Source organism: Pinus tabuliformis, chromosome 3_2 (genome assembly GCF_031772625.1).
Source record: "Pinus tabuliformis cultivar Carrire ecotype Pingquan chromosome 3_2, CPIR1, whole genome shotgun sequence".
Taxonomy (NCBI): domain Eukaryota; kingdom Viridiplantae; phylum Streptophyta; class Pinopsida; order Pinales; family Pinaceae; genus Pinus; species Pinus tabuliformis.
The window spans coordinates 715715918-715860096 of NC_142302.1; positions in this window are offsets into that span (position 1 = coordinate 715715918).

A 144179-nucleotide genomic window follows, 5' to 3' on the forward strand; every position below is an offset into this window, starting at 1 on the left:
AAGCCCCCCGAATGACCACTGGAATCTAAAGCTTGAAATGCCACCTCGGGAGAATGGAACACAGAGATGACAAAACTTTTGAACTCATGCCTAAAGTCTCCTGCAGCATGAGTACGTCCAGGTTATAACGCTGTATCAACTCCTTCAGAGCCAATTTTTTGGGTTTACTAGCTAAACCCCTACAATTCCATGAAAGAAAGATCATTTTGACACATCCTCACAGGGTTTCGTCGCTCTAAGCATCCCAGGAATTGACAGTTGTTTACCATCCACCATATAAAATTTTGATTTTACTTGTGCCTTGGACAGGTAAGACTTTCGCCCCCTCAACTTCTTCATATAGTTCTGGGATACATCCATGCCTAATCCTCCTATTGAGTCTCCTGAAGCTGGCCTTTTGTCAAGGGAACGCAGGTTATAATGACTCACCGGTTTGGAAGGAGAGATTTTTACTTCACGGGTATCATTTGGAACCTCTTCACAGTTCAGATTTATCTTGGGGATCGATGCAATGATGCTTTCAACATGCGAATGTTCGAAAGATGAATGACTATGAGAATTTGAATTTAAGCATGCATATTTTACTTCATAAGGAGGAGACATAGAAGGAAAACAAGAGTCCAGACGCGTACCCATCATGACTTCAAGGGTGCCTACGGATGCTTCTTTTGTGACTTCCAGAGCACCAGTCCCGGATCTAATAGGGCTTCCTTCTTCAAATTACAGACACGGGGTCTGTTGGGTCTGCATCGAAGACTTCTCCTTCTCGTTCCTATCCACTTCCATGGCGTCCTCCACTTGGGCCACCTCATACCTGGGTTCTATCTCCTTTTCTGGTGCTACCACCTCCACTCTGGATTTCTTTTGTTTCCTTCTGCGACGAAAACCCAATGGGCAATCCCTTGCTAGATGTCCATACTCATGGCATCTGTGACACCTGAAAGGTAGGTGTTCGTAGTCCAATGGCTGATCGAAAATGAGGTATTTATATTGAATTTTTATCTTTTTTGCTAGGCCTTCTCTCGGGTTAAGATTGACCAATATCCGGGCCATGGCTTTATTCCTTGTTTCGATGAAGGACATATCCGCTTCCAGATAAGTGCCAAGCATGTTACCAATGGACCTGAAAACTGAATCCACCCATAAAAAAGGAGGTAGACCAGGGGCGTGAACCCATACCGGGAATGATTCTACCTTTTCTCGCTGCGCATCGAACAGTGGCGTCCATCGCCTAAAGAGAACGGGATGGTTCCCAAAAGCCCAATTTTTCGCCATAACCCAATCCCCCATTTCCTTCTTTTCGAATTGAATCATGAACCATCCTTTTGCTAGAACTGAAACTTTGAAGGATTTTTCTGGGGTCGCTTGCCATTGCTGATCTGCCCAATTTTGGATGAATTGGGCTGAATATTTTTTCCCTCGCGCTTGTCCTACCAATGTGCATTCAGCCACCTCCATAGCTTCCTCTATTTGGACGTCCACCCCTAGAACAAGATTTGCTTCTATCTCCTATTTCTTGATTAGTTTATGTTTCTTCCTCTTCTCCCCAACCTGCCTAATACCATAACCCTCTTCCCTTCCTTGCACGACAACCACCCCATTTTCTGCTTCTGTTTGCTGCGAGAAATCCTTTTTGCCTATTGGCAGAAATCCTGAGGGGATCTCTGGATTAGTAACTCCCACAATACCCCTGATCCCTGCTCCTTTGTCCACTCCTTTTCCTACACCCGCCTCTACTGATAGATTTTGTACTTCACCTCTCGGGCCTTCCTTCCTACGACCCACATCCGCTTCAGATCTCGCTATCTCTGGCTAGATCTCACACTAGGGTTAACCAAAACCCTTGCTATAGACGATCTAGTTACTGCCGACAATCTTCCTTCTTTAACCGACCCTACGTCAGATTTGAGCCCTCCCATCAGCCTCTGCCAAGACCAGTTTTTTGGGCCATGGCTGAAGACCACGTCTTCAAGACCTCCAGTATAAGTATGAGCAGGAGATAGGGGTTTTGTATTACTTACTTGTGAAAAGCTGAGTACTTCCACTTGAGGGAAACCCTCCTTCAGAGGACTCGAATCTTGGTGATTGGATTGGATGAGGGCCTCCTGATTTTTCTGTACTACCAAGCCTAGACTTTCTTCTAGAAGTCCAATCTAGGTCTTGTTGCTCCATGATTCTCACAGGTCTGGACTCGGCTTCGAAGACCCATGGTGATCGCTTGGCCCGAAGAACTGTTCAATATTCTGAGTTGTTAGGTCCTTTCCCCACACCGACAGTATGTCTTCCAGTTCAAGGTCAAGCTCAACGACCTCATTAGGGTTAACCATGGTTAATGCACCAGCTTAGTTGCTAAAACCACCAAACGGACCATTTCGGTCTTCAGTGACAGGGTAAAACCTCGGGTTAGGCGGAGAGAATGACAGCTATGGCGACCGGAGGACCAGGTCTCAGGCGATTTTTCTGATGCCGAGATCGAAAACCTCCAACAGTATCCACGTTCCAAAGACTAACCGTCCACGTATCAGACCGGGCCTTATGATCCCTGCCAGATGTCTTCCTCTGGTGCCCCGATTCGCCAGCTGATCCTTCTGCAAACCTTTTCTGCTTTCGACTGCCTTCTTTTATCAACCTATCCTTTACTAAAGAGCCCTAGGTCCTCAGCCCAGTTGGCTGCAGCCCTCGCACCTGCGACCATGACCTAGGACCTGCGGCCTTCGCCGATGGAGAACTCATATTATTTTTGGGCATTGATACTTTGATATCAAAAGAATCATTTTGGAAATATCTGATACCCAATGTCTGATCCATCATATTAATGTGGCTCTTTTCAATAAATGTATATTATAAAGGGGCTAGGCCATAAAACATATGATAATCAACTATAAGAGTAAAGGAACCACATTCCACGTCATTGTCTTTGCTCCCGCATATCGGGGATTTCCTTTTGAGACACATTTAAAAACTTCGATAACATCATTCACCGATATTCTAATATGGATATGCCAATCTTCCGATAATCATATCCCTCTAATCTCTGATAATCATATCCCTCTGATCTCTGATAATCATATCCCTCTGATATTCATATCTCTTCGATCGCCAATATCCCAATGTGCCTCCCCTTCCGACTTCCGATATTTTCAAGGCTCCAATAAGTCGGACCCGATATGCGTATTAAGGATGGTCTAATCAAAATACTGCATCCGCATGTATATCATAAATTTTAAATGGTAATAATTGTAAAATCTCCGATATACAATCTCTGATATAATGGACCCGATAAAGATATTAAAGGGAGTTGAATACAATATCACATTCGCTTCATATCTGAGCCACCCAATATTGCAACTAATTCATTTTGTCTCATTTTAAAAGTTCCGATGACCTTGCCTCTGATACCACTCAGCTCTTGCCACATATAAGTAAAAGCCACTTAATTAATTTAAAAAGGTATCTTGGCATAAATATAGTTCAACTCATTTTTATAGTTTAATCTATGTTTTTTCTATTTTAATAATAAAAATCTGATCTCCTCTGTGATTTGTGTAACAAGAAATAATGTCATGCTTTGTCCATGCTTCTAAAGGCTCCCTTCCATGTGGAAAACATTGTTCAAAATTAACTCGATTGTTGTAACAAAATCCATAACAGGCCATGACCAATAACAACTAATGGATCCTTCAACCAATTGTGTAAGAACCTAGGTTAATTGGTATTAGTAGGATTCTTCTAGGCTTGATAACAATTTGTGAAGTGATTTTACAATTTATCTTAGCTTGATCTTCTTCTTATTATTAGTGTGTGTGTTTACTTCAGCAAAATATTACCAAAAACAAAGAGACGAGAACACAAGATGTTTGGCTTTCTGCCAGGTCCAAAACCTCTCCCTCTTGGAGAGGAAAACCTGCACAAAATTCTGCTTATAGAGATTTTAATTGATGAACACGAAGACCATAACCCTTGAACTACTAGGCCACTCCAAGACCAAGTCACCAATCCTTCTTCTTACTGTTGAGATTATCATCAACACTGCTGCTTCACCGAGTTCATCATTCATGCACCTTCACTGAGATATTCATCACAATAAGGAGAACATAGTTGTTGCACCATATCTCCATCTTCTCTTAGATCATTACTGCACTTCTCATTGAGATCATCATCATGTTGATGAGACTTCCATACTGAGATATGTGAATGCTTCAATGATGTCTAGTGTGTATAGCTGAGAGCTTCTTGTACTAGGATCCTTATCATGATATATATGCCAAGACTGTCCTAGTATGCCGAAACTGTAATCATGATGATCATCTGAAATGCTCAACCAAAATTGTAATTATGATGCTCAACCGAGATGCTATACTCCTGTACCCTGTTCGAGATACTGTCCTTTTTGGGCCATCCGAGATTCTATACCACACCTCCGAAATTTCAGACAAGTCTAAGATTCTATCTAAGTTTTTGCGGATACCCCAGCTAGGTATAAATAGTGGTTATGTCTCCATTTTTTAGCTGACTTTAACAAGTGAACTGTTGTGTCTTTTATATGAGCCGACATGACATTTGTATATATATTTGAGGCTGACATGATGTTCTCCTTATCGTTTTGCTTGCAGACTTCTTTGTGCTTGTTTTGGAGGATTGTGCTTGGTCTTGGAGGGTTGCTCTAGGCTTGTATACATTTTACATAGGCTCATGAAGAGCTCCTTATTCATGACTTGAATCTTTGAGCTTAAATATAAATCCTAAGGCTCTCAATGGGAGCCATCTATAAAACTTCTTGCTCATGAAACCCATGAAACAAGGAATAATAAATTTATTTTCTTGTTTTACAAAAATCATAATTAAAATGTCATGAAAACCGAACCTAGTTACATTTTCTTCAACACTCCCTCTTAACTAGGGAGGTATTCATGATGGTACTTGGTCATTCTCAATCTAAAAAAAATTTCACAAGAAGAATTAGATTGGTAATCCCATCTGTATAGAATCATATCAATCAACATTGTCATAGTGCAAGGCCTTGACTAACAACTCCATCTCTCTATGAGACCATGAGCTACAATGCTGGCGAGACCAATGATTTATAGACACCTTCATCATTGTCTCTCAAGGTTGATACCCACTCAGGTGTTCAGTGAGTATGACCTTCTAGGACTATTCTTATCTTGGGTTACCAACCCTCAAAGAATATCAGTCCTCTTGCATACTCTTATCTTGGATGCCCTACACATCCTCAAAGAGTATTAGATGCCAGATGATAACCCAACCCTCCATTATTTCTTCCCAAGTGAAGACAAGAATGATGTGTCTATCATGTGTCTACATTTCCATTAATGGACTTCATCTAGACTTACGGCTGCTAGTCCTGGTCTAGTGCACGACACATGAAATAGAAAAACACAATTGTCACTCCTTTGTAATAAGAGGTGATTCAATTCAAACTCCCTCTTCATCAGGGACCTGTCAGAGCTTCCTCCTAGCTAGGGACTCTTCTATATATCAACAACTTCTTCTTCGTGGGTCCTTCAGCTGCTTGATCAAATTCTCTCCTTGATGTCATGAAATTTAGTTGAGCTTCTTCCTTGTAGGGCATTATCCATCCATCACTTTCCTTCTTGGTTCGTTATGTCATTCCTTTCTTCATGGAAATTGGCCTTCTTGATACATATCTGGAACCTTTGTCATATGGCTACTTCTTCCTCATCATGTTTCTTTCAGGAATTTCCATCCACCACATGAATGCTAGTTGTACTTGTACTTACAACTCTTGTGCCAGTAGCCCTGCATGAACTCATCTAGATATTATTCAAGAAATCAAAAAATAACATTAAATCAAATTGTACCTTTCGAGATGGCTCTTCATCATGACATCTTTCTGTAGGTGTCAACATGTAACTTCATACATGCTGAAACATATGCAAAAGATATCCATTATCAAGGGTCTTCATCTTTTTTAGACTTTCATCAGAGTCTTCATATCTTCCCAGGAGATTTCCTAGTCAAATATTCTTGGTCTTTTGGATGTTTATCGCCTTCATCATGGTTGTATATCTCACGATCTCTTCCTTCCTCACACATTCCATTTCTAGGAGCTTCCAATCATAGTTTCTTAGTCAACTACCTCATACTTCATATGAGGATATATTATGTTGATTTCATCTAGTGTGAATTATGCCTTCCTGCATTCTTTCAGAGGAGAATATCCTTTTTCTCTTAACCATGCTTCTCTAGATAGAAGTAATGATCCATGTTGCCTACAACCATATGACATGACATTATAATATTAAATAAAAGCATACATACCTCATTTTACCTTTAGGTCATCTAGGCTTCTTCTAGCAGCATCCTTGATTGAAAATATCTTCAATCCCTAGATTTTCTTTATGTCATCACACCATCATCCCATGAATTGCATAAGTTGGAGTTCTTGATGAAACATTTGCTTCCTCTCTAGATTAGTGAACCCTCTAATCAGGATTCCATCAAAGAACCTTGAAAATCTTTCATATCGCCATCTGGCAGATGTTTCCTTTTTGCTTTGATGTATGATGAGCCTTGTCCTGGATGACATTTGTTTTTCCTTCAATGTTCAATGAGAATCCCAAGATTTATATCCTTCATGTTTGACTTCCATGGATTTTTTCCCTTTTTTCCTTCATGATTCCCATGGTGATGTCACGAGCTCTTGCTTCTAATGCTTCCATGACGCCATGATGCATCTTATTATCATTGTCATATCTTATAACACAAGATCTAGGAGCTTATGATAGGACCTTTTTGTGAGGGATACTATATTACTCATAGGAGAGATTTGTTACTCCCTCTACTCCCTCTTTCCTTGGCCCTTTTCTTCAACTTCCTCCATCTTTCAATGATATGAGCTTCCAAAATATTTCTAAATCATTGAATCTTAACTATACTTATTTTGTCTTGCTTGAGGACCAACCTTGCCTTCCTTTTTTGCACATGGTTGAATTATTTTAACCTTCAATATTTTTGCCATCAGCTTGTCCTTCTCTCTCTTGCATAGATACTACAGGTTGTTGAATGAGGTAACCTTCTTGTTCATGGATATTTTTTACCTTTCCAGTGCATCGATGATGGTTGTATTCATTCCTAGATCTTATAAATAAGACCTTGTGAAGATATCCTACATCCTTTGATGCCTTTTTACTTTCATGTAGATCAGATTTCATTTGACTTTCTTTATTGCACCTTAAGAGAATGAGTTTATCATCTACATCAGTTGGATGTCTCCAATTTTTCTATGTGAGGGAATCCTTCATAAATATCCCTTTTCATAAATTTAGAGGAGACCTTTTGATGATTTTAGCTACTTAAAGGACTATGTATATTCTCCTTCTTCATGCAAGGAATATTGATAACCCATCCAATTCATAGATGTCCTTGCAGTCATGAAGTCATTTAACCAAACTTGAATATAGAATGAAAACATACTTACTTGTCATGTGAAGATGAAATCTTCACCTTGATACTTTCTTGAATGATCTCCTTCAATGAGATTCTTGCTTGAGTTGCGTGGTACAATAGAGTTCCAAAACCTTTCTTAAGACTTCCTTGCATTGTTCAGCACTAAGCACTACTTCCTTTTATGATATGTTGAGATTATTTAATTCATTTACTGCAAGAGTATGGAATCAAAATCAAGAATTTTGAGAGCACTGTCATGATGTCCACCCAAGATGTGACATATTGTGTTCTCCTTGTAAAGTGATATTGTTGTAATGTATGTTGTGACTGTATATATTTGTAACCTTGTTGCAATGCTCCTTGGTTGAATAGAACCTTGCTTGAGTTGACTAGCATGAGAAAAGATCTTTGTGGCCTTCTAGCATTGTTCAATACCAATCATCGAAACTGCTTAAGTCATTAAGATTGATGTGGTATTACATGGGTTGTAATGACACCCAAATTTTGAGGCTAGTAATGAGACTGTGAAAGGTACTTTGTTTTCCTTTTGTTGTAGTGTAGATTAGGATTGATTCTCGGATTTTCAACCTTCTCAAAGATGATAATCTTTGAATTTGAGTTATATTTCTTATTAGTCATATTGATAAGGTTCTTGGTGACCTTTTTGATGATGACTGCAAAGAAAAGGTTCTTTGCTAAGGTAGACTACTTGTTGTAGACTTGATCCTTTATTCTTGACAAAACTATTAACCTTAATTTGAGGCCCTTCTTGAGGATTGATCCTTGTATGTCTCTTTTATCACCCTTCCTTTGACTTCTGCACCTTACCTCTGATACTATATTGAAGAATCTAGGGAAATTAGTATTAGTAGGATTATTCTAGGCTTGATAACAATTTTTGAAGAGCTTTTGAAATTTATCTTAGCTTTATCTTATTCTTATTATTAGTGTGTGTGTTTACTTCATCAAACTGCTACCAAAAACAAAGAGACAAGAACACAATATGTTTGACTTTTTGCCAGGGCCAAAACATCTCCCTCTTGGAGAGGAAAATCCACAAAAATTCTTCTTATAGAGATTTCAATTGATGAAGACCAAGACCATAACCCTTGATCTACTAGGCCACTCTAAGATCAAGTCATTAATCCTTATTCTTACTATATAGATTATCATCAACACTGCTGCTTCAACAAGTTCATCATTCATCCACCTTCGCTGAGATATTCATCACAATAAGGAGAACATAACTGCTGCATCATATATCCATCTTCTCTTAGATCATTACTGCACTTCTCATTGAGATCATCATCATGTTGATGATACTTCCATAGTGAGATATGTGAATGCTCCAATGATGTCTAGTTTGTATAGCTGAGAGCCTCTTGTACTAGGATATTTATCATGATAAATATACCAAGATTGTCCTAGTATGCCGGAATTGTAATCATGATGATCATCCGATATGCTCAACAAAAACTGTAATTAGATGCTCAACCGAGATGCTATACTCTTATACTTGGTCCGAGATACTGTCCTTTTTGTGACATCCGAGATTCTGTACCACACCTCCGAAATTTTAGACAAGTCTGAGATTCTATCTGAGTTTTTGCGGATAAACCAGCTGCGTATAAATAGTGGTTATGTCTCCATTTTTTAGCCAACTTTAACAAGTGCACCGTTGTGTCTTTTATATGAGCCGACATGACATTTGTATATATATTTGAGGCTAACATGATATTGTCCTTATTGTTTTTCTTGCAGACTTTTTGTGCTTGTTTTTGAGGATTGTGCTTGGTCTTGGAGGGATGATCTAGGCTTGTATACATTTTACATAGGCTCATGAAGAGCTCCTTATTCATGACTTTGAGTCTTTGACCTTAGATATAAATCCTAAAGCTCTCAATGGGAGCCATCTATAAAACTTCTTGCTCATGAAACCCATGCAACAAGGAATAATCAATTCATTTTCTTGTTTTACAAAAATCATAATTACAATGTCATGTAAACCGAATGTAGTTACATTTTCTTCAACACCAACAACATAGTCAATTGGTTCGATTGGTGTAACGATTTCCCAAATATGGCACGTATTCAACTAAAACAATTTGTTTTCGTCCTGCTGAAGGAAACCTCCAGATTCTGTTGTTGAGGGATATAAGGGGGGATGTTAGCTCCGTAAATCTTGTATAAATACCCTTCTCTTAAGGGATATGGGAAGAGGCGGTGATCCACCACAAGGGGTCTCTACTATGATTTAATTTGTGTATATTCACTATTGTTTAGCACATAGAGAGTTATTATAGAGATTGAAAGAGGGTTTCTAGCTATGTTATAATTCCTTAGCACTATTGCAAGCAATGTGATTATGGTCTTGAGCTACTCCAAGATTACGCATTTGTCATGTAATTTTAGCAATGTTTAATGAATTTTCATTCGTGTGTACTATTACCAGAATGTTAGATTTTTGTATTTTTGTCAAAGGTTTATAATTGGTTTTAATCTCCATTCTAAGTAGTATGTTTCGTTGATCTCTAACACTATTGTTGAGTCATATTGTGATATGTTGATGAAGTCTTGCAGGAGCTATCTCCAAGAGGCAGAATGAGATCGAAATCATACTTAATTCACTGAATTATAAATGTGGTGAATCATAACTATTTATTATTCATTTACATGTGTATTTTTCTTTTATGTGTATCAATTGAAATGAACTATTTCTTTTCATTAATACAAATTTGATAATGAATTATGTTTAAAATGAATTCAGGCTTGTAGATGGACTTACCTTAATAACTATTTATTAAAGTAGATTCATTTACATAGTTTTTTTAACCTTTTATGAGTTTACAAACTATTTATTTTGAATTCATTCATAAACCAGTCTTCCCCCCCGTTTCAATTAACTTGCTCTCGGATTAGGAGAGGACTATTCCATTCTAGTTCGAGATAGGTTTTTCATGTTTTAAATTAGTTCTACATTTATATCTTAGTTTTCATCAAGTCCTCTCTTAAAGAGGCAAATAAATCATTTAATTGCGGTTTGATCAACCTTTTTAAATTGATCAAACCTTTGTGTTGATTTACTTCTTTAACTCACATCTTAAAGATTGATACAAAGGAAATGTAACATGATGTATTATAGATTAATTATTATTTTGGGTTATATTAGTTTTAGATTAGTATTAGGTTAGTCTTAGATGACAGGGTAATTGGACCCATAACCAGTCAGAACCACCATCTTCAATGGAAAAGGAGTTGCTTTAAGTTCCTGACCGAGTGGTCTCCTCTAATGTTGACGGAAGACATTTTTTGCCGATCAACACATCCCTTGAGGAGTTTTCCTGTCACCACCCACCATTCAAGGACATCTCAGAGAAAACCATCTCCTCCCCCAACCCTTGGGAATTTTCTTGAGACCACCTCACCTAGATACAAAATCTTCCGGCAATCCAAAGATCAACCAGAAATGAACCCTATCACACCATGGCTATACATGAAATGGCAAGGCAAGGCTGAAACCTCTGTCAAAACTAACAAAACCCATGCCAATGACAATAAATGAACCAAAATGAGAAAATGCATGTACCATGCATCCACACCTAAGCTAGGAAATCACATATGCAACCTGTTACTTACAAAATCCTCCTATTGAAGCTACTGATCTGACCTTCGCCTTACTTTTCTTGCTTGTCCTTTTCCTTCGTTTGCTTGCTTTCTTTCTCCTCTTGGTGCTCTTCTATCTTGCTCTCTGAAACTAATTCCAAAGTCAAACTTACAAAAAACTGTGAGCTGATCCTCAAGAGCCTTTTTATCATTGAGGCCTCTATTTACTTCATTTTCATTATAATTTCCCTCTCATGCAAATTTGTGTCTCTTCACCTCCCTTTTCTCCTATTTTCCTTTATTTTCATAAATAAATGCCAATTAATTCCTCTTTGCATTTGCTAATGCCTTTGCCTTAACCATTAATAAACTGAAAGTGATGCCCACTATAGTGCTTTTACCAACATTCAACTTGGAATATGTGTCCCATAACCTTGGTCTTATTTTTCCTTTATTAACCTTTATTACTTGAAATTTTAACCTGGGGTTGTTATAAGTGTATTGATTACAGGAAGTTGAACAAGGTGACTATCAAGAACAGGTATCCATTGCTACAGATCGATGAGTTTTTTGGTTAGTTGAAGGGAGCAACAATGTTCTCAAATATTGATTTGAGATCATGATATCATCAGGTGCGCATCAAAGAAGAAGATATTTACAAGATTTGATTTCTACTAGGTATGAGCATTATGAGTTTGTGGTGGCTTCGTTTGGTCTTACTAATGCTCCAGTTAATTTCATGTGTTTGATGAATAGTGTGTTGCGTCCTTATCTCGACAAGACTGTGATAATGTTCATTGATGATATAATGATATATTCTAAGAATGAGGAGGAGCATGTAGAACACCTGACAACAATTCTGAGATTTTTGAGAGAGAATCAGTTGTATGCCAAGCTTAGAAAGTGGAATTTATTTTAAACCCAGATTTGCAATTTGGGACATGTTGTTTCCAAGGAAGGCATAATAGTGGACCCAGAAAAGATTAAAGCTATCATGGACTAGCCAGATCCTAGGAATGTGGATGAGGTCAGATCAATCATGGGACTAGAAGGTTATTACATGTGGTTCATCATGAAATTCTCATAGATTGGCTATCCTATTACATATTTGTTGTGAAAAGGAAAGAATTTTGAATGGATCAAGGAGTGTGCAACTAGTTTTGAGTAGTTGAAGCATTTTCTTCTAGTATTGAAGATTGTATATCCTAATAGGGAGTTCGTGGTATGTACAAATTCTTGCAAGGAAGGACTGGGTTGAGTCCTGATGCAGGAAGGACAAGTGGTATGCTATGAGTCAAGGAAGTTGAATGAGTACGAACAAAACTCTGTGATTCATGATCTCAAGTTGGTAGCTATCATTCATACATTGAAGACATGGAGAGATTAACTCCTTGGTAGGAGGTTTGTTTTAATGAGTGATCATATTGGGTTAAGGTACTTGTTTGACCAATCTAATTTGAATTCCAGTAAAGATAGATAGTTGGCTACTCTTAGTGAGTTTGAATTCGAGATCAAATACATTAAGGGCAAGGAGAACAGGGTTACAGATGCTCTCAATAGGAGAGTGTTGGTGAATCATATTGCAACAATGAGTTATTATGGGACATATTCGCAGGAGAGGACCTTGCATGCATGTAAACATGATGATAGGTATCGGTAGATGAAGCAAAGATTGTAGTAGCAAAGTGAAGGTGATAGGGATGAGGAGTATCATCTCATGTCATATGGCTTGGTGAGATTTAGGAACATGATTTATGTGTCAGATATCAGTGAGCTCAAGATGCTTATCTTGAGGGCATTGCATGCCAAGCCATATTTAGGTCACTTGGGATATCATAAGACTCTGACAATGGGGTAGCAAGTTAAGTGGGCTTGATTGTGGGGAAAACTCTACAGTTAAGCGTGCTTGAGCCAGAGGCGATCTAGGATGGGTGACCTCCTGGGAAGTCCTAGTTACCGAGTAAAAGCCTTGGAAGTGATGATTGATGCTATCTGATTCATTTCACTAGTTTCAATCCCACTTCTTCACCCCTATGAGCATCACCTGATGTAATGAGTGCTAAGTGGACTATTCAAATATCATGAGAAATTAGTCAGTTAAGACTACCTCTCATGGAATTGGTCATAGATGAATGACTTACTTAACGCAGTTGAATCCAAAAAAATGATATCTAATATAATGCACTACGAAAACCCCCAATACTTAATAATTAAGAAGTTATATCATTGGCCGAACTTAAAGAAAAATGTGGTTGAGTTTGTTACGAAGTGCTTGGATTGTCGGCAAGTGAAAGATGAGTGTAAGCATCCAGCCATTTTATTGTAGCCTATATTTATTCCATAGTGGAAATGGGAGGTCATTTCCATGGTATTCATATAGGTTTGACGAGGACATCAAAGCAACTTGTTTCCATCATGGTTGTGGTTGATAGATTGAGCAAGATAGTTCACTTCATTTCGGTTAAGTCTATGAATTCAACTAGTGAGGTAGCTCAGATATTTATCAAGGAGTTAGTGAGGTTTCATGGTGTTCCCAAGAAGATCATAATAAACAGAGATGCCAAGTTCACTTCCAGGTTTTGGAAGGAGTTGTTTACAGGCTTAGGGACAAAGTTAACTTTAAGTACAACTTATCATCCACAAAAAAAGGGACAAACAAAGAGGGTCAACAAGATTCTTGAGGATATGTTGAGGATGTATGTCATGCATTAGCAGAGGAAGTGAGAGGAGTATCTTCCACTGGTAGAGTTTGCATATAATAATGGGTAACAAAAATCTTTGAGTATGAGTCCATTTGAGGCTCTTTATTGGTAGAGTTGTAATACTCCCATCAATTGGAGTAATCTAGTGAACATGGTGCTGATTGGACGAAACCTGTTGGCTGAAATGGAGAAGGAGATGCAGGTTATCAAGAGGAATTTAAAGGCAACACAGGATATGCAAAAGAGCTATGCAGATCCACAAAAAGCATTCAAGGAGTTTTAGGTTTGGGAGAATGTGTACTTGCACATCAAGCCCAAAAATAGCTCCCTGAGGATTGGATCATGTGCCAAGTTGGCACCTCAGTATTGTAGGTATTTTGAGATCCTTGAGAGGATTGGACCAGTGGCCTACAGACTTGCACTAACACCAACAATGAAAGTCCATGATGTTTTCCATGTTTCATTGCTTAAGAGATATGTCTAGAATGTTGATCATGTGATTGATTAGTTTGTATTACAGGTGGAGCTAGAGGGAGAATTCCAACCATAACCTAAGTGCATTTTGCGACGGAAACAACTCATGCTTTGGAAACGAGTAAGAGAGTAAGTTAAAGTGCATTGAAAGCACTTTGGGTTTGATGAAGCTACATGAGAGATGAATAATAAGATGTAGGTTATGTATCCTTCTTTATTTGCTTCTTGAGCAAATGTGTTTGATATATGTGTTTTGTTTTATGATTATATTTGCATATGTGTATTGTATATACTGCAGTGAGCTATGTTATAAAGCTCAATAAGCAGTTTTTTGTAAATACTACATCGAGTTGTGTTATGAAGCTTCACGAGAAGCATGTTTTCTAGTTATAAGTGTCATTGAACATCGAGGAAAGTGTTCCCCCAAGAGGGAGGGATTTGTAACAATTCCTGGTTGATCTTCCACGTAAATAAAACAAGGCCAAGGTCATGGGACACATATTCCAAGATGAATGTTGGGCAAAGACTATAACATGCATCACTTGTGATTAATTATTGGTTATGGAAATTAGCAAAGGCATTGGCAAAGACACAAAGTTAATAATTGGCATTTTAATTATGAAAATAAAGGAAAATAAGAGAAAAGGAAGGTGAAGAGACACATATTTGCATGCAAGGGAAATTAGAGGAAAAATGAAGGAAACTGAAGAAAAATGAGACTTAAATAATAAAAAGGCATCAAAGAATCATTTCACAACCTTTGTCAGTTCAATTTTTGGCTCTCTCATTCATTCTCTCATTATTTCATACTCTTGCACACTTAGAGCATTCTTGGAGCATTCTAGTATTCACTTGTATTAGAGAAAGAAAGTAAAGGAGAGTAAGGAAGCACAAGAAGAAAGTTGGATCAAAAACTACAACTAGATTGCTTTGCAGGTAACATGTTTCATGTGTGATCTCTTTGATGAATTTTGGATGTATGGTATGTGCATGTGGTTCCTTGGTTATGTGTTGTGACTGACATGGAGATTTGCTTGGATTAAGAATTGTTTCAGCCTTGCCTTGCCATTTCCTGGATAACCATGGTGTTGTGGGTTTTCCACTTGTTCTTCTGATTAGTGCTAAGGTTCCCTATGGCCGTGGGTTGGAACAAACACTATGGAAGCCCTGAAATAGTTTGGGTTGAGTTACTAGTTCCTGGAGCTGTAGTTTGGGACAAACACTCTAGAGCACTTGGTGGGTTGAGTTACTAGTTCCTAAAGCTACGATTAGAACAAATGATTTGGAGCCCTGGAAGGATGTGGATGGAGTTACTAGTTCCTGGAATCCTGGACAGCTTGGGTAGAGACTGATTTGGTTGATGTTAATGATTTGTAGACCATATAGGTGAGATCACTATGGTTGAGGGTTGAGGTGGTTTGGCCTCTGGAAGCCCTATTTGGTTTTGTCTTGGTTTATGACATGAGATCCCACATTCATGCTTGGAATATGGTATGGGGGTGATTGGCTAAAAGATAGATTTGGTTCAACCCAATCTATGGTTGAGTGGTACGTGGAAGTCCTTGACTTGGTTGGATTTTACATATGTTAATAAGAGCTATTTTCCTTTTGTGATCAATGAGCACTTGTACTGGTTATCATGTTGACATTATTCTTGATTTGCCATGGTTTCCATTATGTTTATATGCTGGTTATATAATGTATTCTATCTATGGATCTTGACATGCTTTGATAAGTTATTGAATGCTTGATGAATGCATGGGCTAACAAGTGTTGTTACAACTAGATTGGGAGGGTATTGAGCCTTCTTGATGATTCTCTGGTGAGATTATTGAATCAGTGAACAAATATGTATTTATGAAAGTGTTTGTATAAATGAGGAATTTGCACCTCCAACTTCATGGGGTTGTAACTTTGGCATACGATCTTCGTTTTACTATCATAATACCCTGTTTCAAAGATATCCATGAGAAGGTCGAGTTAAACATGTATGTAAAATAATTTGTCACTTTTCCAGTCTCTCTGTTTTCCTTGAAAATGTAGTTTAGGATCTCAAAATGGCCTCAGAAGTTTAGTACCTGAAAAACTGCCAAAAATAGAAAGTTATGTTAAATTTAAGGAAACAAAACTGAAAATAAATAGTATTGGGTCAAGTTAGGCTGATAAAAATGTGATCATGTGTCAGTGGGTGTTTGCAATCAATTATGGACATGTGGACCCCATTTTCCATAATTGCATCTTGGAAATCGGGTTGCGCATAGTAACTCTCATCTCATGATTACCCTATTAAGCAGGTTAAAGTGGGTAAATATGGGGTGAGGCGGTTACAGATAGAAATATCATGAAAAACGTATGACAAAGATATCCTGATAGATAGACCTATGGCTATTCCTCTGCGTTGTTATTGCTAATGTTCTCTCTACATAAGTGCTTATGATGATATGGGGTGAATGCAATGTGAAAATGTTGAAATTGCTTTAAAATGCAATTATCTACAATAGAGATTCCTATCCCTAAGAAATAACACTATTACTAATCTACAAGTTAGTAAAGTTATAACAATGTAAAATTGTGTAAAATAGTAAAATAAAAAATCTACAATCTGAATAAATCAGACTGGCCAAGAAATGAATCCTGGGTGTGCATTTTAGTGAAGCAAGACAATTTTGGCCCGCTTCACAAAAATGCACGCCCAACCTTCATTTTAAGGCCAAATTGAATTATTCAAATTGAAGAGTATTTTTTTACTCATAAGTAACATTAATATAATTAAACATTTTAAAATTTTCACATATATATTTCTCTTGTTAAAGAATAGTCTAAATTGCATGGATTCATAGGGTAAAAGTCATGGTTTGTGTGCCTCAAATAAATGCATGACAATACCTGTAATTAACTTCCAACGATAGAATGATCAATCCATCCTATGGGTTTGTGAAATTGTACCACGGTCTTGTGGTGTAACAATACCCTAATGGGTCTTAGTCTTGTGGTGTAACAACTCCCTAATGGGCCTCAATTCTTGGGTATGACAACGACCTCTTTGGGCCTTCTAATATGTGATATGAGAAAAGATTATGACAAAGATATGAAGGAGTTATGTTCAGCCCTATGATAGAGACATCATGACGGACCTATGACAAAGGTATCATGACAGACCTATGACAGAGATATCATGACAAACCTTTGACTGTTCCACTGCATTGTTATTGCTAATGTTCTATCCATATAATTGCTTACGATGCTATAGGGTGAATGTAATGTGAAAATGTTTTAATATGCAATTATATACACTAGAGACTTCTAATCATAAGAAAATTAACATTGTTACTACTCTATTGGTTAGTAAAGATATACCAACGTAAAAGTATGTAAAATAGTAAAATAAACAATCTAAAATTTGAATCAATCAGATTGGCCAAGGAATGAAGCCCAGGCATGCATTTTAGTGAAACAAGGCAATTTTGGCATGCTTCACAAAAATTCATGCTCAACCTTCATTTCAAGGCCAAATTGAATGATTCTACTTGAAGAGTAATTTTTACTCACAAGTAACATTAACACAATTAAATATTTTTGTTTTTTCACATATATATTTATGTTGTTCAAGGATGCTCCAAATGACATGAATTTCATAGGGTAAAAGGCAGGGTTTGTGTGCCTCAAATAAATGCACACCAGGACCGGTAATTAATTGGCAGTGATATAATGATAATTTCATCCTATGGCTCTATGAAACTATACCTCAGTTTTGTGGTCCAACAATGCCCTAATGGGCCTCAGTCTTGTGGTGTAACAACTACCTAATGTGCCTTAGTTCTTAGGTATGGCAACGACCTCTTTGGGAATTCTTATTTGTGATATGAGAAAATATTATGACATGGATATGAAGGAGATATATTGAGCCCTATGATAGAGATATCATGATAGACCTATGGCAGAGATATCACGACAAACCTATGACTCTTCCGTTGTAATATTATTCCTAATGTTCTCTCTACATAATTGCCTATGATTATATGGCATGAATACAATGTGAAAATGTTGAAAATGATTTAAAATGCAATTATCTACAACAAATACTTCTAGCCTTAATAAAATTAGCATTGTTACTACTCTACTAGTTAGTAAAGATATAACAATGTAAAGGTGTGTAAAATAGTAAAATAAACAATCTAGAGTTTGAATCAATTCGATTTGCCAAGAAGTGAAGCTTGGGTGTGCATTTGAGTGAAGCAAGGAAATTTTGGCCTACTATACAAATATGCATACCATCGTTCATTTCAAGTCCAAATTGAATTATTATGCTTGGAGAGTATTTTTTAACTCATAAGTAGCATTAATACAATTAAACATTTTTAACTTTTCACATATATATTTATTTTGTTCTAGAATACTCCACATGGCATGAATTTCATAGGGTAAAAGGCAGGGTTTGTGTGCCTTAAATAAATTCACACCAACACTTGTAACTAATTAGCAGTGATATAATGATCATTCCATCCTGTGGGTCTGTGAAATTGTACCTCAGTCTTGTCGCGTAACAACACCCTAATGGACCTTAATCTTGTGGTGTAACAACTACCTAACGAGCCTCAGTTCTCAGGTATGATAGTGGCTTCTTTTAACCTTCTTATTTGTGATATGAGAAAAGATTATAACATATATATGAAGGAGATATTGTGAGCCCTATGATAGAGGTACGAAGTATAGGTTTTAACCCCGTACAGAATTACCTGCATACGAATTCTAAAACACATAAAATAAACAATGCGAGAGTGTTAAGTTATGGTATGTTCTATGCTTATAACAGTTTACTTCTTTTTCTTATTATATTCCACTGATTAGCAATCACATGTACATCAAGTAAAGTGCAGATAGAACATTAAACGATCGACAGAAAACAAGCCAAGACAAGAGACACAAGATGTGGCGGCTAGCCAGGGACAAACCCCACAATGTGTGGGGAAACCCTTTGATCAAATCTTCTTTTATCTTCAATAATTCAGCAGAGAGAAATAGTACAATAAATCTGATTCATATCAGCAGTAGCAAACCCTAGATCAGTAGCATCAGCATTAGCGGCTTCATTATCAAACTAGGGCAGACCATATCTCACAAACCGACAGTCGGATTGACTTCATTCCACCACCAAAAGTTTCAACTTCCAGAGGAGGTTCAGATGAACCTACAGTGCAGTTCAGATGAGGAGATCTTCTAGGCCACGCAAGTCAATATTTACTTCTGCAGTTGCAGCTTCAGTTTCAGCAGTTTCCGGCTTCAAACTAGGGCAGTCGATATCTTGCAAACCGTTCGTCGGATTGACTTCATTCCACCACCAAAAGTTGCGGCTTTCAAAGGAGGTTCAGATGAACCTACATCGCAGTTTATATGAGGAGATCTTCTAGGCCACGCAATTCAATCTTTACTTCTGCAGTTGCAGCTTCAGTTTCAGCAGTTTCCGGCTTCAAACTAGAGCAATCGATATCTTGCAAACCGTTCGTCGGATTGACTTCATTCCACCACCAAAAGTTGCGGCTTTCAAAGGAGGTTCAGATGAACCTACAACGCAGTTCCAAAGAGGAGATCTTCTAGGCCACGCAAGTCAATCTTTACTTCTGCAGTTGTAGCTTCAAATTCAACAGCTTCCGGCTTCACATTTGTGAGAGAGAGAGACCCATTTTAGCACAGTAGAGAAGAGACTCATATCTGCGCAGTAGAGAGAGAGAGATGTGATGTGATGAGTGAGTCTAAATGAGGAAAAGTCCTCTTATATTTATACACAACGTTGGTGGGTGAATAGATGCGACTGTTGGGCTTCTGAGCCTACATGAGTTGTAGGTCGGCTTGATAATAATTCCATAATCAAAATAAATTCATATCTCCATGAATACTTATCGGAATTGGATGATCTTTATATCAATCCTACACCTCTCGACGAGAGGAATCTAATAAAAATATTATTAGCCATGAATAAGATGACCCACATGAAGTTTTTCCCTGGTTGCCAATTTTAACACTCCCTCTCAACCATGGAGAACTTCATCTGCAATCTGTCTATCGGTCGTTACTATTCATCCATCAAATGCACTGCCTTGTACAGCCTGACCCTTGCCCTGCTCTGCTCTATTTTGCCTATTCTGCTTTGTCTTGTTCTACCCTGCACTAATCTGTACTGTTTTGTTCTGTTCTGCTCTGCTTTTGTCCGAATTATGAAGAAGAAGAAATGATCGAGGATGTATCATACTGACTCAAAGTCAGTCTCAAAGTATATACCACTGGTCCCAGACTAGTCTCAACCAACCCAAAGTCAGCGTCATAGTGAGTACAACTCCAATGGTCCCAGACCAATATCATCCTCCACTGACTCAAAGTCAGTCTCAGAGTATGTACCACTGATCCCAGACCAGTCTCAACCGACCCAAAGTCAGCGTCATAGTATGGTACAACTCCTACCACTGGTCCCAGACCAGTATCATTGATCCTAGATCAATGGAGGTCATCCTAGCGTAGGGAGTATGGTAGATACAACGATTCGTCCATCGGTACTACTATGGTCCCTAACTTCATTTCCCTGCTCATTGATAAGATGAGAGGTACTTCCCATGAGTCCCAGACTGCATGGGTAGGATGCCTCGACAGGAGAACTAATCAATCCTGTCCTCACAGGAGAACACATCAATCTTGCTACAATTGCCATGGAGAACACATCAATCCAGGCCTCACAGGAGAACACATCAATCCTGCTACAATTGCCATGGAGAACACATCAATCCAGGCTGCCATGGAGAACACATCAATCTAGGCCTCACAGGAGAACACATCAATCCTGCTACAATTGCCATGGAGAACACATCAATCCAGGCCTCACAAGAGAACACATCATCCTGCTACACAGGAGAGCGAATCATCCTGTTCCACAAGAGAGCGAATCATCTTGTCCCACAAGAGAGCGAATCATCTTGTTCCAGTGTGCACCACCAGGGGAGGGTGAGTCACCCTGTGGTCATATGTTGCTCCAGTAGGAACCGCAAGCCCTCAGAGCTCCCAGAGCTCAATGTATGCAACATGCAGGACCCTTGTACAAGGGTTTCTTGCCGACTCCAAGTCGTTTGGGAAAATCACAGATTAAATCTTTCCTCGGGGCTTTGACAAGGTGTATCAACCTGTACATCATCTTAATGTGATGGAGCTTCCTTGCTCATCGACTTACCATATTCCAGATGATGTCTATCTGCTGGAGCAATTGACGAATATGGGATTCCTGAATAATCAAATCCCACCTCTGGTTGTTACAGAGAATCACAGTGGTATCCAATGTAAATCCAAACAGCTCACTGAAGAGCTTTCGCAACCAGACTGCCTCACACGAGGTTATGCTAGCAACAATATATCCTGCTTCGGCGGTGCTCAAAGCCACCGACTTCTGCTTCTTGCTCATCCAGGATATCGAAGCAGATCCCAAGGTGAAACATCACCCAAAGGTGCTCTTACGATCCACCACACTGCCTGCCCAACCAACATCAGTATATCCAAGTAGTCTCACATCTCCGACAGTGTATCTTAATCCATGAGAGATTGTGTCCTGAAGACATCTCAGAAGATTCCTGGCATCAATCCAGTGAGGCTCAACCAGATATGAGCTCACAATGCTAACTGCAAAAAATATGTTCGGACGGAGGTTCACCAAGAACATCAATGCGAATGAGTTTATGAAACTCAGAGGCATTTCCCAAATCTGGTCCGACATCACTACCATATAACTTCTAAAAGTTAAGATCCTCGAGGTAGTCACAGGCTTGCAGTCGATCATACCGAATCTTTCCAATATATTTACCACATATTTTCCTTGAGATAGGAAAATTTCCCTTGGCTTCTGCCACACTTCAAGTCCTTGGTCCTTCATTTCAAATTCAGAAGCCATCTCCCTCTTACATTTGTGAATGAGAGGGTTTGCACCTATTAGAAAGAGGTCATCCACATACTGCACCAATATGAGAGGCTTGTCATCTTCAACCTTAAAGTAAAGGTTAGGATCGGCTTCACTCCTAGTGAATCCCAGCTTCATCAAGTAGCTATCAATCCTCTCATACCATGCTCGGGGTGCTTGCTTGAGCCCATAGAGAGCCTTCTTCAACCTGCATACATGAGATTTTCAATCATAAATCTCAAATCCTTCAAGTTGCTCCACATAGACCTCTTCTTTGATAAAACCATGCAAGAACGCGGTCTTGACATCCATCTGATGTAGGTTCCATCCTTGTGAAGCCACAAGGGCTATGATTCAGCGGATGGTCGTATATCTGGAAACAGGTGCAAATATCACATCATAGTCTATACCTTCCTTCTGGGAGAAACCATGAGCAACAAAACGAACCTTATACTTTTCCATACTTCCATTTGCTGCATGCTTTATCTTGTAAAGCCATTTTGAAGTAACAATTGTCTTGTCCAGGGTCTGGGAACTACTTCCCAGACATCATTCTCCATAATAGACTCATAATCTATGGTCATAACATCCTTTCATAGTTAATTCTTGATGACATTTGAGAATGATAAAGGTTCATTTTGTATGATCGTGCTCATGATGGTCAGGTATCCCTGATACCTGTTAAGTTTCTTACTTTGATGGAAGGTTCCTCAGGGTGCAGCATGTCCTTTAGCATCATCAAGTATCCCCCTAAGCCATGAAGGCCTCTTCCTAGAAGAGGAAGGCTCATGTGGATGAGGATCAATCAGATCCATGGGTTCTTCTACATCAGGCATTGATTCATCATCCTTTTCTTTCGGTTCCGTGGTGTCGGCTTCTTGAGAGCTACTCAAAGTCAACAGGTTGTCCACCTTGCTGAGAGCCATATCTTTGTCAAAGGTGACATCATGACTAATCACGACTTCCCTTTGACCGGTGGTGAACATTTCTTCAGGAGTTTAGGAACCCAATGCTTGATGAGGGCATCAATTTTGTACATATACGTGGTGATTGTAGTTTCAGCCCATAGAAACTTTGGAAGTCTTTGATCATGTAGTATGGCCCAGAAAACTTCCATCATCGCGCGGTTCTTCCTTCCCACCACACCATTCTGCTCAGGAGTATGTGGTGTAGTAGTCTCCTTCTTAATGCCAACCTCAGGTATGCCTGAGTGAACCAATTGTAATATATCAGAGGTCTTGCTTTGGCTTGAGGGGAATGGTCCCCTTTTTAGCTTTCCTTCAGCACATCCTGGACATACACATTCATTCTCTATTCAGAATTCGGGCATCCCTATCACCATTTGTCTTACACCGAGTATAGCTTTATAATTAAAGGGGGAAAACCTCTAATGCAAAAGTTCGGACTGAAGAGATGTGTCATAAGACATGACAGCTAGCAGACTTCCATCGACCTGATATAATGAATCAACACTAAACCCAAGAGTAAAGTCATCTTTAAAATTATTTTTCCATATACATACCTTGCCATTGCTGAAGGTTACCTTGTAGCCTCTGTCTTCCATTGCCAATATGGACACTAGGTTCCTTTTGAGGTCAGGTGCATTTAATACATCCTAGAATTTCTAGCCTTCTTGAATGCTTGTCCTCTTCCTTGATTCCCAGCTCTCCTCTTACCTTTGCTGTTGAATTTGTCATTCGTTTGATTGCCATCAGAGGGATTTCGAGTTGCACCACTGCATATTGTACCATGCTTCTGTAATCATGATTATCATCATGCTGCCCATGTCCATGATTTTATCCATCATAATGCTGCGCAAACTAGTGCGCATCATCATCATGCTATCCTATATGTCCATGATCTCATTCATCATGATGCTCATGATCTCATACATAGTGACTTGCTTTATCGCAAATGTAACATCGTCATTTTCTTCTAGCCTTAGGTCCAGCCTTTCCTTTTGATTTAGTCCCGGAATTATTTCTTTTCTTTGCATGAGAAGAAAAGGCAGCAGGAGGACCTTTAGGCATGGGCATTTCTTGCACTTCTTCCCTTGTTTCTTCTTGAATGCATCTAGCCATTAATTCCTCGAAACTAGGAATTACATTATTGTTCAAAAGAGTAGTCCTGAACACATACAATTCAGATGGTAATCCTCCGAGAGTTGTGAGTGCCATTTCTCTGTCAGTAATGGTTTCTCCAATAGATAGGAGATCGTTCATGATCTCGATGATTCTTAAGAAGTATGCTTGCATACTTTCATCTTTACCCTTCTTGATTTCCCTCAGCTTATTTCTAAGAAACAAAACTTGATTTGCATCATTAACTTTAAATAAACTCACCAGTCTATCATAGATTTCCTTGGAGGTGTCCAGTTCAGAGATGTAGGCCACCAAGTGCTTGTCGATAGAGTCCCGGATGATCTTCTATTGTTTTAACTTCTCCATTTTTTCATTTGTTCCAGGCAACAACTAATGCATTTGATGGAGGCTCAACAATATTGCCTCTCACATGATCCAACACTCCTTGATTCTCAAGGGTTAGATCGATAGACATCTTCCATCCGTGATAGTCAGCTTTCTCACGGAGCTTGTATTCAGCAGGAAAGAGTGTTGAGGACCCCATAGTTCTTTTAGGATAGCCTTGCCAATATTCTCTTCGATGATTGCTCTTTCTCTTGCTCGGGCTTTGTCTTCACCTCAGCTATGATACCATGTTAAGTTATGGTGTGTTCTATGCTTATAACAGTTTACTTCTTTTTCTTATTATATTCCACCGATTAGCAATCACATGTACATAAAGTAAAGTGCAGATAGAACATTAAACGATCGACAGAAAACAAGCCAAGACAAGAGACACAAGATGTGGCGGCTAGCCAGGGACAAACCCCACAATGTGTGGGGAAACACTTTGATCAAATCTTCTTTTATCTTCAATAATTCAGCAGAGAGAAATAGTACAATAAATCTGATTCATATCAGCAGTAGCAAACCCTAGATCAGTAGCATCAACATTAGCGGCTTCATTATCAAACTAGGGCAGACCATATCTAACAAACCGACAGTCGGATTGACTTCATTCCACCACCAAAAGTTTCGGCTTCCAGAAGAGGTTCAGATGAACCTACAGCGTAGTTCAGATGAGGAGATCTTCTAGGCCACGCAAGTCAATCTTTACTTCTGCAGTTGCAGCTTCAGTTTCAGCAGTTTCCGGCTTCAAACTAGGGCAGTCGATATCTTGCAAACCGTTCGTCGGATTGACTTCATTCCACCACCAAAAGTCGTGGATTTCAAAGGAGGTTTAGATGAACCTACAATGCAGTTCAGATGAGAGATCTTCTAGGCCACGCAAGTCAATCTTTACTTCTGTAGTTGCAGCTTCAGTTTCAGCAGTTTCCGGCTTCAAACTAGAGCAGTCAATATCTTGCAAACCGTTCGTCGGATTGACTTCATTCCACCACCAAAAGTTGCGGATTTCAAAGGAGATTCAGATGAACCTATAGCGCAGTTCCAAAGAGGAGATCTTCTAGGCCATGCAAGTCAATCTTTACTTCTGCAGTTGCAGCTTCAAATTCAACAGCTTCTGGCTTCACATTTGTGAGAGAGAGAGACCCATTTCAGCACAGTAGAGAAGAGACTCATATCTGTGCAGTAGAGAGAGAGAGATGTGATGTGATGAGTGAGTCTAAATGAGGAAAAGTCCTCTTATATTTATACACAACGTTGGTGGGTGAATAGATGCGACTGTTGGGCTTCTGAGCCTACATGAGTTGTAGGTCGGCTTGATAATAATTCCATAATCAAAATAAATTCATATCTCCATGAATACTTATCGGAATTGGATGATCTTTATATCAATCCTACACCTCTCAACGAGAGGAATCTAATAAAAATATTATTAGCCATGAATAAGATGACCCACATGAAGTTTTGCCCTGGTTTCCAATTTTAACAGAGAGCATAACACATAAAACACATATATACAGAGATTTTCCCCTGGATCCCAAAACCGGGACTACCAGCTTGATTTTTCATTATGTTCCTTTCAATGTTATAATACATATTTATACATGTCGAAGCATCCAATACCATGGAACGAAAACCATCGCGTCCAATACCATGGACCGAAAACCATCGCATCCAAAAACATGTGCGAAAATCATGCACAAAACCATAAGTGAGTCTACCCAACCTAACATAGGGTCCAAAACCAAAATTTTATGGGGCTGTTGAGCCTCAAACCTGCACTTCTTTATACATCCTCTCAGCCTCCTTTTCCTATTCATTTCCTTCTTTTGCCACTCATTCCCTCCATCAAATTGCTCAAATCATTGTATTTTAAGACTTTTTACATGGTTTGCTAATTATGCTAATGACTGTTGTTGGTTTAGAATTTTGGTTCAAAGTGCTGCGTTTCCGCAGCTCACACAGGGTTTCCGCAGCTGATCCCTGTTTCCGCAGCCAACCCCGGATTCCGCAGCTGTTTTATAAATGATATGTTCCAGGTGTCCTCCGGGAAGAAGAGCCACATGGGAAAGTTCGTGGAACCAAGGACATGGTGTGTGTCCTTCCAGCTCACCCAAACCGGTCATAAAAACCCGTGGTCAACGAGGAGGCAAATACGGTCAACAGAAGTCATTGGCGGTGGCACGGCTCTGCGTGTTCTGTTTTGGAGCACGTGAAGAACAGGTGGCATCTTCCTCAGCCACGAAGACAGTGGGAAACATGAATCCAACATCAGATTGAATGCCCACAAGGACCGTTGCCTAAATCCGAGGACGCAGCAAGATTACGTGTTTTTACACAACTGCTTGAATAGCTTAGTTTTCGTTAAGTTAGCTTGCTTTCCTCTATTATAAATAAAGCGTCTTTGAACGCTGGATAGTTAGTCGTTGTTGTAATCACTTTGTAATTTTGAGCTCCCCACTGTACTTTTACATTTGCTGTCAATACATGAGAAGACTGTTTTACACTTAAGCGTATAACTGCTCCTTGAACCGGCTGAAGTAGGCAGAGGGCCCCTGTTTGCTGAAGCCCTGTATAGTAATCTTTAATTTCTTACATTTCTTTTTCTGATTTCATGTATAATAGCTGTACAAATGTCTTTTAAATTGCTGCGTTTTCAACATGTACAATAGCTGTACATAAACTTTGATTTCTGCACTTTTATTTTCATGACTGATCAGTGTGTTATGCAGGTTTCTTAGGCATGCCCGGGACAGTTTTACTTTCTTTTCTTTTCATAACTAGTGACATGCGTGATCATCTTGTCTATGTTGCTGACCTTCATTGTTTTGCAGCTTTGATTTTCCTTATTGTCATTCCTTTAATTTGCATATTTACTTTCTGCTCTTAGATATCAAGTTGTTCATCTATTGATGGTTCCTTTTTCATAATCAAATATCTTTATTGGGAGCCAAAATATCACTTAGCATAGCTTGATTTAGTTGCTTTAGAACTCACATTACTTGACTTATTCCTAACTGTTTCTCACATGATAAATTCAGCTGAAAGGCAAGAAGTTAAGAGGAAGTTAAAGTATTTGTGACTAGTTTCTTTTATGTAGTTTCACTTCAATTTCACATTGATTAACATTTCATGTTATCTTTTCATAGAGAAGATTGAGTTGAAGGGTTGAAATAGTGTGAGATAATTGTTTTTACTTTTAGTTGGATTTAATATAGATTTCATTTTCATTTTCATGTAGCAGCAGAGATACTGGGCCGATGTCATTAGTCCTTTATTTGATGCCTTTATTTTCCTTTAAGAGTTGATTTTATTGCAGTTGTTGTTCAAAGCTTTCTTGTAGAATACTTTTTAAGTTTTTGAGAAATCATTTAGAAATCACCACAATCATCCACATTTCACTTGCTTTATTACTTCCATCATATCACAGTAGGAAAGATACATTCGAAAACAAACTTAAAAAGCTAAAAACGACAAAAGATTAAGAAAACGGTTATCTAAGTACATATAGTACACCTCACTTCATCAGCTTACGAGCCCCGGGTTGACATTTAAAAGTTGCAATTTAGACTTCACTAAATTGACCAAACATTTTGGCGCCGTTGCCGGGGAAGTGAAATTAGGTAGCCAATTCTTAAAGAAAAAAACAAGAAAATTTCAAGGAAGGAAAATTAATAACCTCTCAAAGTATGCTCTCCTCTTCCACCTAGAGTGATATGGAGGATCAGAAAAGAGAAAGTTATTGGTTTAATAGTTTCTTGAGTATGCTCTCTTCTTGCACCTAGAGTGACCTGGAAGATCAGAAAGAGAATTATTACCCCGACTTGAAGGAAAAATAAAAAAATGACATGCATAGAGCAAGAGATTCTAGGGGAAGGTTTTTAGCTAGAGCTAAGAGTTCGATTTTTACAAGTCCATCTACTTCAAGGAATAGACAAGAGCAACCTCCATCATCTCCAACTTACACTCCTAGCCCTAGGATTCCTGGAATTCAAGAGGCAGGAGTCGACTCTCCCACACCTTCCATCGAATCTGAACTAGAAAGAGATCCTTTCCTTCCTTCTACAGAGAGACAAATTGTAATAGAAGAAGTAGAATCATCTGAAGAAGAGGGAGAAATTCCTTCTCATTCACCCTTTGTAGAAGAACCAGAAGACTCTGAAGTATCTAGGGAAAGTACTATGACAGAGGAAGGAGCAACTGGATTTGGTAGAGGTAGAGGTAGAGGAGGAGGAGGAGGAAACAATGGAGGAGGTAGAGGTAACATGTGAGGAAATAGGGATGGGGATAACTCATTCGGGTTTCCTATAGTTGATGAGGACTCCCGAGCCACCATGAAAAACATCTCACTATCTGTCCTCCCAAACTTCCATGGGATGAGGAATGAGGACCCTGAAACATTTCTATTTGAGTTTGAAGTCGTTTGTTGAACTTATGATTATCTGGAAGACTCTCAAAAACTCAAACTGTTCCCTTCAACATTGAAAGGAGCAGCCTTGAAGTGGTTCATGGGATTACTCACTCAATCCATTAGGTCTTGGAATGATATGAAACAAACATTTTTGGATAGGTACCTGGACTATTGTATGCCCACCAATCACAAGGATGAGGTATTCAAAATGATGCAAAAAGAGGATGAAAATTTGGAGGATTTGCTTGAAAGATTTCAATACAACTTGAAAAGAGCAAAAATGAACAACTTAGATGAGGAGACCTTGAAAGCCCTTCTATTAAAAGCCATTAGAGATGAATGGATAGATATTTTGAACATGATGGGGAAGGGAGATATATCTCAACTTTCACTCAATGATATAGCAGAACTATGTGTCCATCTCTCAAGGGGGAAATCTAAAACTCAAAAAGGGCCTAGAGATCCTTCTCTCATCAGAGCAAACAAATCTGCAACTGGATCAGTAAGTAGGGCTGAGATTGGCAATATGCTTGATGAATTTAAAACTGACATCTTAGGGAGTCTTAGCGAGCAACTAGACACTCTTAAGATTCACAATAAGCAGAAAGCAGAAGCTGAGGCTTTGGCCATCTTTTGCCCAAAATGTAGGAAGAAACATGCTCTAAGGGAATGTCCCTTGGATGCAAAAGTTGTAGAGACATGTGTAATTTGTTCAGAGAATCATGAGACCAAGGATTGCCCTTCAATCCCTGGGCTCAAAGCTGTCTTTCAAGAAGATCCAAATACACTCAAATCTCTCTGTTTTGTCGCAAGGAGACCTTGGCAGGGGCAACAAAATCAAGGGTTTAGCAACTCTATGAATTTTCAACCCCCACCAAATTGGAATCCTTGGCAACAACCTTGGTCCCAACCTCAAAGTCCTTTTCAATCATGGGTACAAGGTATGCAAAATCCTTATGGGAGATTTGCTCAATTTTACCAATATCCTCCATCTTTTCAAAACCAACAAGCTCCACAACTTCCAAATCAAAATCCACAACTATCATTGCCATTTCCACAACAACAACAACCTTCTCAACAGAATCCAAATTCTCAACTCTTGCTTCCATTCCAACAGAAGTCAAATCAACTTCCTTCTCAGCCATTGCCAAACCCCAATAATAAAAACCCTCAAAATGCTTACATGATGGAAGGTCAACAATTTCCTACCTATATGATTGTTCCTCTCAATGAAGTACAACTCAGATCAGGTAGAGTCTTAGATAAGCCTTCTATAAATGCTCAAAAGCAAAGCATTTTTGAGGAAGAATCTCTTGAAGCCAATAAGGGTTCTGAATCATCTCTTCAAAACCCAAACACTCAAAAAGAAAAAGAATTAACCCCCACAACTCCTATAGTTGAGCAACCTGCATCTTTATCCACACCTCCTTTTCCTGAAAGATTACAAATTGAAAAAGGAGTGGAAAAACAAATTTGGTTGCCTGACTATAATTTTCTAGATGAATTGAAGAATGTCTGTATCAAGATTCCCTTGTTACAAGCCATTAAGGAAATTCCTATTCTAGCAAAAACAATAAAGGAGTTGAGCCTTAAAATACCAGGAAGGAAACCAAGAGATACCAGAAGGATCCACCTGGTAGGGAAAATTGCAGATATCATGATGGGAAAAATTACTATGCAGAAATATGTAGACCCTGGTAGTCCAATTGTCAAAACACATATCAATGGGGTAGAAATACCAAATACTTTGATTGATTTAGGGGCTGCTATCAACATCATGAGTAGACAGACTATGGAACAGCTAAAACTTCCTAATCTTCTTTTTACACCTACTTTATTACAATTGGCAGATCGATCAATTATTAAACCAGATGGTGTATTAGAAGACATTCCAGTCTCCCTAGACTCTTGGGAATATCCAGTGGATTTCATGATTTTAACTCCTAAGAGTAATCTAGGAGGACATCCTCTTATTTTAGGAAGACCTTGGCTAGCCACAGCTGATGCTTTCATAAGTTGTAGGTCTGGGGATATGTATATTTCTGATGGTAATTCAACAAAGAAGTTCAATCTGTATCCTCCAGCAAAAGCAATTACAGAAATAGGGGATAATGAGTGGGTTGATGATGAAGATACTATACAACCTGTCTTTACCATTTCTAAGATTAGTGAAGATAGTCAAATTCTGAACACATTAGAAAACTTTGAACCATCTTCAGAATATGACTCCACACAATTTTAGTTGGATTATGATATTGAGTGTCTATCATCTAGACAAATGTCTCTTTTCTCTATGGAAGAGTTTGGTAGTTCTTCCATTGAGATTTTTCCAGGAAAAGCATTGAATATCAACAGAAACTTGGAAAAATCACAACAGGGGGAGCTAACCAAAATCTTACAAAAACATTCTACTGCATTTGCATGGGAGTATACGGATATGAAAGATATTGACCCTAAGACTTGCATTCATCACATCTACATTGAGGAAAACAGTAGACCAATCAGACAACCTCAAAGAAGGATGAATTCAAACCTTAGGGAGATAGTGAAAGAAGAGCTCCAAAAGTTACTTAATGTAAACTTCATTTACCCCATTTCAGATAGCCGGTGGGTTTCCCATTTGGTTATAGTACCTAAAAAGAATGGTAAATGGAGGGTTTGCATTGATTACAGGGAATTGAACAAAGCAACTTTGAAGGATCACTTTCCGTTACCCTTTATTGATCAAGTATTAGATACTTTAGTAGGCAAAAAGTACTTCTCATTTTTGGATGGTTTTAGTGGTTACAATCAGATTCAGGTAGCACCTGAAGACCAGGACAAGACCACATTTACCTGTCCTTGGGGAACTTTTGCTTACCGAGTACTTCCTTTTGGATTATGTAATGCACCGGCAACATTTCAAAGGGCAGTACTAGGAATATTTTCTGATCTAATTTATGATTGTGTAGAGGTCTATATGGATGATTTTACAGTCTATGGTAATTCATTTAAAGAGGCATTAGAAAATTTGGAAAAAGTCCTTATAAGATGTAAAGAAACAAATCTTTCATTAAGTCATGAAAAATGTTTTATGATGTTTACTGAAGGGATTGTTTTAGGACATCATATTTCAGGAGATGGAATTAAAGTTGATAGATCAAAAGTTGAAGTCATCTCCAAGTTACCTATTCCAAATTGTCAAAAAGATTTTAGAAGTTTTCTTGGATTTATTGGATATTATAGAAGATTTATTGAAAACTTCACCAAGATAGCATCTCCACTCTTCAAATTACTTACAAAAGATTGTGAATTCAAGTGGGATCCTGACTGTCAATCTGCATTTGAAACTCTAAAAACAAGAATATCTGAAGCACCCATTATGAGAGGGCCAAATTGGAAACTTCCTTTCCATATTTCTACAGATGCTTCATATACAACTCTAGGAGCTGTGTTGGGTCAAAAAGATTTAGTTCCTTATGCCATTTACTACACCAGTAAAAATTTGACTCCCACTGAGTTAAATTATACTGTGACTGAAAAAGGGTTCTTAGCTGTTGTGCATGCAATTAACAAGTTTAGACATTACATAACTGGCTATGAAACTTTTGTCCATACTGATCATTCTGCAATTAGATATCTCATGAACAAACCTGTTACTAATGGCAGAGTTACAAGATGGCTTTTACTTTTACAAGAATTCAATATTACTGTGTTAGATAGACCAGGAAAACAAAATACAGTCGCTGATTTCTTGTCTAGAATCCAAAATACTAACGAAGATTCTCCCGTAGAGGATAAGTTTCCAGATGAATATCTGTTTGCAGTAACTACTAAAACTCCTTGGTATGCAGATATTGCTAACTATTTGGTTACAGGGAAGCTACCTCCACACTTATTTCCTAATGAGAAAAGGAAAATCATTCAAGAGAGTTCAAAGTATTCATGGATTTCTAATGAATTGTTCAAAACAGGGCTAGATTGTGTGATCAGAAGATGTGTTCGGGAAGATGAAATGCCTGACATCCTTAAGGCATGTCATGATGAACCATGCGGTGGACACTTTACTGACAAGAGGACGGCCTATAAAATCCTTTCTTTAGGATATTATTGGCCTTCTCTCTTCAAAGATGCAAAACAATATGTTAGAAGGTGTGACAGCTGCCAAAGAGTTGGGAGACCAACTCTTTCAAATGAAATGCCATTACAGCCACAGGTACTCATCGAACCCTTTGAAAAATGGGCTTTAGATTTCGTTGGACCTATTAATCCACCATCTAGACAAAAGAAGTATATATTGGTTTGCACTGATTATGTTACTAAATGGGTAGAAGCCAAGGCATTGCCTTCTGCCACTGAAAATTCAGTTGTTCAATTTCTTTTTGAGGATATTTTTACTCGTTTTGGTGTCCCAAGAGAAATTGTGACAGATCAGGGAAGTCAATTTACATCTAACTTGATGGAGAAGCTGATGGAAGAATACAAAATCAAGCACAAAAAATCTACTCCATACCATCCGCAAGCAAATGGTCAAGTGGAATCCACAAACAAAGTTCTTGAGAGCATCATCACCAAGACTGTTCATCTCCACAGAAGAGATTGGGCAGAAAGGCTTCCTGAAGCCTTATGGGCCTATAGAACTACATGGAGGAACACAACAGGACATTCTCCCTATGAACTTGTTTGTGGGAAAGAAGACTTGCTCCCCATTGAGTTCCAAGTCAAGACCTTCAAGATGGCAGTTCAGTTGGGGATGAGTCTATCAGAAGCCCAAAAGCACAGAATGGAGCAGCTGAATGAGCTAGATGAAATAAGATAAGATGCAATTTTAAGGACCGATCTAGTTCAGCACCAAAGAACTAAGTGGCATGACAGATATATCAAAGAGAAGAAGTTTCAAAAGGGAGATTGGGCGTTACTGTTTGATTCAAAGTTTAAAGACTTCAAAGGAAAATTTCAAACTCATTGGCTTGGACCATATGAGATTGATGAAGTCTTTAGCAATGGAGTAGTTCGAATCAAGACTATTGATGAGTTTCAAACTCCTCTCATTGTGAATGGCCACCGATTGAAAATTTATCATAAGCCACTCTCAAAAGAGGACTTTGTCAAAATTTTTCAAGAGAATTCTGCAATGAGGCTGGTGGAGAAGAATTCTTCTCCTCCATTAGCCTAGTCTTTGTTTCTTTCAGTTGAAAAAAAGAAGAAAAAAAAAAGAAAAAATGTGTATAAGCCTGAAAACCAATCCTAGATTGGCGGTCTTATACAGAAAATATGGAGTGAAAATCAGGGACACCTGACACTCTATATTTTCCAAAAAAAAAATCTCTTTCTCTTTCCATCTTCACTCCACCTCACTTGTCATTTCCATCTTCACCTCCATCTCATCTTCATCTCCATTCCACTTCACTTCCATCTCATTCCATTCATTTCATTCCATTCCATCAATAAAAGTCCCTCTCAGGACTATTTCATTCAGTTAGTTCCTTTTCTAACTATTTTGTGCAGTTAAAGGGGTGTTGTCTCAGTTTCCGCAGTTGGGAACCGTTTCCACAGCTCGCACCAGTTTCCGCAGCTCGAAATGATTCCGCAGCCAACATCACTCTGTCTCTACAGCCAACAACACTCTGTTTTCAAAAAAAAATTACAGTCAAAGGTCAACATCATCATCACCAAAGGCAGCAAGGATATGAGGCATCTGCAAGATCAGAAAGCAATAATGGGTCAGCAACCTTAATAAACAAATGGCAAACTTATGAAGGTATGATCAAAATCTTTTCCAAACAACAATTTAATGTCATTTTATGCATAGTTATTAAATCGTGGAAAGAGCCACTAAATGCAATGATACATCAAGATCCATATCACTCCTCTTCCACGATGATAATCCGTCCACCTCATCCCTTTCTAACGGTTCCATAATCATTCTTAATTCAAACTCGAAATGGGACTGCGTTTTCATTTATTGGCCGTACGAGGAAGAAGTGACCTACTGTACTACGTCTCTCCTTACCACCATTTCCGCAGCCAACGCTGAGACGTGTGCGTAAGCCACCCGACTCTAAAGGATTCGGCCGTTATTCCCTCCACTTATCACTCCGTTTCCGCATGCATTGAACTCATTTCTCGTGTTTGTCTTCTACTCCCTCGTACTCACACCATTTCCACTCCCATTTCCGCTGCAAACTCCACAGCTCTGTTTCAAACCACGATTACAGTTCTGTAATACGCCTTGCATTACGTTACGGCTACTCCACTTACAGCCGTAATCCACCTGTTTTTTCCCGTGAGCATCCTCCTTGAGCATCCACACACAGTCAAAGCTTCAGCCGAAGTTGAGAGCCGAAGATGGGGAAGCTGCTTAGAGCTGAACCTGAGGGTCTGAAGTATTTAGAAGGGTATCCACAGACGAAGGAAGCATTAAAGAAAGCAAAGTGGTTGAAGTTTATTCAAAAATTCAGAGGGTATAATAAGGAGGTAACGAAAGCATTTGCTCGATCCTTCAATGGACACACCGTGGAAGTAGGGGACCTGAAATTCACAATAACAGAGGATACAATAGCAGCAGCAACCAGTTTACCACAACAGGGAGACAGATGGTTTAAGAACAGAGGGCTGGAAGATCAGGGATGGAAAGACATGCTTAAGAACCCAGGTATGGACACTTCAATATTCACTAAAGGGATTCCTGTGCATGTAATTAAGGAAGAATGGACTGCATTGTTATTACTTGTTCAAAAGTTTATCACATGTGAGGGTCGCTTTGGCACTATGTATATGTACCATGCAAGGATTATGATGAATTTCATGGAAGGCCATGCCCTCAATTTACCCTACTTTCTGTTAGCAAACCTAAAGAAAATGAGTTCCACTGTCCAAAAGCGTGTAGGCCATATTGAATCCCACCTTTATCATCACGGGCTCATTAGAATTCTCATTGAGGATCAATTGAAAAACAATAACGATACTTGGGAAAAGTTTCTAATCAGAAACCATTTCCAAGAGGTGACTAAAGCCTCTAGCAGTTCCCCTAGAATTCCAAAAAGAAGTAGGAGAAGAAAAAGAGATGTTGCAGCCCAAGATCCTCCTACAGAAGAAACTCAAGAAATTACTCAAGAAGAAGAGGAAGAGGGAGATAAAACCAAGAAATAGAAAAAGGATAAAGGGAAAACAATTGTTCAAGAATCATATCCATCACCTGAACCTTCAGTAGAAGAAGACTCTCAAACCTTGGCTGATAGACTAGCACAACTTCAAGCTGCTGCCCTCTCAAAGAAGAAACAGAAAGAAAAATAGAGTGCCCAGCAAAAGAGCACTAGTGCACAAGTGAGAAGAAGCAGAAGACTTAAAGAAAAAATGAGTGTGACTAAAGAAAAATAATCACATTTCATTGATTTGGGAGAAGGTACACCTGAAAAGGCTCCAACTCAGCTTGACCTTGAGTCGAGTCCTCCACGTGTTGAGTCCACTCCTCCACGTAAAGAGAGTCCCTTTCAGCCAGAACCTCAAACAGAATTTGATTTTGAACATAGCCCAAGAAGAACACCTGAAATTGACCCTGACCAGCAGGAGGTATACAATTATTTGGAGACCTTGGAGCAATCAGTTGCAGGTCCAAGCACTATATTGCCTCTTGATGAACAGGTCCAATCCTTAAAACAGGAAGTGTTTGAGATAGAAGTCCTGAACCGGCATATTAAACAAGAAAACGAAGCATTGAAAGAACAAAGCAAGGTGGAGAAAATTGTCCATGACAATACCATGCTTCACTTAGGACTCTGGCAGAAGAAGAACAAAAAATTGAAGAGAAAACGTAAGAAGCTGAGCAGGGCATTGATCAATTTGAAATTCAGGTGTTTAGTCAGAAAACCAAGGACAATTTTAGCAGCAAGGAGAAATAGAAGAAGGCTAGATGTTTTGGCAGAAGCATCTGAGCACATGGATTGAAAAACAATGACAAAGTTTTGGTTGCATGAGGACATGCAACACCTTCACAGTGGGGGTATGTTGAGCCTCAAACCTGCACTTCTTTATACATCCTCTCAGCCTCCTTTTCCTATTCATTTCCTTCTTTTGCCACTCATTCCCTCCATCAAATTGCTCAAATCATTGTATTTTAAGACTTTTTACATGGTTTGCTAATTATGCTAATGACTGTTGTTGGTTTAGAATTTTGGTTCAAAGTGCTGCGTTTCCGCAGCTCACACAGGGTTTCCGCAGCTGATCCCTGTTTCCGCAGCCAACCCCGGATTCTGCAGCTGTTGTATTAAATGATATGTTCCAGGTGTCCTCCGGGAATAAGAGCCACATGGGCAAGTTCGTGGAACCAAGGACATGGTGTGTGTCCTTCCAGCTCACCCAAACCGGTCATAAAAACCCGTGGTCAACGAGGAGGCAAATACGGTCAACAGAAGTCATTGGCGGTGGCACGGCTCTGGTTGTTCTGTTTTGGAGCACGTGAAGAACATGTGGCATCTTCCTCAGCCACAAAGACAGTGGGAAACATGAATCCAACAGCAGATTGAATGCCCACAACGACCGTTGCCTAAATTCGAGGATGCAGCAAGATTACGTGTTTTTACACAGCTGCTTGAATAGCTTAGCTTTCGTTAAGTTAGTTTGCTTTCCTCTGTTATAAATAAAGCGTCTTTGAACGCTGGATAGTTAGTCGTTGTTGTAATCGCTTTTAAATTTTGAGCTCCCCACTGTACTTTTACATTTGCTGTCAATACATGAGAAGACTGTTTTACACTTAAGCGTATAACTGCTCCTTGAACCGGCTGAAGTAGGCAGAGGGCCCCTGTTTGCTGAAGCCCTGTATAGTAATCTTTAATTTCTTGCATTTCTATTTCTGATTTCATGTATAATAGCTGTACAGATGTCTTTTAAATTGCTGCGTTTTCAACATGTACAATAGCTGTACATAAACTTTGATTTCTGCACTTTTATGTTCATGACTGATCAGTGTGTTATGCAGGTTTCTTAGGCGTGCCCGGGACAGTTTTCCTTTATTTTCTTTTCATAACTAGTGACATGCGTGATCATCTTGTCTATGTTGCTGACCTTCATTGTTTTGCAGCTTTGATTTTCCTTATTGTCATTCCTTTAATTTGCATATTTACTTTCTGCTTTTAGATATCAAGTTGTTCATCTATTGATGGTTCCTTTTTCATAATCAAATATCTTTATTGAAAGCCAAAATATCACTTAGCATAGCTTGATTTAGTTGCTTTAGAACTCACATTACTTGACTTATTCCTAACTGTTTCTCACATGATAAATTCAGCTGAAAGGCAAGAAGTTAAGAGGAAGTTAAAGTATTTGTGACTAGTTTCTTTTATGTAGTTTCACTTCAATTTCACATTGATTAACATTTCATGATATCTTTTCATAGAGAAGATTGAGTTGAAGGGTTGAAATAGTGTGAGATAATTGTTTTTACTTTTAGTTGGATTTAATATAGATTTCATTTTCATTTTCATGCAGCAGCAGAGATACTGGGCCGATGTCATTAGTACTTTATTTGATGCCTTTATTTTCCTTTAAGAGTTGATTTTATTGCAGTTGTTGTTCAAAGCTTTCTTGTAGAATAATTTTTAAGTTTTTGAGAAATCATTTAGAAATCACCACAATCATCCACATTTCACTTGCTTTATTACTTCCATCACATCACAGTAGGAAAGATACATTCGAAAACAAACTTAAAAAGCTAAAAACGACAAAATATTAAGAAAACGGTTATCTAAGTACATATAGTACACCTCACTTCATCAGCTTACGAGCCCCGGGTTGAAATTTAAAAGTTGCAATTTAGACTTCACTAAATTGACCAAACAGGGGCGCTGCCCCGAACCCCATAAAGTGGGGTTACAGGTACGCCTCAAACCCCCTATGACCCCCCCCCCCCCCCCCCCCCCCCCCCCACTACACAATCGACGCAACGAAGGGGGGCACCGCCCCCCCCTAACCCCCAGTTAACTACGTGGGCTAGTCATGTAAAGAATATAACACAACCCAACATTCTCCCACTTGTTGTTTTCTTTCCACAGGGGTCCACAAGAGAACTTAGTCATTTTTCTAGCCCTGAAATGCCCATTGTCTCTCTACACCAAGAGAACTTCTCAGAGCTCACAGATTTTGTCAATGCATCTGCAGTATTCTTCAAAGTGTCCACCTTTACCAGCAACACCTTTTTGTCTTCTATCATATCCCTCACAAAGTGGTACTAAACATCAATGTGCTTTGTCTTTGAATGATATGTGGGGTTCTTTGCCAAGAAGGTTTCACTTTGGCTATCATAGTCTATCCTTATAGCTCCTTGTACTAACCCCATACTTGAACACAATCTATACAACCAAATTGCTTCCTTGCTTGCATGAGTGGCTGCCATGTATTTTGCCTCTATAGTTGTAGTGCCACTAAAGATTGTTTCTTACTCATCCAACTGACAGCACCTCCAAATAGGTTAAACACATACCCACTTGTAGATCTTCTTTGATCTAGATCTCCAACCCAGTCTGCATCAACAAAACCATGAATATCCAACACTCTGTCCAATCCTGGTCTTCCTTGGTAGCACAAACCATAATCACTAGTGCCACGCAAATCCTGAAAACCTGCTTCACTGCTGTCCAATGCTCCTTCCCTGGTTTTGACATAAACCTGCTCAATACTCCCACTGCATGTGTAATGTCTGGTCTAGTACAGACCATTGCATACATCAGGCTACCGACTGCACTTGCATATGGAACATGGGACATGTCCTCTTCCTCTTCTTGTGTCTTGGGACACTGTTAAACAGATAACCTCACACCTACAGGAATAGGAACCTTGACCGGTTTACTATCCTGCATATTAAACCTCTACAGTATTGTCTCGACATACTTCCTCTGGATTAACCAAAGCTTCCTATTTTCCTGATCTCTTTTAATTTCCATGCCCAAAATATAGTTTGCAGCACTAAGATCTTTCATGTCAAATTTGGAGGACAATTGGGACTACAAATCCTGGATAATTTCTTTGTCATTTCCAACTAGCAACATATCATCCACATACAAGACCAGATAAATAACACGGTCACCAATTAATTTAAAATACACACAGTGATCTGCTTTGCTTCTGGTGAACCCAAGTTCCGTTGTAATATTATTCCTAATGTTCTCTCTACATAATTGCCTATGATTATATGGCGTGAATACAATGTGAAAATGATTTAAAATGCAATTATCTACAACAAATACTTCTAGCTTTAATAACATTAGCATTGTTACTACTCTACTAGTTAGTGAAGATATAACAATGTAAAGGTGTGTAAAATAGTAAAATAAACAATCTAGAATTTGAATCAATTATATTGGCCTTCATTTCAAGTCCAAATTGAATTATTATGCTTGGAGAGTATTTTTTTACTCATAAGTAGCATTAATACAATTAAACATTTTTAACTTTTCACATATATATTTATTTTGTTCTAGAATACTCCAAATGGCATGAATTTCATAGGGTAAAAGGCAGGGTTTGTGTGCCTTAAATAAATGCACACCAACACTTGTAACTAATTAGCAGTGATATAATGATAATTCCATCCTGTGGGTCTGTGAAATTGTACCTCAGTCTTGTCGCGTAACAACACCCTAATGGACCTTAATCTTGTGGTGTAACAACTACCTAATGAGCCTCAGTTCTCAGGTACGATAGTGACTTCTTTTAACCTTCTTATTTGTGATATGAGAAAAGATTATAACATATATATGAAGGAGATATTGTGAGCCCTATGATAGAGGTACGAAGTATAGGTTTTAACACCGTACAGAATTACCTGCATACGAATTCTAAAACACATAAAATAAACAATGTGAGAGCATAACACATAAAACACATGTACACAGAGATTTTCCCCTGGATCCCAAAACCGGGACTACCAGCTTGATTTTTCATTATGTTCCTTTCAAAGTTATAATACATATTTATACATGCCGAAGCATCCAATACCATGGAACGAAAACCATCGTGTCCAATACCATGGACCGAAAACCATCGCATCCAAAAACATGTGCGAAAATCATGCACAAAACCATAGGTGAGTCTGCCCAACCTAACATAGGGTCCAAAACCAAAATTTTCTGGGGCGCTGCCCCGAACCCCATAAAGTGGGGTTACGGGTACGCCTCAAACCCCCTATGACCCCCCCCCACTACACAATCGATGTAACGAAGGGGGGCACCGCCCCCCCCCTAACCCCCAGTTAACTACGTGGGCTAGTCATGGAAAGAATATAACACAACCCAACATTATCCCACTTGTTGTTTTCTTTCCACAGGGGGCCACAAGAGAACTTAGTCATTTTTCCAGCCCTGAAATGCCCATTGTCTCTCTACACCAAGAGAACTTCTCAGAGCTCACAGATTTTGTCAATGCATCTGCAGTAATCTTCAAAGTGTCCACCTTTACCAGCAACACCTTTTTGTCTTCTATCATATCCCTCACAAAGTGATACTGAACATCAATGTGCTTTGTCTTTGAATGATATGCGGGGTTCTTTGCCAAGAAGGTTTCACTTTGGCTATCATAGTCTATCCTTATAGCTCCTTGTACTAACCCCATACTTGAACACAATCTATACAACCAAATTGCTTCCTTGCTTGCATGAGTGGCTGCCATTTATTTTGCCTCTATAGTTGTAGTGCCACTAAAGATTGTTTCTTACTCATCCAACTGACTGCACCTCCAAATAGGTTAAACACATTCCCACTTGTAGATCTTCTTTGATCTAGATATCCAGCCCAGTCTGCATCAACAAAGCCATGAATATCCAACACTCTGTCCAATCCTGGTCTTCCTTGGTAGCACAAACCATAATCACTAGTGCCACGCAAATCCTGAAAACCTGCTTCACTGCTGTCCAATGCTCCTTCCTGGTTTTGACATAAACCTGTTCAATACTCCCACTGCATGTGTAATGTCTGGTCTAGTACAGACCATTGCATACATCAGGCTACCGACTGCACTTGCATATGGAACACGGGACATGTCCTCTTCCTCTTCTTGTGTCTTGGGACACTGTTAAACAGATAACCTCACACCTACAGGAATAAGAACCTTCACCGGTTTACTATCCTGCATATTAAACCTCTGCAGTATTGTCTCGACATACTTCCTCTGGATTAACCAAAGCTTCCTATTTTCCTGATCTCTTTGAATTTCCATGCCCAAAATATAGTTTGCAGCACCAAGATCTTTCATGTCGAATTTGGAGGACAATTGGGACTTCAAATCCTGGATAATTTCTTTGTCATTTCCAACTAGCAACATATCATCCACATACAAGACCAGGTAAATAACACGGTCACCAATTAATTTAAAATACACACAGTGATCTGCTTTGCTTCTGGTGAACCCAAGTTCCGTTGTAATATTATTCCTAATGTTCTCTCTACATAATTACCTATGATTATATGGCGTGAATACAATGTGAAAATGATTTAAAATGCAATTATCTACAACAAATACTTCTAGCCTTAATAACATTAGCATTGTTACTACTCTACTAGTTAGTGAAGATATAACAATGTAAAGGTGTGTAAAATAGTAAAATAAACAATCTAGAATTTGAATCAATTATATTGGCCTTCATTTCAAGTCCAAATTGAATTATTATGCTTGGAGAGTATTTTTTTACTCATAAGTAGCATTAATACAATTAAACATTTTTAACTTTTCACATATATATTTATTTTGTTCTAGAATACTCCAAATGGCATGAATTTCATAGGGTAAAAGGCAGGGTTTGTGTGCCTTAAATAAATGCACACCAACACTTGTAACTAATTAGCAGTGATATAATGATCATTCCATCCTGTGGGTCTGTGAAATTGTACCTCAGTCTTATCGCGTAACAACACCCTAATGGACCTTAATCTTGTGGTGTAACAACTACCTAACGAGCCTCAGTTCTCAGGTACAATAGTGGCTTCTTTTAACCTTCTTATTTGTGATATGAGAAAAGATTATAACATATATATGAAGGAGATATTGTGAGCCCTATGATAGAGGTACGAAGTATAGGTTTTAACACCGTACAGAATTACCTGCATACGAATTCTAAAACACATAAAATAAACAATGTGAGAGCATAACACATAAAACACATATACACAGAGATTTTCCCCTGGATCCCAAAACCAGGACTACCAGCTTGATTTTTCATTATGTTCCTTTCAATGTTATAATACATATTTATACATGCCGAAGCATCCAATACCATGGAACAAAAACCATCGCATCCAATACCATGGACCAAAAACCATTGCATCCAAAAACATGTGCGAAAATCATGCACAAAACCATAGGTGAGTCTGCCCAACCTAACATAGGGTCCAAAACCAAAATTTTCTGGGGCGCTGCCCCGAACCCCATAAAGTGGGGTTACGAGTATGCCTCAAACCCCCTATGACCCCCCCCCCCCCCCCCCCACTACACAATCGACGCAACGAAGGGGGCACCCCCCCCCCCCCCCACTACACAATCGACGCAACGAAGGGGGGCACCGCCCCCCCCCCTAACCCCCAGTTAACTACGTGGGCTAGTCATGGAAAGAATATAACACAATCCAACATTCTCCCACTTGTTGTTTTCTTTCCACAGGGGGCCACAAGAGAACTTAGTCATTTTTCCAGCCCTGAAATGCCCATTATCTATCTACACCAAGAGAACTTCTCAGAGCTCACAGATTTTGTCAATGCGTCTGCAGTATTCTTCAAAGTGTCCACCTTTACCAACAACACCTTTTTGTCTTCTATCATATCCCTCACAAAGTGATACTGAACATCGATGTGCTTTATCTTTGAATGATATGCGGGGTTCTTTGCCAAGAAGGTTTCACTTTGGCTATCATAGTCTATCCTTATAGCTCCTTGTACTAACCCCATACTTGAACACAATCTATACAACCAAATTGCTTCCTTGCTTGCATGAGTGGCTGCCATGTATTTTGCCTCTATAGTTGTAGTGCCACTAAAGATTGTTTCTTACTCATCCAACTGACAGCACCTCCAAATAGGTTAAACACATACCCACTTGTAGATCTTCTTTGATCTAGATCTCCAGCCCAGTCTGCATCAACAAAGCCATGAATATCCAACACTCTGTCCAATCCTGGTCTTCCTTGGTAGCACAAACCATAATCACTAGTGCCACGCAAATCCTGAAAACCTGCTTCACTGCTGTTTAATGCTCCTTCCCTGGTTTTGACATAAACCTGCTCAATACTCCCACTGCATGTGTAATGTCTGGTCTACTACAGACCATTGCATACATCAGGCTACCGACTGCACTTGCATATGGAACACGGGACATGTCCTCTTCCTCTTCTTGTGTCTTGGGACACTGTTCAATAGATAACCTCACACCTACAGGAATAGGAACCTTCACCGGTTTACTATCTTGCATATTAAACCTCTGCAGTATTGTCTCAACATACTTCCTCTAGATTAACCAGAGCTTCCTATTTTCCTGATCTCTTTTAATTTCCATGCCCAAAATATAGTTTGCAGCACCAAGATCTTTCATGTCGAATTTGGAGGACAATTGGGTCTTCAAATCCTGGATAATTTCTTTGTCATTTCCAACTAGCAACATATCATCCACATACAAGACCAGATAAATAACACGGTCACCAATTAATTTAAAATACACACAGTGATCTGCTTTGCTTCTGGTGAACCCAAGCCCTTGTATAAATGTATCAAATTTCTGATACCACATCCTTGGTGATTGTTTTAACCCATATAGAGACTTCTTTAACTTTCATACTAGTTCTTTCTTACCCTTCACCGCAAAGCCTTTAGGTTGCTTCATGTAGATCTCCTCTTCCAGATCACCATGAAGAAATGCTATCTTCACATCCATCTGTTCTACCTCAAAATCAAAAGCCACAACAATAGATAAAAGTAATATAATAGAAGTTGCCTTGGCAACAGGAGAAAAAATATCACCAAAATTAATTCCCAAAACCTAGGAATAACCTTTTGCTACCAACTGAGCTTTGTATTTCTCCACTTTTCCTTTTGCATTTGTCTTCTTCTTGAACACCCATTTGCTGCCAATGGCTTTCCTTCCAGCTGGCAACTCCACCAGATCCGAAGCCTCATTTTTGTGCAAAGATACCATTTCATCAGCCATGGCCTCTTTCCAGAGTTTTCCATCCTCTGAATCTACTACTTCCTTCACAGTTCTGGGATCATCATCCGTAATAGATAAAGAAAAATTTGAACAGAAAGTAGATGGACTATACCTTTCTGGCTACCTTCTTTCTTGAGCTGATCTTCTCATAGCTGGAGTTTGTGGCTCTTCATCTTCTGATTCCTCCTCTGCTGTAGAGTCTGATTCTTCCTCCTTTAGCTCAAACTCTATCTTCTTAGGTTCCTTTGGTTGGAATTCATGTTTAATAACATCTTTAACCTCTCTGAACACCACATCTCAGCTGTACACAACCTTTTGTGTGACTGGGTTCCAAAGCTTATAACCCTTTAAACCATCCTTATACCCAATAAAGATGCAGTTTTTAGATTTACTATCCAACTTGGTTCATTTTTCCTTTGGAACATGTACATATGCATCACATCCAAATACCCTCAGATGTGAAAGAGAGGGTTTCTTACCAGTCCATACCTCCTGTGGAGTATTATCCTCCAACATTGATGAAGGTGACCTGTTGACCAAGTAACATGTAGTATCCACCGCCTTTGCCCAGAATTCCTGTCTTAACCTAGCACCACTGAGCATGCTTCTTGCCCTTTCCATCAACGTCTTATTCATTATTTCTACAACTCCATTTTGCTAAGGTGTATATGGAGTAGTCTTCTGCCGTGCTATACCAAACTTCTTACATAATTCTTCAAATTCCTTGCTGCAAAACTCTCCACCATTATCTGTCCTCAACACCTTTATCTTCTTCTCTATTTGATTTTCCATGAGAGCCTTAAATTCTTTAAACCTGTCAAAGACTTCAGATTTCTTCTTAAGGAAATATATCCATGTATTCCTTGAGAAGTCATCTATAAATGATACATAGTACATAGACTTACCCAGTGATGGAACCTTCACAGGTCCAAACACATCACTGTGCACAAGCTCTAATATCTGTTTCACCCTCTTACCAGCAGAGGGGAAACTCACCTGATTCTGCTTCCCATATACACAATTTTCACAAAAATCAAAGTCTAGAGAGCTATTACTAATACCTTCTACCATACCTTTATCATGAAGTATTCAAAGTCCCTTCTCTCCAATATGTCCAAGCCTTTGATGCCACAACATGGTCTTCTCTCCAGAGACCACTAGATTTTTAACTTCACTTCCAGGAACTACAGAACTGTTACACCCATCAACAACAGTGCTACCTTGCAGCTTGTAAAAAGTTCCAATCCGAACTCTTCACATCAATACCAGTGCTCCCCGAACCATCTTGCAGGTATCTTTCTCGAACACTATCTTTACACCTGCATCATCTAGCTTGCTTATAGAAATCAGATTTCTAGCCAATGCAGGAATATGTAGAACACCCGGAAGTGTTCTAACCCTTCCACATTGCAACTTCAAATTTACTTTTCCATGACCAATGATTCTAGCCTTCCTATCATCCCCTAAGAAGACATCACCACCATCGTATTTATCATTCTCACAGAACCACTCTCTATGGGGAGTGAAGTGAAAGGATGCACTTGAGTCAATCAACCATGCCTCATGATCTGCATGTGTACTTGAAGAGGCCAAGTACACATCCCCACCTTCATTTGAGGTGGTTTTCGCCTCTACAGAAGGAGCCTCATTAGATCCCTTTCCTTTGTCAGGAGCTTTAGATTTACAATCCCTTTTGAAGTGGCCTTCCTTTCCGCATTTCCAGCACACCACCTTTATAGGTTTTCCTGGAGATTTAGATCTCCCTCTAGATTTAGATCTCCCACTCGATGACTTATTTTTATCTATGTTCTGGGACCGTCCTCCTATAGACAAGGCATCACCATTCTGGCTCTCCATATTTTTCTGTCTCATCTCCTCCATCAGTAAGGCTGAGACTATTTCATCAAACTGCAAGGCAATTGCGTTGCTACCTATTGCAATAACCAGACTATCCCACGAATCTGGTAGAGAAAACAACAAACTGATGCACTTATCTTCATATAAAATTTTAATATCAACAGATGTTAACTGACTTACCATGGTATTAAATGCATTCAGATGCTCTGTCACCGAGTCTCCCTCTTTCATCCTCAAGTTATACAGCTTTTTCCGCAGGAACAATTTATTCACCAGAGACTTAGATTGGTTCAAAGTCCCTTACTTGACCTACAAAGCCTTCGCCATAGCTTCCCCTGATACATTCAGCAATATTGAATCTGATACACACAATCATATTGTGATCTTTGCCTTCCGATCCAACTTCTTCCATTCTTGATCGGACACTCCCGTTGGTTTAGTACCCAGATCTACCGCGATCCACTAATCTTTATCCACCAACAGATCCTCCATCCTGAGTTTCCACAAATCAAAACTCTGACCATTAAATTTCTCTATCTCTATCTTTCCACTACTCACCATCTTCTTTCACCACCAGAATCGATCTCGTAGATGAACAGGGTCTACCACAGGCCCGAGCGAAACCCCTTAGCAACAAAGGTGTCCCCTTGAAGCCAAAACAACTATGATACCAAATGTAGGTTTTAACCCCATACAGAAATTACCTACATACGAATTATAAAACACACAAAATAAACAATGCGAGAGCATAACACATAAAACACATATACACAGAGATTTTCCCCTGGATCCCAAAACCGGGACTGCCAGCTTGATTTTTCATTATATTCCTTTCAATGTTATAATACATATTTATACATGCCGAAGCATCCAATACCATGGACCGAAAACCATCGCGTCCAAAAACATGTGTGAAAATCATGCACAAAACCATAGGTGGGTCCGCCCAACCTAACATAGGGTCCAAAACCAAAATTTCTGGCGTGCTGCCTCGGACCCTATAAAGTGGGGTTATGGGTACGCCTCAAAACCCCTATGACCCCCCCCGCTACACAATCGGCGCAACGAAGGGGGGCACCACCCCCCCTCTAACCCCCCAGTTAACTACGTGGGCTAGTCGTGGAAAGAATATAACACAACCCAACATGAAGGAGATATGTTGAGAACAACCTTCATTTCAAGGCCAAATTGAATGATTCTACTTGGAGAGTATTTTTTTTCTCATAAGTAACATTAATACAATTAAATATTTTTAATTTTTCACATTTATATTTATGTTGTTCAAAAATACTCCAAATGGAATGGATTTTATAGGGTAAAAGGTAGGGTTCATGTGCCTCAAATAAATGCACACCACCTGTAATTAATTAGCAGTGATATAATGGTCATTCCATCCTATGGGTCTGTGAAATTATACCTCAGTCTTGTGGTGTAACAATGCCCTAATGGGCCTCAGTTCTTGGGTGACAACTGACTCATTGAGACTTCTTATTTGTGATATCACCACAACACCCTAATGAGCCTCAATATTGTGTTGTAGCAGTTCCCTAGTGGGCCTTAGTCTGTTGGTTTAACAACACCCTAATGGGCCTTAGTCTTGTGGTGTAACAACACCCTAATGGGCCTTAGTTCTTGGGCATGACAGTGGCTTCCTTGGGCCTTCTTATCTATGATATGAGAAAACATTATGATAGAAATATGAAGGAGACCTATGATAGAGATATCATGGGAAACCTATGATTGTTCCACTACATTGATATTGCTAATGTTCTCTCTACATAATTTCTTATAATGATATTGGGTGAATGCATTGTGAAAATGTTGAAAATGTTTTAAAATACAATTATCTACAAGAAAGACTTTTAGCCCTAATAAAAGGAACACTGTTAATATTCTACTAGTTAATAGTCAATGGCTAATTATAGGTCACCTATGGATGGTAATGAACTTATTTTCCTAGTTGAAAGTATGGATAGGTTTGTAATTTTAGTTTTTTGTTTCTATTTGGATTTTAAAATGTTTGCTGAGTTGATTGGTCTTGTCAAATACTAAAAAAGGATTTGTCCCTCCAATCCTCTTGTTGTTTTCTTTTCCCTGTGTGGTAGTAGTCTTATTTCAGGCAATACTTGGAGTCTTGGATTTTGGAAATTCCTAGATGCAATCATGCCATGGATAGCTATCCTCCTCCTAGGGGTGTTAATGTGATAAGATGCGTGAGATAAGGAATGAGATGAGACACCTATCCAGTCAATTAGAAGGCATGCATAAAGACATGGTCTACATTAGTACCCAAATGGAATCCCAAATGAAGAAGAATGAATATTTGGAAGGATAAAGAATTCAGTGAACCAAGTTATTTAATCCAAGGTGTTGTAGTCAAAGGTTACATTTTACTTTTCCTTATATATATATATATATATATATATATATATATATATATATATATATATATATATATATAAAATTTAATCCTAGGTGTTGTAGTCAAAGGTTACACTTTACTTTTCCTACAAAAAAAAGAAAGATATATATATATATATATATATATATATATATATATATATATATAAGATTTTGGATGTGGGAACTGGGAATTGTTTTATATAGCAATCCCATTTCAAAAGTTTTATGTATATTTTGTATACAAGTCTAACCTTTCAAGTTTAAAAACACAACCTTAAAATATATAAAAGTGGGTTCAAAACTTTTATAATTTGGAAATTAAACCATGCGCAAGTTTGGGGTTGGATCATTGCTCATTGGAATTAGCTTGAGGTATCAAAGGCTTTCCGATAGGTTAAAGCAATCAAAAGTTACGAGATGAGGACCCATCAAAAATTTGGATGGATAAACAACCCATCTCCAAATAAACAACCATGATTCATTTTGACAGGTCCTCTTCACTTTTCACAAACCTCCATGGGGACCCTTCAGAAGTGGTTAATGGTTTTTATGAAATCCACGCATCGAAAGTTGGTGAAAACTCATGTACTCGTCAGGTGATCCAGACAAGTGAGTGAGCCCTTACATGTAATCAATCCACTTCACCCATCCATGTCATCTCCCATACATCTGTGTCACCCTTCCGTACCCCTTACATCATCAAGATTTTTGGTTTTCATGCTCAGTCCCACCATAGAGTTTGCCAATATTTTTTCCTATGAGGATATTTTCTCTTGAATTTGTAAGGAAGAGTCTAAATGTTGACTAAGTTCGTTTTTTTCCTACATGTGAAGGGTATGTTTTTAAGTTAGAAAGAATTGTTGGGCCATTCATCGTGAATAGCATGCAAGCCCTTCTGCAAGTTGAAGAAATTATGAAGGAGTTTTCTTTTGATCAATGAGAGAAGTGGAAATATGACCCTCATCATATGATTTCAAATAAAATAGGGGATATCATTTCTACACCTTATATTCATGAAAGAAAGCTAAAACTTGAGAAAATTGAAAACCAAGAAACATGGCCAGGAAGCAAAATGCAAAAAAGAGTAGATGTTCAAACCCCCGTAGTGATGGAGAAGAGCTTGAATGGAAATATACCTAAACAAATTGATGTTGAGATAGAAGGCTCAAAATTGCAAAAGAGAGCAAAGATTCGAAGAGAAGAAGTAGAGGTACAAGTTAAATTAACAGAGGGACCCTCAAGGCCCAAATCAACTAGGTAAATGGAGTTGGGAAACCTACAGTGCTATACCTCCTCCTCTATTTCCATTGATTTCACAACAATGTTAATTGAAGGAACTCCCTCCCCCACAAATGTGTTACAAAATAATTATCAACAGATTGAAGAAAGAAGTCATAAGGTAAGAAACAACATGGAAACTTAGCTAGCAACAAAAGAAACTCCAAATTATCAATCAAGACTACTCTCTGGTATGGGTTTAGAAGGGAATCAATTAAAATGATCCCTTATGCATCCAATTGTTCAATCTCTTCCTTCAAGGCCCGATTTTAAACATTAGATCTATCCATAAATGCATCTGACATCCCACTTCATGACAAGATTGATTTGCATAGATGAGTAGGGGAAATTCTCTATAGTGACATAAGAAAAATATTTTTTATAGTAAGTAAAGTAGAAGATCTTTTGAAGAAAGTTTAAAATCAGTTCAAGCAAGAAAAAGGAAAATTCTAGAGCACTACATATTCAAAATGAGGAGTTTAAGAAGCCAAATGTTAAATTGGGAATAGATCCATAAAACATGAAAGCTATCAAAACCCTTGATTCGGATTTAAACAAGAACGCAACAAATTACAGAGATAACCATAAACACAGAGATGCAGTGGAAATAATACTTCATTTCATTAATGTAAAACACTGAAATATGCATACAAACAACAATGGAAATAAACGAGCTAGGGCTATGGTAGCTTATCTATGAGAAGAGATGTGGTGGCTACATGCCTCTGAAATGTGTTACAATGAGGCTTGAAGGCCTATTTATTGTTGAGAAACAATGGAAAACCCTTCACATCCCAAAACCTAACCCTAGAAGATGAAACACCAAATTGTGGGCCTCGTTTTGGGTAAGTTGGTACATCAATTTCCCGGGGTCGTAACTTTGGCACCCAATCTCCGTTTGATGCATACAATAACTCGTTAAAAAGATCTATCTGAGCACTAAAACTTTGGGAAGAGAAATATCGGTCCATGGACCCATGTTGCTCTCATATTTCCCAAAAAACGTCGTTTGGGGCCTCAAAACAGCTCTGGAAGTTCAAGACCCGAAAAACTGCTAAAAATAGTAAATTGTGCTACAATCATGGAAACTGAAAAACTGAAAGAGATAGTTGCGGGGGTCCAGATGGGATAGGTGGGTGGCCACCAACATCCACTTGGATCATTCCTCCCCCCTTAGGAAGCAATGGTCCCCACTATGTTGAGTTCCTCCATGAGATGAGGAAACTTCTATTGAAATTGGTCCCTGGTGAGCCACTTGCCCTGGAGAAGGAGTTGGCCTGCTTTGGCAACTTGATACAGTTGTATATTCTATTAGCGAGTGTGCTTGATTTGCATGTCCATGATCCGATCAGTTGTAGCTTGCTCCATGTAATCTGGATTTAACTCTTTGGGTGTGAGCTGTTCTACAATGTCAGATGTGTCTAGTAATGGTGGAAAGTATGGCCGAAGGTGGTCTACATTGAACACTGGGTGCAGACCAAGGAATGGGGGAATGTTGAGCTGAAATGCATTGTCTCCCACATCCTTGGTAATGGTGTAAGGACCATATCGGAGTGGCCTCAGTTTCCAATAGGCTCCGGTAAGGCGTTCCTTTTGCAAATGCAACCAAACTTTGTCTGCCACCTGAAACTTGTGTGGCACCCGATGTTGATCATGTCATTGCTTGTACTTGGCATTTGATTTATCTAGAATGTCATGGACTTGATGGAGAATATGTTGGATGTGCTCAATGAAGCTGGTTGCCATATCTGTTTCGGACTTGACATGAGCCAAATCTGCGTGAGTAGCTGCAAATGGCATGGCCACATCAATGGGACATAGTGGCTGGAATCCCAAGCCCACTTGAAAAGGGCAGTGGCCAGTCGAGCTGTGAAGAGCTTGGTTGTAGCTATGCTGAACATAGGGGAGGCTCTCGTCCCATGTGCGTGGATGCTTTGAGTTGTACATGCGCAGAATGTGTACAGTCATCCTGTTGACAACCTCTGTCTGGCCATCAGTTTGAGGATGGAAGGCTGTGGACTTAGTGAGTTTGGTGTCTAGCATCAACCAAAGACTGGACCAAAATGTACTGAGCAACTTGCTGTCTCGATCTGAGATGATAGACTGTGGGATCCCAAAGTGTACCCACACTAGTTCAAAGAAGAGTTTAGCACTGGCTTCTGCTGTGATATTCTTCTTGTAGGCGGCCATAATGGCCATCTTCGAGAACTTGTCGACGACCACAAAAACACAGTCATTTCCATGCTTAGTCGAAGGAAGGTCTGACATGTAATCCATGGAGATGGATTCCCAAGGTCGACTAGGGGTAGGCAACAGGGTATAGAGGCCTTGCTTCTTGATGGTCGGTTTGGCAATGGCGTAGGCAGTGCATGATCTGATGTACTTCCCGACATCCTGTCAAAGATTCGACCAATAGAAATACTTCTGCAGTACTGCACCGTTTTCTTGATCCTGAAATGCCCAACAACTCGACTGTAATGTGCTTCCCAAATCATCTTGGCACGCTCTCTTGAAGGAACAAAAAGGTGACCCAGGTGGCATAACAGGGCATCATGGAGGTGAAAATATGGAACATGCTGACCCTCTAAGAGTGTCTGGTATGTGTGGCTGAATTCTAGGTCGCTTTTGTAGAGAAGCGGCCAATCAGAAGTATTGTGCCCACAAGAGTTGAGCACGGTGGTTAATGCCATGATTGATGGTTGACTGAGGCAGTCTGTAACATTATTCGTGTTTCCCTTCTTATACTTGATATTCAAATGGAACTGTTGCAGGTATGTGGACCACTTTTGATGGCGACCATTCTGCAATTTCCCTTGGGTCTGTATGAACTGCAGGGGTCGGTGGTCTGTGTGGATGATCGTTTCCTTCCCCAAAATGTAATGCTTCCATTGTCAGCAGGCCTGCACAATGGAATACATCTCTTTGTCATAAGTGGGATACTTCCGGACTGTGTCTAAAAGTGTCTCACTATGATATGCCATTGGATGCCCATGTTGAGTAAGCACTGCCCCAATAGCATAGTTAGAGGCATCTATCTCGACCTCCAATGGTTGTTGCAAATCTGGTAATGCGAGCACTGGTGCCGTGCATAGGCGATCTTTCAAATTTGTGAATGCCTTCTGTTGAGATTCAGACCAAAAGAATTTTGCTTTCACTCCTACCTTGGTGACTTGACTCAAGGGCCAAGTGATATGAGAAAATCCCAACATGAACCTGCGGTAGAAGTTGGCAAGACCTAGAAAGCTGTGGAGCTCTATCATAGTGGTTGGAGATGGCCAATTCCGAATGACTTGGATCTTGGCTGGATCTATATGCACCCCCTGTTCATCAATAATGTATCCCAGATACTGAACCCGGGTCATGCTAAAAGTGCATTTCTCCAAATTGGCACATAACTTGTGTTGCCGCAGTGTTTGGAGAACCTGTCAGATGTGGTGGAGGTGCTCTTCCCAACTCTGGCTGAAGATCAGGATGTCATCCGAGTATAACACTACAAATGAGTTGGTGAATGGCCACAAGATGTCATCCATTAGCCTCATGAAGGTTGCAGGAGCATTCGTAAATTCGAAAGGCATAACCAACCATTCAAAAAGTCCCTCCTTGGCTTTGAAGGTAGTCTTCCACACATCAAAGGGTTTGATTGGTACCTGGTGATATCCTGACTTCAGATTGATATTGCTGAAATATTTTGCACCCTTCAGTTGGTCCAGGAGGTCATCAATCCATGGGATCGGGTACCTATTACGGACAGTGATCTTGTTCAGCGCCCGATAGTCAATACAGGGTATCCAAGTCCCATCCTTCTTCTGTACCAACACGATCGGGCTCCCATAGGGCGATGAACTCGGACGGATGTGACCTTTCTGTAGCAGCTCCTAAATTTGCCCCTTGATTTCATCATTCTCTAGGACGGAGCGATGATAGATTGGTCCATTGGGCAGCGGCGCACCTGGGGTCAGATCGATGGAGTGCTTGACCTAACAGTGCAGAGGAACCCCTTCGGGGAGGTGAAGATGTCCTCATACTTCTCCACGACCTTGTCCATCTATAGTTGTCGTGCGGAGGGGTCCTGTCTGGAGGTCATGGCCACCATCTTCTTCTTTCCTTGAGGTCGTATCATCAGGAAAATTTTTTTCCCAGTTTTGGAAATCAACTTACTGCATTGTTTTGCAGTAACCAAAGAGATGGCGATAGGCGGTGCTACCTCCGGTATCCTGTACAACTTATTTTCCAATGTAACAATAATAACATGGGGCCTTGATTCATACACAACATGTCGCTTCCACAAGTATGGTTGTCCTAGTAATACATCACAACCTTCAAGGGGAGCAATGTCACACAGTACCTCATCCGTGAAGGGCTTGATGTTGTATGGAAGGCGACACTGCTAGCTCACGTGAAGATCCCGTCCTTGGTGAAACCACCCGATGGTGTACAGTTGTGGTTGTGCTGTGGTCGGTAAGCCCAATCGCTTCACGACCTTTGCCGAAATGAGGTTCTTTTGGCTCTCGCTATCGATAATGAATTGTAGCAAGGAGCCATTTACCCACATCTAGGAGTGGAAGAGATGCTCCTCCTCCTCTGGATCTTCGGGTTCCTCCTTCTGTACCTTTGTGGTGGAAACGGTGGTATTGGGCTCCGCATCGATAATTTGCTTCCCTTTGTCATTTCCCTTATTGGGTTCTGACTTAGAGTCGGAACATGCATCTGATTCTGAAACCTTTAGGTCAGCCACCAGTGAATGCTTGGCTTGACACTCACTTGTGTTGTGAGTGGAGCTCTTATGGAACTCACACCACTTTCCCATGTCCTTTTTCGGCTTCACGTCACTGTTCTTTCCTTGCAGCTTTGGCAGGTTGTCTTGGGCCATCTCGCCTTGGCTTTGTCCTTTGTTCTACGGTTTTGGGGCACCTTTCCCTTGCTTCGGATTCACAGATCCAAAGTGTTGCTTCTTCTATTTAAACTTTTGCTCGACCTTGATGGCATATCAGTATGCCATGCCGAGCGAGGGGATGTTCTGGAATTCTATTTCTTCCTCGGTGTACTTGTGTAGGCAGTCGCAATATTTGAGTACCAAATATTGCTTCGAATCCTTGATACCCAACTTTTTGTGAAGGGTATGGAAAATATTGGTAAACTCTGGCACGTCTTGGTCCCTTCCCTGCCGCAGCGTGGTCCACTTTATGTATTGATCCTCATAGCTTCCGACAGGGTAGTATTGCTCCTTGATGCCATCCCAGAATAAATCCCAAGTGGGTGCAGCTGAAAATAGTGAGCCTGTACTTTCATCCTTTAGCTCATAGTAGGTTTCCCACCAGTCCTTTACATGGGGGGCTGCCTTGAGAAGAGCAAAATTATTCTTTTCCTGTCTAGAAAAATCATGAACATAAAAATAACCCTCTAGCAGATTTAACCATTTATCAATAATATCTGTGTCTATTTGACCCTCAAATATGAGGATTTCAAAAATTAACTTGTACCTTAAACGGTGTGGCGTTTCCAGAGTAGCTACTGGAAGCTGATGCATTGCCCCTGAGTAGTCGTTGAAGGATTTGGGCAAAGCTATCCATCATCGCATTCCTTTGTCGCTCGAGGGCTTCTCTGAGAACGATTTTGATAAGATCTCCTACCCCCTTGTCTTTCTTTTCATCCGCCATGGGAGGCCGTCAGGATTTGCGAGGCTGGTCTTGCAAAGGTTCGACCAGTTCAAGCCATAACTCCTTATATCCCAACCTCGTTGGGGACATGCAAAGAAAAACAGAGAAAAAGCAGACCGCTCTGATACCATTGATCCAAATTTAAATAAGAACACAACAAATTACAAAGATAACGATAAAAACAAAGATCAGCGGAAATAATACTTCATTTCATTGATGTAAAATACTGAAATATGCTTACAAACAACAATGGAAATAAACCAGCTAGGGATATGGTAGCTTATCTCTGAGAAGAGATGTGGTGGCTACATGCCTCTGAACTATGTTACAATGAGGCTCGAAGGCCTATTTATTGTTGAGAAACAATGGAAAACCCTTCACATCCCAAAACCTAACCCTAGAAGATGAAATGACGAATTGTGGGCCTTGTTTTGGGTAAGTTGGTACATCAACTTCCTGGGGTCGTAACTTTGGCACCCGATCTCCATTTGACATGTACAATAGGTCATTAGAAAGATATATCTGAGCATTGAAACTCTAGGAAGAGAAACATCAGTCCATGGATCCATGTTGCTCCCATATTTCCCAAAAAATGTCGTTTAGGGCCTCAAAACAACTCCGGAAGTTCAGGACCCGAAAAATTGCTAAAAATAGTAAATTGTGCTACAACCACGAAACTGAAAAACTGAAAGAGACAGTTGTGGGGATCCAGATGGGATAGGTGGGTGGCCACCAACATCCACCTGGATCAACCTTGTTGCAAAACGCAAAATCTGAGGTGTAGTAATAAGGAAGAAGTTAAAAATGGTTGGGACTAAGCACGCTCAAACAACTGAACTAGCTCAGGTTGAGAAAGAGAAGGAAGTGTTGATGAGAGAGTTAGTGGACATAAATAAAGAAATTGTCATTTTTCAGGAACAAGTGCAAAGCTTAGAAAAATCAATCAAAAGCCATGTTTGCACTATTTTGGTCCCAAGTGAGTCAAATGACCCCTTAGAGAAGCTTACAAAAGTTATGGCAAAACTCAAAATTTTAGAGGTTGAACTAAAGAAAATTCAGGACAACCTAACTTAGCTAAAGGAACAACTTGATATCAAGGAGAGACAACTAAATATAGCAAAAGAAAACAATGATCAGTTGAACACCAAGAAAAAGACAACACAAGATGATATCAAGGAGTTAAAAACCAAATTGAAGGGAAATATGTCTCTAATTGAAGCTAGACAAATTGTTTGGGATGATATCATCTGGGAGGTTTGTTCTATATGGGAGTATATTCATATAATTTCTCAATAGAATATTATGATGAATGGGTGTGATTTAATGATTGATGCATCCAAGGAAAATGTCGAAAAGAAGCAGTGAAGGCTACAAATATGATCAAATATTTAAATGGGAAATATTCCATTGAACTAAGGGCATTAGATATCGCAAACAAAGCTAGACTAATTATGGAAATCAGTAAAATGAATGAGAAAAACCTACTTCATATTTAGGCTGAGAACAAATTAAAGGAAGTTTAGAAGTCAATATCTTTATTTGATTTGAAATTTGTCAAGAGGACTAGAGCTGGTCTACCTAGTTGTTGGGACCAACAAGAAAATACGCTTTCTTGGGAACTATCTAAAAGGAACTAGTGGTTGTTAAAAACAGAGCAAATGAAACACATGAAAAGATTGCAATTCTAAAGGGAATAACTTTAGTGAATCATTTGTAGAGGAATTCAAACTTGTTTGGCTGACGAAGACATTATTAGTTGCAAAACCTGATTATACAAAGCTTTCAAATTTGAAAATTGCATTCTAGAAAATGATCTAGTGTTAGCTCCTAGATGAAGCACTTTGGAAGAAGTGTGAAAGCTTGATTACTCTTATTGAAGGAGAGGTTCAAATGGCAGAACCAAGCACCAATCATCAAAGTCAATGTTCCAATAGTAATCTGACTCTTCAAGAATGAGAAAATTTCATTTTGCAGTGTTGTAATTTTTTTAAGTTACAGATAGTTAAGTAGTTATATATGTTTTGAAAATTACCTTCGTAACTGATTTTGATGTAATATTTAAAAGACATGAGAACCAATCGAGAAGGATTTGAAATTTTGGCATTTTGAGTACTTGTGTAATCATTTTGGCTTCCTTGGAGAGAATAATAAAAGTCACTAGGTTGATTCCAATATATGTTGGTATGTGTTTTCCATACTCATTTTCCTTCTTTGAAGCACATGTATGATCATAGAAGATTTATTTGTATTCTGCCATTTAATCTTCGTTCCCTAATCCAGTCGCTTGTCCCCTCGCCCATCTATCGAGAGCATGTGTTTAAAGGTGGGAATACAATCCTAAAGGTATGTTTTTCATTGTGAAATCAAGTGCTTAATATTGTTTCTCTTTGGTCACTCTGGGCATGGATTATTGGGTGACTTGTAAGAAGGAAGGGTTTTGACTATAGTCTTGTCCCCTCACCTTAAATGTGGGGTTAATCCTCAATGGTTTATAGCTTCAGGATGGGCAGTACGACGAAAACCTTGATTTTGGTAGCACATTCCCGAGAATCCTCCCATCAGTGAGAATCCGTAAAGAGAAAGGGACCTTTACTAAAGCAACAATGGGTCATTGTCCCATTGTTGTCACTTACTCTAGTAGTTGTCCCTTGGGTTTTACCTTCCTTAGGGCCTTGCTATATTATGCGGTAACATGCAACATTCCATCAATATGGTGGGAAACATTCCACTATTTAGCCTAGAAGGATGCCATTTATTCTATCATGTTCCAATCAATTTTACAATTAGAATGCACAACATTTTTCATTGGTTAAATATGGAAAATGAGGGTATGTTGCCTCTACTCTATGTTGCAAGAAATGCAAATTGACATATAAACCAAACATCCAAATAACTTATTGAAAGTCAACTATTGATACCTCGTTCTCCATCCATAAAACAAAATCAGTCCACTTTTTGTTTTGTAACATGTCATTTTCGAAGTTTTTTGGACGATGACCATATTTGTCTTCTTGTCAAAACATGGCACATGGAATAGTTAAACTAATTAATATTCAATCATTTAATTTTTTCTAGGAAATAAAAAAATATCATTTCACATATTAAATATACTTACAAAGGTACAAATCAAGGCCTGTAGACCTTTTTGGCCACTGTGATGCATGACACTTCGTTTTGCAAGCCTAGCCTTAGAGGCCTTTCTCCTGAAACATATACTAATTGATTTAACTATGCATAAGTAAAATATAAAAACCGTTTAAGAAAATTGATATAATCTTATGCGAAAATTCAAATACTTATATAGTCTCCTCACTAGACTTCCTTCATTCATCCAACTTCTCATACATTTTTGCAAGTTCTTTCCATACTTTTATACTTACATCAACTGGCCTTCTTTTGAGCCTTTTCTTGGGCGAGAGCTTTTTGATCTTCTTTGTTTGATTGCACCTAAATATCTTGTAGTTCTAAGACATTTATACTTTAACCTTTTTTATGGACCAACCTATGCAAAATTCAGTCTCCATGTCCTAAATTACTGCTTTCATTAGGTGCAATGATATCTTTGAGAATGGAATATGGAGATGCTCTTTGAACCGTTGAAGGCATGATTCCTTCAAACTATTTACAAAATCTTTCCTAACATATGATCTACCGATTTCACCTGAAACCACATCATATTCTATCCTTGTATCATACCTATGAATTCAAGATTCATAATGTGGCATGGTGGAAGAAGAGATTTGTGTCCTTGGAGTGGATTGGGAATTGGAAGTTTCTGTTTCCTGTTCCAAATTATTAGTGTTTATGATTAATGATTTCCTTCTTGATCTTTTGCTTGACCTCAGAATTGTTGGGGAATTTATTATTTCCCTTTGAGTCGTGCAATGTTTCAATTATTTTATTTGATCATTTTTATTTATATATAGCAAACATTTTCAAGTCCACACCATCAAGTTTGTTAACTGCCTCCATCCCTAATCCGAAGCCAAGGTCTCTTTCTCCTAGTAAGTATCATGTCCCTAGATATATAAAATACACATCCAATGATCACATTAACACAATCTACCTAAATTTTTAGCAAACCTTTAAGATAATCAAACCATTCTGCACTAATACATGAACAAAAAGACCTTAATTTAACCCTAAATCCACCCTCGATTCACGAAACTGACAATGCCTCTGCAACTCCGATTTTTGTACCAAAAAGGGAGAAAAATAAAAATCCCATGTAAGCTTCATCTGAATCCTTAAGACACTTTAAAATGGATAGAACGAGTGGACTTCAGATCGACACCCAAGCGGGGGCAGAGGAGCCTAATCTTTTCTTTTCGGGTCTGCACCTATCAACACTGAAAAATTTCTCAAAGGACAAAGATTCAGATTTTTTTTAGTTCAATAGTTGGTGGGTATTTAATTTCAAAGTTTTGGCCTGCCAAAATTTTAAAATTTCGACTCACCCGTTGCTGAAAATTTTGGTTCGCCCATCACCAACTTTAGCACCGACTTAGGTCAAATAATGTGATCATGTTGAGGCATTAAAGTCGGCGTAAATCCTGCCTAGTCTAGTGCCATCATAAAATTTTTTTCCATCAACAATTAGACATAGAAATGTTGCAATAATATAACATTATTCTGAAATAAAAATCAAATATTAATAGAATACATTCATAAGAATAACCATAATTTCAATAATCCAATACATTCACTATAGAGTAATTTAATTAGCTCTAAAATGATAACATAAATTAAGTTATAAATGGGGAATGAAACAAAATTGATATACACACTAGTGGTAAAGTGTGTTACATAGCGAAAAATGTTAATCTCAATTAATATTTATGTTTTAAGGATAAATTATACTCTATTCAAAATATAGTCTACCAATAATTCTAAACATACACTTAGTGTCTACATTTTAGTTTGATTGATGCAAATTGTAGATTGTTTATGTTATTATTTTACACATGTTTACATTGTTACATATTTACTAACCAATAGAGTAGAAATAGTGTTAATTTTCTTAGGGATAGAAGTCTTTGTTGTAGATAATTGCATTTTAAAACATTTTCAACATTTTCACATTGCATTCACCCCATATCATCATAAGAAATTATGTAGAAAGAACATTAGTAATAACAATGCAGCGGAACAATCATAGGTCTTTCATGATATCTCTGTCATAGGGATCAACATATCTCCTTCATATCTTTGTCATAATCTTTTCTCATATCACAAATAAGAAGGCCCAAAGAGGTCATTGTCATACCCAAGAACTGAGGCCCATTAGGGCATTGTTACACCACAAGACTGAGGCCCATTAGGGCGCTGTTACACCACAAGAATGAGGTATAATTTCATAGACCCATAGGATGGAATGATCATTATATCACTACCAATAAATTACATGTCCTGGTGTGCATTTATTTGAGGCACACAAACCCTCCCTTTTACCATATGAAATCCACGCAATTTGGAGTATTCTTGAGTAATAGAAATATTTATGTGAAACATTAAAAACATTTAATTGTATTCATGTTACTTACAAGTAAAAAACTACTCTCCAAGTTGAATCATTCAATTTGGCCTTTAAATGAGGGTTGGGTGTGCATTGTTGTGAAGCAGGCCAAAATTTCCTTGCTTCACTAAAATACATGATTCATCTTGGCCTTGAAATGAGGGTTGGGTCTCATTCTTGCGAAGCAGGCCAAAATTTCCTTGCTTCACTAAAATGCGCACCCAACTTCATTTATTGTCCAACCTGATTGATTCAAATTGTATATTGTTTATTTTACTATTTTACACACTTTTTAATTGTTATATCTTTACTTTGAGCTTAAATATTTATACTTTAGATTTCATACAACATTCTAAGTTTTGCATCAAATTGCCGTATGTGAAAGTTGTGTATAAGTGGGAAACATAGTTATGTAGGATGTTTTTCAGACATGATGCAAGGTTATATCTTAAGGTTATGTATTGTCCAATCATTTATTATTTCAAATTGCATTACCAGGAGTGTAATTGGTTTGGCCTGGGAGTGCATATTTGTTCCAATTTGAACATTGGCAGATATGATGAATTGCTACATCGGTATACTTGGATAAAGGAGAGAATATTTCAGTTGGAAATAGTTTCTTCTACTATCTTCCACCTCACTATACACCTGGCTTGAATGAATGATTTATTTACACTTGTGCTCAATTTTTAAGTCTCTTGGTCAAAATTCAAAACTAATGACTTAAGTTCTTGAGTTGTTTAGTCGAGAATAAAGTGCAAATGTACTAACACGGGGTTAGAAAAATTCCCATTGATGACTATACATAGGTCATTAATTGGAAAGCATATGGGGTTGAAGATAGAAGCATTTGTGACAAAAATCTCTTTCACATTCCTCAAATTCTCTGTGAGGTTTTTGCAATTTATTTGACAAAATGACAACTTTTTAGTTTTTAAACCAATTTTACCCAGCTCAAAAAAATGCCCACCATACCCTCATTCTTCCCTATTTCTAAGTGATTTCAGTTGAAAATGTTGTGTTCTACTATTTTCCATCTCACTATACACCTGATTTGAATGAATGATTTATTTACACTTGTGCAAAATTTGTATGTCTCTTGGTCAAAATTCAAAACTAATGACTTAAGTTCTTGAATTGTTGCTTCGAGAACTGAGTGCAAAATTGGGCTTAGAAAAATGTTCGCCCAAGACAGTGCAAATGTCATTAATTGGAAATAGGGTTATGGGGTTGAAGACAAATGTAGTTATGACAGAACCTCTTTCAGATTCCTCAAATTTTGTGTCAATTTCTTGCAATTGATTTTAAAAATTGCCAATTTCTTAGTTTTTAAACCAGTTTGATCCATCTCAGTAAAATTCTTGCTATACCGTCATTCTTCCTTCCTTTTGAGGGATTTCAGCTGAAAATGGTGTTCTGTACTATTTTCCACCTCACTATACACCTGGTTTGAATGAATGATTTATTTAAACTTGTGCACAAATTGTAAGTCTCTTGGTCAAAATTGAGAACTCATGACTTAAATTCTTGAAATGTTATGTCAAGAACAAAGTGCATATGTATAAAACTGGGATTAGAAAACACTCTCCCAATACTGTACAAATGTCATTAATTCGAAATAAGCCTATGGGGCTGAAGACAAATGCATTTGTGACAAAAACCTCTTTCACATTCCTCAAATGTTGTGTCATTTTCTTACAATTGATTTGAAAAAATGACAATTTCTCAGTTTTTAAACCATTTTTACCTATCACAGAAAAATGCCCGCCATACCCTCATTCTTCTTTCTTTCTGAGTGATTTCAGTTGCAATTGGTTTCTTCTACTATCTTCCACCATGCTATACACCTAGTTTGAATGAATGATTTATTTACATTTGTGCACAATTTGTAAGTTTCTTGGTCAATTTTCAAAAGTAATGACTTAAGTTCTTAAATTCTTTTGTCAAGAACATAGTGCAAATGTACAAAACTAGGCTTAGAAAAATGCATGCCGAAGGCTGTATAGATGGTGTTTTCTACTATTTTCCACCTCATTATACACCTTGTTTTTCAATTTGGGCTAAAAAGGTGCTTGTTGAGAAAAAACACCTAAGGGTTGTCTTGTATTCATGAGATGTCCCCTTAGTTTAATAAAAATGCAAGCCAACCCCTGTTATGAAAATGATTATAGTAAATTGTTTTGGGAATGGGATAGGTACACATATTGGGAAAGAACATTCCTCTGTTGATATTGTAGAGATAGACAAGATTTGAATTTGGAAACTAACTTATTCTTCCTCAACTATGTCAATTTCAAGATAGGCATAATTCATTAGAGTCCCAAATAGACCCAACATTTTATAAATTGACTCGTCAGTGACAACAAATAAAACACTAGAATCCTTTGCATACAATACCACCGTATCATCTGGTGAATTATTAGTGGAAGGCATGAATGGATCATTCAAACATGATTTCTCTCTGATTTGACTGTGTAAATCCTTTTGATTCTATGAATAACAAAGAACCATAGGTTTCTTATTAAAATACAAGGAATTAATTACATAAAAAATACATTGCTTCAATAAACAAAAACATTATCGGTTAAAAAAAATAAAAAAAAATTGAAATGTATTTATAGTAATAACATATACAGAGATTATTGTTATGGAACTCTAGGCTTCTTGGGAGGTTTTTGCAAGCCCTCCTCTTCATAATAATCTAATGTAGTACAATATCTCTTTCCTTGTGCAGAAGCTTTTGGTTCTTTGGAAGTTGCAACGCCTACTTGTAATTTATCTTCCAACTCCCTCACTCTGATTTTATACTGTATGAAACAAATTTGCAATTTATTTTTTTCAAGAATGTGCTTCTTCAAAGACTCCACATGCTTATTGTACTTTTCAGAGTATTTTTTTTTTTTTTTCTTGAATAGTATCCGTCGCGTGTCTCAGATCATCTTTAACTTGATGTAATTCAACCTTCAAATCTCGCAGATCCGAAATATCCAAAATTGGAAGTGCAAGGGCTATGGGCTTATTCTGAAAAGCATGAATTTGGGATTTCAAATCTTGTATCTCACTTTGGCGTCCCAAATGTTTCACTTCTTGCTTGTCATTTAATTTAATTTTAAGCTCCTTAATATGCTCTTCCTTCATAGTTACCTTGTTCTTGAGCGATTCCTTCGTTATTGATGTGTCAAACACATCACCTCCAACATCTATTGTTGCAACAACTTTAAACATCGAGATCTCTCACTCTCTAAAGGCCCAATCATACTTAAGCAAGGTATCTTTGTGCTTCATATTTTAGTATCTACTACTTGAATAACTCAATTCAGGCTATTCTCTTGTGCTTTTAGTGAGTGCTCAAACTCTAACAAGGCCTTAAATTTCTTACCATATTTCAGCGCTTCATATTTCTTTTCAATATCACTCTTCATCATTTTAATCCTTTCTTCATAATTTTTGATCTCCTCTCTGTTTTTAGTAAGCAGTTCATTGATTTTCTTTTGAAACTCAACCTTTAAAGTATGAATATATTGTTCTTTATCCTTCACTTATTGCATAAGTTTTACTACAGGTGGAATGTAGATTTGTAGAGGCGGTATGTTAAGAATGTCAGGCCCATTTTTAAGCTTTAACATCTTAGTTGTGTATTTATTCATTTCAACCCTATACTTTTCTTTTAAATCATTAAGTTCCTTAATTCCATCATCTATAACTTTACATTTTTTAGCTTTCAACTCTTCATATATCTTTTGTACTTGTCTCTAGATACAGTCGCTCTCTGTTTACTGTCCACTAGACATTTCTGCAAACTTGCAACTTATGAAGAACATGCTGATCTTTATTCATGCATATTTCACAACTCTTTTTTGAGGAATCACGGTGAAGTTGTGGAGAAGATAATGACTCTTTGGATTTCTCTAAATCTGTAACTTGTTACGTGAGTTCGATAATTACCTTAGTCATGCACAATTCACAACTCTTTATACAATAATGATCTTGACCCTTTGAAGAAGAAGAATACCATCATCAATAACTTCTTCATCAGTGTTGAGAAATCCCTGCACCATATCTGCATCTTGGCATGTATTTAAGCCCACTAAAACTGCAATAACAAAAAAATTTCTCTCGATTTATGTCACTTCCCACATTTTCCATATTTTCCTTCAAAAATACTTCATGTAATTATGAAGTGGTAGTAGGAGCAGCCCCTTCCACATTCTTCTCTGGAAAATGTTGAGGTATTTTTTCATTATCTTCCCGAACTTTACACATCCTATTGTATCTTTGTTTAGGACTACTTGATCACATTGCATTGGGTCAATACAGGTCAATAATTTTTTGTAGTGTGCCCAGGTAGTTGAACTTGACCCTCTTAACTTTACTTTCCTGCAATTTGTGGTGCAATTTCTTAGCCAATAGAAAAGGTACATCTATGGCCAAGTCTTCAACCCAATGTATGACCAACTTCATGCATTCACCAGAAATATATTTCTTGTGGTGATTCAAAATAGGTCTAAGGACAATATGAATCAAGTTTCTGTATAATCCTGGGGGAACATCTTCCATTTTTAAACCATTTATGGGAACAACTATTTTTTTCCACATATTTTGTTGGCCATCTCAATCTTTTCTACCTTGGGGGTTTTCAAGTGGTCCAACATTACTCCTCCCCTGCGTGGTATATTAGTTGCTCTGGAAATGAAATCAACATCTAGATAAACCTTATGCCCATAAATTACCATTTCTTGGGACTCACGATCATATATAAAAATAGTTGCACCTATCTCTTTAGTTCTGAAATTAAATTCTCCAAAAACAAATTATTGTCATAACATCCCATATTTAAAAGTTCATGTAATAAAGTCAAAATAATACCAAGGTCATGGGATACATATTCCAAGCTAAATGTTAGGAAATACATCCTAGTGGGTGTTCATTTGGTTTATTATGGCTAAGGGAAATTGACAATGACATTGACAAAGACTTTTAAAAAGGCAAAGAGGCATTAATTATAATTTTATTTATGAAAATAAAGGAAAATAGGAGAAAAGGAAGATGAAAGGCCACAAGTTGCATGTAAGGAGGAAATTGAAGGAAAAATAGAGAAAATTGATGAAAATATAGGCCTCCTTAATAAAGAGGCTTTTGAGGATCAGTTCACAGCTTTTGTCACTTTAGTTTTGGATCTCTCTCTCTCTATTCTATTTCTCTTATACTCTTGCACACTTGAGCATTCTTAGAGAACTCTAGCATTGGAGGAAGGAAAGCAAAGGAAGGACAAGAAAGCAAAGGGAAGCAAGGATTACGCAATGAAAAATGGGATCAGGTGGCTACAACATGATTACTTGCATGTATCAAGTTTCATGTATGATTTCCTTGCTAGTTTTGACATGCATGTGTATTTGGTTCTCTTGTTATCATTCACATGGGTTTTTCGAGGTACAACTATGGTTTCATCCTTGCCTTTCCATTTTCAGATAGTCATGGTGTGATGGGGTTCTTTCATTTGGTTGAGCTGGATTGTTGGATGGTTTTGGAATTGGGTGAGGTGGTCTTAGGAAAATGTCTAATGGACTAGGAATATCTTGACTGCTAATGGTGGGATATACGGTTAAGATTGAGGGTGGAGATGGGAAAATTCATCAAGGAATTGGTGAAGAAATTCAGAGGCATCCATGCATGTTTAGGGCCTAGTCATCCCTTAATTGGTTTTGGCGGGATTGCAGTAAAACCTAGTAGTGTATATTTCTTTATTTGGGCCTAGTAATCCCTTGATATGTAATGGTGAGATAAACAGTAAAGACTGGTTGTATAGATGAGGGTTTCAGGCCTAGAAATCCCTTGACTAGTAATGGCAGGATACGAGATAAAGCTTGAGGAAGCCTTGATTGGTTTTGTTGTGAGTTCCACATTCATGCTCTAAATATGGCACAAGGGTGATTGAATGAAAGAAAGATTTGGTTCAACCCAACCTATGGTCGGGTGGTACATGGAAGTCCCTGACTTGGTTGGATTTTGCATATGTTAATAAGAGATATATTTCCTCTTGTATTTCATGAGTATTTATACTGGTTATGATATGGCTTTGATGGTTGTTCTATCATTGTTATTATTGTGGTTATAAGCATGGTTTTATGATGAAATTTAGTATGGCTCTCATCATGTTTTTATTAGTAAATGAATGATTAATGAATGCATGAACTAATAGATTATATTAAAACTATTGTGAAAGGGAATCAAACCTTCTTCACGATTCTCATATAAGATGACAACCCTATGTTCAGATATGTAATTATGACCTATAGATTACATGTTCATGATGTGTTTGACGAAATGTCTGTCATGGTTAGGATGGGTAAGCTTAAGTCCTTGATCAAGTTTTGAATTAAAGGCTTTTTCTTTGTGTCAATTATCATTTCTGAGAGTTTCACTAAGTTCTAGGCAAAGGTCTAGATCCTAGCCTTGAAAAAGTGGCTCATATCTCTGGGTTGCTGGCACAGAACTGAGTAAATTAGACTGTAGTCATTGGGAAGCAGGCTCATGGGAGTGACTAGAGGGTTATAGTCACTGGATTTCCTTGTCATGGGAGATAATGAGAGTATAGATAATTAAAAGTCAAGTTAACTTAGGGGTTGGGTACCTGGAGTGGTTTCTTAACTTCTGGGGGTCCTGTAGCACCTGAGGGAGGTCAGTAAAGTTTTGGTTGGATGAACATTTCCTTAATTGTACCAAGGAGATTGAGTCATATCATAGTATTTACCTCGGTGGACCGATTTACTTGGGTAATTGTGGGAGGAGGGTGTTACAGATTGGTATCAGAGCATGGTTCAACACTTGGATTGGATGGGTAGAATGTTTTTGTCATGCATGCATGAAGGTTGTATGTGTGATTGATGTGTATGCATGGCAGTGGCCATTGCTGTAGTTGTGTTTTCATATAGAATTTGATGATGTTGTTGTTGGGTTGTGTTTGCCATGAATGCATGTCAGTTGTATATGCATTTGTTATGTGTGTCAGTGTCTATATGTTGTTATGCATGCATTGTTATGGGCATGGTTATCATGCATGAGGTCATGGTATGCAATTGGTATTGTCACGCATGATGTCAATATATTGTTATGATTATTTTTATACATGTATTGTGCTAATTTGGATTGATCTTGCAGATGAGATATCCTCCCCTAAACTATACTGAGGTATGTTGGTTATGCTTACATTGGGTTTAGCTGACATGGTATACTTGTAGGAAAAAGAGGATCAAATATGACTGGAAAAATTGTGGATTAGAGTTCAAGAGACTCTCCCTACATATAAGATGAGAAATATGGTGATGGGTACTCCCCTGACATAATAGATAATTTGAGAAGGCAAAATAAGAAGTTGCAAAGCAGATAATGACAAAATCATTCAATCATAAGAGAGACTTGCTAAGCCACAAGAGAAATAAGCATAGGTTAATGAAATTATCCTTTAGATTTTTTCAGACTTGTAGAGATAGGGATCACTTAAGATCAGTCATGGATAGGAGGAAAAGGCTAATGGAGCCTATGGTAGTAGATCTCATGATGGGCATAGGTCGGACATGGATGATATCTTCAGGGATGGAATATTCTTGTATACACTTGATAGGCGAGGTAGTGGACATGGGCTTTATTCAAGTTCTGGTTTAGATAGGTACCATGGTAATCATTGCTATCATCCTTATAGGAGAAATGGTAGGGGATATTTTTCAGATGAGTTCAAGAAATCCAAGCCACCTACATTTGATGGAGAGCTAAATAAACTGAAGGATGCAATGGAATGATTGCTTGGAATGAAGAAATTCTTTGAGTTGCATGACTGCACAAAAAACATGAAGGCCAGGGTAGTTATTTTCAACCTCAAAGTGAAAGCAGACATTTGGTGGGAATATGTGAAGTGGGTTAGAGACATTAGGACAAAGGAGTTAAGTTGGCATGAATTCAAGAGATTTTTTAGGAACAAGTATTTTTCAAAGAGGTACTATGACAGTAAAGCCAAGGATTTCTGTGAGCTGAAGATGGGATCGATGACGCATGAGGAGTACACAACTAAGTTCCTGGAGTTGTTGAGGTATGTACCGTATCTTAAGGATGAGAAGGAAAAAGTTCATAGATTTGTCAGTGAATTTCCATTAACATTTAAACATCAAATTGATTATGATGAGCCATAAGTAATTGTAAAGTTGAAACACTGATATAATAAATCGAAGCATAATGCAAAGTCTCAATAGGGTTGGAAATGGAAAGACAAGAATAAAGGTAAATGGGCACCGAAGCGAACAAGACCTCAGGATGTAGGTGAGGAAGAGAATGTTGTTCCTCACAAGAAGTTTAGTGTAGTTGCAAAGGGACATGGGTCACATCCCCGAGGGCAGCAGAATAAAGGTGATGTTAAGGGATAGTTGTAGTGTTGGATATGTGGCAAGGAGCATCTCAAGAGGGATTTAGGGTGGTAGGCATCAGATCTATAGTTCACATGAAGTGCAAACCGTTGGGGATGTTGGACAGAGCATTCCTTGGATCTATGCAGCATTGGATAAAAGGAAGGTGGGTCACTATGCATCTATTATTGAGATGGATGGAAAGATTTATGATCAAGTTGTTCCTATTTTGATTGACCCTAAATCTAATTATAGTTATGTTAACCTTGACCTGGTGGATAAGTGTGGTTTGAGAAAAAAAGGTGCACACAGAGTCTTGGTTAGTGCAGTTGGCTACATGTACTAAGAAAAGTGTTCATCATAGGATAAGAGCTTGTGCATTTGAGTTGAATGGTATGCCTACATCAATGCATCTGAATGCATTTCAATTGGGATCATACAATATGTTTCTGGGTATGAATTGGTGTATCTTCAGAGGACTAAGGTAGATTTTTATTATAAGGCCATTGAGTGCTTGGATGACAATGAAGAACAAAGAATTTTGTAGGGTAAGAAGAAGGCACCATCAGTCAAAATGATTGCAACTATGCAGGCAAAGCATAGTCACAAAAAAGGGTGTGTACTGTTTGTAGTGCATATCTCCAGTGATAAAGGTAAGGATGTTAAGGATTCATAAGTATTGATGAGGTACTCAGCCTTGCATCAGTTTCAGGATGTATTCTCAACAAAGATTTTATAGTTGCCACCTCACAGGGAATTGGATTTTTCTACTGAGTTGGTAGCAAGGACAACACCAACATCAAAGGCACCATACGTGATGAGAACTACAGAGTTAGTGGAATTGAATTTGTAGTTGAAGGAAATGCTTGACAAGGAATACATTAGGCCAAGTGTGTTGCCTTGGGGTGCACTAGTATTGTTTGTGAAGATGAAGGATGGTACTCTTAGATTGTGCATTGATTACATGCAATTGTACAAGGTAACCATCAAGAACATGTATTTGTTGTCGAGGATCGATGGCTTGTTTGACCACTTGAAGGGAGCAATGGTGTTCTCGAAGATTGAATTGAGATCTGGATATCATCAGGTACACATTAAAGAAGAGGACATCTACAAAACTACTTTCCTAAATAGGTGTGGGTATTATGGGTTTATTGTAGTTCCTTTCGGTTTGACTGATTCTCCATATACATTCATATGTTTGCTGAATAGTGTGTTGTGTCCTTATATGGACAATTTTGTTATTGTATTCATTGATGATATATTGGTATATTCTAAGAACGAGGAAGAGAACGCCGAACACTTAGCAACAATATTGAGACTGCTAAGAGAGCATCAGTTGTATGCCAAGATTAGTAAATGGAGTTTCTTTTAGGAAAAGGTACATTACTTGGGACATGTGGTTTCCAAGGAAGGCATAACAACGGATCCATAAAAGATATGGGCTATTATGGAATGGAATCTCTTAGAAATGTGGATGAGGTCAGATTATTCATAGGGTTGGAAAGTTACTAGAGGAGGTTCATCAACAAATTCTCACATACTTCCTATTCTATTAAATTATTGCAGAGGAAAGGAAAGAAATTTGAATGGATAGAGGAATGTGCAACAAGTTTTAAGCAGTTGAAGTAGTTGTTGACAAATTCTCCATTTCTCAAGATTCTAGATTTAGATAAATAGTTTGTGGTGTGTACAGATGCTTGAAAGAGAGGACTTGGTGGAGTCCTTATGCAGGAGGGACATGTGGTATGCTACGAGTCAAGGAAAATAAATGAGCATGAGCAGAACTATGTGACACATGATCTTGAGTTGGCATTGATCATCCATGCATTCAAGATGTGGAGGCACTACCTTCTTGGCAGGAGGTTTGTATTGATGAGTGATCATAGTGGGTTGAGATATTTATTTGACCAACCAAGTGTGAATGCCAGGAAAGCTAGATGGTTGGCCGTGTTTAGTGAGTTTGACTTCGAGATCAAGTACATCAAGGGTAAGGAGAATAGGGTTGCAGATGCTCTTAGTGGAAGAGTGTAAGTAAATCACATAGCATCTATGAGCTCATATGGGACAAATTTATAGGATCAGATCTTATACGCATGACAATATGATGATAGGTATAGGGAGCTTAGGCACATGTTCCAACAATAGGGTACATGTGATTAGGATGTGGAATAATGTCTCATATTATATTGTTTGATCATATTTAGGGAAAAGATCTATGTGTCAGACAATAGTGAAATCAAGAAACTTATCTTGAGGGAATTTCATGCTAAGTCATATTCAGGTCATCCAAGATATCATAAGACATTGACATCAGTTAAGAAGTTCTACTATTGGCTAAATATGAAGAAAGAGGTCGCTGAGTTCATTGCCAGGTGTTTGGATTGTCAACAGGTAGAGGGAGAGTGGTTTACTACAACCAATTCCAATTCCAGAGTAGAAATGTCAGGTCATTTCCATGGATTCCATTACAGGTTTCCGAGGACATATAGACAACATGATTATATTATGGTTGTGGTTGACAGGTTGACTAAGGTAGCACACTTCATTATAGTGAAGTCTACTTATTCAGCTAGTGATGTAGCACAGGTCTTCATCAGGGAGATAGTGAGGTTCATGGTGTTCTGAAGAAGATTGTATTTGACATAGATGCTAAGTTCAATTCTAGGTTTTGTAAAGAGTTATTTGTAGGTTTGGGTACATAGTTGGCCTTCAGTATAACTTTTCATACGTAGACAAATGGACAGAAAGAGAGTGTCAGTAGGATTTTGGATGACATGTTGAGAATGTATGTTATGCATTAATAGAAAAAGTGGGAAGAGTATCTTCCACTGGTTGAGTTTTCTTACAATAACAAGTATCAGGAGTCATAAAGGATGAGTCCATTTGAGGCACTTTATGGGCGAAGTTGTAATACTCCTATTAGTTGGAGTGATCTAGTGAACAAGGTACTTATAGGACTAGACATGTTGGCAGAGATGGAACAGGAAATGTAGGTTATCAATCAAAATATAAAGAACAAAGAATAGAAAAAAGAGTTACGCGGACCAACACAAGGCATTTAAGGAGTTTCAATTTGGGGAACATGTGTACGTGCACATCAGCCTAAGAAGTTCTCCTTGAGGATTGGGTCATGTACGAAGTTGGAACCTCGGTATTGTCAGCCTTTCGAGATCCTTGAGAGGATTGGACTAGTGGCCTACTGACTTGCACAACATTCGATAGTGAAAGTCCATGATGTTTTACATGTTTCATTGCTTAAGAGACATGTAAAAGATGTTGATCACGTTATTGATGGGTCTGTATTATAGGTGGATCTAGAAGGAGAATTCCAACCAGAACCTTAGTGCATATTGTAGCAAAAGATGTTCATGCTCTGGAACCAAGCAGTCGAGCAAGTTAAAGTGTAGTGGAAGCACTTTGGACCTGATGAAGCTACATGGGAGATGATTGATAAGATGCAAGCTATGTATCCTTCACTATTTTCTGGTTGAGGCAAATGGGTTTTGGTATATGTACATATTTATGTATGGTTGTTATTGTAAATACCGCAACAAGCTGTGTTATAAACCTCCAATAAGTGGTATGGTATCATGCTGTTATGTTTTTCATGATGGTTTTTCTTTTCAGTAGGTGGATATTGTAAATACTGCATTGATATAAGTTATAAATCTCCATGGGCAGTATGTTTTGGTTTTCAACAGTCTTCCTGGTTGTAGGTGTCATAGAACACCGAGGACGGTGATGAGCCTCATAAATGGTAATTATATGGGGTCATTTTGCCTCCTAACCTAGTCAAATCAACCATTCTCTTAGCTTATTGTATGATTTTCTGATTATATTTATGCTTATAGGATGAGTTGAGTTAGTTATTATGCCATGTGGTCTAACATGTATTGAATGCAGATTATTGATGGATTTCGAGATCAAAGTCAAGGATCTAGTGGACAAACTGTAGCAATAACTCGAAGTAGACAGAGGTGAGGAATTATAGAAGGGAATCCCCCTCACTTATTGCTCCTCACTTCGAATTCACCTTCATTCAGCTCGGAGTACAAGCAGACGAATCATGCATTAGAAGGCAATCGAGCAAGTGGAAGATGATTGATAGTTATCTCGAGTTTTGGAATCCAAGACTCCCTGATTTTAAGGAAGATGTTGGTAGCTTCAGATGTATAAGTAGATAGGCCTAGGGCCTCACTAGGGTTGACTTTTTTCTTGGGAAAAATCTGCTCAAATTTTGAGCTTACTATTTTATGACAGTTTTATGTAATCTTGCTATTTTTTGATAATGAAGATGGAATCATTTTTGAGATAGCACTGAGTTACCTCAGAGGGCTGAAGCTCTTGGGTTAGGGCCCAATCCAAGTAGCCAAGCTCCTCTTTACTTGTATTTTGATGCTTTACTTCAGTTTGTAGATTAGTTTGCTGTTAGATGTATTTCTCTTATGGTTAAGAATAGGTTGCTTTTGATGAATTAGCAGATTGATTCCATTTATGCTTTCTATAGCAGGTTAAGTAGTGATCAGATAAGTTTGAAAAGGCTAGCAACAGTGCCTTGGCCTCTCTTCATTCCTCAGGGACCATGATTTGAGGCAAAGACTCTCTTGCTGTCCCAAAAATAAATATTTTCCTCATTCCTAGGACTTCTAGCGTTTGCAGCTCTCTAGTAGGTTGATAGTTCAGTTTTTCTTTGCTTTAGATATTCTTTATCATGATTACTTCCTGATTTTCAATAGTCCTTTTGCATGCTTTCCTTCCTTACAACATTTCCCAACATTTCCTTCTATACATCATAGTTTAGGCCATTTTAATGCAAAACTCTGTTTTTCCTAGGATGCACTCATTTCATTGGTTGCTTGATTTTCTTGGTTGACTGTCAGTTTCTATGCAGCAGATCTATTCAAGTAGTAGGCGAGCTTACCAACAATCACACCCTCCATCTGATCCATACCCTATAGGTCTCCCAAACCTCACCTCAATTCTGCCCTAGTTTCCTTCATTTTTCATAGAACTTTTTCCTCTCTCCTTGAGTAAACCCAATCATCTTTCTGTCTCCTGGTGATTCATGGTAGACCTTAGGCACCCTAACACCTCATTCCAACCTTAATCCACCTTTTCCACCCACTCTCACACCCTCAAAATAGTGAAAATTTCTTTCGGCCTCCTCCTGTAGGCCTCCTATAGTTTCCTTGTTTTTCTCCTGTAGTTTTCTTGTATCCTCCTGTAGTTTTTCCTGTAGGCTTTCTTTTGAAGGCCGAGTGTGGGAAAAGCCTCCAGAAGGCCACCTAATACCTCCTATAACCCATTCACACCATCCTACATCCTCCTAAGCTCCAAAACCACCCTCTAACGCTACCTGTTCGCTGCCACACTCACACATAATAAATTAGATGCATGTTAAATTCACATAAAAATACATAAAAATCCAAAAATATGTTTTTGCTTATTTACTTCCAGAAATAGCACGGTTAGATGTTGTTTACTTCCTTGAGTAGATAATGGCATTTCTTTCATGGTTTTCATAGTGTTTTTGGCAAAAGTACAATTAGCTTGTTAATTAGGGTTTACTAGGTTTTGCTTTACATTCCAGTCTTTTTCCTTTCTGCAGTCAGAATAGCATCAGTATAGTAATATTTCTTTCCTTTCATCACACATAGAGCTTCTTCTGAAATATGTAGAATTTGTCTTAATCTCCTAGTGATCTCGCACCGGCTGACCAAGTGACAACCTGTAGTGAGAACTAGTACTTGTGCATATAGCACTGACGCTTCCAAGTTTGTTACGAACTACCGGGTTGATAAAAGTAAAGTTGGCAGCCCAGGAGCTGCAACATTTTTGCTTCAATACTGGCGCTCATCAAACGATGTTCCCCTAAGGGGGAAGGGTCTGTAACATCCCTGGGTTAAAAGTTCATGTAATAAAGTTAATAAAGGAAAAATAAGACTAAGGTCATGGGACACATATTCCAAGCTGAATGTTGGGCAAGACATCTTAGTGGGTGTTTATTTCGTTTATTATTGCTAAGGGAAATTGGGAAAGGCATTGGCATAGACTTTGAGAAAGGAAAATATGCATTAATTGACATTTTATTTATGAAAATAAACAAAAATAGGAGAAAAGGAAGGTGAAAGGTCACAAGTTGCATGTGAGGAGGAAATTGAAGGAAAAATAGAGAAAATTGAAGAAAACAGAGACCCCATTAATAAAAAGGCTTATGAAGATTAGTTCATAGCTTTTGTTAGTTTAAGCTTTTGTCAATTCAGTTTTGGAGCTCTCTCTCTATTCTCTCTCTCATACTGTTGCACAATTAGAGCATTCTTGGACCACTCTAGCATAGGAGGAAGGAAGGCAAAGGAAGGACACGAAAGAAAAGGGAAGTAAGGATAAAGCAAGGAAGAGTGGGATCAAGTGGCTACAACGCGGTTACTTGCAGGTATCGAGTTGCATGAATTATTTTCTTGCTAGCTTTGGCATGCATGGTACATGCATTGTGTATTTGGTTCTCTTGCTGTCATTTACATGGGTTTTTCCAGGTGTGAAGTGCGATTCATCCTTGCATTGCCATTTTCGGATAGCCATGGTGTGATGGTGTTCTTTCATTTGGTTGAGCTGGATTGCCGAATGTTTTTGGAACCGAGTGAGGTGGTCTTAGGAAAATCCCCAAGGGTCTAGAAATCCCTTGACCAATAATGGCGAGATACATGGTAAACCTTGAGGGTGGAGACAAGAAAATTCCTCAAGGTATCGGTGAAGAAATTTGGAAGCATTAATGCGTGTTTAGGGGCTAGTAATCCCTTGACCGATTTTGGCGGGATTACATTAAAGCCTCGTAGTGTATGTTTATTTGTTTGGGCCTAGGAATCCCTTGACCGATAATGGTAGCATACACAGTAAAACTTGGTTGTATAAATGAGGGTTTTAGGCCTATAAATCCCTTGACCAGTAATGGAAGGATACATGGTAAAGCTTGAGGAAGCCCTGGTTGGTTTTGTTGTGAGTCCCACATTCATGCTTGGAATATGGCATGAGGGTGATCGAATAAAAGAAAGATTTGGTTCAACCCAATCTATGGTCGAGTGGTATATGGAATTCCCTGACTTGGTTGGATTTTTCATATGTTAATAAGAGCTCTCTTTCCCCTTTTATTTCATGAGTATTTATACTTGTTATGATGTGGCTTTGATGGCTGTTCTATCATTGTTATTATTATGGTTATATGATGGTTATAAGCATGGTTTTATGACGGACTTTAGTATGGTTCCAATCATGTTTTGATTAGTAAATGAATGGTTAATGAATGCATGACCTAATAGATGATATTGCAACTATTGTTAGAGGGAATCATACCTTCTTGACGATTCTCAGATAAGTATGAGACCCCTATGCTCAGATATGTAATTATTACTTGTACATTACATGTTCAGATGTGTTTGACGAAATGTCTATCATGGTTAGGATTGGTCCGGTTAAGTTCGTTATCAAGTTTTCAATTAAAGACTTTCTCTTTGTGTCAATTATCATTTCTGAGAGTTTCATTAAGTTCTGGGCAGAGGTCTGGATCCTAGCCTTGATAAAGTAGCTCATATCTCGGGGCTGTTAGCACATAACTGAGTAAATTAGACTGTAGCCACTGTGAAGCAGGCTCATGGGAGCAACTAGAGGGTTACATTCGCTAGTTTTCCTTGTCATTGGAATGATTGAGAGTCAAGATCATTAAAAAGTCAAGTTAACTCAGGGGTTGGGTACCTAGAGTAGTTGGTTAGCTCTTGGGGGTCCTGTAACACCTAAGGGAGGTAAAAAAAGTTTTGGTTGGACGATTCCACTTCCTTAATTGTACCTAGGAGGTTGAGACATATCATAATAACTCTTAAACACATATTTACTCAGGTGGACTGGTGAACTTGGGTAACTATGGGAGGAGGTCGTTACAGATGCATTGTTACTCTTAAGATTATATCGAGGATACCTTTTGGCCACTTTCTTCTATTATTCCATTCATCAACGATCTCTTGGAACATGCTCACTAAGAAAATATCAAGTTGGAAACCCTGTTTGCCAGCTGATGGCATGACAAAGCAGGCCCATCTTTCCATGGTCGACCATCTCTTTGAATCAGAGTTGAATGCACACTGAGAATGGAAGTTGAGAATGAACATTGATCATGCACACCGAGTATGGAAGTTGAGGATGCACGCAAGGGATACACTTGGATGATGGAAGTTCATGATGCACGAAACTAGGTTTTTAGACATTTATATGAATAATAATCTTTATAGTATAAACTTTATATATAATAACTTTATGTTTTAACTTTTATATAATAAGCTTTATAATTAAGATTCAATCTATGAAGAGTGTACTTTTAACAATTTTTCCTATGCAGGGAATTTGGTGTAAAATGAAAGCACAAACATACAGATGCATGCAAAGATTCTGTGATCATATTTAAATGAATGATTTATTTACACTTGTGCACAATTTGTAAGTATCTTAGTCAGAATAGTAAACTTATGATTTAAGATCTTGAATTGTTTTGTAAAGAACATAGTGCAAATGTACAAAACTTGGATTAGAAAAAATCCCACCAAAGACTGTACATATGTCATTAATTGAAAATAAGCCTATGGGGCGGAAGATAGATGTATTTCTGAAAAAGAACCTCTTTCTCATTTTTAAGATTCTGTGTCTTTTTTTTGCATTTGATTCAACAAAATGATAATTTTTCATCTTTTAACCCAATTTTACCCAACTCAGAAAAATGCCTACCATACCTTCATTATTCCTTCTTTCTGAGTGATTTCATTTGGAAATGGTGGGTTCTCCTATTTTTCACCTCACTATACGCTTGGTTTTTCAATTTGGGCTAAAAAGGAGCATGTTGAGAAAAAACACCTAAGGGTTGAGGTGTATTCATTAGATCTCCCCTTAGTTTAATAAAAATGCAAGCCAACCCCTATTATTAAATGATTATAGTAAATGGATTTGGGAATGGGATATGTACACACATTAGCAAATAACATTCCTATGTTGGATTTTATAACCTTCCCTCATCTGCTCACAACAGATGTATGAAAAGTGCACTTTTAACAATTTTTACTATGATGGGCATTTGGTTTAAAATGCAAGCCATAAACATAAAAATGCACGCAAAGATTCTACAATCATATTTGAATGAATGATTTATTTACACTTGTGCACAATTTGTAATTCTCTTGGCCAAAATTCAAAACTAGTGACTAGAACAAAGTGCAAATGTACAATATTGGGATTATAAAAATGCCCGTCAAAGATTGTACAAATGTCATTAATTGGAAATAAGACAATGGGGTTGAAGATAGATGCATTTTTGATAAAAACCCATTTCACATTCCTCATATTATGTGTCAATTTCTTGCATTTTATTTGACAAATATGACGATTTCTTAGTTTTTAAACTACTTCTAAACAACTCAAAAAATGCCCACCATACCCTCATTCTTCTTTATTTCTGAGTGATTTCAGTTGCAAATGGTGTATTCTACTATTTTCCACCTTACTGTACATCTGGTTTGAATGGATGATTTAATTTCATTTGTCAACATTTAAACTTCAAAAAAGACATGTTACGAAACAAAAAGTGGACCGACTTTGTTATCTAGATGGAGAACGAGATATCAATAGTTGAATTTCAATAAGTTAGTTGGATATTGTTAGTTTATATGTGAATTTGCATTTCTTGCAACATAGAGTAGAGGCAACATAAACGTTTTTCCATACTTGTCTAATGAAAAATGTTGTACATTCTAGTTGTAAAATTGGTTGGAAGATGGTTGGAACATTATAGGATAAATGGCATCCTCCTAGAGTAAACGGTGAAATTTTGCCCACCATATGGATGGAACGGTAAAAAATTAAAAATATTTAATTGTATTAATCTTACCTCTAAGTAAAAAATACCGTCCAAGTTGAATCATTCAATTTTTCCTTAAAATGAAGGTTTGGTGTGCATTTTTGTGAGGCAGACAAAATTGCTTTGCTTCACTAAAATGCACGCCTTGACTTCATTTATTGGAAAAATTGATTGATTCAAATGTTTGCCTGTTTATTTAATTATTTACACACTTTTGAATTATTATATGTTTACTTTGACGCTTAAATAATTCTGCTTCAGAGTTCATACAACATTCCAAGTTTTTCTTCAACTTGCATTATGTCAAAGTTGTGTATAGGTTTTTCTTTAGCTTGTTATTGGGAAAAAACCATTGTCCTTTTAATTCAGATCAACAGTTCCAACTCTTCACATTAATTGTTAATCCAAGCAGGTTTTGTTATCATAAGGCTATTACAAAAATATATACAAGGGCAGCTGATGACTAATGCTAATCACACTCTCAACAACTCAACACTGGCTGTTACGCTCTCAAGCCTTATTCACACTCTCAAGAAATAAACACACAATGATGAATAAAACCACTCTATCACACTATCACTCTTATTTAGAAAAGAAGTTCACTCCTGGAAACAATTCTCTCAACAAATGCTGAAACACACATTCAAATGAAATGAACACACTATCAAACTCTAAGGAATTAAATAACTTTCACACTAATTGTCAGGTGAAAAAATTGTTCCTTTAAAGCAGAGCAACATGTCCACTTTCACATTAATTATCAATTTGGGTAGTCTTAAATTTAAAGGATATCATGAAAAATCTATGCAAGGGCAATGACAAATTGCATAATGAATCTCAAACCAAGGTAATTGCAAAACTCACTCTCAACAAACATTCAAGTTGTTACACTCTTCAACATAATGAGAAAAGAGGCACACAGTCACAAAATAAATCACTCTGCTACACAACCACTCTCATCCATAAACAACACTCCGACAACCCTTGATCACCCAATCAAATGTTGAACACACACATTCAAAGAAAACACAATCCAATCTATAACATGAAATTAAATAACTCGCTGCTACATTATGAGGCACTGGTCTAAGACTTATGCTGTCACACCATTAAAAAAAAAAAACTCTTTTACAAATAATGACTAATAAATAAAATTGGCAGTAACAATAATTACATAACTGAGAATAATATAAATAATTATTGTATTCTACTTAACTAGTGATATCTGCTAAGAAGGAGGTGCCTTCCTCCTTATCAGGGGATGGTGCACTAAAAAATGCATAGACTACTGAGAGAAATATATGATGCAAGAAGGTTTAGATTTACATTAATAAAACATCATGATTATAGATATTGGTGCATTCCCCTTCCTTCCAATCCTATCTATATGAGTTCCTTCACTACCCCCATGGGAAGAAAGATCTCTTCTTTATAATTTTCAAATAAAACTACAATATCATCATGAGAATCTTTTGATTCTCATGTGATCTTAAAATAGAAATACGTTTTGATAATTCATACAACAGTTTCCATGATAGGGGTAAAGTTGTAACAACTTTCCTTTAATTACAATAACTTTATAGAAAATCTTAACTAAATGATTTGTATGCTCCATGAATATCTCCCAGTAGTTGAATTGACTTTGACTTGATGCGCTCCAGATTTAGTCCATGTGAGAAAAATACAACATGCACAAGGCAAATTGTTTGTGTATCAACAACATTTCTTGGAGCCTTTGTCCAAATTAATAAAGGAAACTGAGAAGTGTAATCTTGTAACAACAACTTCAAGAAACCACTTAAACTAGAAACAACCCATATTATTAGTTTTTATAATAAAAATCACCTAAGACATTAGTTCCAATGCAAAATTATAAGCATAATTAGACTAAGAAGGTGACATTCATAAAAGGACATAGATAAATAATGGCTGTCAAAAAGGGAGAAAAAGGAATAAGAAAGTAAATGCAAAAAGGTAACAATTTCATGGCCCAACATTTCCCCCAGCTTAAGCATGTGCATGTCCTTGTGTAGACCCTTGTGATTGGTTCCTAACATGATGAGAGTGTAGTTTTGAGAAATCATAGGACTTTGTAGTGTCCTCTTCTTCCCCCCTGTAACCTCGAGAAAGGACCAACTCCATTTCCCATAATTTATCAGTAAAGTGATATGGGTGCTAATTATGATAGGATGGAAGCCAAACAAGAGGAAAATTGAATATGAGTCCAATCCATCTCGGACTACTCCTCTTAATGCAATCCATATACTGGGGAACTCTAGAAAATTTTGATGATAATAGGGATCTTCCTCCTTGAGCTCCTGTCGACAAATATTCCACCTTAGCTTACTTCCTTCTAATGCATTAGCTCTTATCCCCTGAATATTCCTAAGGCATCCCTATAAAATCGAATGCTGATACTCCATTACCAATTGTTGGGTGGTTGGAAATTTCAATATCCTATTGCGTGCCCTAGCAACAACATCAATAAAGCCAGGCTCATTTCTGATGCACAACTTTACTTGTTCGTCATTAGCTATTACAGTGTCATATGTAGCTTTCCAATTTACTAGTTATGAGAAAAAGATAGAAAATCTATCAATTGAACATCCCCCACATAAGGTGTCAAATTGAAAGATATATCTCCAAAACAAGCAAGGTCATGCAAATATAATTCACACAACAAATGTTGTTCTAAGAAATTAGCATTCTGAAAAAGTTTCCAAGAAATATTGAACTTTCCTTGTATTATATGGCCATTTCTCCTTAAGGGTTGTCAATTGAAAGAGAAAACATTTTTCATGCAGATATAAAGGATAATATGGAAAAGGGATTCTGTAGCTTAGTAAACCATAAATAATCTCATACATAAATTCCTTCTCTTGTTGTATCAGTTTCACCTCTTCTTGCAATTCCTTCACTTGTATTATTTCCTTCTTCCTCTCTCTTTGAACCCTCACAAAATCTTAAATTCTTAACTTTTTAGCCCATTCATTCTTAAGACTATTGACCATCTCCTCATGCTATTTCAGAAAAATAACTTCATCTTTAGGGAAGATTGCTAACTTCTTCCAATTTTCTACTTCCCTAAGCAAAGATGTTGTTCTCAATATTTCTTCAAATTTTAGCTGGGATGTTTCTAGTGCTGTTACAACCTCATACTCAACAATATCTTCTTTATCCCCTTTCTCTTCCTGTTGCGCTATCTCAGGTACTGGTTCTTGTGTAACAAAAATGTCGTTGATAGGTTTTTGTGGACCAACAGTCAAATTAATTTCAGTCTACTCTATTTCAGCTACTAGTTTTTGTGTAACAACAACATCATAACTATGTTCTTGTGGAGAAAAAAACTATTATTCTTCTGCCTTCTCTGCTTCAACTACTGGTTCTTTTTTAACAATAACACTGTTAATAGGTTCTTGTGGAGCAATGGGTAGAATTTCTTCATTGTTTCCTCCCAATTGAACTCCTACTATGAGAGTAATTGATTTTGCAACTCTAGCTTCCTTAAAAAATTGTTGACACCCCTAAAATACTTTCATGGTTGTTTCAGTGGATGTTGTTTCTCCTACTACTTCTGATAACATGCCTAACCCATTTTTCTTCTTAAATTGTAATTTTTCCTTAACCATGACAATATATTTTCTTAAATATTCATTTTCTTTTTTCAAATTTTCAATTTGATGGACAAGGGGTTCGATATCAGTCTTACTTGATAGAGGGGCAACCTCTTGTTATTTCACATATTTTTCTACTACTAGTTCTCATTCCTTATGCTGTTCATCAAATTATTCCTTAAATTTTGGTGTAGTAGCAGAGGCTTCAGGCATGGAGGCACCTTCCTCTATAGGCTCTTCTTGTTTTCTCTTATCTTGTTGTTTCTCAGGCTCCCCAGGTTAAGTTGTAAAAATACATTTTTAGGTGTTGGAGTAGTCTCTTGTGTAACAACCACTCACACCCTTTTCTTAGGGTTCCTTCCACCAATTGACTTCTCCAGTCTTCTCTTCTTTACCTTCACCTGTCCCGAGGCATCCTTGGTTTTCTCATAAACCTTTCTTTCTTTAGCTGTTGGCTTATGTACTTGTTAGGTCCCTATAATACTAGTGATGCCCCCATTACTATCGTAGTTGTATCCCTTATTAATATTTTTGTGCCCCTATTGTCCCCATATTGTTATTACTATGCCCCATAGAATCCCTATAATGTTATTTTTGTGCCTTTATATTATTATTGTTAGGGTGGCTTGGTTATATTGTGACCCCTTAGAATCCTATATATAGAAAGGAGATTTTTTCATTTGAATTATCCAAGAATTGTTCATTTGTGTAATGTAAAGGAGATTTCCCCTCGAAGAGGTTTATTTCTAAGGCATTGATTTATCTTTTCTATCTTTTTGTGAGATGGATTCATAACATTTGGCATCAGAGCTTTGAATTCTAGGGTTTCGCTGCTCCAAACAGGTCATCGTGGCATTTGCGCTATAAATTTTGTTCTGCGACATTTCAGACGCTAAAAAAAATCCCATTGGGATGAAACCATTATGAACCTCGGGTTTGAATTCAGAGCGTTTCACGCTATATTTGCAGAGATATGATCTGAGGAAGTTGGCCTTTTTGCAGACTCCTGAATTTCATTCCAAACAGGTGACTTGGGGAAATCGTCATAACTTTTGTTTTGAGCATCAGATTGAAATTTCGTAAGAAGTTACAAAAAGAGGACAGACTGTAGTTTCCTGTATATATTTTTCAGATACTAAGGTCAAAATATTGACACGTGGCACTTCATACAAGTTCGCTCTTCTGGAAAGGTTTATAATCAGGTCATCTTGGGAGATTATGCATAACTCCACCTTGGAGAATCTAAATTCGATCAAACTGGTGGCATTGGAAAGAGGACATAGAAGGCTACTATAGGTCGCAATTTCAGAACTGGATGATCCGAAATTACAGAGATACATCAGATTCAATATTGAGATACTACAACGTGAAAAGGGGTGTGTAGTTTTTTTTTTTAATTTTGCATAAGCTTGGTTTGAAAAATTAGTTGAAGGAATTCAAAAGGCATAGTAAAGCATTATTATCGGTAATTGATGCCTCGAGGAAAGAAAATGCAAACACCTAGTAAGCAACCTGAAAGCTCTAGCATGACTCATGAAGAAGAGGAAGAAATTCAACATGATATATCAAAATTACGAGACCAAATGCAACAAATGTCACTCGCACAAAAAGTAACAAAATCTAAGATGGATGGTTTAAAGAAAGATGTAGAAGCTAAGATGTATGGCGTGGAAGCTAAGATGGATGGTTTAAAGAATGGCATGGAAGCTAAGATGAATGGCATGGACGCTAAGATGGATGGCATGGATGATAAGATGGAAGAATTGAAGATAAATTTGAATAAGTTGCTACAAGAAATGGTCACTAATGGTGAAAGGGTAGTAAAGGAAACTCATGATAAGAACAAAAGAAATGTTAATCATGATTTGATAGACTCTAATGTTGGATCGAAGACCCACCATATTCCAAAAATCGATATGAGGAAGTTTGATGGCAAGGATCCCACAACATGGATACTACAGATGGAGCAATTTTTCGATCTCAATAATGTGCAAAACTCACAAAAGGTACGTATTGAAACTTTATATTTGGAACCAAATCAGTTTGTATGGTATTAATGGCTTTGCTCTCATAAAAAAATTGTCACTTGGGCAATTTTTACAGAATAAATGACAACACATTATGAGGATACAAAAAGCAACACTTTTTTTAGCCAATTGATAAGTCTCAAACAAAAGGGTTCAATGATGGAGCACATTGAGGAGTTCCAAAAATTGAACATAAGGGTAAAAAATATTCCAGAAGAGCATAGGATTGATGTGTTCATAGGGACTTTAAAGGAGAATATCCAACATGATATTCGCCTTTGGGAACCCGATTCATTGGAGAAGGCATTCAGGTTAGCAAGAAAAATGGAAAGCAAAATTATGGCAACCAGGAAGCCTACCACTCACAACTATAAAGATGGAAGTGTTGTTGCCACTAGCCTTCCACAACCTATAGGGTTGACACCACAAAAATTGGAAGAAAAAAGAGCAAAAGTGCTTTGTTACAGTTGTGATAGCAAATACACTAAAGGTCATAAGTGTGCTGAGAAGAAATTATTCTACATAGATTATGAAGAGGAAGAAGAAAAGGAACAAGAAAGGTCAAAAGAAGAGGATATACTCTAGGAACAAAGCCTAGATAAAGAAGAAATGAATCCAACCATATATTGTAATGCATTGGTTGGAATTACCACTCCTAAAACCATCAAGATAGAAGGACATATCAAGAAGAAAAAGGTAATAGTGTTGATTGATTCAGGAAGTACCCACAATTTTATTCATTGTAAGATAGCAAAAGAATTGAATTGCTTCCTATATCCAGCACCAGAGTGTCAAGTGATGGTTGCAAGTGGAGGAATGATAAATTCCTCTGGAAAGTGCCATAATATTAAGCTATCCATGGGAGAATATGTATTGAATAGCCCAATGCTTTCCATTCCAATGGGAGGTGCTGATGTTATACTAGGAGTTCAATGGCTACAATCCTTGGGTACAATAGCTTTTAACTTTCAAGAACTTTCCATGAAATTTTATGCGGAAGGAAAGGAAGTTGAATTAAGGGGTATTGCAGGAAAACTGGGAAAGATAATAAGCTCTAACGGTATGAAAAAGCTTCTAAAAAAGGAACAATGAGGTGTAATTGCACAATTATGTTCACTAGATGTTTCCACATCGAAATCATCTATTTCTCTAGATCTCCAAAAAGTCTTGGAAAATCATTCTAAGGTATTTGAGACTCCCAAAGGTCTCCCACCTATTCGAGATCATGATCATGCTGTTCATTTGATTCCAGGAAGTGTTCCTCAAAACATCAGGCCATACAGATATCCTTATTCCCAAAAGAGTGAAATTTAACGTATGGTTGCAGAAATGCTAGAGGCTAGTATAATTCAATCTAGCCAAAGTTCTTTCTCTGCTCCAGTAGTATTGGTGCACAAGAAGGATGGATCATGGCACATGTGTCCGGATTATAGGGAGCTCAACAAGCTCATTATTAAAGATAAGTTTCCCATTCCTGTCATTGACAAATTATTGGATGAATTGCATGGATCAATTTACTTCACCAAGTTGGATCTTCGTTCAGGATATCATTAAATCAAAATGAAGACTGAAGACATTCTGAAAACAACATTTATAACTCATGAGGGTCACTATGAATTTTTGGTCATGCCTTTTGGCCTTACCAATGCACCTTCTACATTTGAAGGTTTGATGAATTCCATTTTCAAACCCTTCCTTAGAAAATTTGTGTTAGTATTTTTTGATGATATAATAATCTACAGCAAGTCTTGGAAGGATCATCTTGAACATGTTGACAGGGTGCTACAACTATTGGAGGAGAAATAATTATATGCAAAAAGATCCAAATGTTTCTTTGGAGTACAAGAGGTGGAATATCTGGGTCATATTGTATCTCATGAAGGAGTTAAGGTAAACCCTAGCAAAATTAAAGCCATTAAGGAATGGAAAACCCCCACATCCATAAAGCATTTGCGAGGATTTCTTGGGTTGAAAAGGTATTATCGCAAGTTTGTTAAGAATTATGGGAAAATAGCATAAGAAAGATGCATTTTCATGGACTCCAGAATCAACAAAGGCCTTCGAACATCTTAAAGAGGCAATGTGCCAAGCACCGGTCTTAGCTACACCGGACCTCACAAAAACCTTTATTGTGGAATGTGATGCTTCAGGAAATGGAATTGGTGCTGTTTTAATGCAAGATGAAAGACCCATTACTTTCGAAAGTCATCCAATCAAGGGAAAGTATTTACACAAAGCTATTTATGAGAAGGAAATGTTGGCAATACTACATGCACTTAAGAAATGGCAACCCTACCTAATGGGAAGACACTTCAAGGTAAAAACGGATCATGATAGCCTTAAATACTTTTTAGAACAAAGATTATCCTCTGAAGAACAAAAAAAATGGGTCACAAAGATGTTGGGTTATGACTTTGAAATCATCTACAAAAAAGGGAAGAAAAATGTTCTGGCAGATGCATTCTCAAGGATGAGGATGTGGAAGCATTGTTTGTGCGCCATTTCTATTATCCAACCAGATTGGATAAATGAAGCAAGGGAGGAATGGAAGAATGATGAAGAAGTGTGGCCATTTATTCGAAAGTTATAAGAAGATTCCAGTACATCTGATACATTTAGCTGGAAAAATGATTCGTTATGGTACAAAGATTGCTTATATCTCTCTAAGAATTCCCAACTCAAACAAAAGATTCTTCTGGAATTCCACGCTTCTCCCTTAGGAGGGCACTTAGGATTTTAAAAAACTTACCACAGGGTTAAGAAGGAATTTTTTTGGGATGGCCTTAAATCATATATTCAAAAGTTTGTGGTGGAATGTTTGGTTTGCTAATAAAATAAAGCTGAAACAATTAAGACACCAGGTTTATTACAACCTTTATCCATTCCAAGCCAATGTTGGGAGGAGGTTCCAATGGATTTTATCACAGGTTTACCCAAGTCTGCGGGAAAGAGTGTCATCATGGTGGTAGTTGACAGACTTACCAAGTATGCACACTTTTGTGCATTATCACATCCATTTAAAGCTAGTACAATTTCTACTTCATTTATGGAAACAATTCAAAAGCTACATGGAAACCCAAAGAGTATTGTAAGTGATAGAGATCCCATTTTTACTGGAAATTTTTGGACAGAATTATTTTCTTGTCTTGGTACTCAGTTAGCTCATAGCTCATCTTATCATCCTCAATCTGATGGGCAAACTGAGATAGTAAAAAAATGTTTGGAAGGATATCTTCGTTGCTTTGTATATGATAAACATACACAATGGGTCAAATGGTTGCCTCTGGCTGAATGGTGGTATAACACTTCCTTGCATACTGCAACAAAAATGACCCCATTTATGGCACTTTATGGATATCAACCACCATCCATCACATCATATTTAAGAGAAAATTCTAAGGTTCAAGTAGTGGAAGATCACATCGAGCATCAACAACAATTCTCTTAAAGGATAACCTCATGTTGGTGTAGAATAGAATGAAACAACAAGCAGATCAACATCGCAGCAAAAGAAGTTTTGATGTAGGTGAATGGGTATTCCTACGGCTACAACCATATAAACAAATGTCCCTCAAGCAAGCTAAGAAGGATAATGAATTATCACCAAAGTATTATGGCCTGTACAAGGTGTTGCAAAAGATTGGTACTATGGCATACAAATTGGAGCTTCTTGCAGCTTCTCGAGTGCACCCGGTTTTCCATGTTTCATGTTTAAAGAAGGTTAGAGGTGACAAGCTCCCAGTTCAAACAATATTTCCAGAACTTGATGAGGAAGGAAAAATTATATTGGAACCGGAAGCAGTCATAGAAACAAGAACTCAAAAACTATGAAATCGATCCATTTCGGAGTATCTTATCAAGTGGAAGAACTTATCCGATGAAGATTCCACATGGAAAGATGAGAATTTTATACAGAAGCATCCAGAACTACTCAAGCGTTGAAGACAACACTTTTTTGAAGGAGAGGGGCATGTTAGGTCCTTATAATACTAGTGATTCCCCCATTACTATTGTAGTTATATCCCTTATTAATATTGTTGTGCCCCTATTGTCCCCATATTGTTATTACTGTGCCCCATAGAATCCCTCTATTATTATTTTTGTGCCTTTATATTATTATTGTTAGGTCGGCTTGGTTATATTGTGACCCCTTAGACTCCTATATATAGAAAGGATGTTTTTTCTTTTGAATCATCCAAGAATTTTTCATTTGTGTAATGTAAAGGAGGTTTCCCCCTCTAAGAGGCTTATTTCTAAGGCGTTGATCTATCTTTTCTATCTTTTTGTGAGATGGATTCACAATAGTACTGCTGTCTCAGTAGTTGCTTCTTCTTCTATAGGACACCCATGATAGTTATTTTTAGATGATCCACTGGACACCTCCATAGGCTCCTTTGTTCATGCTCTTTTTACTTTGAGTATGTACCAACATAAGTCTTTATAAATCTCCATCTCGTAGGGTTTCGACGACTAGTTCTAGAAAATACATCCTCCTTACTTTCCCTAGGGGCTGCGGCTATTCTGCTCCTGAGGGGTGTAAAAAACCTACTTCTAGGAGGTGTGTATTTCTAAAAGATCACCCCATGAACCCCCTTTCTCTAGTAGTGAGTGAATTATAACCAATTTGATAAGTGCATGATTGGTCAAACAAGATTCTGTGTGTTTTTCTCCTCCCACTGCCTTCAACATGTGCTGTAGCGATTTCAACAAATAGTAAGGGAGATTTATCAACTTCCCTATCCTAAGGTGTACCAACAACTAAAATTGATAGTTGAATACAACCCCAAAGCGACCCTCACAGGTGATGAATTTCTAAATGAAGATATTCACATCCTCCCAAGGGCGGGGAAGGGATGTTATGTCAAGACCCCTACCCTTAGTTGTCAATTCCTTTCCTTCTCATAGAAACTTAGCCTTAGCTAATTGAATCATCACCTTCCTTGAAAACCATTGAGTCCCTCTTTGTGGCGACCCTATTACTCTTGCAATTAACTCCTCTTTAACAAAATTCTAAATCCCCTGACTTCATAGTACTGTTCAGTTAGGGTATGTGCAAACTACAGAGAAACCAACTCACTAAAACCCAAAAATTTCTCAAAATAACTCAATCACCTTGCATTTCGAATATTTTCTAGAGCTTCTGGGTACTGTAACAACGTGTCCACATAATGGAGTTCATGTCTTACCACCAGTCCTCCAATGTTTGCCTAGAAGTGTAACTACTCAATGCTGCTAAAGACATGTTAGAGTTTCCTTGGCACACACAAACGCTTGCTAAGGAGAGAATGCCGAGACTCAAAAATTACTCCCTTTTTACCAAATTGGGTCTTTTAAATCTCATGAGATAATACTTCGCACAGTGGCATCAATTTCAAAAAATGACAGTAAAGGTAATAATGTAAAAGTAATGATGGTAAGGGCAATGATACTAAAAATGATGACGATTACCATAATGGTAAAAGTAATGATGGTTGCAAGGTCTAATCATACATTATTATGGTAAAGTGAAGTGATTGTTCATCAAGCCATATCCAATTAATTAAAAATTCATCCTTGACATGTGTAATAAGAAAAGCCATATCCAATGCCATAATGAGGAGGAAAATAGGATGTTACAGAGGAAGCTACGATAGAAGCTAAAATGGACGCTAAAAACACTGCCATAACTAGGAGAAAAATAGGGCAATACACATGAAGCTATACATGAATCTACATTAGGATCTAAGGAAGAGGTTAAATTGGGTGTAATAAATGGTGCTAAAGTCGAAGAAAATTGTCTGACATTAGCATTGAATGTATGTGATCGGCGAAAAAAATGCCAAAATTAATGCCATCTTGATAACGAGTGCTGGTTTTTTCAAAGAGGTGGAGAAAAATACACTAAAATAGTCACTGAAAGCAAAAAAGGGAGCTAAAGAGGAAGATAATCACAAGGATTTTTTTTAGAGAGACTATCAAGAAGATGAATGCTAAGGCAACCTCTTATTCAATTCCTAAATCCATCCCTTCAACTCCAAGATCCTCGATCCCATATAGATCATAACATGTAGCATTCTGTCCTCAAGAAATCGAGACCTTTCTTGAACATCCCTCTACTCAAAACAAAAAATATTTAGGGGAGACTGTGGAATAAATCTCAACCACTGAAGCTAATAAGTACATAATTTTATCCTAATAAGACTTGATTTCTTTCTCTAAAATAATAGTAGTCTCAACTCCCACCTCTACCTCATCATTTCCACCCAACATGCATATTATGGTTGAGAAAATCAAGAAGCCTTGTATCCCATAACCAATGAGGAGACTCCAATGAATAAGCTAAAAGAAGTTGATAATATCCCATAAAAGAAACAACACCCATAAATTATTCTAACCTATAAAAATTCCCATTAACAACAAGGATAAGAGGACAAAGAGAATTACGAAATGAAAGAAACATTTCCAAATAAAGCTAGTAGAAAACCAACTTAAGAAAAAAGGGAAGTGTTCACTTGGGATTTTAATCAACTATACAAAGGTCTTTAGGAGTTGGATCTAAACATTGCAAAAATCCTAGAGTGAACATTTTATCACAAGGTGGAAGCCAAAAACCCTCTTGTAAAATTATGAATCTAGTTTCCTAGACTTTTAGAGGACTAGGTAGTTTGTACAAAGCAAAAACATTGAGATAATCGAAATTGAAAATCACACCGTCTTTGTTCACCATGAGACCAAATTAGAGGCTTCAAAAGCTTTGTCAACAAGCAAGATGCAATGTCAAAGATGTGAAGGTGTAGTGATTATGATCTGGATTTAAACAAGAATGCAACAAATTACATATATAACCATAAATACAAAGATGCAGCAGAAATAACACTTCATTTCCTTAACATCAAATACTGAAATATGCTTACAAACAGAATGGAAATAGGACTAGCTCGGGCGATGGTAGCTTAACTTTGAGAAGAGATGTGGTGGCTACATGCCTCCCAACTATGTTACAATGAGGCTCAAGGGCCTTTTTATTCTTGAACAATAAGAGCAAACCCTAAAAAACCAAAACCCTAACCCGAGGAGACGTAACACCAAGAGTTTATGGGCCTCGTTGGGGTTTGTTGGACAAACCAACTTCCCGGGGTCATGACTTGGTCATATTATCTTCGTTTCATGCGCATGATACCCTGTTGGAAAAATCTCTCCGAGGACTACGACAAAAAAGGTGATTTTGTCAAAAATTCACTGGCAGTAGATTAACAAAAAACATTGTTTAGGGCCTCAAAATGGCTCCGAAAGTTTAGGATCTGAAAAACTGCTAAAAATAGTAAACTGTCCTACAATTAAGGAAACTGAAAAAAACAGTTATGGGGGTCCAATTGGGATAGGCGGGTGGCCACCAGAATCCACCTAGATCATTCCTCCCCCATTAGGAAGCAATGGTCCCCATTGCGTTAAGTGCTTCCATGAGATGGGAAAACTTCTGTTGAACTTGGTCCCTTGTGAGCTATTCTGCAATCTCTGATTTGTCCCATAATGGTGGGAAGCATGATCAAGGGCGGTCCACATTGAACACTCAGTGCAAGCCAAGGAATGGGGGAATGCTGTGCTCCAAAGCATTATTTCTCACAACCTTGGTAATGGTGTAAGGAACATATCGGATTGGTCTGAGCTTCTGATGGGCTCTTGTAAGGCGTTCTTTCTGCAAATGAAACCAGACTATGTTGCCCACATAAAACTTGTGTGGCATTCGATTTACGATCATGTCGCTGCTTGTACTTGGCATTTTCCACAATGGAGTGACGATATATCAACCCATTGGGTAGAGGTGCTCTGGGAGTCAGATCGAATGAATGCTTGATCTGACAGTGCAACAATACCCCTGTGGGTGAGGAGAAGATGTCCCTGTCTTTTTTCATGACTATATCCACCTACTTCTGTTGCATGGAGGAGCCCTTCCTGGGGGCCATGGATTTGGCTATGATATTCCCCTTACTTTGAGAGTGAACCAGAAAGAAAATAAATTTCCTAGTCTGGGAGATGATCTTACTGCATTTCTTAGCAAAGATCAAAGAGGTGGAGGTAGGTGGGGCTACCACCGTATCTTGTATAATGAATTACCCAAAGAAATAATAATACCGTGAGGCCTTGGCTCATACACAACATGTCACTTCCACAAGTATGGTTGGCCTAATAATACATCACAAACATCAAGAGGTGCAACATCACACAATACCTCATCTGTGAAGGGCTTCATGCTGTAGGGAAGGTGACACTGCTGGCGGACTTCGAGATCTCGTCCTTGGTAAAGCCACCCGATAATGTGTGACTATGGTTGTGGTGTAGTCAGTAGGCCCAACCGCTTCATGAAATTTGCTAAAATGAGGTTCTTTTGGCTTCCTTTGTCGACAATGAATTACAGCGGTGAACCCTTCACCCACATTTGTGAGTGTAAAAGACTCTCCCCCTCCTTTGGACCTTCAGGCTCATTCTTCTGGATCTTGGTGGTAGCAACAGTGGTGATGGGCTCTGCATCAATGATCTACTTCCCTTTGTCATTCCTCTTGTTGAGTTCTGACTCAGGGTTGAAACATGCATCTGATTCTGAAGCCTTCAACTCGGCCACCAGCGACTGCTTGGTCCAACACTCACTTGTGTTATGAGTGGGGCTCTTGTGGAACTCACACCACTTTCCTGTGTCCTTCTTTGACTTCATGGTGTTTTTCTTTTCTTGTGGCTTCGACGGGTTGTCTTGGGTCACCCCGCCTTGGCTTTGTCCTTTGTTCTTCGGATTCACAGATCCAAAGTATCGCTTCTTTTGTTTAAACTTCTGCTCAATCTTGACAATGTATCGGTATGCCGTGCTGAGCGAGGAGATGTCCAGGAATTCCATCTCATCCTAGATGTACCTGTACAGGCAGCCGAGGTACTTGAGAACCAAATGCCTCTCATAATTCTTGATACCCAACTTCGTACGAAGGGTATGAAAAACATTGGTAAACTCCGACACATCTTGGTCCCTTCCCTGTTGCAGCGTTGTCCACTTTATGTATTTATCCTCATAGCTCCCGACAAGGTAGTATTGATCCTTGATGGTGTTAGCGCTTGGAATTCACCTAGGCTGAGATAGACAAACTCTCAAGGCTACATCAAACCATTTCACCTCGTAGCTAGCCCTACGAGGTATGAGAAGGCTCTCTCGGGTCAGATTTGATAGATCTTATAATATAATAAGCTGACCAATTAGGATCAAAGATATTAGGCTAGTAAATTGATAAGGAAGGTTGATTTAAAGTTTTTGGGTTTTTTGGTGGCAATTGGAGGGAGTGCAATTCAGGGTGCGGGGATTGAGCTCAGTTTTTGCAGGTGGGTCTTTGGGGCAAGGTAGGAGTCTATGCTGATGCCTTTAGCTGAAAGAGATGATCAGGGAAGAAAGAAGAGAGGCTAAAGAGGGCAAACAATGAATTTGAATCCTCTCTAGACAGTGGAAAACATAAATTTTAAACAAAATTGAAAGCTGAGCATGGCATGCATGAATTCAAACTTTATCACTTCTTTTGTTTAAATAGCAGCAAGAGATTAAGAAATGGAACACATAAACACACTTACAATAACAGTAGGAGACACACCATCAACATAATAATCCACAAGAATCCACAATGAAGTCTGCAAAACCCTGGCCTTCCTTTTCCTCAAATTGCAGAAAATACAAGTCAAAAATACAATAGCCCTTCTCCCTCTAGAGTCCAACCATCAAAATGAGAAAGAGAAGGCATAATATAGAAGGTCAAACCTCTTTCCCCACCTCTAGGGGTCGAGCTCAGCTTCCTAGGAGCTGTTACAACTAATTCTAAATCAGTCACTAGATAATAGGCCAGCACAACAACTTGCCTCTAAAAGTTAGGAAGCCTATCCATGCATTAAATATTAACTATTTACATCAAAGAAGCTTCTAGAAGAGTAAAGAAAGATAAAGCCTATCAAAGTACCATGAAAATATTACATTCATCCATCATCTACAAGTAAAAATGGTCAACCATAGTCAAAACAGTGTTTTTTGACCGAAAATGGCAAATTCTGGCAATTCTGGAAGTTTTGGTCGCGCCCCTGAAGTTCTGGTCGCGCCCCTTTGCAGCTACTTTTGAGTGGGTTCCACTGATCCAAATCAGGTGCAAGATGGCTCATTGGAAAGCTTGGTCTGTCTACTTTCCATCCCAAGTGGAATTTCTGAAGTTGGTGTAGATTTGACCCCTCAAAAACCATTTCTCCCAAGGTCACTTTCTGCAACTCAAAAAGTGGGCAGAAAGTCATTTTTTAGGTGTATTTTGAGCTTTTGGAGGCTCAAAACTCAAAATTAGGCTGCCCCCAAGTACTGGTAATTTTTCTTTTTGCATGCCATTTCCAAAAATGCCAAGTTTGCAAAATTCCGAGCAGCCCTTCAAAATGGTCTCACCCGGGGTGAGACCAAACCGTGGGCAAAACCTGTAATTTTACCAAAAATTTGCAAAATGCTCTAAAATTCTCAAAATTTTCAGATTTTGATGCTAGATCAAGGCTGATCAGTACCATGATGAGTGAGGGATGCCTCAGCCAAGATGCGGAGTGGATTTGTCCTTTTCTTCTTCTTCCGGGCCTCTGACAGCTCTCTTTGGAGAATTTTCATTCTCGCCTTGCAAACATGTAATCTTGCCCAGTAGTGTGTCTTCATGTTCCGGAGCAGCTCTTTGTCACGGTTTGCCTTGTCTAATAGTCCCTCCAAGCGCCAATTTTCTCGGATGAGCAATAACTCTCTATCCTTGGGCAGTGGGTCCCCAGGCCTCCTGCGGTTGATGACTCGGTCGAATCGAATCCTCCATAACTCATCCAACTCCTTCTCGGTCTCCAGCTATTTGGTCCGCTGCTCTAAATAAGTGATAGTCCACTGAGCCATCTCAAGCTTCCGCTGCAACACAAGGTTCTCTTCCTTGAGCTCATAGAAATCTGAAGAGGAAGGAGAATGAGCATCACGACCAGTGAAATCATCATGTGCCTCGCCAACTGCCTCATCCTCAACCATGGGCTGCTTGCCCTCTCGTACTGCCTGTGCCGGTGAAGAAAGCGAGGCCCCTTCCACCTGGTGTGGAGATAACACTCGCTGCTCTGATGATGAAGACGAGACCCCTTCCATTGGCTGTAGAGAAAGTACTCGTCGGGCTGCTGCAAATAAGGTCCTGTGACCTCTCTGATATGTGACCCGAGGAGAAGAAGCCATGTGTCTCGGGATGCTGGTCTTGGGCTGATGTGATGGCCCTCCCTCCTCATGAACTGCCTCAGGCCCTGAATGTGGCTGTGTGAAAACATCTCGGGAGATGAAATCCGCCCAAGGGATGCCCTGCTGGCTCAGCTGATGGGAAACTACTAGCTGAATAAGACCATGATGGCATAGGCTCCGGAGCTGCTGTACTGGAGTCTGTCTCCGAAAGGTAGTGGCTATCCTCTGAATGTCATGAAATAAGTATGCCGAGATGTTCATCATCCTCACTCTGGTGAAGTGCATCATCATGCGGATATGACAAGAAAATACTCGTGAGAATCTCCCCTCGCATGTGAAGTAGTGCATAATGAGTCTCATGGTGTCTATATACTCTGCTCGGAGGAACTTGATAGGAAAGTTCCTTGTCAAGTGATGCACATAGGCAGGCCTAACATATGGCTCATAGTATACCAGGTCCACCCACTTGCGCTTTGGCCATACCTCACCCACATTGGGTATCCCGGTAGCATCTGTGATAGCCTCTGGAGAAAACACAAAATTCACCCCTGCAAGGGTGACCTGCCTGTCATGGAGATGGAGGACAAACAACCGGGCCAAGTCTCTGTGATGCTGGATGTGTGACAGCCTCTCACAAAACTGAAAACAAGCCATATGCTGAAAGCAAGATACTGCCAATGGGCAAGCCTGCAACTCTGTCAGTGATGTAGGCTCTTCCCTCTTGTGGTGACCACCCTTGCCTCCCCTACGAGGCCTCTGCTGTATCTCAATCTCAGTAGATGATGATCGGTCATCACCTTGCTCATTAGTCTCAGTGGTTGACATGGTGTTATTGAGCAAGGTGGAATAAATAAGTCAAAATGACCGCTGCCCTGCCTGCAAAATGCTGTGAAGTATGCTGTTTTCAAGGGGAAACATCATGAGGGATATGTTAGGGGAGGGAATTTACATATAGGAAAGGGAAAAAATATATATATAAGCAGGGAATTCTGAAGGAAAACATCACATAATGTTAAACATGCCATCTCATCTTTCATCATTTGCAAATCAATACTTTATTTAGGGAAACTGTGATTTTTAATCACCAAGGGAAAGGACAATATAGAATTTTCATCATGATGGAAGGAAGGATGTCATGGGCATAGGGGGATAAGGCAGCATCAACTATCAACATTTAACCGGCTGCTCATTTCATTTTGTCTTTGAATGTCTATTAAGAGCATACTCTGTTTTTTATAACTTTTAAAATGGTCATTGATGCTTTTGGGGAACAGGGACTTTGTATGCTTGATCACCAAGGGAGGGAAGGGTTACTGTAATAAATTTGCAAGAAAAATGGGATATGATGTGTCAATGGTATTTAGGAAGATGAGGGTGAAAGGGAATTAGGGTTTAAGGGGACAATGAAACCCCTTTATCAATCACTACCAACTACTTTACATAACAGCAGTTCTTTTTTAATGCTGGCAGTTTCCATCATGCTTTACCATAGGGAATTAGGGTTTCTGATTGTAAGAGGAAAGGAAGGGGTTGTTGTGATCATTTTACAGTGGAAGGGAGAGGGGATTGTAACATAGGAATGAGGGAAAATAGAAGATATTAGGAATTAGGTTTAGGGGAAATAATGGAACCCATCAACAAAGTCTGCTGCCAATCAATTTTTGTAACAACAATTCATTAAAAACAGAGGCAGCCTTATTTTTTCATTTGCCATGAGTGAATTAGGGTTTTCAATTACATACTTTGTCAAAAGGGAAGGGTATCAATTGCATAGGGATTTTAGGGGATTTAATGAGCAATTGAATCAAGGTTTTTGTGAGGGGAAAGGTAAGGGAAAACAGAGTTTAAGGATAGGGAGATAAATACCATGTCACTTTGCAAACCCTAGCACAACAAAACTGCTCTTTTGATAACTATGCAGCTGTATATTTAATGAATTTTTGTCATGAGCACCATACAGCTACTAATCTTTGACATTTACACAGCAAGAGGTCATTTTTCTTTTGTTTTTATAAGGCTATGCAAGTTACATTTTTCACTGTTTTTTTTTTGTGTGATATTCATAAGCATGCCTTGCTATCATTTTTTCTTTTTGTTTTTATATGCTTTTTTTTATTCTGCTGTGTATTTACATATGTAAATTTGCTGTATATACTAGTGTAGGGTTTGAACATGACACATGGGAAAAGGTAGGGTTTATAGGGTTTGAAAGGACTAGGGTTTGCACATGATTTAGGGGTAGGATTTGATAGGATTTAAGGTGCAGGTTTGGTATGACTAATTTGCAAATGAGATTAACAAATATAACATGTTAACATATGTAATTTAATTTTGGGAAAATGAATGGAGGGATATAAGGAAAAAAATTGCCTTGAAAAACAAACAAACTGTCATACATATGCATGCAAAACATCAAGTCATTTTAACCTATTTTCTATGGATTTCCTTGCATAAAATCATGACCATAATCTTCTTTTGCAACCCCAACACCATTACACAAAACGTGGAGGAGGCATACCTTTAAAAATTGGAGTGAATTTGAGTGAATTTGAGCGTTTGGGAGAGTTTCAAGGCGGGCAGACTTTTTTGGTCGCGCAAGCTCCCAGTTTGGTCTCACCCCTCCGTTTGGTCGCGCCTGTGTAATTTAACACAGCGCATTGGCCTTTTTTTTTGGTTGCGCTCCTCCGTTTGGTCGCGCACCCTCCAAAAGACTGAAACTGCAGCAAATTTGCTCAATTTCGCCCTCTAATCGCCTTTTGCTTGTAATTTCTTGCTCCAAATGCACAATGAAGACCTTTCAAGAGGGAATTTGCTTTTATAGGCTCATATTTAAAAAAATTTGACTTTAAAAACCCACTTTATAATGTTTAAACCTTTACATTCTCTTTAACACTATTTTAGAGTCTTTTTGTCCTGAAATAAGCTCTTTGGATGCGTTTGACTTCGTTCTTTTTGCAGGTTGACCGCCTGATGGACTGTAGCGAAGGAACCAGGGTTGTTGCCGGCACTTTTACAAATTTTTGAAAATTTCTTTGTTTTTTCAAATTCCACATGACCTTGGAATTAAAAACAGTGTTTTTAAATCCAAGGCATAAAATGAGCTGTAGCTGAAGAAGATGACAATGAAACATATGTACAAAACTCCTTCCGGCTTGCTGGGCACTTACTGACCATGACTCATGACCTTGAAATGATTTTGACTCATAACCCTAGACCTAAGACCATGGGACTTCAAAACAAGAATAAAAACAAGCATGACTCAATTACATTGTTGTATGACCTGATCCAACAAAGCCAAGAAGGGAACAAAGACCAGCTCCTCCATTCAGTGTTATGGCATGCCTAGCGGGATGCAAAACTGACACTGATGAGACACCTATAAATGCATATGCAAAGAGTTATTGATCACTGATGGAGGGCTCAAGACCGACACTAACATTGGCTCCAATGGGGATGGTAGCTCCTTGGAGGTGCCAAGAACCTCAGACCTCTTGGGAGAGCAGACCAGTGCTTTATTCATTGGGCAATGGAGTCAACTAATAGAAAAAATAACCAACTCAAAAAGACTTTATTTGACTTGACTATAAACTGAAAACTTTGAAAGGACTATGACTCAAACAAACTGACTTTTTGCAGAAAATAAACAAACTGAAATCCCACACCAACCAATCTTCATGCTTGGAATTATAGCCTTTATTTCGGGCCCCAAACCAAGAATGAAAGATCAGTTCATGCTTGCTGTAGTAAAGTAAAATGATATGTACAATGAAGATGATTTAGAGCAGCATTGTTCAAACATGATATCTCTTGAGAAGCCGGCCATTTACCGACCCACCGGGACATTCATTGCCATTCAACTCCTTAAGAAGGAAAGCATTAGGACCACGATATGCAGCAATCTTAAAAGGACCTTTCCACAGATTATCAAACTTACCGTGTTTACCTTTGTCCTCGTTTCGAGCATCCCATCTCAAAACAACATCTTCTAGTTGAAAATTTTCTGATTTTGCCTTCTTATCATAAATCTTCTTGATATGTTCTTGCAGCTTCAAAGAGTTTTGGAGGACTTCTTCCCTTGTCTGCTGTAGGTGGACCATTTGACTGATTCTCCGTTGCATTGGATCCATGTCTTCTCCCGTTTCTTGGATTAACTTTGCGACCGGCACACTAAGTGATGTAGGAAAAACTACATCAACCCCGTAAACAATCTCAAATGGCGACATTCCTATTGATCTCTTTTGGCTCACCCGATCAGCCCACAGTGCATTGACCAACTTCTTGTGCCAACTTTTCTTGTTGATTTCCAGCATCTTTTTGATAATGTTTACTAGTGATTTATTTGATGATTCGGCCAGCCCATTACCTTGCGGGTGATAAGCGGTGGAGTGACCCAAACTGATATTGTACTTATAACAAAAATCCACCATCTTATTTGACTTGAAAGCAGCTGCATTATCCGTGATCAATTTGAATGGACAGCCAAAACGGGACAAGATATTAGTTTCAAGAAAGGAGATAATTACCGAGTCTGTGGCCTGCCGAGTAGGAACTGCTTCTATCCACTTGGTGAAGTAGTCGGTAGCAGTCAAAATCCATCTATGCTGCCCGGATGAAGCTGGGTGTATTTCAACAATGAAATCAAGGCCCCACTGCTGAAAAGGTGCGCTAATTTCCACCGGCTTGAGTGGCAATGGCTGCAATCTTTGTTTCCCTTGAAATATTTGGCACTCATGACAGCTCTTCACCGCTTTGTATACATTAGAAAAAAGGGATGGCCAATAGAAACCAGCTCTCAAAATCTTGTTGGCTGTAGTTTTCCAAAATAAATGACCTCCACAATCACCTTTATGGAAGTCTTCTATCATTGCTTTCGCTTCTTCTTCAACCAAACAATTCAGTAGGATGCCTCCGGGATCTTTCCAATACAATGCTGATTTCATGATGCAAAACTTAGCGGCCTTCAATTTCAAAGTCCTTGCTTTGTTCTTTGACATTCCAGGAGGCGCGGACACATTCTGAAGTACATACACTATATCAGCATACCAAGGAGAATTAATGAAAATGTCTGATACTTGAACCGCTGAATTTTCTCCTTCACCATCGGACAAGGCTGCAATCAAGTTGATGTCAAGCGCATGTAGGTTTGTTTCAGCCATTAGTTTAGCAAGTCCTTGTCCTTTAACCAGCTTGGTTGGCTTGATTTCAACATCATACTCCAAGAGAGCAGCAATACACTTGCCTCTCCTACCTTCCGGCTCTGTTTGTACCAAGACATCCTTTACCGCTGCACTAGGAACATAAGCTAAGACATGAGAATGAAGAATATAAACCCGGAAATCTTTCAATGCCTTAATCAGGGCCAACGCTTGTTTCTCAATGATGTTATAGTTTAATGCCCCATCTCTAATGATCCGGCTGAAAAATGCAATTGGCCTTTCAACACCCTCTCTTTTTTGCATCAAAACTGCTGCTAGTGTATGCTCGGAAGCGAAAGAAAACAATATGAAATCCTGAGTATAATCAGGGCTGATTAAGGTCGGGGCTGAAGACAAGATTACCTTGATTAAGTTGAAGGATTTGACTGCCTCCTCAGTCCATTTGATCTCGCTGTCCTTCCGAAGCATGTTGGTCATTTCTCTTAAGTGCTCTGCAAGATTAGGAATGAAACGACGCAGAAAATTCAATTTACCATTAAAAGATTGTATCTCCTTCTTGTTTCGGGGCTGTTCTAGCTGCTGAATTGCCTCCACTCTTGTGGGATCAATACGTATACCATCTTTGGAAATGATATGTCCCAACAATTTACCTTCACTCATGGCGAAGAGACTCTTTTTTGGATTTAAAGAGATGCCATATTTTCTGCATTTTTGAAAAACTTTCGTCAAATGAAAAAGATGCTCCTCATCGGATTTAGAAAATATCGTTAAGTCATCAAGATAAACCACTAAAAATATGTCCTTTTCATTGGCAAAAGCCATGTCCATAGCTCGCTGAAATGTTGCACCTGCATTCTTTAAATCAAAAGGCATTTTGGCATAATGAAATGTTCCCCAAGGTGTAGTGAAGGCTGTCTTATCACGGTCATCCTCATGGACTAGGATCTGATTGTAGCCGGAGTATCCATCCAACAATGACATCTTGGAGGCACCTACTACTCGCTGCAATATGTGATCCATCTTTGGCAGCGGATAGTTATCTTTGAGAGATACCTTGTTCAAATTTCTAAAATCTATGCATAACCGAATCTCACCGGTTTTCTTCCGTACTGGCACTAGATTAGAAATCCAATCTGAAAAGCGAACGGGAACTATAATTCCGGATTGATAAAGTATATTTACCTCTTTTTCAATCAAGGGCAACAACTTGGGATTGATCCTCCGCAACTTCTGCCGAAAAGGTTTCTGATTTTGTTTGATTGGAATAGTGTGTTGGATTATGCTTGTATCATAAGTCTTTAGATCTGAATAATCCCAAGCGAATACATTAGTAAATGATGACAGCAATCTAATGTATTGATTCTTTACCTTGTGTGGCAGGGCCTTCGATAATTTCACCATCTTTGGATGTTCCACTGTCCCAAGGTTGACATCTTCCACACCTTCTTCGGTTGGCATCAAAGTTGGCTTGCGAGCCACATCGTCTTGATCAAAAAGCTCTTCTAAAGGAATCAGTCCCTTTGGAATATGATTGTCTTTCAGCTGCAAAACATCCATCTGATTTATTCCTTCAGGCTCCATGTCAATTGAGATTTCTTCAAACTTACCTTCTCCATGCAAGAAGTCTTTGATTTCCTCATCATCCTGAAAGACTTGCCAATTCCTTTGGTTGTCCGGGATTGTGGGGCGGTGTTTTACATAGATTTCAAACTTGTTACTCGAATTCATTGGTATCTTTAAATTGCTTGCTGCCTTAGCCAAAGCATCGGCAACTCCATTTTGTATCCGGGGTATGCATGTTAAAGTATGCTCTGAAAACCGCTTCAAAATATCTAGAACAACATTGCGATAAGCCCGCATACGAGGATGTTTAGCTTGAAATTCCCCCTTTACTTGTTTGATCACTAACTCGGAGTCGCCATAAATTGCTATCTTCTTTGCTTTTAATTTCCGGAGGATTTTCAAACCAGCTATAAGGGCCTCATATTCAGCTTCATTATTTGAACAATCAAAAGCCAATTTATAAGAGCAAACTTGTACCTTAATTGGAACTTGTTTAGAGACTGAAAATGGGCTGCGGATCCATACGCCAATGCTTGCTCCATCGCTGCCCACTGCCCCGTCGAAATCCATGGTCCAAAGACCATCTTCATCATCATCCAAGGGCTGTACTTGTGATGTTGTTTCAGTCATGACTTGCTGTTCATTTATCTCAGCAATTGACTTTATGACAACAGTCTTTTCTTTGCTTTCCGTTCTCAATACTTCTCTAACATCTTCAGCAATGCCTGGGATATCTTCTATCTGAACTAATTGACTATTTACTTCATTAAAACTATCAGCAAATAAAACATAGGACTCTAGATCTGTCTGTACATAGTTTACAGGATGATTTACCGGTTTTTCCTTGCTTGTAATCATATACTTCATCTTTTGCTCTCGATAGACTTTCCTCATTTGTCCAAACACCGGAATAGTGGCATATGAAACGTCCAGCTGTAAAGTGCCTTTGAGTTTTGATCCCCATGACCTTGAAAGAAGCATGCCAAACCTTGGAGGAATGTCCGCTACTACCACATCCATCAAGAGATTCTTTGCGGGAATTTGATCCAAGCTAACAACTAAATCTTTAATCAGACCGATGCATCTAACTCGGCTGGAATCAAATGAGTATAGATCATGGTAGTTACGAGTTATATCAAGTCCCAACTTCTCAATTATTTCCTTGGGCATTAAATTGTGTGATGCTCCCGAATCGAACATAGCATTATGAAGCACATAATCATGAATTCTCAAGCTGATATAGAATGGCGGGACATCGCTTTCCGGTGACTCACCATTGAGAGCTGGCCCAAAGATCAATTCCGGCTGGTCATCCTCCACATTAACCGCATCTAACATTGGATCGGTATTGAACATCTTAGAAATTTGTGCTCTGTAAGTAGTGTTCTTCATGACTTCAGTAAGTGGAATGGACAATTTCAATTTTGAGACTTCATTCTCAATGCTGAACGCTTGACTTCTTTCACTTTCTTTGGCCGGATTATCTCTTTTTTCTGCTCTATCTTTAGGTACATTTGATGGCTGATCCATCTTGTTTGCTGGAGCTGTTGGGGCTGATGAAGAATCCATGATTTCTTTACCTTTTCTTTGCGGAACAGCAGCACCATTCTTTGCCGCATTTTCTGCCTTCTTTTGAAGTGGATGTATAGGTACTGTTCGGTTTCTCAGCTGTCTCTCTTTGCCTTGTTGAGCTGATAAGGCATGTAGATAACCTCTTTGATATTCCTCAGACTCATCTTGAAGTGCCACATCATTAGATAGAATGTAATGCTCATCTTGAGGTGCATAAGCATTGCTTACCAGCTCGTCTTCTTCCGTGATGTAAGTGGGCATGTCATCGGGAGTGAAAAAATGATTTTCTTCACCGGGACCTTCACCCTCATCTTCAGATTCTTGAGTGACATAGTTTTACTGAAATGGGGGTTGGATCGGTTGCTGTACTGCCGCCTCTTGTCCTCGTGGTTCCCGCTGTTTTATCCTATATTGGGGCTACTGTTGTTGACCTCTGAAATTCGGGTTTCGAACTTGTGGTTCCGGTTTGCCAAGACTGAGATTTTGGAGTGCCTTTGACATCTCTTCCATTTTCCGAATAACTTGAGAAGTGGATGCTACCTCCTCTTTGATTGTGACCTTCTTTTCCGCTTTCATTCTTGCCCTTTTGTCATTCAAATTAGCCTCCACACTGACTGCAATTTTCTGCATTTCCTCCAAAGTAGGAGGATCTCGGTCCTGCAGTGAGTAGGCCATCTCCGGATCGAAACCATCCGGGAACTTCAGCAAGGCAGATTTTCGAGAAGGCTTAAGATCATCTGGTATAGCATTATACACTGCATTAAATCTTATGATGTAGTCTTGAACGGACTCACCCGGATTTCTCTTAAGGTTGTTATATTCGGCATTGATTTGCAGCGGATCCTTTCTGATTTCCCATCTGTCCAAGAATTGTGTTTGAAGTGCTTCCAAAGAAACAATACTATTTGCTCTCAACCCTCTGAACCATTTCCGGACCTCTCCTCCAAAAGTCTGAACGAACAACCTCATGGTAACATCTTCCTCATCCAATTCATACAGATCAAAAAAGGTAGTCATCCGGTCAACATGCTGCTGAGCTGAGACACTCTGTGGAGTGCCATCAAACATTGGTATCTTGCTCTGGTAGTCAGCTGGCATGTCATGAAGGTTTGCAGGGAGAACAAGGGGAGCAAATCGGGCAGCCATGACTCTAGGCGGGGGAGGTGGAGGAGTAGAAGGAGTATGAGGAGGAGGAGGTGGAAGTATAATAACAGGGGTTGTGATAAGGGGAAGGGATGTTGGCGGAGATAAAGGTGATGATGGAGTTTGAGGTGATGATGGAGGTGAACCAACAGGGGTATCGGGAAGTGTAACTATAGGTGAAATAGGTGAAATAGAGATGAAAGGAGGGAAAGAAACTCGATGAGCCGTGAGGGAAGTTTGAAGATTTTCAGCTTGATCAATAGTAGACCCAATATGATCAGATATGTTTTCAATAAAATCAACAAGAGTTGAAGCATGTATACTACTTTGAAGATGCCGCAAAATATAAGATTCAACCACTTTGTTATGCCTTTCGAGGTCAATCACAACTGCAAAGTCAGGATCAAGAACCAAAGTATCGAGTGCACTTTCAGATTTAGATTTAAACAATGACAATTCAAAATCCTCGTCGAAATCAAGATCTTCAAAATATTTAATTACAGCAGGCGATGAATTAGATCTAACAATCAATTTTGAATCAGAAGCCAGCTTGTAAATACAAATAAACGAGGAAAGGAAAAACCACTCAGCCAAATGGAAACTCTTAGCTTATCATCTGAAGCTTAGAGTCCATAATGATACTGGGATAAAGATGTCACTGAAGCGCTATGTTCACAAATCCCACGGAGATAGACTGAAGCAGCGTTTATCTACTTGCGCTGATGTAAAACAAGAGCGTTTTCGAAGGCTTCTGGCGTAACTTCAGGCTCCGTCTAAGACTTATGAAATAACACATCAATGAGCAAAAGATCAGTTTGTTCTCCCCAGTATGGTCGCCAATATGTTAGCGCTTGGAATTCACCTAGGCTGAGATAGACAAACTCTCAAGGCTACATCAAACCATTTCACCTCGTAGCTAGCCCTACGAGGTATGAGAAGGCTCTCTCGGGTCAGATTTGATAGATCTTATAATATAATAAGCTGACCAATTAGGATCAAAGATATTAGGCTAGTAAATTGATAAGGAAGGTTGATTTAAAGTTTTTGGGTTTTTTGGTGGCAATTGGAGGGAGTGCAATTCAGGGTGCGGGGATTGAGCTCAGTTTTTGCAAGTGGGTCTTTGGGGCAAGGTAGGAGTCTATGCTGATGCCTTTAGCTGAAAGAGATGATCAGGGAAGAAAGAAGAGAGGCTAAAGAGGGCAAACAATGAATTTGAATCCTCTCTAGACAGTGGAAAACATAAATTTTAAACAAAATTGAAAGCTGAGCATGGCATGCATGAATTCAAACTTTATCACTTCTTTTGTTTAAATAGCAGCAAGAGATTAAGAAATGGAACACATAAACACACTTACAATAACAGTAGGAGACACACCATCAACATAATAATCCACAAGAATCCACAATGAAGTCTGCAAAACCCTGGCCTTCCTTTTCCTCAAATTGCAGAAAATACAAGTCAAAAATACAATAGCCCTTCTCCCTCTAGAGTCCAACCATCAAAATGAGAAAGAGAAGGCATAATATAGAAGGTCAAACCTCTTTCCCCACCTCTAGGGGTCGAGCTCAGCTTCCTAGGAGCTGTTACAACTAATTCTAAATCAGTCACTAGATAATAGGCCAGCACAACAACTTGCCTCTAAAAGTTAGGAAGCCTATCCATGCATTAAATATTAACTATTTACATCAAAGAAGCTTCTAGAAGAGTAAATAAAGATAAAGCCTATCAAAGTACCATGAAAATATTACATTCATCCATCATCTACAAGTAAAAATGGTCAACCATAGTCAAAACAGTGTTTTTTGACCGAAAATGGCAAATTCTGGCAATTCTGGAAGTTTTGGTCGCGCCCCTGGAAGTTCTGGTCGCGCCCCTTTGCAGCTACTTTTGAGTGGGTTCCACTGATCCAAATCAGGTTCAAGATGGCTCATTGGAAAGCTTGGTCTGTCTACTTTCCATCCCAAGTGGAATTTCTGAATTTGGTGTAGATTTGACCCCTCAAAAACCATTTCTCCCAAGGTCACTTTCTGCAACTCAAAAAGTGGGCAGAAAGTCATTTTTTAGGTGTATTTTGAGCTTTTGGAGGCTCAAAACTCAAAATTAGGCTGCCCCCAAGTACTGGTAATTTTTCTTTTTGCATGCCCTTTCCAAAAATGGCAAGTTTGCAAAATTCCGAGCAGCCCTTCAAAATGGTCTCACCCGGGGTGAGACCAAACCGTGGGCAAAACCTGTAATTTTACCAAAAATTTGCAAAATGCTCCAAAATTCTCAAAATTTTCAGATTTTGATGCTAGATCAAGGCTGATCAGTACCATGATGAGTGAGGGATGCCTCAGCCAAGATGCGGAGTGGATTTGTCCTTTTCTTCTTCTTCCGGGCCTCTGACAGCTCTCTTTGGAGAATTTTCATTCTCGCCTTGCAAACATGTAATCTTGCCCAATAGTGTGTCTTCATGTTCCGGAGCAGCTCTTTGTCACGGTTTGCCTTGTCTAATAGTCCCTCCAAGCGCCAATTTGCTCGGATGAGCAATAACTCTCTATCCTTGGGCAGTGGGTCCCCAGGCCTCCTGCGGTTGATGACTCGGTCGAATCGAATCCTCCATAACTCATCCAACTCCTTCTCGGTCTCCAGCTGTTTGGTCCGCTGCTCTAAATAAGTGATAGTCCACTGAGCCATCTCAAGCTTCCGCTGCAACACAAGGTTCTCTTCCTTGAGCTCATAGAAATCTGAAGAGGAAGGAGAATGAGCATCACGACCAGTGAAATCATCATGTGCCTCGCCAACTACCTCATCCTCAACCATGGGCTGCTTGCCCTCTCGTACTGCCTGTGCCGGTGAAGAAAGCGAGGCCCCTTCCACCTGGTGTGGAGATAACACTCGCTGCTCTGATGATGAAGACGAGACCCCTTCCACTGGCTGTAGAGAAAGTACTCGTCGGGCTGCTGCAAATAAGGTCCTGTGACCTCTCTGATATGTGACCCGAGGAGAAGAAGCCATGTGTCTCGGGATGCTGGTCTTGGGCTGATGTGATGGCCCTCCCTCCTCATGAACTGCCTCAGGCCCTGAATGTGGCTGTGTGAAAACATCTCGGGAGATGAAATCCGCCCAAGGGATGCCCTGCTGGCTCAGCTGATGGGAAACTACTAGCTGAATAAGACCATGATGGCATAGGCTCCGGAGCTGCTGTACTGGAGTCTGTCTCCGAAAGGTAGTGGCTATCCTCTGAATTTCATGAAATAAGTATGCCGAGATGTTCATCATCCTCACTCTGGTGAAGTGCATCATCATGCGGATATGACAAGAAAATACTCGTGAGAATCTCCCCTCGCATGTGAAGTAGTGCATAATGAGTCTCATGGTGTCTATATACTCTGCTCGGAGGAACTTGATAGGAAAGTTCCTTGTCAAGTGATGCACATAGGCAGGCCTAACATATGGCTCATAGTATACCAGGTCCACCCACTTGCGCTTTGGCCATACCTCACCCACATTGGGTATCCCGGTAGCATCTGTGATAGCCTCTGGAGAAAACACAAAATTCACCCCTGCAAGGGTGACCTGCCTGTCATGGAGATGGAGGACAAACAACCGGGCCAAGTCTCTGTGATGCTGGATGTGTGACAGCCTCTCACAAAACTGAAAACAAGCCATATGCTGAAAGCAAGATACTGCCAATGGGCAAGCCTGCAACTCTGTCAGTGATGTAGGCTCTTCCCTCTTGTGGTGACCACCCTTGCCTCCCCTACGAGGCCTCTGCTGTATCTCAATCTCAGTAGATGATGATCGGTCATCACCTTGCTCATTAGTCTCAGTGGTTGACATGGTGTTATTGAGCAAGGTGGAATAAATAAGTCAAAATGACCGCTGCCCTGCCTGCAAAATGCTGTGAAGTATGCTGTTTTCAAGGGGAAACATCATGAGGGATATGTTAGGGGAGGGAATTTACATATAGGAAAGGGAAAAAATATATATATAAGCAGGGAATTCTGAAGGAAAACATCACATAATGTTAAACATGCCATCTCATCTTTCATCATTTGCAAATCAATACTTTATTTAGGGAAACTGTGATTTTTAATCACCAAGGGAAAGGACAATATAGAATTTTCATCATGATGGAAGGAAGGATGTCATGGGCATAGGGGGATAAGGCAGCATCAACTATCAACATTTAACCGGCTGCTCATTTCATTTTGTCTTTGAATGTCTATTAAGAGCATACTCTGTTTTTTATAACTTTTAAAATGGTCATTGATGCTTTTGGGGAACAGGGACTTTGTATGCTTGATCACCAAGGGAGGGAAGGGTTACTGTAATAAATTTGCAAGAAAAATGGGATATGATGTGTCAATGGTATTTAGGAAGATGAGGGTGAAAGGGAATTAGGGTTTAAGGGGACAATGAAACCCCTTTATCAATCACTACCAACTACTTTACATAACAGCAGTTCTTTTTTAATGCTGGCAGTTTCCATCATGCTTTACCATAGGGAATTAGGGTTTCTGATTGTAAGAGGAAAGGAAGGGGTTGTTGTGATCATTTTACAGTGGAAGGGAGAGGGGATTGTAACATAGGAATGAGGGAAAATAGAAGATATTAGGAATTAGGTTTAGGGGAAATAATGGAACCCATCAACAAAGTCTGCTGCCAATCAATTTTTGTAACAGCAATTCATTAAAAACAGAGGCAACCTTATTTTTTCATTTGCCATGAGTGAATTAGGGTTTTCAATTACATACTTTGTCAAAAGGGAAGGGTATCAATTGCATAGGGATTTTAGGGGATTTAATGAGCAATTGAATCAAGGTTTTTGTGAGGGGAAAGGTAAGGGAAAACAGAGTTTAAGGATAGGGAGATAAATACCATGTCACTTTGCAAACCCTAGCACAACAAAACTGCTCTTTTGATAACTATGCAGCTGTATATTTAATGAATTTTTGTCATGAGCACCATACAGCTACTAATCTTTGACATTTACACAGCAAGAGGTCATTTTTCTTTTGTTTTTATAAGGCTATGCAAGTTACATTTTTCACTGTTTTTTTTTTGTGTGATATTCATAAGCATGCCTTGCTATCATTTTTTCTTTTTGTTTTTATATGCTTTTTTTTATTCTGATGTGTATTTACATATGTAAATTTGCTGTATATACTAGTGTAGGGTTTGAACATGACACATGGGAAAAGGTAGGGTTTATAGGGTTTGAAAGGACTAGGGTTTGCACATGATTTAGGGGTAGGATTTGATAGGATTTAAGGTGCAGGTTTGGTATGACTAATTTGCAAATGAGATTAACAAATATAACATGTTAACATATGTAATTTAATTTTGGGAAAATGAATGGAGGGATATAAGGAAAAAAATTGCCTTGAAAAACAAACAAACTGTCATACATATGCATGCAAAACATCAAGTCATTTTAACCTATTTTCTATGTATTTCCTTGCATAAAATCATGACCATAATCTTCTTTTGCAACCCCAACACCATTACACAAAACGTGGAGGAGGCATACCTTTAAAAATTGGAGTGAATTTGAGTGAATTTGAGCGTTTGGGAGAGTTTCAAGGCGGGCAGACTTTTTTGGTCGCGCAAGCTCCCAGTTTGGTCTCACCCCTCCGTTTGGTCGCGCCTGTGTAATTTAACACAGCGCGTTGGCCTTTTTTTGGTCGCGCTCCTCCGTTTGGTCGCGCACCCTCCAAAAGACTGAAACTGCTGCAAATTTGCTCAATTTCGCCCTCTAATCGCCTTTTGCTTGTAATTTCTTGCTCCAAATGCACAATGAAGACCTTTCAAGAGGGAATTTGCTTTTATAGGCTCATATTTAAAAAAATTTGACTTTAAAAACCCACTTTATAATGTTTAAACCTTTACATTCTCTTTAACACTATTTTAGAGTCTTTTTGTCCTGAAATAAGCTCTTTGGATGCGTTTGACTTCGTTCTTTTTGCAGGTTGACCGCCTGATGGACTGTAGCGAAGGAACCAGGGTTGTTGCCGGCACTTTTACAAATTTTTGAAAATTTCTTTGTTTTTTCAAATTCCACATGACCTTGGAATTAAAAACAGTGTTTTTAAATCCAAGGCATAAAATGAGATGTAGCTGAAGAAGATGACAATGAAACATATGTACAAAACTCCTTCCGGCTTGCTGGGCACTTACTGACCATGACTCATGACCTTGAAATGATTTTGACTCATAACCCTAGACCTAAGACCATGGGACTTCAAAACAAGAATAAAAACAAGCATGACTCAATTACATTGTTGTATGACCTGATCCAACAAAGCCAAGAAGGGAACAAAGACCAGCTCCTCCATTCAGTGTTATGGCATGCCTAGCGGGATGCAAAACTGACACTGATGAGACACCTATAAATGCATATGCAAAGAGTTATTGATCACTGATGGAGGGCTCAAGACCGACACTAACAGATGGCATCCTGAAATGAGTTCCAAGTGGGTGCGACTGAAAACAGTGAGTTCGTACTTTCATCCTTCTTCTCACAGTAGGTTTCCCACCAGTCCTTGACTTGGGGGGCTGCTTTGAGAAGTGCAAAAGTGATATTTTCGTGGCTGAAAAAATCATGAACAGAAAAATGCCCTTCTAGTAGATTTACCCATTTATCTATGACATCTGCATCTATCTGAGCCTCGAATATGGGGATTTCAAAGTTAACTTGTACCTTAAAGGGTGTGGCATTTCTAGAGTAGCTGCTAGTAGTAGATGTGTCACCTCTGGGTAGCCGCTGAAGGATCTGGTCAAAGCTATCCATCATCACGTTCCTTTGTCACTCGAGGGCTTCTTCAAGCAAGATTTTGATAGGATCTCCTACCCTCTCGTCTTTCTTTTCATTTGCCATGGGAGGTCATCGAGATTTGTGAGTTTGGTCTTACAAAGGTTTGTCCAGTTCAAGCCCTAACTCCCTATATCCCGACCTCGATGGGTACATGCAAAGAAAAAATAGAGAAAGAGAAAACCGCTCTAATACCACTGATCCGGATTTAAACAGGAATGCAACAAATTACATATATAACCATAAATACAAAGATGCAGCTGAAATAACACTTCACTTCCTTAATATCAAATACTGAAATATGCTTACAAACATAATGGAAATAGGACTAACTCAAGCGATGGTAGCTTATCTTTGAGAAGAGATGTGGCGGCTACATGCCTCTAAAATGCATTACAATGAGGCTCAAGGGCCTTTTTATTATTGAACAATAAGAGAACACCCTAAACAACCAAAACCCTAACTCGAGGAGATGTAACACCAAGAGTTTATGGACCCTGTTGGGTTAGTTGGACAGACCAACTTCCTGGGGTCATGACTTGGTCATATTATCTCTGTTTGACGTGCATGATACCCTATTGGAAAGATCTCGCCGAGGACTATGACGAAAAAGGTGATTTAATCAAAACATCATTAGCGGTAGATTGCCAAAAAAACGTCGTTTAGGGCTGCAAAACGGTTTCGGAAGTTTAGGACCCAAAAAACTGCTAAAAGTAGTAAATTGTGCTACAATTAAGGAAACTAAAAAACTGAAAGAAACAGTTGTGGGTGTCCAAGTGGGATAGGTGGGTGGCCACCGAAATTCGCTTGGATCATTCCTCCCCCCTCAGGAAGCAATGGTCCCCATTGCATTGAGTGCCTCCATGAGATGGTAAAACTTCTGTTGAACTTGGTCCTTAGTGAGATGTTCTGCAATCTTTGATGTGTCCTATAATGGTGGGAAGCATGGTCGAGGGGGGTCCACATTGAATGCTCGGTGCAAGCCAAGGAATGGGGGAATGTTGTGCTCCAAAGCATTGTTTCCCACAACCTTTGTAATGGTGTAAGGACCATATCAGAGTGGTCTGAGCTTTTGATGGGCTCTTGTAAGGCGTTCTTTATGCAAATGAAACTAGACTTTGCTGCCCACCTGAAACTTGTGTGGCACCCGATGTTGATCATGTCGCTGCTTGTACCTGGCATTTTCCACAATGTAGTGACGATATATCGGCCCGTTTGGTAGAGGTGCTCTGGGAGTCAGATTTAACGAATGCTTGACCTGACATTGCAACGGTACCCCTATGGGTGAGGAGAAGATGTTCTTGTCTTCTTTCATGACCATATCCTCCTGAGTCTGTTGCGTGGAGTAACCCTTCCTAGGGACCATGGATGTGGCTACGATCTTCCCCTTACTTTGAGAGTGAACTAGAAAGAAAATAAATTTCCTAGTCTAGAAGATGATCTTACTGCATTTCTTAGCAGAGATCAAAGAGGCGGCAGCAGGTGGGGCTACCTTCGGTATCTTGTATAATGAATTACCCAAAGAAACAATAACAGTGTGAGGCCTTGACTCATACAAAACATGTCACTTCCATAAGTATGGTTGGCCTAATAATACATCACAAACATCAAGAGGTGCAACATCACACAATACATCATCTGTGAAGGGTTTCATGCCGTAGGGAAGGTGACACTACTGGTGGACTCGAAGATCTCGTCCTTGGTGTAGCCACCCGATAATGTACTACTGCGGGTGTGGTGTAGTTGGTAGGCCCAACCAATTCATGACCTCTGCTGAAATGAGGTTCTTTTGGTTGCCACTGTCGACAATGAATTGCAACAACAAACCCTTCACCCACATTTGTGAGTGGAAAAGACGCTCCCCCTCCTTTGAATCTTTGGGCTCATTCTTCTGGATCTTGGCGGTGGCAACTGTGGTGCTGGGCTCCGCATCAATGATCTGCTTCCCTTTGTCATTCCTCTTATAGAGCTCTGACTCAGGGTCGAAACTTGCATCCAATTCTGAAACGTTCTACTCAGCCACTAGCAACTGCTTTGTCCGACACTCACTTGTGTTATGAGTGGGGCTCTTGTGGAACTCACACCACTTTCATGTGTCCTTCTTTGACTTCGTGGTGTTGTTCTTTTCTTGCAGCTTCGATGGGTTGTCTTGGGTCACCCTACCTTGGCTTTGTCCTTTGTTCTTCAGATTCGCAGATCCAAAGTCTCGCTTCTTTTGTTTAAACTTCTACTCTATCTTGACAGCGTATCGGTATGTTGTGCCGAGCGAAGAGATGTCCAGGAATTCCATCTCGTCTTGGATGTACCTATGCAGGTAGCGACAGTACTTGAGAACCAAATGCTTCTTAGAATCCTTGATACCCAACTTCATGCGAAGGGTATGAAAAGCATTGGTAAACTCCGACACATCTTGGTCCCTTCCCTGTCGCAACATTGTCCACTTTATGTATTTATCCTCATAGCTCCTAATAGGGTAGTAATGCTCCTTGATGGCATCCTGAAATGAGTTCCAAGTGGGTGTGGTTGAAAATAGTGAGTTCGTACTTTCATCCTTCTACTCACAGTAGGTTTCCCACTAGTCCTTGACGTGGGGGGATGCTTTGAGAAGTGAAAAAGTGATCTTTTCCTCACTAGAAAAATCATGAACAGAAAAATACCCATGTAGCAGATTTACCCATTTATCTAGGTATCTGCATCTATCTAACCCTCGAATATGGGGATTTTGAAGCTAACTTAAACCTTAAAGGGTGTGGCATTTCCAGAGTAGCTACTGGTAGTAGATGCATCGCATGGGTAGCTGGTTAAGGATCTGGGCAAAGTTGTCCATCATAATGTTCCTTTGTAGGATCTCCTACCCCCCTTGTCTTTCTTTTCATCTGCCATGGGAGGTCGTCGGGATTTGCGAGGCTGGTCTTGCAAAGGTTCGATCAGTTGAAGCCCTAACTCCTTATATCCCGAACTCGTTGGGGACATGCAAAGAAAAAACAGATAAAGAGCAGACCGCTCTGATACCACTGAACTAGATTTAAACAGGAATGCAAAAAATTATAGACATAACCATAAATACAAAGATGTAGCAGAAATAACACTTCATTTCCTTAATATCAAATACTGAAATATGCTTACAAACAGAATGAAAATAGGACTAGCTTGGGTGATGGTAGCTTATCTCTAAGAAGAGATGTGGAGGCTACATGCCTCTCAACTGCATTACAATGACGCTCAAGGGCGTTTTTATTATTGAACAATAAGAGCAAACCCTAAACAACCAAAACCCTAACCCTAGGAAATATAACACCAAGAGTTTATGGGCCCCATTGGGGTTAGTTGGACAGACCAACTTCCCGAGGTCATGACTTGGTCATATTATCTCCGTTTGATGTGCATGATACCCCATTGGAAAGATCTCTCCGAGGGATATGATGGAAAAGGCAAATTTTTCAAAAAATTGTTGGTGGTAGATTTCCAAAAAAACGTCGTTCAGGGCCTCAAAACAGCTCTAGAAGTTTAGGACCCGAAAAAATACTAAAAATAGTAAATTGTGCTACAATTAAGGAAACTGAAAAACTAAAAGAAATAGTTGTAGGGGTCCAAGTGGGATAGGCGGGTGGCCACCAACATCCACCTAGATCATTCCTCCCCCCTTAGGAAGCAACATTCCCCATTGCATTGAGTGCCTCCATGAGATGGGAAAAATTCTACTGAAATTGGTCCCTGGTGTGTTGTTCTGCAATCTCTAATGAGTCCCGTAATGGTGGGAAGCATGGTCGAGGGCAGTCCACATTGAATACTCGGTGCAAGCCAAGGAATGGGGGAATGTTGTGCTCCAAAGCATTGTTTCCCACAACCTTGGTAATGGTGTATGGACCATATCAGAGTGGTCTGAGCTTCTGATGGGCTCTCATAAGGCGTTCTTTTTACAAATGCAACCACACTTTTATTCCCACCTGAAACTTGTGTGGCACTCGATGTTGATCATGTCGCTGCTTGTACTTGGTATTTTCCACAATGGAGTGGTGATATATCTACCCGTTGGGTAAAGGTGCTCTGGGAGTTAGATCAAACGAATGCTTGACCTGACAATGCAACTATACCCCTGTGGGCGAGGAGAAGATGTTCATGTCTTATTTCATGACCATATCTGCTTGCTTATGCTGTGTGGAGGAACCCTTCCTAGGGGCCATGGATGTGGCTATGATCTTCCCCTTACTTTGAGAGCAAACCAGAAAGAATATAAATTTCCTAGTTTGGGAGATGATCTTACTGCATTTCTTAGTAGAGATCAAAGAGGTGGTGGTAGGTTGGGCTACCTCCAGTATCCTGTATAATGGATTACCCAAAGAAATAATAACAGCGCGAGGCCTTGACTCCTACACAACATGTCACTTCCGCAAGTATGGTTGGCCTAATAATACATCACGAATATCAAGTGGTGCAACATCACACAATACCTCATCTATGAAGGGCTTGATACTGTATGGAAGGTGGCACTCCTGGCGGATTCAGAGATCTCGTCCTCGGTGAAGCAACCCAATAATGTACAACTGTGGGTGTGGTGTAGTCGGTAGTCCCAACGCTTCACAACCTCTGCTGAAATGAGGTTCTTTTGGCTGCCATTGTAGACAATGAATTGCAGCGGCGAACCCTTCACCCACATTTGTGAGTGGAAAAGATGCTCCCCCTCCTTTGGATCTTCAGGCCCATTCTTCTGGATATTGGTGGTGGCAACAATGTCACTGGGCTCCGCATCAATGATCTACTTCCCTTTGTCATTCCTCTTGTCGAGTTATGGCTCAGGGTCGGAACATGCATATGATTCTAAAGCCTTCAACTTGGCCACCAACGACTGCTTGGTTTGACACTCACTTGTGTTATGAGTGGTGCTCTTATGGAACTCACACCACTTTCATGTGTCCTTCTTTGACTTTGTGGTGTTGTTGTTTTCTTGTGGCTTCGATAGGTTGTCTTGGGTCACCCCACCTTGGCTTTGTCCTTTGTTCTTCGGATTCGCAGATCCAAAGTCTCACTTCTTTTGTTTAAACTTCTGTTCGATGTCTAGGAATTCTATCTCGTCCTTGGTGTACCTGTTCAGGTAGCCATGGTACTTGAGAACCAAATTCTTCTCAGAATCCTTGATACCCAACTTCCTGCGAAGGGTATGAAAAACATTGGTAAACTCCATCACATCTTGGTCCCTTCCATCTCGCAACATTGTCCAGTTTATGTGTTTATCCTCATAGCTCCTGACAGGGTAGTACTGCTCCTTGATGGCATCCCAGAACGAGTTCCAAGTGGGTGTGGCTGAAAACAGTGAGTTCGTAACCATTTATTTACGATATCTGCATCTATCTGACCCTTGAATATCAGGAGTTCGAAGTTAACTTGTACCTTAAAGGGTGTGGCATTTCTAGAGTAGCTGCTGGTAGTAGATGTGTTGCTCCTAGGTAGCCGCTGAAGGATCTGGGAAAAGTTGTCTGTCATCCTGTTCCTTTTTCGCTTGAGGGCTTCTTCGAGCAAGATTTTGATAGGATCTCCTGCCCCCTTGTCTTTCTTTTCATTTGCCATGGAAGGCCATTGGGATTTGCGAGGCTGGTCTTGCAAAGGTTTGACCAGTTCAAGCCTTAACTCATATCCCAACCGTGTTGGGGACATGCAAAGAAAAAACAGAGAAAGAGCAAACTGCTCTGATACCACTGATCCGATTTAAATAGGAATGCAACAAATTACATATATAACCATAAATACAAAGATGCAACATAAATAACACTTCATTTCCTTAATATCAAATACTAAAATATGCTTACAAACATAATGGAAATAGGACTAGCTCGGGCGATGGTAGATTATCTCTGAGAAGAGATGTGATGTCTACATGCCTCTCAACTGCGTTACAATGAGGCTCAAGGGAATTTTTATTATTGAACAATAAGAGCAAACCCCAAACAACAAAAACCCTAACCCGAGGAGATGTAACACCAAGAGTTTATGGGCCTCGTTGGGGTTAGTTGGACGAACCAACTTCCTGGGGTGGTGACTTGGTCATATTATCTCTGTTTGACGCACATGATACCCATTGGAAATATCTCTCCAAGGACTACAACAAAAAAGGCGATAATATATAAAAATCGCTGGCAGTAGATTGCCAAAAAAAATGTTGTTTAGGGCATCAAAACAGCTCCAAAAGTTTAGGACCCAAAAAACTGCTAAAAATAGTAAATTGTGCTACAGTTAAGGAAACTAGAAAACTAAAAGAAATAGTTGTGGGGGTCCAAGTGGGATAGGCAGGTGGCCACCAACATCCACCTGGATCAGATTAGCTCGAGGGGTGCTTCTAAGGATCTGTGTACTTTGTGGAGTAACCCTCTCCTCCTCCTAGAATTCACATATCAAACACAACATTGGATATGGTCAAGTTTTATTCAATAAATACTAAGAAATGGAATTTAGGTTTCAATGTTTATATGCTCGTGACTTGTGGGGAAAGGGAAAATTGTTGGTCCTCCCTTGTAGTTTTAAAAGACTTAATATTCTCATAACAACATCATCGCAAGGGGTATTAATGCGAATCTAAATAATAAAGGAAAAAAGGGGGGAAGTATAATCAAATATATATTTTAAGAAAGAATGTTGTACCTTATTACAAAATGGGACATGGTGGATATAAAACCAATCAAAATAAAATTTACCTAGTTAGCTTAGAGTCTTGGTTTGAGCCACATTGCAACAAAAATTGATCAATTCCCTTTACATAGCAACTTTGTCTTGCAAGACAATATCATCTCCTCCAAAATAATTCTCTTGGATGCCTTAGATCATAAGCCAATCTATTGTAGATTCTAGAATCCCCATAATTTTGTTTCTCTCGCATTCATGTTCAATCCCCTCTAGCTTTAAGATCCCATGGTTATGGACATAATCATAGAAAATGACATAATCATATCATTATATATCCAATATATACCTAGGATAAGAATTTGATAGTTGTAAATCTAGCCCTAGAAGAGTGGATGAAGCACACTTATTCCCATCTAGATTGAAAAATAACATCTTAAATCACAACTATAAACTCTTTCAGGAAGAATGGAAGAGGAATATATAAGTAGTGAACACCAAAATCAAAGAGCATGATATTTTAAAATTTTAATAAGCTCCTCATACATAAAGAGGAAACCTACTATCTCAAAAGAAAAATGCTCAAAAACAATGTTGAATAAATTCCCTAGAGGATGGATCGAAAATACACAATTTCTCAAAGATAGAAGAGGTGTCCAAGTCACATTTTGAGGCCATGTACACAAAAAAAAATGGGTTCAAGCCAAAAATCACAACCTTAGTATTGGAGCACATCCCTACGGTGATCACCCAGGAGGAAAATGTTGGGTTAATGAAAGACATTGAGGAGTTTGAAATTATAAATGCAATATAGGGCTTAGTCCTCCTTCTACAAGATCTTGATAAAGAGCATGGAAAACAAATTAAAAATTCCCTCAAAAGTCATCTTCAATTACCAATGTGGTTTATGCAAAGGAAACAAATATATAACAATGTAATTATGGATGGGGAAGCTATGCATTTAAGTAATGAGAATAAAGAAAAGGGAATGATTATCAAATTTGAAAGAGTAAAGCACCCTTACTTATTTGATGTTTAATTTAAATTTGGTTTTAGTCCTACTTTTATTTAATGGGTTTCCTCATGTATAAACAATTCATGGATGACCTCTTTGGTAAATCAGAGACCCACTCTTTTCTTATGGGAAGTCAAGGGTTGATACAAGGCTATCCCTTATCGTCCTTGCTCTACACCATCATGGCATAATCACCAAGTCAAAATAGAACCTAAAAGGCTTTGCAAAAATATTCTAGGGATTAAAATAGTCAAGGGATTCAAGAGTATAAATCTCTCTTAATTTATATCTAACATCCTTCTTTTGGGTGGCACCTCTACCATCATTATCAAGTAATTCAAACTAGTTTTGGATATTTTCACCAGTGCTCCCAAGAGAAAGATTAATATTATGTCAATTTTTTAGTTGCAATGTAACCACTCATCTCCTTCAATATCATCTCATGTTCTTTTCTTTACTTTTCAATATTATTGAACCTCATTTAAATACACGGGAATGTATATCTCTTTGAGTAATTTAATGGCATAGTATTGGAATACCTTCATCGAAAAAATTAAATCTAAACTCCAACAATGGGGATATTGATGGTTGAATCTAGTAGGTTAAGTTGTCCTTATAAAATTGATCCTTTAAGCCCTCCTAATCTTCCAATTCTCCACCATGCTAGCTCCGATGGAAAAATTCAACAAATCGTTCAAGAATCTAGGAATTTTTTATGGTGAAGAGAGAAATCAAACACAAATATTGTTCATTTGGTAAATTGAAAAATAATAAGAGCCCCAAAAGATAAAGGCATTATGGGGATTAAAACCCATTAATTTATGCATGTAGATTTGGGATCTAAATTCATTCTGAATATGAATATAATAAATCTATAATAGTGGAAGAAATTCCCTTTCAAAAAATACTTCCACGGAGAGTGTAAAAGATGCATACATGACCCACTAGCTAATAAAATAGGATCACATATTTGTAGGCTCCACAAGGAATTTTTTCCCATAATTCAATCCAAGATAACTTGGATTCAAAGGAATGGTCAACTGACAAATATATAATATGTTGGGATCAAGGGAAACAAACCCCTAAAACAAAATCTAGATCCAATTCCTTTAAAAGAATGGATGGACAACCAAAACGTCAACACTTTGTTTGATATATCTTCATTGTTAACAAGCTCTGATTGTTGGATTGCATGTTTAATCAATTTCCCCCCTTCTTAAATTTACCCCCTTGTTCTTATTCTCCTTTCTTTCCTCAAAGGTTGTGCACCATGGGATCTTTCCACACCTGATCGAATGGGTTGGGGAACATCAAAATATATTGTAAAGGAAGTGTATCTTCATAAACTCCAATCCTTTCCGCTTTCTTAGCATTTGACTACGTAGAATTAGGTTTGGCATGCTGATGGTTTTCCTAATGTCAACTTTTTTTGTTTGATAATGATTCACAAGAATCTACTGACAACATAAAATAAAGAAAGGGAGTTAAAGACATATATTATTGTGCCTTGTGCCTTTTGGATGAAGAGACAATCCACCATATCCTTTTTTATTGTAGTTTTACTAAATAATATTAGCAATGCACATTTATATGGATTAGCCATTAATTGCACATGCCTAAGTTTTGGAACGAAATTCTCTATCTATCGAGTAAAGCTAGGGGAACCCTGAAAAATAAACCCATTTTAAGAAAACTATGGGTAGTTGTTCCGAAATATCTTAGTTGGTAAATTTGGTTAGCCTGTAATAAAACTATTTTCAATTAGGAGCTAGATAACCCAAAATCAATAACAATTAATAAGGAAAATTATCTCCTCATTGAATACAAGAACTCAAGACATATAATCAACTTTTCATCCACATGAGGAAGGTTGGATTTGAATATTTTCACTTTTAGTCTAAAGAACTATCCCAAGCATTCATAAGCCAAATTTACGCACATCATGGCAGCTTCAAATGGGTGTGCAAGAATTTCAAAGCGAGAAACTCTTCCAAGGGTCCCCCATCTAAAATAAATGCAAGGGTAGCATACATGGGGAGGTTTACCAGATTTTGAGGGAAACCTTAAGATATCATTTGTTTGGGGTTTTGGAAAGTCCACAAATAATTAACTAGAAGCTTCTGCTTTTTATCAGGGTATTCTCTTAACAAAGGAAGTTACAACGAAATCCTTGGTTATCAAAGGAGACTCAAGCATAGTTATCAAATTGATGATCTTTTTATTAACCTTGTCCGATAGCAAACTTGCTTTGATTATAGGTTGAATCAAGAAGGAGGTTTCCAACCTAATACTAGGTTTTATGAGAACACAATTAGTAAACTAATTCTCTAGCAAATGAGATCACACTCTATAAATATGTGCTTTATGGAAAAAATAGGGGTGGAATTTTCATCCAATAACTTAATCCCCTTGTGAGGAAATTTAACATCACAATTAATCACCTTTGTTATAGAGCCACCATCAACATATTTCAAGTGAGAAGTTAAAATTTGAAAGGACTAGCCCAACCCTCTCGCACATACTTGGATTAACTTCTGTTTGCTTCTTAAATTCCTTAGCAAGGATCTCACTGGAAAGGTGGGATAATGAATCATTGTGTGGGATAAGATAGTGACATCAAATGAAAGAAGGCCATTGTGCCATAAATTAACTTAGTAATAGTCTCTCTTAATAATTGGTTGGTATTATGGAATTTATGGTTGTTGGACATAGTTTTAAAATGTGCTCAATGTTAAATTACTCCTTCGTTTTGGCCCTTGGAAGCTGGGAGTTCTCTATGAATGGTTCTGCTATTAGTGTTTTTCATCTATCTCTTAGCATCTTAACATCCCTAGATCTCATTTGGTGCATGCATTCCTAGTTCTCTACATCTTTCCTTCGTTAAATTGTTATATATTGATGTCTTGATCTTTATCCATTAGGGGTATGTTTCTTCGATCCTTTTGGGAACTAGTCACTTTAGCATTCTCGAATTAAGTTTCAAGAATCTCTATTTCATTGGACCTTGGAAGTTTAATGCTTTGTATGGGTTTGTCTTTCATGTGTTGGAATCAAGGCTATCTCTAGATTATTCCCTTTATGCAATGTTTTGTGCCTTAAAACACCTTCATTAGAGGTTGATATCATATTTTTTTCTTTATATGTTGTTATTATGGATTAGAGGGAAGCTTGGGAATTTAGAAGGGTTATTCGAAGGCATGAAGATTCCATACAATGTGACAGAACCTTTCTTTTATTGGTGACTTCTAAGGTTCACGAAAATGAGCACTAATGGACTTCACAAGTTGTTACAAATACCCACAACAAAAGAACAAAATTGATATCCTAAAGGAAGAATATAATATATTGAGGAATATGAACCTTAGAAAATACTTTCACTTTGTATCTTGTAAGCACATGATGTCAACAAATTTGGTTCAAGCATAATTTAATAAGGAAGGAAAGTTTCCAGGATTTGATGCCAAATTTTTGGTGGTATCTACAATATTGGTTTGGGTAAGAATGTATAATCTTCTTCTCCCTTTCTGGCACCACCAGGTGCTAGAGGGAATTAGAAACAATTTGGGAAAATTCATCAAGACAAATTTAGAGTGAGATGACAAAGGAATTTTTACCTCTTCTAGAATCTGTGTGGAGGTGGGTCTTCGTAAATGACTACTTGATCGTATCCACTTGCTCCATAATAGTTTTCATTGGAACTGTTGTTCCTTAAGAAACCAATTTCCTAGCTGTATAGAAATTGTGCTTAAGACATTAATAAATATTATTTACTGTCACTTGTTTTTCACTTAGATATGTTGTGTTCTCAAATGAAGGACCTGGAGACTTGGTTTTTTTACTCTTAATACATGTATGACCAAAACATCTCAAAATGCCATTTGTTGCTAGATACAAATGATGAATGAAGACAACTTGAAGGAAAAGTTAAAGATAGTATGCTGATCTTTCACAGAAACTATTATCCGTCACTTAGAAGAATTATGAAAATGAGAGCTGAATCATAGACAATATGCTGCTTAACACAGAAACTACTATCTGTGACCCTTGGAGAAGTTAAAGATAATATGTTGGTCTTTCACAGAAACTATTATCTATAACTTACAAAGGAAGGTGGAAACTTCAAGTATATGAGCTCTCTTTTAAGGAATTTTAACTTTATCTACATAAGCAAATAAATACCCGCAACTTCATTACTATACTTGAAAGAAGAAAACATAAGATGACACATAACATAGAGGGTTACAAAATTCTTTCATTAATCAACAATTATATCAGGAATACAGTGGCCTAGTCTCTGGGTTCTCCAAAGTTCGAACCACCAACCTCTTCTCTGTAAATTTTCCTCTTTTTATACATTGTGAAATAGTTGATGATCTTTGAAACTATTAAACTACTAAATTGTTTCTCTAACTATTTGAAGTAATAATTATTTTAAAATATTACCCAGAGGGTAAAGACATCTCAAAGAACATAAAATAATGGAAAATAAATGAACATAGAAGATGACAATCACTGCTGGATTTCGGCTCTGTTAGTCGGCTCTTGAGTTCCTCTATGGATGCTTTAATAACGCTTAATCCATTTAAACTGTAATTAACTACATTAAACTTTGACTTGTGCGTAGACCGGGCCTTACGTATATATCAGATGCGCTTATATTGGCCAAACACAAAGAAAACATGCCCAACTGCCTTTTCTTCAGATTCGGCTTTAACGCCGATTTTTTCTTTTACACAAAAAAATTAACGCAAAGCACACAAAAGCGGAATTGAAAAAGAATTAATCCAGTTTAATAACTCCATCGAATATGGAATCCCATCGCATATTGCAATCGACGCTTTCCATTATTATATCAACGTAATGTTGAACTTACGCATAAATCCTTCATATTTGTGCTTTTTCTATTATATCTCTTTTATCTTAGATATACACCATGAACATGCCTTTTCCGCTTTTAACGCAGGCTCTGCAAACTATCGAGGCATACCTTTATCGCAATTGCAATCGGTGCTTTCAGTGGTGTATTAACCCAATCCCAACAATCTGCGATATGGCGGACCCGACGATAGTATAAAACATGGCATATATAATATCGGGTCCGACCATCGCATATCGCAATCGGCGGAACCCATATATATATAAAAAATGTTATGCAATATCGTGGACCCATCGGGGCTTTATAATATAATATATATATGTATCAGGTCTACCCATTGCATATTGCAATCGATGCTATCGACAAAATCAATCATCCATAACATTGCGAACCCGCCGAAACTTTAAAACATAATATATATGTGTTTTAGGTCTGGCCTGTTCAATGCTTATTTCTATTATAATCCTTTATAATAGAAATACATATAAAATGTGTAACCATACCTTTTTCTGCCTTTTCCAAAGCCTTTGTATAGTTTTCAAGATATGCCTTTATCGCAATCGACAATTGGTGATTCCTGTGGTAATAATATAACTGCCTGTTGCATCTTTGCAATTGCGATTTAATCGCATCGCTATCATATATATATATATATATATATATATATATATATATATATATATATATATATATATATATATATATATATATATATATATTGGTTTATGGAGCATATATATATATATTGGTTATGGCTCCATAAACCATTTATAATATGATTTAACTTGATCACATGGGCCAATTCTTTTACACTTGTTTCTTTTGTGTTTTGATTCCGATATGCAATTTATTACATCTCCCTCTTGCCTTATTTTTTTAAAGATATTTTCAAGTGATTTTTGAATGAAACATGAATACTAAAGGCAACAAAAAATACATGTTACAACATCTGGCTCCACCTGGGGATAGTGCTTTTGCCACAGAAGCACTAAGAATCGCAGATTAGTGCCTTCTCCTCGGGTATGGAGTCATATATTGTTTCGCCAAGCTTTAACTATGTGAAAATTTATACAGTGAACCCACACCAATATCTGCAGTGATAAGATGCTTGCACTTTGATAGCAAAATATTGAGAATCGTAGATCAATAGCCTTAGTTGGGCATGGAGTCCAAAACTGTGAAAACCTTGAAATTTGACAACTGAAACCTGACAATCTTGAAGTATGACACCTCTACAAACCAGTTTCCAACTGGGAAAGTCACCCTTATTCATCAACTAATGATTAAACTGAAGAAATGGAACTGGAAACAAAATGCTCAACACCTGAGCTTATTTATGTACAAGTTCCTACATATGTACATGATTGATCTCCATCAGGTGCAGTCAATCTTTCAATGGTACCAGGTTAGAATTTGAGTGCTTAATCTAGAACCATTCTGCCAATGAATCTTGAAAATGCAATTCATCCTGAAAAAAAAAAAAACAAATTATGCATAAAAGCAGCTCACAACAAAAATTAAGAGTATATCTACAAAATGATATGTGTATACTGCTGATAAATTCTTCCATGTAATCTGCCCCAAGATCTTCAAAAATATAAGAAAAGAATTATTCTTGATTAACTCCAAAAAAGAAATTTTCTATGTATGAAGGTTCCTGCTCAATTGAACCTTCTGTTGGGATAATATGTTCAGTAGAATAATCAGCAATGTATTTAAGGAAATGATCTATGTCACTTTCATGTCTCCACTTTTCATCTCTTGATTGAAAATAGTTTGTGATTCTAACCTCAGGAAGAAAAAGAAATTTTTTCACATTACTATACGGCATATGATCAAATTAAAATAGATTGTTTACCTTTGATCCATGGGCATCCTTGTGTTCTTCAATGCAATGATACACAACCTCTTTATCGGCTTCCTTTTTACATAAGATGGCCTCTTTTTCTATGATAGATGGCTCAATATATTGCTGTCCAACATATTACACTTGTTGGTTTCTTCCTCTATGTTCAACACCCTACTGATGCACTTCAAGAACTTTGTCCTATTCCCCATTTAAACCATTTTCATTATAGATAGGAGGATCATCAAATTTAACAAAATAAGAACTCTGGGGATTTATTTGCAAATCAATTATTTCATCCTCTTCTCAACTGCTGAGTAGAAATTCTTGATGCATGTTTGAACTTTCCTCCATAAGAGTACTCCCTTGATTTGATTGGAACCAAGTCAACCAATTATCTTCTTGGGAGAAATGTTTTATAAACTTCTCCACATCATTTTGAGAAAATGATGCTTGATCTACTTGGAACATAGTCAACCAATTCTCTGCTTGGGAGAATATTGAAGAGCAATGCTTTATAAACTTCTCCGCATCATTTTGAGAAAATGATAGTTCCTCACTTTCAGAGACTTGCTCATAGTTAACCTGGCTATAGCTTCTTTGAATGCTTGATATATTATCAACACGATCATTATTTTCCTCAATAGGATTATCTTGAGCTTTTAGAGTTTCTTTAAAATCATAATATTCACAACAACCTTCAAAAAGAAACTTGTGTGGATAATAAGTTCTACAATAAGAATTGAATACTAAATAGAAATCTTTTAGAGATGAAATGCTTGAACGAGGAAGAGACCTAAACCAAACAACTTCATCTTCACATCTTCATGAATGATGCCCTGCTGCTCCATGCATTCATGAAACTCTTGCAGATGCTGAGCTGGATCTTCATATTCCATTCTACTGAATTTTGGAAGATACTCATTCCAGGCATAAAATCCAGGCATATCATGAGGATAGTTGGAAATCCTAGTAAAATCAAATGGATCAAATTTATGGACTAAGAATGCAGGGAGAGGCATTAAAACCCAGAAAAGAAAACTTAAAAGTACAATGGAGTCGCCAATCAATGTTGTAAGTGAAAATCACAGGTGTGAATGTATAACCAATTGCTAAAACTTGTCATTCTCAAGAATCAACTTCAAACTTAATAAACCCAAGGAAAAGTTCTCTTATTCAATTGCTTTTATTCAAAACAGCCAAACATTTCCTCCTCACTAAACAACTAGAGGAAAATATTGAAAACCCAGGGAAAATGTTCTTGTGTTCTCTCCCCGGCAACGACGCTAATTAATGTTGTTCTTTAAGAAACCAATTTCCTGGCTGTAGAGAAATTGTGCTTAAGACATTTAAATATTATTTACTGTCATTCGTTTTTCACTTAGATAAATGAGGGACCCGAAGACTTGGTTTTTTACTCTTAACACATGTATGACCAGAACATCTCAGAATGCCATTTGTTGCTAGATACAATTGATGAATGAAGAAAGCTTGAAGGAAAAGTTAAACATAATATGCTGATCTTTGACAGAAACTATTATCCGTCACTTAGAAGAATTATGAAAATGAGAACTAAATCATAGACAATATGCTGCTTAACACAGAAACTACTATCAGTGACCCTTGGAGAAGTTAAAGATAATATGATAGTATTTCACAAAAACTATTATCTATAACTTAGAAAGGAAGGTAGAAACTTCAAGTATAGGAGCGCTCTTTTAAGGAATTTTAAATTTATCTACATAAGCAAATAAAGATCTGCAGCTTCATTACTATACTTGAAAGAATAAAACATAAGATGACACATAACAGAAAGGGTTACAAAATTATACCCAACAATTCATGGAAACTTCTGATTCTTTCATTAATCAACAACTATATCAGGAATATAGTGGCCTAGTCTCTTGGTTCTTCAAAGTTCGAACCACCAACCTCCTCTGTAAATTTTCCTCTTTTTATACATAGTGAAACAGTTGTTGATCTCTGAAACTGTCAAACTACTAAATTGTTTCTCTAACTATCTGAAGTAAAAATTATTGTTGAGAAGGTAAATCCCCTCTACGGATAGAGGCGATCCCTACTAGCCCAATAGGGGTCTAGCAACAATCACACAATGCTGCCACGCATGTTCCTAGTTACAATTAAACAAGAGGTAAAGAGCACCTACTTGGATTCCCGCGCTGTCATGTGACGAAGAGATGTTTCCTTCGCTCCTTCGCTTCAGCTGGTCACAGTCCTCCGCGATCCCCGCGAACGGACACCTGCACACACGAAGAGAAGGCAAACGCAAGCGTAAAATCTAGTAAAAGTAACTATATGCCAGTCAGAAAAGACATAATTCACATTTATCCATTGCATAAACAAACGAGAATGGAACAATAATAGCAGTCATCTATTATTAATCAGAATAGAGAAGAGTACAACCAAATGTTCTGACGTCGGTAAACTCCTCAGGAGGGATCAGTCAGCATGTATCTCAAGCATTCACCTTTGAGGATGATTCTCCCAAGACAAACAACTCTCTCTCTCTCACACAAATGTCACAAACAAACTTCCCAAAGCAATCAATCACTTCCACTCCTAACACACCACACCTATAGCAGCAATCTGAGCACTACAAGCTCTGTACAATCCAAGCTAAGTCTAGCTAGTTTCTAACTAGCTGCTCATGGTAATGGTGGAAGTTTATATAGGAGAAGGAGTCTCCTAAAAAGGTGGAAGGATGAGCTTATCTTCAAGGGGAGTAGTTGCAAAGGGTCGAACAGACATGCCACAGAAGGGAGTCGATATTCACAAAGCTAACAACCAAGCCTGGAGAGATCTGGAAGGCTGGTTGTTTGAACAAATTCGCCCAAACTGGATCAGCGCGGATTATATGGAGACTGCCGCGCTGTCAGCACATAACAATAACTGAACAAGTCATGTCAGCGCGGAAGGACACGCGAAAGCCGCGCTGTGCGTCATCGCGGAAAAGTGATGTTCTTCCGCGATGGCAGCGCACGAAATACACTGTGGGGCGCTGGTCATCGCGGTTATTTTAGGAACAGACGCGCTGATGCACAAAACTTTGGAAAAATGGGTTTTAAGCCAGTTCAGGGATCAAACACTTAGTGATTGTGACTTCTTGGACACAGCAGGGCGACTGACAGGAAGGTAGTGATAAATTACTGTGTAACAGATGCCCCCTAAAGCATGAAGACCGAGAGAGTGGGAGGGGTGAAATGCTTTACAACACACGCCGAACTGGAACACCACCAGGAAGTACCGAAAAATCTCTGACAATCATATACATGCAGTCTAGGCATGGGCGCAGCCATCCAAAAGACATGCGAGACTGGTCTATGGTATGGACGCAGCCACCCAGCTAAAGAGACCATAATAATGATAAGGTATGGTCGCAGCCATCCATGAAGACTCAGGTATGGGCGCAGCCATCCATCAATGAGTCATGTAATGATCATCCACAAAATCGCAACCTGGACCATAACAGACAGGGGTCCAGGGTCTTGCGCTCCATCTCGACCCGAACAGAGTACAAGTCCACACATGTGAATACAGGGGTTGGAGTCGAACATGCATGAACATCGTCTGATTACCGGCCAATGATGAGAACCGTTAACAGACGCGAGAGGTACCACCAATAATGACAATGGCCCTCAAGGTACTATAGGTACAATCCGTGGCGTGTGAATCAATGAGCTGGTGTCGAACACCCACGGAATCATTCGATCGTAGGTCAATGATGTAAACCTTGCGTCGAACACGAGGAACCTGCCATTGAGGCATGCAGGCTCCAAGGCACCTGGAAGGAGTCTCTAAGTCACTTTCTCGGATAATGAGTTGAAGTCGACGAGAAGTGGCCTTGATCGAAGGTGGGCCATGATGATTCCCACATCATCGACATAGAGGTATAATAATTTGTGATGAGATAACGAACGAGGTTGCATTGTGGCAGAAGACAACTTCTCTTGAACATATAACGGCACTGTAACGGATTTGGCAGTACTTGACATCAAATGAGCAGCGGATAGGATGATGACGGCAATGAACAGATGAGAGGTCAAATAGGATATCCCAAACCCATGGAGGCTAGTGAAAACGAGATGAGATGACCCCACCCAGACACGAAACAGCGGAGTGCCATGTTCAAGAGTGACGTACTGCCGAGACGACTGTAATCAAAGTTCCATTTTCCCCACCTTTGCAGGCAGGTACCCTGATTATTTTTGGATGACAAGCTTGACGGGGGTAACATATGCTTGATGTGTGTCATGTTGACAATATCCGATGTCATTGAGTGTTTAACGAGCCTGACAAAGGAAAAACTCGGCTTCTTTTCTTGTTTCGAGAGTCTGAAAAGAATGCGGAAAAGGAGACTCCAGGGGGGTCCTTTTTCGTACAGTTGTGTCTCTCGAGCCCGAAAAAGTATAAAACTGTGCTCGAAAGAACCGCCCGGTCATTACAACCGAGGAGTACTTTTCATGAATAGTGTCTCCGACCGGAAAAAGTAAAAAAGTGGTCGAAGACACGTCGTTTTAGAGCCAATATCGAGTGCGAAACGACAAACACCCGGCGATCTTTTTGGTTTAACGGTCGGAAAAAGAGCTTAAAAGGCGATCGCCTCTCATTTCTTTAACGAGTCGAGAGGGGGACTCGGCAATCTTTTCATCTTTAAACGGTCAGAAAAGAGCTTAAAGCAGACCTCCATTTTTATTCTCTTTAACGAGTCAAAAAGGGAAAAATACTCGGCAATCTTTTCACATTTTACGAGTCAGAAAAGAGCTTAAAGGTGACTCGTCCTAGAGGAACGAGTGGTATAAAGGGTAGCAACTGGTTCCGGTAATGGTGGAACTGCTCAAAACATGTAATGGTCAAGAGGCTGGCTAATAAAACCACTCATCGCTGCGGTTCCTCAGGAAAGGATAAACAACCAAGTGAAAGCATATGATCGGCCAAAGAGATGGTGGCGATGGAATGAAAACAACCAAGGCTCATCTAGCAAAATCCAATGGATAAAAATGGCAATCACGAGATGTAAATCGGGTATGGGTTCATTTTTACACAAGCTTGAACCATGGAGAACTCTGCTTGGATTATGTTTCATGTTTACACAAGCTTGAAACGAAAAACTATGCTTGTTATAAGTTTGCATGCCCCCCAGCATAATAATGAAAATCGAGGTACATGCCCCCCAAGCTTCATTGCATTCAACAAAGTGGATGGAATGAAGGTTCACTCGCGAGATCTATGAAAGACTCGACTTGTATTTTACGAGATCTTAATCAAAAGACTCGATCTGGAAAGGGAGGTGTTTCATTTTTTAATGAGGTTGACACAGTAAAAGAACTATCCTCATAACCCGTGTTTCATTTTTTAACGAGCTTGACACAAGATCAGGAACTATGCTCCGACACCTAGTTTCATTTTTTTAAGGAGCTTGACACAGGAAAGCGAACTATGCTCCGACCAGACCCAGTTTCATTTTTTAAGGAGCTTGACACCGGAAAGGAACTATGCTCCGACCAGACCTAGTTTCATTTTTTAAGGAGCTTGACACCGGAAAAGAACTATGCTCCAACCAGACCTCATCATAATGAACAGAAAGTGGAGGCCCCCAAGAAAGTGGCTCCGGAGGGAAGGCCGACATCTTGGAAATCAGGACCTAATGCCCCCAGGACACTATGCACGATGGTGTCATCACTGGGTACGGGCACGGGGTAGGTGGCCACGTAGTTGATTTGCGGCGAGGCAGATGCAACTTGTGGATGAAAACCGGGAGGGAAGGACGAGTGCGCCAGAGGGGCTTGTGGACGAACGAACGATAATTGATCGAACGTCACGATTCTTCCATCGTGTGGAAAACAAACCACACGGAAAAGTGAAGAAACAAGGGCTCCCATGGCATACACATAATCACGACCAAGGAGAAGACTGAAGTCTAAAGAACCTTGGGTAACTGAGATGTCTATATAGACAGTCTTGCCCCCCAAAGTAATAGGAAACTTTGGAAGGATCCCTAATGGCTGACTCGTTCCTCCGTCAAACGCGGTGAGATGCGGTGCGACAGGTACAAGCGATGGGGAACCCAAAGCTTGCCAAGTAGTAACGGGCATAAGACTAACCGATGCTCCTTCGTCTAACACAGTGCCAGGCAGCGCCTTATTGCAAGCATAGGCGGTGACCCAGAAAGGCACGTGGGATGGAAGGGGAGGGGTAGTCAAACGACTCCAATCAAAGGAAATGACCGAACTACTTGGTGGGGGAACCATATGGTTGCCCCCCTGCTCGGAAAGAACCGAATCTAATTTCTCCGGAGAGGTTTCAGGAGAACCTTTATCAAGCTCAGGAGAATCTGAGGAGACGAGAAGAACATGAGAATTTTGCTCTTCCGAAACAGAGTGCTTGAGAGGAGGTGAACTCGAATCAACACTCTTTCCGACCAGCGGCGGGTCTGGAACAGACTGGGAACAGCCAGGTTCGGGAAGAGGGGCTTGGACAAAAGAGGAATCTGAAACAATCTCTTTGTCAACAAGGGCGCGATCTACAGTTGTAGAAAGACGTTGATAACCGGCGGGAAAAGGATTCGGAGGAGCAGCAAGACTTTCCAACACAGCAGAGGCTTTATCCATGAGGGGACAAAGGTGAAGGGGATGTTTGCCTTCACAAAATCGACAGGGGATTCGAAACTTCCTTTTCTCCTTACCATTCCCAACTGATGAGGTAGCATCGCCATGATCATCAGTGGACGATGAAGGGTGGGCCGGATCGTGAGACCAAACTTCTAATACCCTGGGAATGCCAGGGCAATCACGAAGGAGATGGTCCTCCTTGCATAATCGACAAGGAAACTTGACCTTCCGCGGAGGAGCAGAAGGTGACCCGACTTCAGGTATAGTGGAGTGGATAGCTGGACTTGAGGGGGGGACTATGTGTGTAGGCTCTCCCTTAGGGGACTTCTTCTTCTTGGTCTTCCTCTTCTTCTTCTTAGCCACCTGGTTATGCAAATCGAGACTTTCACCAGGTGAAGTACAAGAGGAAGACGTAGAGGTAGGCGTCGAAGGGGAGAGATCCACCTTAGGATCAACATGATGTTGTTCAGGTGGAGGGACTGACGGACTAACAGCCGATACGGTAGGGACCAAAGAGGTTGAAAACAACCACACAGGCAACCCGACAGTTAACCCTGGTAGGGACAACGTCGCCATATACGGAGCACCAACATTCCCAAGAGGAGGGAATTGTCCTGGGTTCCCATCAGAGGGGGAACCTGGGTTAGTGAATCCTGGAAAAGTTGCCATAGCAAATGAAAACGAAACCTACTCAAGCTAACGCACACAAGATCTAACCAGGTGATGTTATCGTGGCCAAATTAATTTTAAGACGCAAGGACCAAACTTGACCTTTTCATATTTGAGGAGTCGAGAAAAGGACAAAGATGACTCCAGTCTCCTTCGAATGTTTAATGAGCACGAAGTGACAAGACGCTCACAGGCACCTTTTCGTTTAGGGAGTCCGAAAAGGATCAAAAGCGACTGCTCTGGAACTCTAGGTAGAGGGTGTGCCAGACTCTTCGCAAAACCACAGAATACTTTTTAGGGTACGGGTGGTCAATCTTCGTGAATGCTGTGTTCACTGCATTGCGAATCGTAAGGCGGCAGACTCGGCTTCCTATGGATAAAGGATAAAAGCCTAGTGGGGTCTCCCTATATACTCGACGGTACGTGGGAGCGCAGTCCGTATTAGACCACTATCGAGTCACAGAAGGAGGAATCACCCAACCTAATGTGAAACAACAGTGACTATGTTTTAAGACGCCGGAACACGTCTCTAACCTAGACCTCTAAATATTTGCGTTTAGTTCCAATGCGTTTTTAGATTCATTTGGTTCATTTTATAGTTGATCTTGAGATTAAGTTTCGATTTCAAGCTCTATCGTATGTTCGCTCACAATTACTTAGATGCAATCTATATGCAAAAGAATTTCGTTTCGTTCGATGAATTCTAGCTACGAGAGAGCAAAGAATTTTGATCAAACAAAACAAATACAAGCAAACAAGCAACCTAATGCAGCTAAAAGCAAGGAAAGGAAACTTTTTCTTTTGAAAATGCAAATCAACGAAATGTTCTTTTCCTTTTCAATTCTCAAAGCAAAGCTAGTAGTTCGTTTTCTTTTTAGTGACATAAAACACCTAAAGGAATTTGGAGGAACCAGAACACCAAGCAAAATGAAATTGCCTAATGAAAGCACACAAAGTTCCCAAAACACTCAACAAAGATTTTCAAATCAACAGGAAAATCAAGCTCTGCACGAGCTATGTGATCTAAGCTCGGCAAGACAAGCAAGGATTGCAAGCAAGGAGGAAGCGGATGTGAACTGATCGATCCAAACAATCGTAATCTATGCTTGGTAGTGAAGAAATCGAATCAACATAAAAAGTGGTTCAATAATCGACACTAAAAATCAACCAGCAACAAGCAGTGGAAAAGCCTCAAGCAAATCAATAAGAGGGTTGTGGATGAACCTTGAATAGACAAGTAACCCAAGCAAATGGTTTCTCGATGAAACTTCTAAAGGGCTAGGTCACATGGTCACAAGACTCACTCGAATGAAATAAAAGAGAGAGCGTCCCTTAACCAAAAGCAATCAAAACAAGCTAATGAGGGGCAAGAAACAACAGGGGATAAGAAAGATTGATGAATTCAGGAGATAAAGTTATAAAAACAACTTTTTAGGAATCAGCGCAAGTTTTACACTGAGCACCCGAGATGATCAAGGGTCAGCGCAACTTTTACACAGGCCACCCGAGCTGTCAGCGCGACTTTTGCCCAAAAAACCGAGCTGATCTCAGAAAAACACAGTCATCGCGGAATTAAGCTAGAAAGTTGCGCTGACATCGCGGATATACACGTCTTTTCCGCGCTGATACGATTTTCAGCGCGACTGTTAAAATTAAATCCGCGATGGAGCTCAAAAATAGTGACAGGCAAATCAAAACTCCCAAATCAAAACAACCAATCTTTCAATCAAACAGGGGCATCTCCCAGATCAACCCAGGAAACGCAAAAGACTGATAATTAATCCCCAATTTCAAAAAGAGAGCAATCAAATTCAAACACAAAGATGGACTCAAGAGACAAAAAGGCTGATCCCCAGCGGAGTCGCCAAATTGTTGAGAAGGTAAATCCCCTCTACGGATAGAGGCGATCCCTACTAGCCCAATAGGGGTCTAGCAACAATCACACAATGCTGCCACGCATGTTCCTAGTTACAATTAAACAAGAGGTAAAGAGCACCTACTTGGATTCCTGCGCTGTCATGTGACGAAGAGATGTTTCCTTCGCTCCTTCGCTTCAGCTGGTCACAGTCCTCCGCGATCCCCGCGAACGGACACCTGCACACACGAAGAGAAGGCAAACGCAAGCGTAAAATCTAGTAAAAGTAACTATATGCCAGTCAGAAAAGACATAATTCACATTTATCCATTGCATAAACAAACGAGAATGGAACAATAATAGCAGTCATCTATTATTAATCAGAATAGAGAAGAGTACAACCAAATGTTCTGACGTCGGTAAACTCCTCAGGAGGGATCAGTCAGCATGTATCTCAAGCATTCACCTTTGAGGATGATTCTCCCAAGACAAACAACTCTCTCTCTCTCACACAAATGTCACAAACAAACTTCCCAAAGCAATCAATCACTTCCACTCCTAACACACCACACCTATAGCAGCAATCTGAGCACTACAAGCTCTGTACAATCCAAGCTAAGTCTAGCTAGTTTCTAACTAGCTGCTCATGGTAATGGTGGAAGTTTATATAGGAGAAGGAGTCTCCTAAAAAGGTGGAAGGATGAGCTTATCTTCAAGGGGAGTAGTTGCAAAGGGTCGAACAGACATGCCACAGAAGGGAGTCGATATTCACAAAGCTAACAACCAAGCCTAGAGAGATCTGGAAGGCTGGTTGTTTGAACAAATTCGCCCAAACTGGATCAGCGCGGATTATATGGAGACTGCCGCGCTGTCAGCACATAACAATAACTGAACAAGTCATGTCAGCGCGGAAGGACACGCGAAAGCCGCGCTGTGCGTCATCGCGGAAAAGTGATGTTCTTCCGCGATGGCAGCGCACGAAATACACTGTGGGGCGCTGGTCATCGCGGTTATTTTAGGAACAGACGCGCTGATGCACAAAACTTTGGAAAAATGGGTTTTAAGCCAGTTCAGGGATCAAACACTTAGTGATTGTGACTTCTTGGACACAGCAGGGCGACTGACAGGAAGGCAGTGATAAATTACTGTGTAACAATTATTACAAAACATTACCTAGAGGGTAAACATATCTCAAAGAACATAAAATAACGGAAAATAACTGAACATAGAAGATGAAAATGACTGTTGGCTTTCGACTCTGTTAATCGGCTCTTGAGTTCCTCTGTAGATGCTTTAATAACGCTTAATCCATTTAAATCTTAATTAACTACATTAAACTTTGACTTGTGCGTATACTGGGGCTTACGTATAATATATTGGATGCGCTTATATTGGCCAAACACAAAGAAAACATGCCCAACTACTTTTTCTTCAGATTCGGCTTTAACGCTAATTTTTCCTTTTACACAACAAAATTAACGCAAAGCACGCAAAAGCAGAACTGAAAAAGAATTAATCTAGTTTAATAACTCCATCAGATCCAGAATCTCATCGCATATCGCAATCGACACTTTCCATTGTTATATCAACATAATGTTGAACTTAAGCATAAATTCTTCATATTTGCGCTTTTTCTATTATATCTCTTTTATAATAGAAATACATGATGAACATGCCTTTTCCGCTTTTAATGCGGGCTCTGCACAACTATCGAGGCACACCTTTATTGCAATCACATCGGCACTTTTAGTGGTGTATTAACCCAATCCTAACAATCTGTGATATGGCTGACCCGATGATAGTATAAAACATGGCATATATAATATCGGGTCTGGCCATCGCATATCACAATCGGTGGAACCCATATATATACATATAAAAAATGTTATGCGATATCGCAGACCCAACGAGGCTTTATAATATAATATATATATGTATCGGGTCCGCCCATCTCATATCGCAATTGGTGTTATCAGTGGAACCAATCATCCATAACATTACGGACCCGCCGAAACTTTAAAACATAATATATATGTGTTTCAGGTTCGACCTGTTCAACGATTATTTCTATTATAATCCTTTATAATAGAAATACGTATAAAATGTGTAACCATACCTTTTTCCGCCTTTTCCAAAGCCTTTGCACAGTTTTCAAGATACACCTTTATCACAATTGGTGATTGGTGATTTCTGTGGTAATAATATAACTGCCCGCTGCATCTTTGCGATTGCGATTTAATCACATCGCTATCATATATATATATATATATTTTGGTTATGGCTCCATAAACCATTTATAATATGACTTAACTTGATCACATGGGCCAATTCTTTTACACTTGTTTCTTTTGCATTTTGATTCCGATATGCAATTTATTACATCTCCCTCTCGCCTTATTTTTTTAAAGATATTTTCAAGTGATTTTTGAATGAAACATGAATACTAAAGGTAACAAAAATACATGTTACAACAGGAACCAACCTCTATTTGAGAAAAAGACATTTAGGTGTCACATTTTCCTTCAGACTGGTCATTTACAAAATACATGTCCGCAGGCAAAGAAGTTTCCAAATAGAAAAAAGAAACAACCCAAAAAGAAAAAGGGATGGCAAGTTCCAGATCCACAGATTTTAGAAGAAGAGAATGAAGAAGTTGTGGTGAATCAAATGAGTGAGGAGGCCTAGGTACAACAAGGAACATTAGAAATTAGTAAGGAACAACAAGTTGGATCAACGATTCAGAACCATTTTTTTTTTTGATAAAGCACGGAATGCAGTGCAACATACGATGGATGCACCCCCTCATTGGAGAAGGGCGGAGTGAAATGTCCCACACCCCAGAGAGCTCGGATTCAGAAAAATGAGCTTCTTTGAAGGCATATGTAAATCAATTAGTAATTGTTAGTGTCACTCCCTCACAAGGAGTCTGGCGAAGAGTTGAAAAGAAGAAGGGAAGAAAGGGTTGGGCAAAATATTCTCTTTTCCTAGATCTATGGTATGTAACACAATCACTTCTGATATACCTTCGAGCATCTACAACATGTAATTTTCATTTTTATTAATGGAAAATATGATGTTTCCTTGGGGAAAAGGAAGAAGGAAGGCATAGTTCATCAAATTATGGAAGACATGGATCTTGGAAACTAAAATTCCTTTCCTTCCAACAACAGGAAGAAGCCAATAGTTGCCATGTCTTTCACCAATCTCCATGTTAAGAGAAGAAATTATAATTTTAGGTTTTTTTTCTTCTAATTTGTGTACCTACGAGGAATTTTGAGATATATTAACTATATACCTTTGCAAGTTCTATTTAGTGGCATATTATAGCTTCCAATTTTGCTTGAAAACTTAAAATAGTTATATCGTGTAATTATATTATTTAGCTTTATTACAACTTTTATGATATAAATTTTCCTATTTTTTTTTATTATCTAGATTGGATCATTATATTATTTTTCATCCATCTTGAAGCTTTTAGAGTGGAAATTTTGGAGGAATCAGCTCACAAGACCATTTTGACTGGTGGGTCCCAATTTGGCAAATTGGGGTCTAAAATCATTCATAAGTAGTTTGAGGTATTAAATAACATTGTTTGGGGCTAAAAATTTGTTGCTTAAGTGCAACACTCCTAGAACTATTCTACACACATATACCTTTCAAATATTGAAAGAATCGCCTCAACATAAGTCCATATGCAAAAGTTATGCCACTTGGAAGTTGAATTTCTTTTTTTGACCACCATGATTTGAGAGGATGCCACATCAGTCCCCATTATTCGTGGGAAAGGGGATAGCAACGTGATCATGATGAACAAGATTCCAGAAAAGTCAATATTGTAAATCTAGTTAAGAGTTAAAGGAGTCAAACTTAACCACTAGTAGGTTATCAAGTTGTTATAACCAGAGAACTAAAATGAAAAGGGGTTCATTTTGTTTCTTCCTTCATTACAACAACCTAATATTTACAAGAATATCTCCATTTTGTGCTACTTCATACCTTCCATCATTCTAACAACCTAATATTTGCAATAACACCACCATGTTGTGCTACTTCATACCTTGACATTTAAAATCATGGTTTGGTTCCATTTTTAAAAATTAAATTGTGGTTCAAAAACCCCAGAAATCAGTAATCACTATGTCCATGGAATATTTGTACCAATAAGATCCACCTGACGGGATCACTTCTTGTCGGCTCAACCATGGAGCTTAACCCCAAGAGTGTCGAGAGAATTGAACCCATGACCTGTTAATATAAAAGGTGTTTTTAACAACATAGACTTGACCAATTGAGCTAACCCTTGAGGCAAATTATGAGATATGTTACCATAATTTAGGTTTTTATTAGTTAAAATTATTTTGTTAGAGTTTTTAATGTATTTTTATTTCGTTTATGTTGTATTTGTTTTTCTCTTTTTCAATTTTTTTATTTTTTATTTTTTCAATATTGATGTTACTCTAATAAGTAAATTAGCTCATTCATATAAATTAAATGGTTGGTAAACATCAATAGACATCGATCATGGTAAACATGAAAATACTTAATTCATGGTACATTTCACATTTTTTTTTTCTCGGTAAAAGACTATCTATTATATTAAGTGGAATTTACATATGAGCTGTACAGTCAGTAAGACAAGTCCAGGGCCAACTATGACCCCTGGGAGAACAAGTTTTGACATGAAATATACCCTCGCAGGGGCAACTACCAGACTCACTGAACCATTTGACACAAAAGACCAAAAGATCGTGACTGCAATCTGACATAGAGCCGCAAAAGACCGCATAAACATGACTGTGGGCTGACATCGAGCCGCAAGGAGTTAAACATTGACCACATGGCCCTCGCAGGGGGTTCCTTCCTTCAATCTTGCATCAGAACATTTCCCAACTAGATAAAGACCATTACAAGGCCAGACCACGAGACAGAGACCTTTACACAACAAAATGCAGAACTGCCTATGAACGTAAACAGAAGTAGACACTAAAGTAAACAGAAAGCAAATACCCGCTGAGACAATTGGATAAACCGGGTGCCGAGAGAAGAGAGAGTGATCCTGAGAGCGCGTCTGGGGATTAATCCTCGGGCTCAGCCTCGTAGATGTAACTCCAGCCCTGTCCTTCCGGCATTCCATCCCACAACTCCACTGGAGGATTGGCCGCGATTGGGGGAGCCTGCTCCTGAGGGATGGGAGGAGCTTGCTGGATTCCTCTTCCTGAGGTACTGGCTTCAATAGGAGGCTGCAGCACCGGACTTTCCTCTTCTTTTCCTTTTTGGGGTGGCCCCTCCTTCTCGGGTTGCTTCCCTCCTTCACTTCCTTCCTGGGCCTTTGTGAAGAGCACCGAGATGTGGGCATTGATGCCCGCATTCTCCCTCGAACCGCCCAATGTAAAGATGACAGATCCAAAGGCCGGAAGCCCTGCCTCTCCCTCGCTCGAGCTACCCACATCCAGGAACTGTCCAGCCTGTATTGTTGTTGCTTTCGCCCTCCGGTGACAATAGCAACAACAACAATGATGATGCTCCTCTTCTGCTGGGCGACGTGAGGCCGATCCTCTTCCTGGGCCTCTTCTACTGATCTGCCTCTCACGGATTTTGGCCATGGAGCCTCTCCCGAGTTCTCCCTGCTCCCAAACCTCTGCCAAAGAGATGAAATCCCTGCGAGTCCCGGAGCGGGAGAACTGTATCCGAATTGCTCTGGTAGAGCAATCCCCCAGTGAATTATACCACAGACCGCTCTTCGGATACCCCAGGCACCTGAATTCACAAGACTCCGCCCCAAACCAGGCCCCAGAAGATTGCCTTGCTTCGCATTTATCCCCTTCCTGCGCTGCCTATCTTTCTCCCTCAAGACATTCCTTTGGGTGGCGGCCCCAGAATGCTGTAATTGTTCTGCAAGGTGGTTGATCTTCCACCCAATCCAATTTTCCCCGGGACTGCAATATCCCTTGCTCACCATATCCACGCAATTGTAATACGCCGTCCTCCATATGAAAAATCGCTGCAAGACCTCGAGGCAAGCCCGCCTTAACTGCTTGCTGTACATCCATACTCTCCCCTTGCTCTGCATTGAATGCATGGAACTTGGGCTTCCCAACCTTCTTACCTGACGGCGTATAGCCATTACTTCTTTGCGCTGGCACGGGGCGGCACATGCTAGGCATGTGTCCCGTCCTCCTGAGACGTGCCCTCACCCGCATCCGGGAATGGTACATTTCACATTGCCAACGTTAAAAAAATCATAAAAATCAAGTAAATTATATTTTTATTATTATTCCTTGTCAAGGTGGGGCTCTCATAGTCAATTCACTTGTTGACTGCTATTTTTCAAGCATTTGATTGGACCTCAACTTGAAGGTCTTATTGCACTCTTTGCAAATATAATGACATGTGCATAACTTCCTCACATATTTATGCCACAATTTATGGATATGGTTCGAATTTTCCATAATGTATGGATATGGTTGCAATTTTTATGCATGCTTGCATTAGAGGCGCTTTATAGCCTAATATGGGGGAGATGTGTAGGTGTAATGTAAGGAAGTATGTCAACATTTTTTAATGGATATATCTATATCTATATCTATATCTATATCTATATCTATATCTATATCTATATCTATATCTATATCTATATATATATATATATATATATATATATATATATATATATATATATATAAACAAAATTAAATGTCGAATTCATTTGTTTTAATTAATATTCAAATTAAAACATATATAAATGTAAAATATAATTTTATTGGGGTGATGATGTAAATGTTTGTAGACATTTGACATTTACATGTCGACTTAATTAATTTTTTTAAGAGATTAAACATAGCATAGAGTGCAGTACGTTTTAGTGTCCATAGATAAGTGTAAACATTTTAATGCCGACTCAATTAATAATAAAAAGTTAAAAGTAATCACAATAATAAAATTCAATTTGTTATATTGTAAAGTTATTTTTATTGTTAAAATTAATAACAATTTTTTTTTTTCTCAGATAAAAGAAAATCCTAATACAAATATCACATTAAAATATATAACATATAAATAGTAGCTATAAATTAAGATTCATTGTACCATATAAATTAAAACAAGTAGCTTCATCCATGCCACTTAAGTTAGAAATTAGGCTCTCCAAAAAACTACATGAAAAATTATAATGATCATTTCTAAATTAATAGAGGTCAACACAAAATTGAGTCCTATAGTCTTGCTTTGGAAAGATGTGAAGTGGATAAATTAATTGATTGTTAAGGCATAACCACTTGCATAAATTTTGGTGGGTAGTAACCACTAGTAAGTCTACATATTTACATTTCTACTCCTATACAAGTGCCTAGGAAAACATAAATAATGGTGGGAAGTGACTCCTAATAATTATAATATGTTATTTACGTGATTAT